Source organism: Chenopodium album, chromosome 11 (assembly GCF_948465745.1).
Source record: "Chenopodium album chromosome 11, dcCheAlbu1.1, whole genome shotgun sequence".
In the NCBI taxonomy this organism is placed as follows: Eukaryota; Viridiplantae; Streptophyta; class Magnoliopsida; order Caryophyllales; family Amaranthaceae; genus Chenopodium; species Chenopodium album.
Window position 1 is genome coordinate 48,427,853 of NC_137844.1, and position 144,179 is coordinate 48,572,031.

Genomic DNA, 144,179 nt, shown 5'->3' on the forward strand with positions numbered 1-144,179 from the left:
GATAGATGAAGTAAGGGAAATGAAAAAAGGATTATTGTTATATTGAATGATATAACCTAATTACTATACTAACTCTAAAGGCACTAAATGTATGTGTTATAACGGATGTGAGAAAGAACAAATATTGAATGTAAAATTAACAAGAAAAAAACAGACACATATTTACGTGATTCACCAACGATGTGTTGGCTACGTCCACGGGCAGGCGAGAGTAATAGTTTTATTGATCTTGAGGAAAACAGATTACAGATTCAGAACAGATTTGAGACCAATCACAGAAACAGATTGATTGTCTCTCAGATTTCTAATGTTATTTCTCTCAAATCTCACAGATGAGAAATACACAAAAGACTCTCAGATTTCTGAATAATCACTCAACTGATCAACTTACTTCGGCTAGGTCGCTAGGAGTAACCCTAAGGGGTATATATAGAGCTCTCCAAAACAGAAACTGATTTGGGCCAAAGCCCAATTAATAACCACATGGACCAAAACCACACGACAGTGTACCTTGACTCACACAACCGTGTGACATGTCTTGTAGTAGCGGAACTACACGACCATGTACCATGAACTACATGGCAGTGTATATTGAAGAGTACATAATAACACTGACTATACGATCGTGTACAATGGACTACATGATCGTGTACTTAGTAGGTCACCGATTCAAGGCATATTTCTCAACAGTATGAATGAAAATTTTAAGATCATGTTAGCAACTTCAAATATTAAAGGCATTTAAAAAAAAAAAAATAGTCATTTCATCCACGGTTTACATTATAAACAGTTGTGTGTATTAAGTGTAAATCAAGAATATAAAGTGATACATATGTATCTATAAATAGTTAAATACTGTACTATGAGTATAAATAAACAAAATTAACGGGACGTAGTTTAGATAATTGAAACCAAACAAATAAGACGGGATGAGTCACATTGTCTCTTGATTAAAATCGAAAGCAAATGAAATTCTAAATTTAATTATGTACTTTACTAAGAATATAATTAACTGGATATATATATGTAATATCTTTATTGTATTAACTTCTTATTTATTGATTTTTCTTTATCTAATGGTTCTACATATAAGAAACTAATTTTAAAAGAGATAATGGAGTACATATTAAGAATAACTATAGATTATTATATTGATCTATGTGTGTTTTTCTCATGAGTTCCTAAACTTATACCAATTTAGAATATGCATTCAATACTTATACATAATCCTAATTTTCACGGCTGATTATTTTATTTATTTAGATTCTTGTGAAAGGTAAAATGAAAAACACTTAAAATTTGGCGATATATATAACACTTAAAATTTGGCGATATATATCTTAGAATTCCTTTAAAGCAAAAAAATATATGACACTCTCTCTGTCTTTTTTTTTTTTTTTTTTTTTTTTGTCCCTCTCTTCCCAATTGGAAAGTTTCTACTTAGGAGGAATCTTTATACTAATAACATATTTTCTGGACAGAAACCTTATTGTAATTTTAAGTGGATAAAAAAAAATTACATTTTACCACCCAAAAAAATATTAAATTCTACATTTTATCACCTTTTAAAAAAATTACGTCCATAAATTCGTTGATTGGGCTCATCTAATGATTTTTTTTTTCCTTTTTTTTCCCACAATTATGATACCATATTAAAGTAGAGAAGAATTGGAGAAAACGGCTTAGGTCTTGCATTGATTATACCGCAATATATACACACAACACAAAAGAAAAACCTAACAAGCCTAAAACTCCTAACAAAATAAATCTGACATAAATACAATATTAACCTATATAAACCAACCGACTCATATTAATCCTCCCCACAAACTTCACATTCACCTATTATTTAAATCTATCTTAGATTAAATTTTTATGGAGATAATTAGTTAAGGAGGAGGTAAAATATAGAATGATTTATTTTTTTTAGTGGTGGTAGAATATAGTTTTTTTTATTTTGGGTGGTAAAAGCAAAAATTCCTTTTTAACTTCCCACTATTTATGTATTATATGTACAATTATTTATTTAAGGTTTACACCATCTCAAAGTGTAATAATGCGCAATTTTATTATGTTTTCACTATCCTTATATGTATTGAAGGCAGTTTTTTGTCTTTTCAATATTTTAAATGAATTTTTAAAATTCTTTGTTATTACAGAGTAAGAAATAAATGGGTAATGCCTTTTGTTAATGTTTTCATCAGTTCCTCCCACGATTTTAAAGAAAAAAGAACAAAAGAAAATGAAAGGAGCATAATGTGAGTTGTCCTTAAATTACTGAAATCACTCATAATTTGTTTTCCTCAAAGTTAACTAAAAATGAAACATACACATTCGACAAGTCTTGTGATGGTATGACCATATTTGTTTATATGAATAATATTTATTTGTATATTTATTCATAAGAAATTAAGAACCTTGTTTTATCCATACGAGTAATCCTAATTTATTTTCCAAGTAACAACAATTAACTACAAAAAAAATAACTCCATCCACATATTTATTTGAATAACTTTTTTTTTTTGTTTGTTTTAATTACTTCCTTTGTTTTTTTTTTTTAAAGTGTTACACTTATCACAAATGAGGCCGTTATTCATTGTAGCCCTCTATTAAACAATAAATTTGTAATATACATCACATATAATAAGAATTTGTCAAAATCAAATTTAATCAAAGAAATTGTAATTTACTTTATTTTTTACAAGAAAGAAATTGTAATTTTGAATATACTGATAGATATACACGTGTACCAAATTTTATGACATAACTTTTAGAATATTTCTCATATAATTTTTGTTTAGGTGTAAAAACTAGATTAGCTACCTAGATAAGGATAACAAATCACAGTAATTTCTAATAATGAAAGGGAAAAAAAATCATGGTTTCACAAAAAAAAAAAAAAAAAAAAAAAGGGAAATAAATCATAGTGGGAACAATATTTACTTTAACTACAGACAGCACAACGATTATATCTTACAATGATCTAATCTCACCCTACATAACAAAAACTTATATAAATTATCTTAGGTAACTAAAATTTAAAAGAATACTCTATTTATTTCATAATAATGGATAGAGTCAAAATTATTACATGTGAAACTCATATCAATTATCTTAGGTAACTAAGATTTAAAAGATTACTCTATTTATTTCATAATAATGAATAGAGTCAAAATTATTACATGAGTTAATGTAAGAGTTTGACAATCTATATACGTAGGGCCTGTTCACATTTACTGAATTGAACTGAACTAATTGGAGCTGAATTGAACTGAATAGAGCTGAAATGAATTGTTTATGAGATAAAGAAATTAGGAGCTGAACTGAACTGAACTAATTGGAGCTGAACTAAACTAATTGGACCTGAACTGAACTGAAATTAAGCTGAAGTGAACATGCCCGTAGTATATAATTAAACCTTACTATGATAAAAATTACTGAGGTCATAGTCAAGTTTATCAAATAAATAGTGAAAAAGGTCAAAATGTGGCAATTATTATGAAATAGGGGGAGTATCATCAAACAAAGTCTTGTGATTGTAAACTCAATAATAAAATAAATACTCCCTCGATTTTTATTAAGCGTATCATTTCTTCTGAACACACATACTAATGCAAAAATTTGACTAGTAATATCTTTAATTATCAATAAGTAATAATTAAAACGATTGTATATCAGTAAACTATTCACTAAGATTATTCCAATAATAAGTATTCACAAGATTATATTTTATTTTTTATACAAGTACATAAATCAATAATATTAGTCAAAATGAATTACGTAAATAGTGCAAAAAGTCAAAACATTACACCTTAAAAACGGAGAGAGTATAATATTATAGTTAAGCTAATACCAGTACAAAGTAGTTTCTACTAATTGTTTAATCACATAAATATACTAATCAAAATAATGAATAGAATAATGATAGTCAACCAATAGCTCTTAAATGAGCTCTATAAGCTTAAGAAGTGACACGTGCAATTTCTCTCTCTAAGTTTCTCTCTCTAGAAAGAGAGATGACATGAGCTGGAGGGAGAATCCGTGTGTGGAATTCGAGCTGTAATTGAAAGACTCATTCACCTCTTCTTCCTTTCTTTCGTTCCCTATAAATACACCTTAACATCTTTACAATTTCATCGCAAACTTATTTTTTTTGTCTCAAAACATTACTACTAGTAATTAACTTACTATTACTTACTAGTTAATTTTTATCATTATCATTCTTATTCATTAATATTCTTATTCTTATTCATTCTTTCTCTTATATTATAAATAACAAAACTCACTACAAAATCATACAATACAAACATATAAAAATGGTGATCATTTTGGTGGCTTTTGTTACATTAGGTGCAATTTTGATCCTCAACTATGCCCTGAAATCCCCTGTTTTCGCCTTCTCCGGTCGCCGCTTTCCTAAACTATCCCTTCCTCCGGGTACCTTAGGATGGCCTTACATAGGCGAAACTTTCCAACTTTACTCACAAAACCCAAATGTCTTCTTTGCAGACAAAGTTAAAAAGTTAGTCATTTTTTCATCTTTGTTGTGTGTTATCTATCATTTCTTTAGGCAGTATCTTATTTTCGAGTAATAATTAGGTGCTAAATTTCTCTATTTTATTTTTGTTATAGGTATGGTTCCGTTTTTAAGACACACATATTGGGATGTCCATGTGTGATGATTTCTAGCCCGGATGCAGCTAAATTTGTTCTATCAACAAGATCAAATTTGTTTAAACCAACATTTCCTGCTAGTAAAGAAAGGATGTTGGGTAAACAAGCTATCTTTTTCCACCAAGGTGATTACCATGCCAAACTTAGGAAACTTGTTCTTCAGTCCTTCATGCCCGGCGCTATCAGAAGCTTTGTTCCTGATATCGACTCGATTGCCTCACAATCCCTTAAGTCTCTTGAAGGATCTTTCATCAACACCTTCCAAGAGATGAAAACTGTAAGTTTCACCCAGAAAAAATAAAAATATGCGGATTTAGTTGTCACATTACTAAAAAGTTTCAGAATACATTATGAACACGACATTTAATGGTTCAGATTGTATTCTGAACGTCACAACTAATTCCGGACAGTAATCATTTAAGGATTAGTTTGTATTTATGTGAATTGGGATAATTTATTTTTTTAATTTTTGTTGTTTGCAGTACACATTCAATGTGGCTCTGTTGTCAATATTTGGAAAGGATGAGGTGAACTACAGAGAAGATCTAAAGAGGTGTTACTACATATTAGAAAAAGGGTATAATTCAATGCCAATCAATTTACCAGGAACACTTTTCAATAAATCCATGAAAGCTAGGAAAGAATTGGCCCAAATATTGGCCCAAATCATATCAACTAGAAGAGAGATGAAAAAGGACCACCAAGACTTGCTATCCTCCTTTATGGGTGACAAAGAATCCCTCACCGACGAACAAATTGCTGACAACGTCATTGGTGTCATTTTTGCCGCGAGAGACACTACCGCGAGTGTCCTTACTTGGATCCTTAAGTACCTCGCGGACAACCCCTCTGTACTTCAAGCTGTCACGGTATATACACACATACACACTAATTACTTCAACGTACTTCCAAGTCAATCATATTTATAATTTTATCGACCGGTAGTCCTCTTCTGTGACACTGTAATTAAACAGAGTCCATTAAGAAGACTACATACGTGGTCGTAATTGATCTTATCTAACAAAATAGGAACTAGTAAAAGTTTTCCAAATGTTAAGGTTATGTGGGGCTAATAAAAAGATTTGTGGAATGGTGACATTTTTTCAGGAAGAACAAGAAGCAATAATTAAAGAAAAAAAGGAAAGTGGTGAAGAAAAGGTACTTTGTTGGGCAGATACCAAGAAAATGCCCTTAACAATAAGGGTATTCCAAGAAACATTAAGGGTAGCATCAATTTTATCCTTCACTTTTAGGGAAGCTGTTGAAGATGTTGAGTATGAAGGTCAGTATTTTTGTTTCCCTACCCTAATTAGTTTTCCCACTTTTTTCTCTCTCTAAATCGATATTTGTTTTTCTCTCTCTAACATTTTTTTATTTTTTATTTTTTTTTTATTATAGGGTACCTAATTCCTAAAGGGTGGAAAGTACTCCCATTATTCAGGAATATTCACCATAGTCCTGAAAATTTCCCTGAGCCTGACAAGTTTGACCCTTCTAGATTTGAGGTAATTATCAAAAGTTTTTCTCTTTTTATTTTTACTTTTTCTAAATTAAATAATTTATCAAACATACTGGAAACAAATTCCTTACTACATTAAGGGTATATTTCACCAACCTTAAAAAGGTTGATAACACGGCTTTTATTTTCATCTTTTTACGTTAAGTTTACCTTTTAAATCAACTCAAAATTTTACTTGATTCGGCATCAAAAACTCATAATAATCTCAAATTCTATGTATGATAAAAGGTTATTTGAAATAAAATACGGAGTATGTATTTTCAATATCATAGACTTTGTATTGGAATTTTAGCAAGTTGGTTGACCAATCTTGCTAATAAGTTTACTCATGATTTTCATGATCTACCTATGTTGCATATCTTCATATTTTCATGATAATTTAATACAATCAAGTCAAATCAAGATTTTGTACTCAAAGTGTTATTTTTATTTTCTACAGATGGCACCAAAACCCAACACATTCTTGCCATTTGGCAGTGGGATCCACTCATGTCCTGGCAATGAACTGGCAAAGCTAGAGATTCTTGTTATGTTACATCACATAACCACAAAGTACAGGTACATTTTTATCACTATTCTCTAACTTTGAAAAAAAAAATATTTACATGAAAAAAATAAAATAAATGATTAGCTTCTATAAATAGTGTATTTAATGTTAGTTAAATAGTAGTGATATTTTTCTGATCATGGGTTTTATTTTTTGCAGATGGTCTATCATTGGCCCACAAAACGAAATTCAGTATGGCCCATTTGCACTTCCCCAGAATGGTCTTCCCATTAAATTATCCCTCAAAAGTCAAGATTAGCTTAAGAGTCCTAAAATTGGGATCTTATTATGATCAAGAGGATAACAAGATTAAATGATATTCGACTTGAGATGAGGAAAACAATCTTTATTCATATCCAAAGTGTTTTCGAAGTCCGGAAAAAGAATTCTTAGATGAGAAAAAATAACGAGTAAAGTAGAGCTGATAACTCAATTAAACGGATTGGATCGTGTTCTTTATTTTATGGTTTGAAGTGAACGGAAGAGATCAAGGTTGGAACCAACCTTCAAGGAAATAAATAGTAAATGGGAAATAAGAAGAGAGGAGCCACAGCAATTGTACAAAAGTTCTCCTCATAGCAACAAATTTTGAAAGGAACTTTCTTAGTTTCAAGCTATAGTAGGTTAATAGTAGTCATAATATTTTTTTATTGTTTCTTTGTTTTACCCCTAATTATTTTTAGCCTTTAATTCTTTCCTAAGAGTAGGAAAAAAAACAAGAACTCCGTAAGGAATAACTCTTGAAAAATTGTAAATTTAGATTAGATCGTGATGATCAGGGTTAGTATGATTTTTACAAGATGCCGCAAGGCAAGTGAATGAGAATTCTATTTGACAATAAGTTTCTTACCTTTGCATGTTGGTAGAATGGCTATAAGCCTATAAGTTTCATGCTAACATAATTTCAACAACAAAATAAATAAATAAAAATAAAAAATTCAACCACACTACGTATATGATTTAATATTATTAAGTAATACTCCTATTTGACCAAAAAAATCACTACAGTAACTTGCCTCGTTGATACTTCAACTTTTACCAATCGAAAATTATAACTTATTACTATGTATAACTAATTTTTGTGCGAAAGGGCATAGCTACGGTAAAATTGATTGAGATTGTAATTTTCTCATTAAAACTTAGTTTCACTAATCAAACTTTTTTCCTCGTTGGTACTTAAATTTTTACCAATCAAAAATTGTATTTTGTTGAACCAAGTGTTTTTATATGTGAAGTAGAATTTTGCAAACAAATATTACTGTCTTTTGCCTTCAAAAAAATATAATTATGAATTAACATAAATTTGCAAAAATAAAAAAAAAATAATGTTAAATTTGTGTTACTCCGATGAGTCTGATCCACACAATTTATATTCATGGTTTTTTCTACAAGTTTAAACAATAGAAAAGGAAAAATCGGGTGCCCAGAATAAACTTAATTTTGCCTCATTTGCTGAAAATAATCCGAAAACAATCACAATTTTAAATTATTTTTTTTAATAAAATGAACTTTAATTTGAATTTGCTTCTAGTTGTCTCACTTGACTAGTGACCGGTTAAACAAGTAAATTTTTTCGGTTTAATGTCACGTGTTACCACGTAATCGGTCAAAAATTAAAATTTTAAAAAAATTGAATTCAAATGAAATCAATATCATTTTTTTAGTGAAAAAATATACCAACCACTAAGCCAGCCAGCCACCCTCTTCCCTAGCCCCACCCTCGAAACCACCCTAAACAAGGGGTGGTAAATGGTTGACAGGGAAGGAAATGGGGCCAACATCAGGACGAAGTAGGGAGGGGAGCTGGAATTTGGAATCTGTACAGGGAAGGGGGCCAAAACATGGAATGGAACGGGTTAGCGTCGAAATCGAGACAAGGAAGGGAGGGGTGGTCGGGATCGGGATGGGGAAGTTATGGGCCGATATCTAGACGGGGAAGAGAGGGGGGGTTGCGAAGGTGGAAGGGGCAGGGGGATTTTGGAGGTGGCAGGGGCGGGGGGGTTTCGGTGGTGGCAAGGTCTGCCACTATTTTTTTTTTTTTTTGTACCAATCACGTGGTTTGCCAACTGGATGACTGGTTTGCCATTTAAATTCAAAATATTAAAAATTAATCCGAACTTGAGATTATTTAATTTTCATCAAATGAGGAAGAATTGGGATTATTCTAGATAATTTTCATAATTGAAAATTGTAAACATGTTGACATAAATAGGTGGTATATTTGTGCCACTTGTACCACATTCATGGACGAGCGGATATATAAATCCTCTGTTTCTTTATAGTTGTAACACTTTTTTAAAATAGAAATGTCACAATTGTTGCAACACACTATAGAAGAAAGGGTTTTATGGTGAAAATTGTACATTACCTTTTTTTAAAAGCTCATGATCCACTTGAAAATACTCCTAATAACCTATTAACCTCATTTTAAGTGTATTATATCATGTAAAGTCCACTTTTCTTAAATATTGTGATAAAATGTGTGTTGCAGCTGAAAAAAAAGGAGGAATATAATAGAGTCATCCCAACTACTTTGTTATCACCAAAATATATTAAAGTAAAATTATTGTGATTGCTGGTTGAAACTAATTTTTTCTAGGAATTTTACTATTGCCACCTTCTCCAATAAAAGCCTCATTTTATCCAATTTTTTTCCCTTTAAAAGTCTAATCATTTTGTCTTCAATCATTATAATCGAACATCACTTTTTATTTAAACCGAACTTTAATAAACCCAACTTCATTAGCTACCTTATTTTATTTAACTTTTATTTAACCAAATTTCACTATTTTTTTTATTTACTCTCTTTACTATAAAAAAAAAAAAAGAGAAAATAAGGCTTATTCGAGGATGGATGGATTAGTTAAACCTAAGGAGTAATTTTTCTTGATTGATTAAAAGTAAAAGTTAAATGTTCACTTTTGAGTTTGTTTATTGATCAGACGATTTTTACTAATTAAAACTATTAGGATATTTTGCAAAATTACACTACAAAAAATATGAAAAATGGATTATAACATTTAAAAAAAAAAAAAAAAACTTTTATTATAACACCACAAAACGCAAAAATTGGATTCCACCACCACATAACGAATTCTTGGATGGAATTCGTTAGTGGGGCCCACAACAGACACATGTCACAGACCTATTGGTTTAAAAAAAGAAAAATGATAAAAAAAAAAAACTAAAACCTAACCCAACCACCACCTCCACCATCGGCTTCCCTACACGCCACCGCCGGTCAGCCCCATGCCGCAAACCCAACCAAGTCGTCGGAACTCCATCGCCCCTCCAACCGCTAACACCATCATTGCCAAAATGGTACCACCACCACATGCCTCAGCAACATCACCCCCCACAGTCGCTGACTCCCCTCCTCTACCCAAAATCGTCAACGAAACCCTAACCCACACCTAGACCCAAAAAACCTCCCTACTCCTCTCACCTTCACCTTCACCCTCACTTAAACCAAACCTGCGCCCATAAATCAAATTGAGATTGGGTACTGTTGGGCTGGCTTCAATGCTTAATTGGGCTGGTTTTGTCGGGTCGAGGGTGGTCATCTAGGGAAGCCAGTAGTGGGGTTTGGGGTGATGGCGGTCGGGCAAGGGGAACCAGCGCCGACGGTGGGGGTCGTGGCTGGGTTAGGATTTTAGGGTTATTTTTTTATTTCTTTTAATCCAATAGATAACTGACACGTGTACAGTACGGGACCCACTAAAGTTTTTTTGGATGACGTTACTAAAGTGGTGGTGAAATTCAATTTTTTGATTTTTGTTGTGGTGTTGTCATAAAGGTGGTTGTTTTTTTGATGAAAAATAATGGAGGTAATATCAAGATAGGCCTTGTTTGGCAAATGGTTGTTGGTGGTTGACAATTGGCTGGTTCACAAAACTTGTTTAATCAGTTGGAATGTTTGGCTGTTTATAATGGCTTTTGAATTGGTTGTTTTTAAAAGTGTTTGGTAAATTTAGTTGTTGATTGGTTGTTTATTAGATAATTTGTGGGCCAACAAGCCAAAAGCCAACAAAAAAAAAAAAAAAACTATTCATTACTGCTTTTTCATATTGGCTTAAAAGCCAACTTTTAGCTGAATGAAAAGCCAATTTATCAAATACTTTTTAGCCAAAAACTAATCAAAAACCTACCAAAAAACCAATAACTAACGGTGTGTTTGGATAGAAGGAAATGGAAGGAAAAGAAGGGGAGGGAAATGAAGAGATATGATATCTTTCATTTGGATAACAAATGAGGAAGTAAGGGAATTGAGGGGAGAGAAATGGAATAATTAAATTGTAGGAAAATGATCCATCCAATAATGGAGAGATTTAGAAGGAAAACTCACTATTCTTCTCTCCCCTCCCTTTCCCTCCCACCTCTTCTTCTCCCTCCCCTTCTTTTCCTTCCTCTAATGTTATCCAAACACATTGTAAGGGCTTGTTTGACATCAATTTTGATTTTCAGTTTCCTTTTTTTTTTTTGAAAACCAAAAACTAAAAACAGGAAACAAGAAAAAGGTGTTTCCACTTTTATAGTTGTCAGTTTTCAAAATTATCAAGATTTTAATAAGTTTAAATGATGTTTTGATTCATTATGGGACAAATATCATATATTTTTAAAAAGCAAAAAACCAAAAAACAAAAAATAACAGCAATGCCAAACGAACTCTAAACATACCATAGTTTGAAGATAAAACTATCCTCCATAAATATGTAAATCACATAAGAGAAGTCAAAACTACTCTGTAATAAACATACGAAGTGACATACTTTCATCACCAAGCTTACAATCAACATCAAAATCCACCCAAATCAATTAAAATCAAAATCACTATAAACTCCAAAAGTAGCATCGACATAATTGACCAATTAATTCCTAGTTTCCTTCAACGGATTGAAAGTAAAAGCTTAAATTTTGTTGACAAAAAGACTTTTTTGAATAATTTCTATCATTAAAAAATAAAAATAATTCCATAATTGTTGTTTATAGTCTAAGATTGTGTTCCCAAAGTAGAACCTGGTCCCTTACTACTTGCTACTATACGTAAGTCCAAGTTGATGCCGTGGACCTTGAATTTTGTGCCTTTGCCTTTTTTTATATCCAATAATTATACCCATATAATTAAATAAAATATTAAATAAACATATAAATAAATAAATAAGTGGCCCATCCAGCTAAAAACCTTCGAAAATGTTCAAAAATTATTTGTTTAATACATTTAGTATAGGACAAAAATAGGCATGGTCTAGAAGAAGGAAGCAACTAGGATCTAGCCTAATTAGGACTAGGAATAAATTGCTTAGATAAACTCCCACTTTAGCTACTTGCAACTTAACTAAATGATTGGAAGTGATTATGGATCTATGATTTTATGTATCAATTTATTCCATATAATTGGCTATGAACCAACAATCACTAGCTTATGAATCACTCATCTAATTATAAATTTATCTTAGTTTAATTGTTTTACTTTTTTATTTCAAAGTTCAATGAACCATTGTTTGTTAATTACAAGTGTTTAGTCAATCTTATTGAATAATTTATGTTCATATTATCTAATAATATTGTTTTACTATTGATAATAGTAAACCAAATTATTAGTCTCTCTATATATTATTATACTCTTCTCATATTAACCCCAACAATAACTTAAATGACTAAATTCCCATCTTAGGTAGAGTGTAAATTGAAGTCTCGTATTCCTTACAAGAGAACTCGAGTGTCTAGTAATGTCTAAGTAAAGAATTATGATGATATCTTATATCTTTGTTTTTGTCTTAACTAACCAACAAAAAAACGCAAGGAGGAGAAAGCGGTCTTCTAGAGGACACAAAGATGTCAAATGACCAGCTAGCAAACAACATATCCACTTACAATCCTTGGATTTAGGGGGTTGGTTTTAGACTTAAGAATGAAGGTTTTTCTAGATTAACACTAGATGAAATGCACATAGTAAGACGAATACATACATGATACATGATACATGATACATGATACATGATACATGATACATGAAACAAAGGGAGTGACCTTTAAATTCTACAAACATATAAAATCAGTAAATATCCACATTGCTAGGTGTGATTTGTGAATCCCTATGCAGGCTATGTTCAATTTGTAGGAAGTACGATTTGCAACTTGACTTAATCATTTATGCTCAGTTATGTTCTTCTTATCACCTAGGACTTAGACTACTAATTTCATTTACTATCTTCGATTTTTTTTAGTTGTAACTTTGGAATATTTTATATCTCAAATAATACCCCAAAGTTGCAACGAAAAAAAATCGGAGGTAGTATTTATTTATATCATACTCCGTAGTATCTATTAACTAGTGATAATTTGATCAGTTACCATACAGTATATTTATACATATGCATGACATGTGACTTACGTTTGTAAATCTTCTTAATCTGCAATCTCAAAGCTATATTAGGTATTACTAACTTAGTATCTTGATAGATGCACCACTTTGACTTTTTACACTATATATATTCTAACATTAATCATTTTTACTTACATATATATACACTGATAAGTCTGGAGGAAGACTACTCTATTCTTGTAAGCTAAAGTAAATTGAATTATTATTATTATTATTATTATTATTTTTATTATTATTAGAAGTAAACTAAATAAAACTAAACCAAATAGAGCCGAAGTGAGTTTAATTGAACTAAATTAAACTTTAACCTTATTTCAAAACTAATTATAGAAGAAAAACTATACGGGATGTTATTTATTAATTTCCCAAATACGATGTTTCAAATTTTTTACAGCAAAAGGAAAGGTAATTAGCGATCAACAAACACAAATACAAATACTACGTATAAGTACTATACTGTACATGGTACGATTTAGTCTGGCTTTATGAATTTAATTACTTACTAACCACAAATGTAAGATGATATTTGCTCAATAAGTTGAGTTGAACATGACCAATAATTTAGTCCTCTAAGACGAGATAATTGTTAACCACTTTTCAAATTACTACAGTAAATACTAAGTAATTTTGAGTGTTTGTATTGTAACTAGATGTTTCGATAATCAGACCATATGATACAAGAGCTGCTGTCATAATAAATACGAGAATCAATAATTTTGGAATGCAATGCAGCGTATTCGTACAGGCCGTATTGTACAGATTGTGGGGACACGTGATACCTTAGAAATTTGCTGGAGATGACTAACGCAAGTGGCAGACCGTACGCTTTACACGTAATATGATATTATGTTTTCATAATTATAATAACAACCATAATAATAATAATGACTAATTAATCATAGCCGTCTATGCTTTAGATCTTTCTTTGACTATCTTTGCTCTTTGACACTCCTAAACCGTCCGTACCTCTTACATCTAATTATTGATTTATGGCTTTAAATAATCACATTTTTTTTTAATTATTATGATGGCCCTCCATAACCATCAAGTTGCATTGATCTTTCTTTGACTTGATTAGTGCAATGTGGAGTACTATTTAAATATATGTATCAAATCAATTATCACATTTGACTTTCACTTTTAGAGAGTTCAAAATACTTTCTATTTTATTTACATATTATTATACTACGTAATAAATTAATATTTTAAAAATTGAAATTATAAATGTCTTAACTAGATCTCAATTAATAATGTTGTTTCTTGTATATTAGTTTTAAAGTATGGTAAAAATTTATACAACATTTGACCTTAAAAAGTCAAATATGTCAATTTTTTGGAGGGAGGATTATTAAGGACTTTAGACTAGTACAATTAGAATTTAAAATTTCACTAAGCTTCAGGAACTCTAGGTAAATTATTCTTTAGTGTAAAAAAGATATGGCAAAAGTAACCCAAACTTGATTATCCGATCCGAATATTAATGTGACCCTATACACATATTACATACTATCTCCGTTTTTTTTTTTAGTTGACACGTATTCCTTTTTAGGAAGTATTTTTTTAGTTGACACGTTTCCTTTTGGGGTAAGTTTTTTACCTTGCATTTACAAGCTACCCCACTTGCTTTATCATTTTCTCTCACTCTCTTCTCTCCTTAATATATGTGGCTAAATCAAACGCGTCAACTAAATAGAAACGGAGGAAGTATATACTAGAGAACAACATAGATCGAAGTAGAGATAGGGAAACATAGAGTGCAAGAAAGTCACGGAAAGGGTAATCAATCATCCTATGAAAGAGATAACAAGTTGAAGAAGTATCAAGAGGACAAATTAATGAATCGAAAAATCATTGCGTATTTCTTTACTACAATGGATTCCTCAATCAAACAACGCTTAATTATTTGTTTATTGTTAAAATCTTATCGTTGCCCTTATAAACAAAATTGGTATTTGATATAAAATTCTAAAGCATTGACAAAGGCATAACATATTTACAAATTACAAGTCAAATCGACAACTCTATAGCTAATTATTTTTTATTAACATATGTGATGCGGCTAATGCCCCATACCGTTGACTTTTTTAGGCAATTATTATTAACATAAACAATATCAAAGGTTAATTAAGGATACTTCTAGGAATGTTCTTATAAAGAGACTCTATCCATGAATCTCTGTAACAACTTTTCAACTTCACTTGAATTATTCTAGGGATTCAACTATAATACTCACTTTTATTGGGTGTATTAGCACTAGCTTTTATTATACTTGAGAGTAAAATAGATCTTGCTTTATATACTCCTTCTAAAGGATTTAATAAAGTTGGATTCAATTAATCATTATAATGTAACTTTTTAAACTACTAGGATGGTATGAAAAATGTGAATTAGAGTAAGAAAAGGTAGATAAAGTGGGAGGAAGTGGATATAAGAATAGAAAAATTGTGATGAATAATATGATCTTTCAACGGTTTTCTAAAAATAAAACGACTTTTTGATTATTAAGGAATAAAATGACCTTTGATAATGATCTTTCATAAATAGGATAAAAAAAAACCGCTAACATGTTTAATAGGTTAAAGAAGGACACGTGTCCATGATTGCTTAGAATTTTTTAAAAAATTAATGATTTTAATTTACTACCTCCGTTAGCAGTTATTTGCAATAAAGGGGGGTAGCACGGACTCCTAGGCAAAACTTTTAAAGCATGATTATTGGAAAATAAGGGCACTTGGTTAAGTATTAATCCTACCTAAAAAGAACAAAAAACAATTAAACAAAAACCAAACCCACCGACACTCAGAATCACTAAACCCAGAACCACCACCAAAACCACCGACACCGAAATCCAACCACGAACTCGGCCAAAACCACCGAAACTCAATCACGAACTCAGCAAACCACCCATGAACCCAGCCAAAACCACCGAAACCCAACCAAACCCAGCAAACCAACACGAACAACGAACTCGACAAACCACCACGAACCACCCAAGAATCACCAAAACCCACCCAGATTCGACGAACCACCACCCACAACTCACCTAAAGTCACCCACAAACCACCGAAATCCACCCAAGAATCACCAAAACCCACCCACGAACCACAAAAACCACCCACAAACAATAACTACCACCAGATCTACCGATCCCACCCACAAACCACCAACATCCACCTACGAACTGAGATGAGAGATGACGATGAAGAAGATGATGAGAGATAAAGAAGGAAGAAGATGAGAGATGAGAGATGATGATCAATTCAGAAGATCGAAGAAGATGAGAGATGATGAATTAAGAGATGAAGATGGAGGAGAGAGATGGTGGGGAGATGAAATTAGGGATTAATCTGATTTTTGGGGAAAAAAACTTAGATGATTAAGTTATATTAGGTTTATAATGATTTGTAATTATGTGTAGTATAATATATTAATAATTTTTAAATGAGGGTATTTTGGTCATTTTACTAGAAAAAAGTTACTATATTAGGAAAGAAATAGTTTTGTTGCAAATAATAAGATGCACCCTTTTTTGGTAAATGTTGCAAATAATTGTTAACGGAGGTAATATATAAAAACAAACTTAATTAAAAAAAAAATCCCTCCTACGCCTAGTTTTGACAGCCCCTAACCCTCCTCTCCCCATTCCGACCAACTAGCCCCACCTTCTTCCTAGCTTTCCCTCCCATTTCCAACCACTCCACCCCCTCCTCTCCCCCTTCCGACCAGCTAACTCCACCTTCTTCTCGGCTTCCTCTCCCTTTTCCGACCACTCTATCCCTTTCCCCTCCCTTTTCCGACCACCCTTATCCTTTCCCTTCCCCAGACCACGTTCCCATTTCCCTCCCGTTTCTGACGTCCAATCCCCAACCCTTTCCCCTCCAATTTTCGACCACCACCTCTCCTACCCGGTACGTCCTCCCCCTTCACCTCCCTTTCTTGAAATCCCCCACCAACCCTCATTCCCTCTCCGTCACCAACAAATCAAACCCCAAAACAAAACCCTTGTTCAACTCTTAAACCCAGGCAACTTTTAGTGGTTTTGAGGGTGAAAAAAACTTTCGTTTTTGTGGTAGGTGAAGGTGCAATGGGGACAACGGTGAGGTGTTTCATGAGGTTGTTGGTGGGGTGAGGATGGGGGATGCAGTGGTGGTGGCTGGACTATTGATAGGGTGGGGGATTTTATTTATTTATTTATTTTTTAAAGTAAAATCAATTGTTTTTTTAAAGAATTTTTTTTAAAAAAAAAACTAAATATCCAATTACAAAGTGACACGTGTCACTTTAACCCATTAAACAGGTTACCAACCGACAATGTCCTATTTATGGAAAATCATTATCAAAGGTCGTTTTATTTTGGAATAATCAAAAGGTCGTTTTGTTTTTGAAAGAGCTCTGAAAGGTCGTATTATTCCCGATAATTTTTCCTATAAGATAAAACATGAAAAAAAAGAGATATGTAAAGAGGATATAAAAATTAAAAATAGAAATAATGGAATTATTAATATCCCACAAAATTGATCTAGATTGTGTGCGAGATTGGTCAAACACTTAAAAGGGAGGAGATAAGGAACACCGAGAGCTAGATTCATCAAACTCAATACAGATGGGGCTTGGAAGAATGCTGAGGAAGGAGGAGGTGGAGGAGTTTTCAGAGAAGGGAGAGTGGTACTTTGGCTACTCCAGCAAGTACAATACCAAATCAGCTTTTCAAGCAAAATTGTATGCTTTGTGGGAGGGTCTTAACTTTGCTCGTGCTTTTCCAGTGCAGTATCTTGAGGTAAAAACAGATGTTGAATTTATTCTAGCTATGTTCAACAGAGAGTCTGATAATATGCACCATGAATTGATAACTGTTATTATTGACATTAGGGGGGCCTAAGAAATAAGGATATGACAGTCATCCTTAGTCATATTCCCAGGGAACGTAATTTTGTGGCCCACTACTTGAGTTAGCTTGCGATTCATATGCAGGTCCATATTCCACACTTTGTTAAACTTGGTCCACAATTTGTATTTTGGGTTTATTCAAATCTTTGGACGTTAGGATATAATATATTTAGGGCAAGTAATCCATGCTATGTTTTATGTTTAAAAAAAAAAAAAAGAAAAAAAAGAATCCTTGTGTTCCCAACCAAATATAGCTGGTATGACTCGATTTTATGATATCAAAGTTACAAGGTAAGTTCACCATCAAATTCAACCAATGTCTTTTACAATGATGACTTTATTAAGTAATCTACAATTGGATCATGTACTACCTCCGTCAGTTATTTGCAACATTTACCCAAAATGGGTGCTAACTATTATTTGCAACAATTTTATTTTTTTCCTTTTTTGGTAACTTTTTGGCTGACAAAATGACCAATCTGCCCTTATTAAAAACTGATTAATTCCTAACTTTCTTTCTTATACTAATTAATTATCACTCTTATCTACATATCTAATCTAATGACTCCCACCAAAATTAAAGATCTACATCCCTACTCTCATCAATTCATCAAAGCACTCGTTTCCTCACCTACCCTCATCAATACACCTTCAACCAATTCCATTAATATGGCTGTTGAAGCCTTTAAATCTGGAAAACGTTCCAGATTTCGTCTCTCTTTCTCTCCTCCTCTTATAATCTGGTAAACCTCTCTCTCTCTCTCTCTCTCTCTCTCTCTATCTCTCTCTCTCTCTATCTCTCCTGTTTTTCCAAACCCTAATTTCCTTGTGTTCAGATCTACTCTACTCTTTCATCAATTTATCAAAAATGAATCCCTCAAACGAGAACAAGCCTAATCATGATGTTATTGCGACCTACAAATGTCAGCGTCAAACTGGGAAGATGAAGTTGGTTCGAACAGAAATATACATGGAGAAGAAACGAAAGTTCGGTGGTGGTACGAAGCTTGAACCTCTACCTTCCGATGAAGACGGTGAGGACTCGAATGTGCCAGATCTGGGCAAAACCAAGGTTGGTTCGATTGTAAAAGGAACTGTTGCTGATGTTGTGAAGAACGAATATGCTGACTCCCCTGTTCCGGTTGAACATTCTGAAAGGGTTGAAGAGGAGGCTGGAGATAAGAACTTAGTCCCTCAAAAGGCCGCCGATGCTGTTTTCAGCAAGAAAAGGGGTAGATCTGGCTCCTTTAAGGATGACGATGATGCTGTTGAGGGGGAATACAACCCTTCTAACTTTGGCTCTAACTAATGCCGCAGCGTAACGCATTTCTGACCCTTCACTGTTTAAATTAATTGCTTGCAATTACTCAGCGTTCTAGATCTGTTTGATGTTTGATGCTTCATGTTTTTGAAATTTATTGGGCTACTGTTGGTAATTTGTTGGATATGTGTGTTAATTTCTGTTGCTTATTCTCAAATTAAGAATTATGTGAATTTTTTTTGCTGTTGTTGTGAGAATATTGGCTGGTTTTGTGAATTTGTTAGCTATTTATGAATTTTTGTGAATTTGTTGGCTATTTTGAGAATATTGGCTGGTTTTTGTGAATTTGTGAGAATATTGGCTGGTTTTTGTGAATTTGTGAGAATATTGGCTGGTTTTTGTGAATTTTTTGGGAATTTCTTGGCTGTTGTTGCTGACTTGTGATTCAATTGGACATTGTTGGTAATTTAAGATGAAATTTGGTAATTTATGATAACATTTGGTTGTTAATGATGATCTTTGGCTATTTATGATAATTTGTGGCTATTTATGATAATCTTTGGCTATTTATGTAAGCTATGGCTATTTATGATATAGTTGGGGCATATGATTTGCTGTTATGTCTGGCTTCTGCTATAAGTATGCAAATAATGGTTGTTTAATTGTTGCTGACTTGTGATTCAATTGGAAATTGTTGGTAATTTCAGATGTGATTTGGTTATTTATGATTATATTTGGTTGTCTGTGATGATCTTTGGCTACTTATGATAATCTTTGGCTTTTTTATGTAAGCTATGGCTATTTATGATATACTTTTGGCATATGTATGCTGTTATGTCTGGCTTCTGCTGTAAGTTTGCTGATAATGGTTGTTTAATTATTGCTGACTTGTGATTCAATTGGATATTGTTGGTAATTTCAGATGAGATTTGGTTATTTATAATAAAATTTGGTTGTCTATGTTGATCGTTGGCTATTTATGATAATCTGTGGCTTTTTATGATAATCTTTGGCTATTTATGTAAGCTATGGCTATTTATGATATAGTTGGGGCATATGATTTGCTGTTATGTCTGGTTTCTGCTGTCTACTTCTGTGGGTTCTACTTCTGTTGTGGGAGTTGAATGTGTGGGTTCTACTTTTGTTGTGGTAATTGGTTGTGTCTTTCTGGCTACCGTCTGTCCTTTAGTGTCAATGGCTGGTGAGAATTGTGAAATGATGAATGATGATGAATTTATAGGCTGTGGTTAATGTTGTTAGATGTTCCTACAGTTCAGTCCCTTATTGTTGGAGTCCCTTTTCTGTTGTTCTCAATGACTATGCTAAGAGAGAACATTATTTTTGCCTACCTATGTGTGTCCCTACATGAGTCCCTTCATGAGTTTTGTGGTCCTAGCTGATGTATGAGTCCCTTAATGGAATGTAATTGTGTGTGACATCCAAATAATGAAGGGACTCATTTGACACAAGTAAATGGATAAGTTGGAATTGCTCCAACAACTTCAAGTGTAAGTTGTTGTTGAGGGAACCACTTATTCAATTAATGTGATAAAGAATAACCTTCTGATGGATTGATATTTGTGTGTGTTTGTGTATCACAATGGCAACATAATGTAATAAGCATATGTACATAAAACAACCATACTTGATATCATTAACTTGTTCAAAAGGTTTAACATGTTCAAAAGAAGCTAGCTAAGATTGCCTTACAATATATGGCCTAGAGTTTAACAAAATACACATAACCAATTAGTGTCAAACAATGGTAAAACCAAAAACTTGGAAAAGACAACCTACTATTTTACCATTTACTTCAATGCTCTTCATTGGTTATGTGTGGCAGTCTCATTTTCACTCTGTTTGTGTTTCTGAGATGTGGTCAGTCTGCATCAACTTGCATGTCTTCATCCTCTGCATTCCCTTCACCAGTTGAAATGAATAAAGTGTTGAGATAATCAACAGTTTGTTGAACCAAATTTGCTTCCACCTCTAGTTGTTCTGGCAGCAAGCCAAGTCTTTCCAGCCTCTTCTTTCCTTTATGTGGTGGGGTGAAATTATTCCCACCTAGATGCCTGAGGATTTCTTCCATGCAACATTGCAGTGTTATCCAAGTGTACTTGTTCAATACTGGATTAAACAAGTTATAAGCCTCTTTCACCTTATCTATGAGTTCCCCTAAGTTCTTTGGAAATGATTGGTATTGTATGGATTGTATGACATTGAATAACCCCAAGTCTAGCACATTCAAGTCAGGTGACTGTGCTGGCTGGTAGATAAACTGAATGTTGAACCCATCTGACTGACATGCAAAAATGAATTCCTCATCCTTGGGAATCTGATGAGGTCTGGCATTATCCCACTGAATCCATATGTCCTTTGGCTTATGTGGTGGCCATTTCTCTTTGATTGCTGGAATGACATTGTTGATAAGCATTTCCCTGATTGCCTCCTTATTTACATTTTCAGTTGCCTTAATTTCAACAGCCCCTGCTTTTCTATTCTTACTTTTTTTCTTTGCAATGTTCTCATAAACAAATGGAAAGATTCCATACTTTCCATCATGTAGCACATGTCCATGGCTGTCAAAAATAGGCTTGCCAATGATTGCCATGAACATTCCTTTAACCTTGAATCTTTTGGATTGTTGGCACCTATATGGGTTTGGTTCATTAGGCAGCAGGTAAAACCTTCTTGTTTCTGGGTTCAAGTAGAACCACTTTTCATCTATGTGTATGACTTCCTGCATGTCTTCAAACTTTGGGTTACCATTCTGCTCAGCAGGAAGCAGATAACTTAAAACCCATTTCAGTCTTGCTATTTTGTGGTTGGGTGTCAGAGCTAGGTGATTGGTACTTGTATGTGTTCTCAGCCTTCCTTTTTTCTTCAACTTGTGAATGGTAACATGTGAGATATTCAGAGCAGCTCCATAGCTTCTCTCAGTTGTCCTTTTGTACAAAGGGACTGACTGCAGAAACTCATCAGTGTACTCAGTGGGTCTTGGTCCAGTTTTGCCAAGCTTCTTACTTCTGACATCTATCACATTCCCTTAAGCCATTTGTTTCTTAATTTCTGTGAATAATCTTTGTATTGTTGATCTGTGAACATTGAACTTTCTTGCTTGTTGTGATAAAAAGCCTCGTGGCAAATTCTCCCCATCTAACTTCAAAAGAATAGCATTAACAATCTTCCTTTTTTGCATAACAGTTAATTGCTTTCTGCCTTTGGGTTGCTGTTGTGGTTCTTCATGAATTCGATTTTCATGAATCTCATAACTTTCTTCACTTGTGCTTGATTGACTGTCTTCCATATTTGCTTCATCATTTAACAATGCATCTATGCTGAAAAAGTCCTCATCGAATAATTCTGCCATACTTATAAATGTTTAAGCTGTTGTTGTTACAGATTTGAGGATTGGTGATGAAGTGGGGGTTGCTGTTTTTTTTTAAAGTGCTCAAGCTGAACTAGACTTAGCTTTGAAGAAGAAGGATGCTGCTACTAACCTTGCATTAATTACTAATTGAAGGGTAGCTTAGTGTTGACTTTTGTAATGAACACATGGTGTAATTTGCTTAGGTTTGAACTATTGGGTTGTATGAATATTTTGAACTTGAAAGACTATCTGCAGGTTTATATACTCTCCCTTGAATGAGAAATTCAAGTGGAGGGAAAAATTTGGTGTGAAAAAGTGCAAACTTTTAAAAGTGGCTGAAATTTTAGGTGGGAAAAATGAAACCCACAAAATTTCAGTTTCTCTCTCCTGTTTTTTATAAATCCGGGTTCCCCTTTCCCTCCATTTTTATCAATTAATCACATGCCTTCTTTTCAATTATTCTCTTCTAAACACTCCTTAAAAGTTTTGCTTAGGAGTCCGTGCGTAGTGCCTTTGTTGCAAATAACTGTTAACGGAGGTAGTATATGTTTTGCAACTATATCTTTTGATGAGAAGATTAACGACACAACTAGAACTGCCGAAGGCTCTTTCATGTGATCATATTTATTGGTTCTTTGGGGGTGTGTGTGTGGGGTGGGGGGGGGGGGGGAGGGGTGGCGGCGGGGAAGAAGTAAAATATGAGAAAAAGGTTCAACTTACCTTCCAAAAACTACCTAATAGGTTTGAACTTATACATTTGAGATTGTCACTAGACAAATTCGTTACTATCAGGGAACCAAGTTAACCAAAAATTTAACCTTTATATATATATATATATATATATATATATATATATATATATATATATATATCATGTCCCCTAACATGAGAGTTCATTGGGTTTATATTATGGATGAGCGTGAGCTTCACCATAAGCTTAATATTTAGCTTTGAAAGGAGGGGTGCATGAAATTCTAACCCATGACCCTTGTGTTACATTGGTTATGATACAACGATTGAGGACCTAACTTAACCAAAAGCTTAAACCTATAGATAAAGCTCGAGTTTGGTTTATATATTCTATTAGTTACCATGAAAGATCAGTGTGCATATATTTCCCTACCTTGTAAAAAGTAGGAGATTACGCTTATGAATAGTGCACGGACCTATATACCGTTTAAAATGTTTGTTTACTTTCTTACCTCCATATGTAATTTCTTACATTTATATCCTTCCACATGTATAGATGTAATGAGTGTTGAACTTTCCCTCTTTATATTTATGTACTTTTATATTATTTATTGGAATTATAGGTAAATATATTATATGTTAATTTAAAGTTCACCTCTCATAATCGATATTAATAAGATGACTCCATTAGATGGATGAATGTGAAAGATCTTTCCACTTAATTAATTAAATTAAATGGAAAATGAAATAATAAAATTTAAAATGTTTGATATTTAATGGGGGCTATAGTTTAATTTCTCGACAACTTTATCAACTGGACAAGCAAAACATTGTTTCTTTGTGAAGGTCAAAATTAACAATTTACACATAATTGTGTTTAATGACATTAAGACCAATGAAATGAATCTGATGATTGTGCCGAAGTACATGTATTAGGAAGAAAAGAAACGAAATTAACTACAGTGAAAAGGAAAAAAAAGCAAGAAGGAAGTCAAGTGAATTATCAAGAGATTAAAGGCTACAATTGAGGCTGTATAAAGCTTTTTCTATTGCGTAACCAAATCCAAGGTTTTGGAAGAAAGTTGCTAATGCAAGCTGATATTTTTCATGAATGTTAATGTGTTATGCGAGTCGGGTGTAACTATCTCTCTTTTTTAGTTTCATATTTCTTCCGTTTCTTTTTAGTTGACACGTTTCTTTAGTCACGTTTGCCAATGCACAAAATCAATCATTTATATCTTTAATTACCGATAAGCAAAAATTATAAAAAGTTGATATTTTGAAAATATAACATGTGACGAATCTAACAAGATCCTATTGGATTATATTTTTCTTCATATGTAAATCACAAAGCATAGTCAAAGGGAGGTGTATGAATAGTGCTAAAGTCAAAACGTGTCAATTAATAAAAAACGGAGGTAGTATATAGTTATTCCCATATAATTTATGTAGAGTAATTACTAGGTCAGGTGAGAGTATACACTTGCAAATAGTAAATGCTCCGGGAAACTTTTCCATTATTATATGCATATGCAATGTTAAATTACTTCTGTTAGTATATAATATGTGCTCTATGATTTTTGAATTATATTTAATCTATTCCTAATTAAGTTTGTAGATAATTTTGCAATATTGCACTATTAAATGATGTTTCCAAAGAGAAAGTTGTAAACAACTGAAAAAGTTGTGCAGCAAAAAACAAAAAGTTTAAACTACACATTTCATTAATGTATCAAACTATTTTCCCTAAAAATCCAATGCCATGAAGAGTTTAAACACAACCCAGGCCAATATAAACATCAAGAAAGCGCAAATCACTCTGCGCGTATCGCGTGCGTTGACCGCTCTAGTATAAGAAAATATAGAAGATTTGATTAAAAGACAATGCATGGATATTAGGATATACTTTGGTATAAAGAAGACTTCATTACGTCATAACATACAAATATCATAGGAGTGAGTGGTACATGTAAATGTTCAAATACTAATCAATCTCCCATGATCATTGCTTCACGTTTGTGCCTACAATTTTCACGTATTAGATGAAAATAATAAATATATTTTCTAAGAGAATAAACTTCTTTGATATAAAATGCTAAAATGTCAACTAATTAAATAATGCTTATTGACTTTATTCTAGAATATAGACAAAATACGCTACATATTAGTTAACTAATCAATATTTTAATGATTTTTGTGTGCAAATTAAAGTCAAATCGTATAAGCAAGTCACAGTACGTCATTCACACCGTCATCACTACAGCTGGAAATCACCATTGTTTAGCCATACGTACATGATCATCGATTAAATTATTACACAAGTCATTACCATATTACCTCATTCCTTTATTAGAAATAAAATAAAATAATACAAAGTATAAATTTAGGTTTATAGAGACCGGTGGTTAACTGGTTATACTATCTTGATATCTATTATGAGTAACTATTACTAAAATAGGTCGAGTTTACATAATCAATGGATACATGTCACCTTCTTACAAAAGCTTTCTCTTCTACTTTGCTATCCAAACAGACTAAAAGTATGAGTTTTAACTATTCCAAACTTATGTTTGGCAACCAACAAGAGTTGGTTCAAGAGGTAAACAACTTGATGTCGCTTAAGAGAGATCTTGGGTTTGAGCCTCATCATATGCAAAAACTCTTGAAAACGAATTCAATTAAACCATTACCGTTACAAATATTGATTAAAAGGTTTGGGTAACCATTACCATTACTTAGAGACAATGGTTTTCACCTAATAACATCATGTCTCATAATTCTAGCCTCCCTAATTGCTCCATTTCTTTGTAGCCGTATGCTGTAAATCAATGTTGCACATAAGCTCCGAAGCACCTCTTTCTAGAATATGTTTCTGGTTCTCCAGCACCATTCATTACAAGTTACAAAGCTCCTGAAATCCATTTCTTGATAATGTCCTGCAATAAACTAAGCAACTTCTAACTCTAATCACATTCACAGAGGTTATGCTCATTTGTCTTGGGGAGATTTCCACATAAAGGGCATATATCATCACCAAGCACCCCATACTACAGTTTATTCTTAATTCCAAGTCTCTCCCGTGCTGCAATCCATATAATAAATCATATCAGGGAATATTGAACCTATTCTAGATCCAATTACACCAATTGACTTCAGGCTTAGAATTTTGCAACCATCTGTAGCCGAAGTCATTGTAAAACCAGTAGTGTTATGATGCCAAGTGTTTCTTGTAAAGCCATGTTTAATCTGCTCCTTCACTCTCTCCAAATCTGCTTCCATTGCCACCTTAGCTTGAGAAGGACATCCAACTCTCTTCCAGTTTCTGTCTTTAATGTAATGATGATCGACCCATCTAAGCCAAAGACTATCTATCTTATTTGTAATATCCCATATATAATTACCCATAGCAGCAATATTCCAAATAATACAGTCTTGAACCCCTAATCCACCTTGCTTCTTAGGTCTGCAGGTAATTTCCTAAGAAATGGGAGGAGTTCTACCATATACTTTCCCATCCCATAAAAAATTTCTGCATATAGCCATCACACCTTCCATCACTCTTTTAGGCATGATAAAAAGAGAAGCCCATTAAGTGTGCAAAGACATAAGCACAATATTGACAAGTATAACCCTTGCAGTATAAGACATAGTTATCCTACCTAGAGCTGTCAATTCGGGTAAACGGGTCAGGTTTGGGTCGAGTAAGTGTGGGTCGGTTCAACTCGAATCAGGCCCATTCGGGTTAATGCCATAACCTATGTGGGTTGGGTTCCGGTTGGGTCATGCTTAAGCCGGGTTATACATCTTGTCGGGTTTGGGTTGGGTTAATAACAAGTCGGGTTTAATTTGGGTTTTCATGGGTTAGGGTCATTTTCGGGTTCGAGTCGGGTTCAAGTCAATAATTTGCGAGTTATAATCAGGTCGAGTCATTCTCGGATTTAAGTCGGATTCAGTTATATTCAGGTCGGATCATTTCAAAGTTGGGTCATTCTTGAGTTCAAGTCGGGTTTGGTTCAAATCAATAATTTGCGGGTTCGGTTCAAGACAAAATACTTTCAATATTAACATAGAGTAGTTTTAACCTTACGAAGTTATGACTTTACAAGTAGATTACAATATATATAGCATATATATTTTTATTTAGCTAGTCAATATCTACAATAAAAAAGATGTATAAAATAATAAGTCGAGTTGATTTCGGGTCGGGTTTGTAACAAACCGGTTTGAATTTCGAGTCGGGTTAGGAACAGGTCGGGTTAAATTCGGGGTTTGACGGGTTAAAACGGGTTTGGGTCAATATTGATTTAGGTCGGGTTCGGTTCAGGTTAATAATTTACGGGTTATATTCGGGGCAGGTCATCTCCAAGTTGGTTCAAGTTCGGATTTAGGTCTCAAGTACACAGGTTAACTCGGGTCTAGGGTCGGTTTCAAGTCGGGTCATATCGGGTTCGGGTCACCATTTTTCCGGGTTCAAACGGGTCGGTTAATAATCGGGTTCGATTTGATATTTCGGGTCGGATTAGCTTTTGACAGCTCTACATTCCTACCCCAAGATCTTATTATGGCTACTTTTTTGTCAATCAAAATATTATAATCATCCTTAGATAGTTTCTTGGCATTAACCTTGATATATGTGTTTTATTTACTATTTTATCTCCCGTCCCACAGTCATTTTTAATGCATATTTAAGCTTTTCGGGGCTATTTTTAGTACTAATGTATGGTTTCGAGCGTTTTGTAGGGTTGACATCTATTTTCTACCCGATTGTTGGTGATTTCTAATGGTTTTCTGGCCACTATGAGATGTCGAAGCTATGATCACATTCATGACCATCTCTTGTATCCCAAGATTGATTATTTCGGTGATCAAGGGCTTGGTTCGTGGAATTGGTTCAAGTAATGGATCAAGGAAGAGGAATTGGGTTACAAGTCGTTGGAGCCCAAAGGAAACGAAAAAGGAAACTAGGTCTGATCGGGCGGATGCTCAGCAAAGCAGCGAGAAGAAAAAGGCAGGCCCGATCGGACGGTGGCCGCAGGGGCGTGAGTTTTTCCGGTGGTTTTTAGGATTCTCTTTTTGAGTTAATTTTGGAGTTGAGCATTTAAACTCTTTTGTAAGCTTTGTTAGCTACGTTTTTAGATTACAATTTTCATTCTTAAGTTTATACAGAGATTTTAGTGAGAACTCAAATTTTCCCCTTTTAGTGTAATTTCATATTTCCTTCATTCGGAATTATTTCTCGTCTCTTCATTGCTTTGTTTATCGATTTGAATTTAATTGATTTGTTATTTTGTGCTATTTCAATCATGTCTTTTATATATGCTTTGATTAATTTAGATTTAAATATGTGAGTAGTTAATTTTTTGGGTTCTCGGGGGATCCATGATTAATACGAAGAGATAATATGTTATTATTGAATTGTTTTAATTCTTAACAATTGGATTATGAATCGAGCAGATGTGATTTGATTGTAAAAGTATAACAATATTGAAATGATGAATCAAGGAGATGTTAATTTGATATTATAGGCTATTTTCAACAAGAACTTAGATCTATTAAATTGCGAGAGCCTGTTAATCAAGTTATATTTGCATTATTAATTGTTATGTTTTATTATTGATTTCTTCCTTAGATTAATTCGTTCAAACCTTATTTGTTTCTTGATAATTTAGATTATTTTAATTAATTAAGAATAGAAGAACGTTGTTTCTCTATGACTTCGACCCTACTTTCCTATCTATATTTTTTACTTTTGATAAGGTGATATAACTTTAGCCAATCAAAATTTGATGCCGTTAAATATCTAATCTTAAGAAAGTAATAAAAGATAAAGAATACTATATATACAAAACCATCTCTCCCCAAGCCAAATCAAGCAATGCCCTCATTGACTTGGAAGTGTAGCTACTTATTATCATAATCATCCGCATCCATCCTATTATAGCCACCACCACCACCTCTATTGCTATAACCGGCACCTCCAAAACCCGAACCACCTGCGAGAAATAGTTAAGATCACATTCCTACCTAACCCTCCAAAAGGAACATCGGCTCCATAACCATGACTAAATAAATAGTCCACATAAGAACCATAAACAGTATGGGCGGTGCATCCTCCTTAGGGAGGTTTAAACCACTCGGGAAGCATAGCTTTGAGGCCTAGAGGAAAATAGCACCTCCGGCGTGCATAATCATCATACATGGGATATAAACCGCTCCCTGGGTTTTGCTCGACATATCCAACCCTACTATTAAGTAACCCCACCCTTGTATCAAGGGATTGAACCATTCCTTCTACCCTTCCTTGCCCTTTCTCGATCCTATCAAGTTGGCCACTAAAAGCCGAAAAGTCATCCAGTGCATTAGGATTAAAGTTATAGTCATGATAAGAAGAGGGGATATCTTGCATGTAAGGTTGGGGGTCATATTGAGGTGGGGGTTCAGATGGAATTGTGGTGGAGGTTGAGGAGTTCAACTTCCTTTTCATTTTAATAATATAGGTGTAAGATGCCTTACCCCTATCAAACTTAGTCAGGCGGGATTGGGTAATTTAAAAGTTCGGTCCCTTCTACTCGGTTTTATATGGACTATCCACCATAACTCATTGGGCCAGCTCATGCTATGAAAAGGTTGAACCCAATTAAGCCCTCCTAAGTAGCTTAGGTCCATTAATGTGCTCCATCAACCTTCCTATGGTTATTAGGCTCAAAACCCAACAATTTAATCGCAATGTGGGTCACTAACCCACCATAGTAAATAGGAGTTCTCGCCCATGCTGTTTCGAATGCCTTAGCACTACGTTGAAAATATTAGGCCATTTTTAAAGGGATGTTAAGCTTCCTACACTCGGAGTACAAGTAGAATGCTAGGAGTTCTAGTTCACCCCCCCAAACATTAGCCGGCTCATGCCTTCCAAAGATTTTGAGGCGTATAAATCGTTGCCAAATCTTTGACACGGTATAAATCTCACTGTTAAAGTCCCTAGGTGGACTGGGTTGTCTATCGGCTTTTAAATGAAACAACTTACCAAAATCCTTTAAAGACAATCTCACATCATTGTTTAGCAAACGAAATTGAAAATTAAAAGCATTTGATTTTGATTTTATAAAACTATAAGTAGAAATAAACTCTACCGTTAGATAATCATAGGTATCACAATGCATATCAAAGAAACTAGTCATGCCAATTCCCTTAAACAATTTTTCTACTTGTTCATCTATTCCCATAGTAATCAAAGTAGGATGATACACAAACGGGTAATGATTACGTGCCGATTGATGAGGTTAAGCATCATTTGCTTTTGCTCGTGACTAATAACCACCACCTCCTCCCATCCTTTGATTTGAAACGGGTGAATCATGCGTGTTGTTGGTTGCCTTGATTGCTTTCTTTTTTGTCCTCTTAATCTTTTTGAATCCATTTGAAAGTTCATTTTTTATTAACTTTAGATTTTCTCTCTCTAGGATTTCCTAAAAGATTGAGAAAACAAAGAGAAACGAGATGGGAAATGTAGAGGAAGGTGAGAGGATTCAAAACGTGGTATAATTTTTAAGGTTTGATGAGAAAATTGGAATAGATCTTGATTGGAAGATAAAGTTTGAAGGTTTGAAAATGGAGTTTAGAGAGAGAAAGTGGAGATAAAAGAGATGAAAGAAAGAAGAAAGTGAAAGAAAGAAGGAGAAAAAGAATTAGTGTAGCCTGGGTAAACACGGCTCGATCGGGCGAACTTCAAGATTTCTAGAACTCAAGTTGCGCGACCTATCGATCTTTTTACTATCATTAAGGTGAATAAATTTGGTTCGATTGAGGTATGACAAAGGTGTAGAATTCAAGGTTAATGGTCAATGAAGGTGTGCCATGAATGAACTACCATTGGAGTGGTGGATGAAATCCACCTAAATCCACTATCATCCTAGAAAAGGTACAAAAAGTCATGCGGGACCTTTATAAACCCAACGCTTTGCGGGAGGCAACCCGTATTTATGCTTTCTAGACTTGCTTTTATTTTTCTTTCTTGTTAGAGAGGTGAGGAGAGTGCTAATTTTACATGTATGAAATAAATTGTGCGGGTTTTGAGTTATAAAGTAGAGAATTTTAAAGAGAAAAGGTCGAAGAAAAATCACAAGTCCAAACTGGGAAGTAGCCCGATTAGGCTGAGTTCACCCAATTGGGCGCGCAAGTGGAGCAAAAACATCAACAATTCTCGCCCGATTAGGCGAGGCTACCCGACAGGCGCGTATGTGAATGATGATCGAGCTTAAAAATTCGCCCAATCGGGCAAAGCCGCCCAACCAGGCGCGCATGCGGAGGAAAGAAAATTAAAGAAGCACGCCCAATCGAGCATATTTTTAGAGAAATCGAGCTAACACAAAAAGAAATCTCGGGCTCGCCCAATCAGGCAAGCCATCGAGAGCAAAATCGAGGATGAGCAACTGGCGTTCCAGAAATCCGAAAGTTCACCCGGTCGGGCGCGTGTTTTACTCGGGCTAAACTACTTCTTTTTCTTCTTTATATCTTTCACTTTCTTCTTTCTTTCATCTCTTTTATATTCATTCTCTCTCTAAACTCCATTTTCAAACCTTCAAATTTCATCTTCCAATCAAGATCTCTTTCAATTTTCTCATCAAACCTCAAAAATTTTACCATATTTTGAATCCTCTCACCTTCATCTAGATTTCCCACCTAATTTCTCTTTGTTTTCTCAAACTTTTAGGAAATCCTAGAGAGAGAATCTAAATTCATCAAAAATCAACTTTCAAATGGCTTCAAAAAGATCAAGAGTAAAAAGAAGAAAACAATTAAGGCAATTAACGGCACCCGTGGTTCACCCGAAGCTTCAAATCAAAGGATGGGAGGAGATGGTGGTTATTAGTCACGAGCAAAAGCAAAGGATGCTCAACCTCATCAATCACCGGGTAATCGCTACCCGTTTTGTGCATCAAGCTACTTTGATTACTATGAGAATAGATAAATAAGTAGAGAAATTGTTTAAGGGAATTGACATGACTAGTTTCTTTGATATACGTTGTGAAACCTATGATAATCTAACAGTAGAGTTTATTTCTACTTTTAGCTTGATAAAATCAAAATCAAACGCTTTTCATATTCAATTTCATTTGCTAAACAATGATGTGAGATTGTCTTTAAAGGATTTTGGTAAGTTGTTTGAGTTAAAAGCCGATAGACCACACACTCCACGGACTTTAACAGTAAGGTTTATATGACCCTTATAGGAGAGGTTTCAGAAAACCTCCTGCATGCCAAAGCCACTATTATCCACCACCCAGTGCCAAAGTTTTGACTACGATTTACAGGCCTCAAAATCTTTAGGAGGCATGAGCCGACTAATACTAGGGGGGATGAACTAGAACTCATAGCCTCCTATTTGTACTCCGAGTGTGGGAAGCTTAACATCCTGTTAAAAATGGCCCAACATTTTTAACGTAGTGCTAAAGTATCCGAAACACCAAGGGCGAGACCTCCTATTAACTATGGTGGGTTAGTAACCCACATTGCGGTTAAATTGTTGGGATTTAACCCTAATAACCATAGGAAGGTTTATGGGAGCACCTTGATAGACCTAAGCTACTTAGGAGGGCTTAACTGGATTCAACCTACCCATTGTATGAGCTGTCCCAATGAGTTATGGTGGATAGTTCATAGAAAACCGAATAGGAGAGACCAAGCTTTTAAATTACTCAACCCCGCCATGACTAAGTTTGATAGGGGTAAGGCATCTTACACCTATGTTATTGAGAACTGAGGGGAAGCTTAGGAAGCTCCTCAACCTCCACCAGAATTCGAACATGAACCCCTACCTCAATATGACCCCTAACCTTACATGCAAGATATCCCCTCTTCTTCTCATGACTATAACATTGATCCTAATGCACTGTTTGACTTTTCAGCTTTCAGGGGCCAACTTGATAGGATTGAGAGAGGACAAGGAAGGGTAGAGGGAATAGTTCAATCCCTTGATACAAGGGTGGGGTCACTTGATAGTAGGGTTGGATATGTTAAGCAAAACCTAGGAAAGGGTTTATATCTCATGTTTAATAATTATGCTTTCTGATTGGTTTAAACCTCCCTAAGGAGGATACACCGCCCATAATGTTTATGGTTCTTATGTGGACTATTTATTTAGTCAAGGTTATGGAGCCGATGTTCATTTTGGAAGGTTAGGTGGGAATGTGGATCCTAACTATTTTATAGGTGGTTCGGGTTTGGAGGTGACGAATCTAGCCATGGAGGTGCCGGTGGCTATGTTATGATGGATGCGGATGATGATAATGAAGAGTAGCTACTCATAGCTACATTCCCAAATCAATGAGGGCATTGCTTGATTTGGTCTGGGAGGAGATGATTTTGTATATATGGTACTCTTTCTTTCTTTTCTCTTTTATTGCTTTCTTAAGATTAAAATTTATTGCTTTAAAAAAAATGCAAAAATACATTCCAATGAAAAGATAAATCATGCTACCTTGTGCCCCTATAATTAAAATTGTTAGGAAAATTTGTATTGACTCTCGGTTATTAATGATGAAAATTATTGATTAGTTGGTCATGATTTGATGTTTGATCGCGCCTTGAAATCTTAACATGCATCAATTTTGCCCAACTACTTGTGAATATAGTGCTTGACTAGTTGGTTTGGAAAGGAATGTATGTTAGTTCCAGAAGTTGAGTATTGGTTTTTAACTATGAGTAATGTTTGTATGATTCACTATTATGCATAATGAGGAAGACGAAGTCGTTTCTTCTTTAAGGTGACCTTCATATTATAATAGATACATTTTTTCCCTACTACCCAAGTTGTTGCTTGTGCCCTTTTATTGTTTATTTAGCCTCATTACAAGCTAATTTAAGCCCCAATGGTTACTAGTTCCATGCTTGGCTTAGGGGAGCTATTAGTTAGTGAGGCCATAGAGGGAGTTGTAGTGCGCACATAATTTGCACAATGTGGGTGAATAAAAGGATTAATTTGTTCTTTTGATATTGTGATTGGAAAAAATTGAGAAAAGTGTTCAAAAGTAGAAAAATTCCAATGTGAGATAAAAAGGAAAAAAAAAGAGCAAAAGAAAAAATTTGTTTCAATATTGAAGTATTCTAATTGAAGGTTGCTTGAGAAAAATTAGAAAAAAGTTTCAAAAGAAAAAAAAAAGAGTTCAAAGTCAGTTTGTTTCACTCTAGTTCTATAATATCATATTTGTATGAGTGAAGTTGTAAGTGTGGAATAATTGGTTTGGTTATATGGTGAATTTTGTAATTTTGAGTTATGTTGGAGATGATTAGTTATATTTATTTTGACCATTGGTATTACTAGGATTTGGCTCCTTAAGCATGGCTTTGCTCTCATATTTTCCCAAATATTTCCTACCTTTTACCTTCCGACCTTTGTGCATAAAGTTGTTTGAATGTGAAAGTAGCTGTTAACCAATGCAAAAAATGATTTGATATATTCCGAGTCGACTACTAGGTTGAGTGTATGTCTTTTAAACACACGAGTGCGTGAGTTAGGAGGGCACTGTTCACATATAAAGAGGCTGGGATGGAGAACGTACGAGTACATCTTTTACTCACCACATAAATGAGATCTATATGCTATTGTGGTTTGCTCAACTTGACAATTGTTAAGGAAGATTGCTAATTGGATGGATTTGAGTGATTCATTTTGATGCATGTTTGTTGGATTTTCCTTGCGTTGTACTATGGTTTTGAAATAGATGTGGGGTGAAGTTTTAAGTTGTTTGATTCATTGCTTTGCTTACAAGAAAAGGTTTGGCTTGAGGGAGTTTGATATATGTGTTTTATGTGCTATTTTATTCCCCATCCCACGCTCATTTTTAAGCATATTTGAACTTTTCGGGGCTATCTTTAGTACTAATGTGTGGTTTAGAGTGTTTTGTAAAGTTGACATCTATTTTGTGGGAATTCCCCGATTGTTGGTGATTTCTAATGGTTTTACGACCACTACAAGATATCAAAGCTATGATCACATTCATGACCATCTCTTGTAGGCCAAGATCAATTATTTCGATGATTAAGTGCTTGGTTTGTGGAATTAGTCCAAGTAATCGACCAAGAGGAATTGGGTCTCAAGTAATTGGAGCCCAAAGGAAAAGAAAAAGGAAACTCGGCCAAGAAAAAGACAAGGCCCAATCAAGCGGCCTATAGCTGGATTGGGCGGATGCTCAGTAAAGCAGCTAGGAGAAAAAGACGAGCCCAATCGGGCTCGAGTTTTCCGGTGGTGTTTCCTATTTTGAGTTAATTTTGCAGTTGAGTATTTAAGCTCTTTTGTAAGCTTTATTAGCTACGGTTTTTAGATTACAATTTTCATTCTTAAGCTTTTACAAAGATTTTAGTGAGAGATTATTGTTGAACTCAAGTTTTACCCTTTTAGTGTAATTTCATATTTCCTTCATCCGGTATTAATTCTAGTCTCTTTCATTGCTTTGTTTATCGCTTTGATCCGAATTAATTTGTTATTTTGTGCTTTGATTTCAATCATGTCTTTTACATATGCTTTGATCAATTTAGATTTAAATATGTGTGAGTAGTTAATTTCTAGGGTTTGGGGAGATACATGATTAATACGAATGGATAATTTGTTATTATTGATTATTGATATTGCATGATAATTTCTTATTGAATTGTTTTAATTCTTTATAATTGGATTATGAATCGAGCAGATGTGATTTGATCGTAAAAGTATAAAAATATTGAGTTGATGAATCGAGTAGATGTTAATTTGATATTAAAGGCTATTTTCAATGGGAACTTAGATTTAGTAAATTGTGAGAGCTTGTTTATCATGTTATGTTTGCATTATTAATCATTAATTGTTATGTTTTATTCCGGAGTATTAATTATTGGTGAACTTGTGACCGTAGGCTTTTTATTATTGGTTTCTTCCTTAAGAGTAATTCATTCAAATCTTATTTGTTTCGTGATAATTTAGATTATTTTAATTAATTAGGAATAGACGAACGTTGTTTCCTGTGAATTCGACCCTACTTTCCTATCTATTTTAGTTAATGGTTTTAGGAATTACTTTTGATAAGATGATACGACTTTAGCCCGTCAAACCTTCACCCAAAGATATTTTAAAGGTTAAACAAAAGATATTTTTAATGCCCTTCTTCTCACCTTGATGAACATTACAAAAATAAACATTTAATTTCCCTCCATTAACAAGACTAGAAGCAGCAACAAAAGTAGCTAATCCTCTCATCAAAAGAGAAGCAGAGCTAACATCACCCTTACTCATGACAATTAAGTCATCTACAAACACTAAATGATTAAGCCTCACACCTCTACACCTAGGGTGAAACTTGAAATCTTTGTGCTCACCAATCTTCTGCAAAAGCCTTGTCGAATACTCCATACAGATAACAAACAAGAGAGGAGACAAAGGATTAGCTTGTCTCAAATATTTCTTATTGGGAAAAAAAACCATGAAACTCCCCATCAATCCTCGATGAAAAACTTGGAGAAGTGACACTCCGTAATCAGTTTGACAAACTAATTCCCTTATAAAGCTCCAATTCACATAATCATAAGCCTTTCTTATGTCCACCTTAAACATACAACCACGAGGCATTTTGCCGTTGATATATCCCAATTAGGTCTTTCTTATGTCCACCTTAAACAAACAACAATGCAAATTACGACAAATCCTCCTTCCTTGTACAAAACCAGAGTGGTTAGAAGAAATAATGAGGCAACACCATTTAAAGTTTAAAGCAAATCAGCTTGGTGATTACCTTATAGATCACATTGTAACAAGCAATTGGTCTATAAACTCTTAGAAAGCAAGTCCAGATTTGTGCTATTAATCTCTCTTAAAATATTTCCAATCAATCAAACAACTGCAAAACAACATTGCAAACATCCTCCCCTACAATACTCTGGAGCCTTAACTCTAGGAATACTAAACAAAGCTTTCTTGATCTCTTCCCTTGTAAAAGGAGTAGTAAAAAAATCCCTTTGCTCCCTAGTAACAACAGGCTCTAAATCAACAACATTTTAATCCACTTTCACCCCCCAAACATGCTCAGTACCCAACAAACACTTAGGGGCCGTTTGGTTGGCGGTATTCATCAAAGGGAAAGGGAATCAACCATCCTGATTCCCTTTGTTGCTGTTTGTTAGCCGTTTTTTCTCATTCCCTTTACCCCCTCCATTCCCCCAAATCCTTCCAAGTTTATTCCCCACCCCCCCCCCCTAGGTATTTCCATTCCCATTCCCTACCACCACCACATCACCACCTTCCTACCTACCCACACCACCGGAAAACCTAACCACCATCCTAACCCTCGCCGCCCCTCCCTGACCCTCGCCGCCCCTCCCTGACCTTCGCCGCCTCTCCCTTGCACCGGAAAAACATTCCCTCGTCTGTTTGCACCTATTCCCTCGTCTATTCGCACCTCCCTCAACCCTCGTCGGAGAACCCTCGCCGCCCCTCCCTGACCTTCGCCGCCTCTCCCTTGCACCGGAAAAACATTCCCTCGTCTGTTTGCACCTATTCCCTCGTCTATTCGCACCTCCCTCAACCCTCGTCGGAGGTTATCGCACAAAACCTTCATCGCTGCCCCTGGTCGCACCTCCCTCAACCCTCGTCGAAGGTTGTCGCACCTCGCCCATCCCTCGAATGGGTAAACGGCGAGAAAGAATGGTTTCTAGGATTTTTTTACAACTGAGGGAAGTTTTTCGGGGGCTGAGGGAGGTTTTGCGAGGGGCGGGGATGGCCGGCGAAGGGAGGCGAATGCTGAGGGAGGTGCGCCCAGTGGTGCGGTTTGGTGGCTGGAACGGTGGAGAGTGAAGGTTTCAGTGGCTGTGTGGTGGTGGTGTGGTGGTAGGACTGGCAGGCCTCATTCCTTTTGTTTTTTAGACCAAACAACATAGAAAATTTTAGGTAATTTTATTCCATTCCTTGTCTTTCCCTTTGTTCATTTCATTCCGATTACCCCATGCGAACCAAACGACCCCTTATAGTAATCAACAAAAGCCTTAGCCACATGTTATCTATCATCACATCTATTCCCATTCATGTTTGAAATAAAGATTAGTTTTTTTTTTATAAGCTTGTATTTTAATACTTATATGAAAGAAAGAAGTATTATCATCACCAAGCTCTCCTACACCTCCAAAAATCTAGCTCCAATTCCAGAATACTCAATTCTATTCAAATTCTTCATAGCTTTAATTTCTTCACTTATTTCAGTTGAAACATTTTCTTGCCCCTCACATCTACATTCCAAGCATTCTTCATTATATCTCCAAAAGTAAGATGATTACCCCACATATCAAAGAATTTAAAGGCTCTAGGACTAGTGAAGATTTGCTCAAAATAAATAAAAGCAAGACAATGATCATACCACATCTTAGAGTTATAATGAACAAAAGAAATAGGAAAAGGATTAATCCGCCCAAGATTAATAAGAGCCCTGTTAATCTTGCTATAAACTCTAGCTTCCCCCAACTGCTTATACGTTACATCTCTAAAACGTAATGTAACAATTACCTTTAACCTCTTAACAGAGAGAGAGAAAGAGAGAGAGAGAGAGAGAGAGAGAGAGAGAGAGAGAGAGAGAGAGTGAGTTTGGTTTAAGTGATTCATTTCCATAATCAAGCCAAACAAAAGAAAAAGTAAGCGTTAGATAATTCTTTTCCTTCCTCATGTTGGTTTTCTTTCCACCCCATTTCTAATATTCATACCAGCGATCCCTTTATATCTACAAATTAAACACACCCCCTGAGAGTCTATTGCCTATCCATTTTCTTTAAAACCAATGAATGAATTTGTCTTCCCAATTATAGTAAAGCTTTGCAAAGTTTTCAAATTTCTCCTAATATGGATATAAAATTAATTTTGCCTTATTAGATTTTAGGTAGGATATACTAGTTGTTTGGATTACTTTAAGCTAATTTTTCATGTCAATGACATTACAGGGAAAGCAGTTAAGCTCTATCAATGCCGTACTGTCAAAGTAGACACACAACAAGTTTAGAGAGCTCATGATATTGCAAACTTTTTTCACATTAATCTTTTCCTGTTTAGTAATTCTTTCCTTTTCGGCCTTACTCTTAAGGAAATATAAAACACACTTCTCTTAACTATGGTAGGAGTAAAACTATGATTAGGGAACTTAGACCTTTTAAAGTCTATTGCTTACCCAGCCCATCTTGTGTGCGACCGGCCACACTGTGTGGCCACTTAAAGTAACCTCTATAACATTAATTAAATAACTCCTATAATACCGACCGAATAACACTGGCGGAGTAACTCTTTAACAATGACGAAGTAACCCCTTTAACATTGACCAAGTAACCCCTATTACTACACTAGGGAAGTAACCCCTATAGTGGCTGGCCACCTATTACTACACTAGGGAAGTAACCCCTATAGTGGCTGGCCACCTATTACTACACTAGGGAAGTAACCCCTATAGTGGCTGGCCACACAGTGTGGCCAACCACATATAAAACTTTGTGTAATTGAAGTGAGGTTGGTTAAAGAATAAAAAAATTCTGAAAAAGTAAAAGTGGGTATAAGTGGGAGGAGAGAAAATATGAACAATATTAATATGCGTGGTCCACTACGAAGAGGAAAATAGTTAAATATTGTTAAAAGTTTACTAAAAAGAAAATAAAGCAAGTAATAAAGTACGACAAAAAAAAAAGGTAGAGCAAGTAATAAAATACAGAGGAAGTAATAAATAATAGTCAAGCAATCAAGTAAGTGGGGTCTGGGCGTTTGTTAGATTCATTACAACATCTACTTTTTTTCTTTTTTTTTTTTTTATTTTTTTTTTTTTTTTTTTTTTTTATGAATACAACATCTACTCTAGCAATATCAAATTTTTATAAGTTTTAGACATGGAATTTAGATAAATACTTAGTTTTTTTAAGCTGTAACTTGGAGATTGTGACAAGTCAAATGGGAGAAAACTTAAAACACAGGAAGTATGTAAGTATTCATCATGTGGCATGTATTTCATACACTATAAGCCAAGCATGTAACATCATCCATCAACTTTTTTTTTTTAACAAGTCCATTCAATTAACTATGAAATTATTAAGACTATGCATCAGTAAAAAAATGCTTCTAATAGTGTTTTAACTCATGGCCTTAGAAATGTTAGCCATCTTTTATTCATGCTTTCATATTCATGTAACTCAAATATATCAAGCTTTGATTAGGGGGGGTTTATTTTGTATTTCTTTAAATTAGTTCCTCTATTGCATGCTAATTTTCATTATGTAATTTATGCATGGAACTCAAGTACTACAATATGATTTTTAAAGTAACAAGACAGGACATTACGCAAATCACACACTAGTTTCATGAATAAAAAACTTGCGTACTGTTGTTAACATTAATTAGTGACGAAAACCTGGACATCATATTAAGTTACAGTGAGACCACATTATCTCATACGGGTTTTTGCCTTAATAGAAGATGACACTCAAATTCCGTTGGGCTTTTTGGAGTGGGTTGGAATAGAGCATTTTTTGGTGGAACAATTTTTTCCATGTAACCCCATACCATTAGTGTTATTAATCCCATTCCAAACCCCTACAATTTCATACCCACTTTACCCTCTAAGAATCTATGTATATATTCCACCCTAAATACAAATTCTAACTAGAACATTTAAATCAAACAAATTTAGCATAGTATTCCCAATCCATTCCATTTTAGTTTGCTGAGACAAACAACTACTAAAACGATAACACATGTAAAAGAAATCATAGTATATTTTTGCAACGCACCAGTTAGACATGCCTACTTGAAATGCCTCATCTATGATCAGAATTCCCTTTGTCATTGTAACTCCCATAGCTAACCATCATAGATCTCAACTGCAATCATCACAGAAGTTACGGAACATTAAAAATTAATTAAATGTTATCACTCTAGGATATATTACGTAATAAACCAGCACAAGAAAGTCTGTTAGAGAGGAACCAGGTCGAAAAAGTAAATTCTACAAAACAATTAAAGCACAAGCAATGATAAATCAAAGGCTCAAACCAAAGAACCAGATCAGGGATCTGGTCTATATATGGCAGCTTTGTTATGCAAACAAATCAGTATTGTCCAGTAAGTCATATTAATTGCATTCTTTCACCTGACTGGAACATGCTTATTTTCCCTCAAGGATATCTATAGCATATATGTAGTATAAGAGATATATATTGTAACTTTCTAATGTCCTCATAATCTTTCCATTCATTATGTGTTAGGTTTGAGGTATGGGCTTAGATTCTAAAGATCATCAACCAAATACATGGTAAGGGTTTAAATACTTTAAACCATTCTAAACCCATACCAAATACCTAGATTTTGTGAACCAAACACCCCCTTGATATGTTACATGAAGAACATTCCCTGCGTTTTACTTCTTCAACCAGAAAGATTTGCTCAAGTTTCAAATTATTATTTATGTTCTTCAAGCTACTATGCTGGTTAACAGAATAGTCATAAATAATTGGCCAGAAAGTCGTTTAAGATCTAACAAATTTGTAGAAACCTCCAGATTAAGAATATCATATATCAGCGAACATCATTTCATAAATGCAGAATGAAAAACTAAGATAGTAAATATTATACACCCCCCCCCCCCCCTCTCTCTTTCCCTAAACAAAAAACTGCCTGTGTATGGTGTCCAAGAATTGTTATTGTGCAACAAACTCCCATTTTGTCACTAAAGACGGTGCCCAAACAGGTCTGGTTCCAGTCCGGTTTCAGGTTCGGGTCTTAATCTGCACACCCCTAATAAGAGTTACCAATGGTCTTTTAAAAACTTATAAGGGGCAATTCTAACATGGTCACTCAAAAGCATAAATGGTCTATTAAACCCCCTTATGCATTATGATTATTATATGCATTTATCACATTCACATAAAATACCAAATGAAATAATACAATTAAATTTCTACAAATTGTCAAATACTCTTTGGCATGACACAAAATTTGCATTTAAGTGATAGGTTAAAAATTCAGAACTGCACCTTTTTTATGGTTTCTATAGGGCCTGATGTGTCATCAGACTCTTCACGTTTCTTTTTGAGAAGTTTGATCTGCGCTTTGACTTTATGTTTCTGATCTTCAACCTGGTTACCAAAAAAAACAAAGAAAAAAAGTGGCTGCATTTAGAAAACATGAGGCAAAGTCATAAACGAAACTGCAAGGTGCAAAGGCTACACATAAATAAAATATAATAATAATGTTTTTCTTAAAAAAAAGAAAAAAGAGGAGATGAACATAAGATCATAATGCTGAGAAAATGAACGAAACAAAAATACAAACAAGAAGAATCAGGAGGATTAAGTTTCATGCACTCAATTGGTGCTGCAAAGTAACTAATCCTAGTACAGCTTTCAAAATTTATCACACAATTTGACAGTGTGCACAGTGCAAACATCCATTAAAACATGTATAGATCCCAAAGCAGACATTGAACTTGCACCTCCTCAGACATGCTGACTATAACAAACTGAAATAGCATCAGATAACTCCCTCACACCAATTACTGCAAATGCAGGCTTTGCTGTTATTATCATATAGCTGTGGAAAGGTTGGAGCAGGGCATTTTCAAAAGTTGTCTTTCGAATTCTATGAGTCAATACAGAAGATAAGTTGGATAAATGAACAGTGGACATAAAAGCAAGTTTATAGGAAACATGACCCATGTTTGATCTGCCTATCCGAGCAAAATTTCCCGGCATACAAATTAAAGATTATATTCCTAAAATTGCCATTAATGTGGTGAAGCAATGAGAAAGGTAATTGTGCAGAACTGCAGATTCATTAATTATAATACTACCTCCGTTTCCAAAATTTAAACTCACTTATTGTAACTCTTGTTTTTAACAAAGTTTGGAAAATTTGATTGGGAGTAAGAAAAATGTAGAAAATGTAAGAGAGAGAAAATAAAACAAAAGTGGATATGACATAAAGATGAATAAAGTAAAAGTGATTGGAGATGCGTAAATATATGGGGGTGATACTGGCACTAGGCCAGGTGGCCCATGAATCAGCACTGACCAGCACGAAATGGGCACATGGTAGGCACAAGGGTCATACATAACACATTTCTACCGTATGTACGCCGAGTAGTGAACCATAGGGCTGTGCAAAACTACGTAAAAATCCGAAGATCCAATTCGCATCCGATCTGGAAATTATGGATACCGAATCCGAAAAAATCGGATAGCCAAATATTGGATTTTAGATAACTGGTATCCGATTTGATATCCAAATTTTTTAAAAAAAGTTGTTCTTATAAAATACACCAAACCTCATATTCTTTTTCTTTCAACTACCCCCACGCCCCACCCCACCTCTCTTTCTCAAAATCTCAATCTCACTTTCTCTCTCTTGTGTAACTTTCTCTCTCCTCTTCTCACCTAAAAGTCTCAAATTTTCATACCTCCTTCACCGGGGGCCGACCACCAACTAACCTACCTTAATGGGCTCTCTTAGTGTCTCAAATCTTCTCCAACGGCTCACGCTCACCAACCTGCGCCGGCTGGCTCAAGCTTCATGGCTCACTTAACCCACTGCCGTCACCGAGTTTGTGTCAATTGTCAAAATCGGAACACTTTTTTTTCTTTTTTTTCTTGAATTTTTTTTTTTTTTTTATTTTTGTTTTGAATGATTTTTTTAAAAAATTTATAATTAGTCTTACATTATTTTGGCTTTTTTTTTATAGATTATGATTTTTTGGGACTTAATTACATGACCACACAAGTTTTGGCTATCAAAAGTTGTGGGGATAATTTTAAAAATAGTTATGTGAAATTACATTAGGATATAATAACAAGTGCTTTGCTGCTACATGCAAATAAGTTCAAAAAACAAATTTTCCATTCTGCATTTTTTGTATTTATTTATTAAAAGGTTCGGATATTGGATAACTGAACTATCCGATCCGAAAGTTTTCAAATAACCGATTTTTCAAATATGGATATCTAATCCATGCATAGCCCTAGTGGACCAAGGTTTTTTGGAAAGCACGAAAAGACACGGCATGACAAAGCACGCTTTAGTAAGTTACAATTGGCTTAGATACACAAGCAAGACATGGCGGCACGGGTCATACACCCCAAACAATTGAAGTAAAAACCCATAAACCGTAAAAATCTCGAAAAAAAAAAAACAAGAAAAAAGGACAATTCTGTTCGTATCATTGATTGTGATTTTAAATGGTCAAATTCGATCGTGAAAATTCCATATCAAGAGTTTTTATGTTTAAAGTTGACCTTAAAAATCTTAAATATTAAAGTCTGTTCCTACCGCCCTTTATGACCGTCACTCTTTTAAAAACTAAGGAAAATTCGGATTTAATGACACCAAATATGACATTTAAGGACAAATATACCAAGGAGCCTTGGGCAAAGTGTTATATGAGCTTCCAACTTCCTAGAGGAAAGCCTGAGATCAAAGGACAAATAATGTGCACTGGGAGTTTAGGGATGTGCCTTCCTAAATTGGGCTGATAAGCCTCAGATTGGGCAGCCCGACTTGATCCCTAAATATAAGTCCGACATTACTTTAAAATTGAACAACACAACAAAATGATAGCATTGACATGATAAGTTTAGTAATGTCAACCCTCACTCAAATAACCAGTACAAAAAAGTGCACATTTACAGAATATTAAATGCTATATATCCTTTTAAATTCAGAATAATTTGAATTTTACCTTATCTAGCAACTCCTCCAATGCGTGGACCTCATTCTCCTTTGTAGCTAAAAGATCATGCTTGAGATGAACTAAATTCGTTCTGCACACATGAACAATAAGTACCCAAAGGAGCACAAACTGACAAGCACAGCTTCTATAAAATAAAAGGCTTTCCATTAAAAAAAACAAAAAAATCGCTATAATTCATTTAAACCAGTACTATGACAATTAATATCAGATTAAGGTTATAGCTTACTATCAGCATCTAGGAACACACTTAGAGTTGAAAGTTAATCAAAATCTCAATTAGAATACAGATTAATAACCTATAGTCCACTAAACATATCAAATATAGTAACTTACAGAAAAAGCAGTCATACAAAATTGTCAGAAGCTTACTGGGACAATCTAAACTCACGCAACCCCTTAAAATCCACTCCCCCCAGCATAAAATTAAGCACTTAAAAGACAATTAAGGAAGCTACAAAGTTCCATAAATTTAATCTAATAGCTTAAGCCACATAGTAAGCCATTGATGACTAAATTGACACTATCTTCACTACAATATACAAAGGAAAGAAAAACAATCTACATTGATTGAAACATACTCTAAACAACTAGCCCCATAGAAGAAACATAATTCTTTTGATCATCCACATAGATATGGAGTGTATGAATTTTTTTTTCCCCCAAATCATCTCGCCACTCTTATATATATATATATATATATATATATATATAAATCTTGTCTGGTAAATGATGAAACTCTTCCTGATAATTTTGAAAATATGACCTTGACAATGTTCATTTTCTCTCACTCTTAGCCCCAACCCCATACTTGGTCAATACGCAATCATATAGACATAGATTCAAATGCATTTCATTAGAAAGATTTTACTAAAAGAGTTTGGTATATAATTATCAAATTGACTTTGAAAAAATAAAAAAGAGTCATCATTAACCAACTCCATTAGATTATAAATGGAAGAGTACCACATTAATGGAATTCAAGTCTTCAAGGATACCATTTAGATTTTAATATTTTATTATCTAACCACTTATGCCTCCTCAATTCATCATCTTCTCACTCCTCTTTCATACAGTATACCAGCTCTCTCTTGTGGCAAAGCAAGTTAGGAAATAGATGAACTCTAATCCACTACTTTAATCATATTGTCTTTTGGCGCAAGATTTGGCCATGAGTATCCACAGAGATCATAATTAGAAAATATCTATGAGAAAAGAATAAAAACCAGATAAGGCATTCCTTCTCTCACCTTTTTGTTAGGGTACTTCTAAAGTGGAAAACTGGAGATTCTACTTAGTTAAGCCTCCACACTACACACTTGCAACAGTGTAAGCTACCTAAAACCTGCGTAGACCTAAATAATCTGTCTGTTATAATAGGACAACATCAAAGAGTGACACTGGATAATTACCAAGCTCACACCCTCAGAAAAAGTCTACACAAGATCTCATGGTCTCAAAGTGACAAAGTGTAATTATAAACACTTGAAAAATTGGATAAGATTGTCCATTTAGAACTCATAAGACAAATCGTTTCTTAGAAATGCATACTTCTTTGAAAATAAAGGATCCAGACTTTGCTGCTCCACAAGGTGCTCAACAGTGTCCAAAGTGGTACCCACCTGCAGAACAAAGGAAGCACGTAAATGCATGTTGCACTAATACAGATGCTGTGGCAGCAATAGTAAAGCCAACTGCCATGAGAGTTTACTCATTGCCAAAAGCCGTTCTTTTATTAGTGTTCCACAGGGACTAGTCGTGTCTTCAATTTAAGATTTATTAATAGTAGGCAAAGTAGGGTAGACATGCAACATCAACCTCCCATCTTGATTAAATACTTGGACTAGAGAGCAAGGACCTATACAAGTGTGGATCCAATAGACCAAATGGCTATTCTGAAAATTTTATGTACTTGAATCGAATTTGGAGTTTCTGAACATTAAACCCTATCCCCGAGGGTACTATGGAATGAAATAAAAAGTAAACCTAATTTCCTCCCATTCTTGACTACTCTCCGCATGCTCAGGTCCCTTTTCAAGTTTTGAACCAGGCAAACATAAAAGTTAAATTCAATCGTTACAAACCTCAGAACTACATATTGGTAGACCTGGTAATTCTGACCCAGACCTGATGACCCGACCCGAAAGACCCGACCCATGACCCGAAATCGACCCGAAATAGTGACCTGAAATTGACCCAAAACCCGAATCAACCCGACCCGAGATGACCCGACCCGAAGTTGATCCGAGACCCGAAATGACCCGACCCGAAGTGACTCGAGACCCGAATTTGACCTGATACCCGAAGTGACCCGACCTTTAACTTGAATTAATTGACTCAAATAGACTCGAAACCCAAAGTGACCCGAACCAAAATTATCTTATACCTTAAAGGACCAGAATCTATTTAACCTAAAGACTTGACCTGAGCAAACCGAAATAGAAAAAAACCGCAATCAAACCGACTTAATTTTTTTTATTAATTTGTAATGTGTAACAGTGTAAGTAATTTACATATTTTGAGCATTACTTTTCTCGATTTCTTCAGCCTTTTATATCTTTAAGTTATTAAAAAATCGTGAAAAGATTGAAATTTAACGATTATTTTACGGAGTTTGCCCATAAGATTAAAAAAATAAACTAAAGCTCGAAATAAAAGTCACAATTCTCACAAGTCTAGAAAAAAAAATAGTACAATAATAATGCGTACATAACATAATGTTCAATACCAATGAAATTACAAAATAATCTAAAGTCAAACAATTACTGTATTCCATGAAAAAAGTAGCCTTAATAAATATAGTGAGTTTCTCGTCAAAAAATATATAAATATATACTACCTCCGTTTCATATTATTTTAAACGATTAGACATTTTTCCTCTTTACTTTATGTCAAATCGTTGCAAATAATATGAAACGGAGATAGTATATAAAGTTGAATTTAACCCAATGCATCGACCCGAATATGACCCGACCCGAAGTTGACCCGAAAATTGACCCGACCAGAACTGACTCGACCCGAACTGACCCGACCCAAACTTGACCCGACCCGAACTCGACCCGAAATGTCGACCCCAAACCCGACCCGACCCGATTATCAGTTGACCCGAAATCAACCCGAAACCCGAAATGACCCGACCCTACCCGAACTTGACCCAATAACTTTTTGACCCGAACTTGACCCGACCCATACCCGACCCGAATGACACATTTGCCAGGTCTACATATTGGTAGGACCTGCTCCTCCAATGCCTCAAAGAGTCTAATTTTCTACACCTATTACACTTTGAAGTGCAAAGTATCCAACAAGATATTTGAGTTGAATTGAAAAGAGACTCAGCATCATAAGCTGAATTTATCCCTTTGAGGCTATTTCACCTATTTGGAGGTTTAAGGGGTCTCCTAAAGCATGCAGTGGATGCTAAAAAAAGCACAATACCTACAGATGATGAGCTCAATCAAAAAAGAAGAGTTTCAGGCACTATGTCCTAATTGCTGAAAAAAGGGTGCTAAAGGAACAAGGGATACAGGTTTGTATGCTAAGAGGAGAGGCATATGCAAACTGTATAGGAGAAAGCCAACAACTTCAAAAATTCAAAGTATATTTTTCTGGAAATCTTCTACAATGCAATTATGCGAGTCAGTACCAGTTATCTTTTTAGATTTTGTAGATAAAACCATGCATTATTCTACACACACACACACACACACACACAAAAAAAAAAAAAAAAAAAAAATCCTTGTCAATTTTGTCTATAGATTTTCCAAAATGTGAGGCTCGTGTATAGGATTGAAAGATCAGAAATGTTTCTTGGTGGTGAGCTAATAATCTGACACACAATCAACCCTAATTTGTGAAAGTTCAATAGGCCTTCTCATGTAAATTGCTTGAGTGTTCTACCTTCACATGTGCGGATAACAAGTTGCATATGAGGCATAATGATTATCCAATAGAAAAGAATCATTGAAAGATGGCTTGACAGGAAAAATTGTTGTCAATACACTCCTATTAGTGTCAGTGTTTTGTGCTTCTGAAAGCCATAACCTAGATAATTTAACAGCCATGTAGAACAATCATCTGGCAAGAAAAGCAGCCAGAAGAAAGAAAAGTCCCATTATCTGGAGGCAGTGTATATCCGAAGATTTGCTAAAAATATGATTTGACTGATGTTAATCAGATACCATGAGAGGATAAGTATGCTGTGTCAAGGTAAAAAGCAGAGGATCATCTGAGTATTTTGTGAAGAATGTGATTTCACATATTTTGAACCAAAAATCAAAGAAATTTCCACCGAAATATTGGACGTCTTTTTTAAATGATATAACTGTTTTTTTTTTACAAATACCACATAATAGGAGTAGTGGATATGCACACATTCTTCTGTTGATTTTGCGTTCAAAGACAAACCATCAACTTCCAAAAAAAATATGTAAAGGCAATATACTTAAATATACTATGGCCTCTGTTGCACTTCTTCAATTGTGAAATTCCCTTCTGTTGGGAATCTTGGGATAAATCCTTTATATAATAGAATGATTTTTATAAGTCCTTTATACTATATCACTCCAAAAACCTCAATCAGACAATTCATCACTTCCAAAACCATTCAAAAAGTAAACATTACCTTAATCTCTACAAAATTACTCAATAACTACTTTAAAACAGTAATCTCTTAAAAAATTAATCACTCATCCTACCACAAAATCAACTGCCTACCATTGCAGAACATGAAAATTTAACAAGTATTATGTTATCAGTGTAATACCTATACGTGCACTTGCACGGGTACACTCTACTACTCTAGTGTGTATAAAAGTCTGTTGATTGCTGATCAGTCAACAGCTCTGCATGTCGCTGCAGTTTTGCTATATTTGCTTATCCCTTGCGAGCCCTTGATCACCTAAGGCCTTAGGACTTTATTATCTTCTGAGAAATAATTTGCCTTTACTCACTTTTAACTTGGTCCACAGCCAATCATTGTGAAATTAATGACTTAGGGTCTGGTCTGTTCACCTTATTTTCACCTTATTTTCACTTATTTCAGGTCAGATAAGTTCAGTTAAGTTCAGAGATAAGTTCAGTTGAGGAAAATAAGTTCTAATAAGGGTTGCCAAATTCAAATTACAACTAAAATAAGTTTATAAGTTTTAATAAGGTGAGATAAGTACAGGTAAGTTATAAAAAATTCAGATAAGTAAAAATTAGGTGAATAGAACACACCCTTAGAATAATAAATAGGGCATTATGGAGTAAAGGCGAAGCTAGGGGTGGCTAAATGGCTGTTAAACGTTGTCGCCCTTCCCCATCCCCACCCCTCCAAGACAAAATCAAATTTTATATAAATAATTGATAATTGATATACTTATAGATAAATAAAAGCTTTTTACTCAAATGATTAAAAAGTTAAAAGTGCAAGGTGAATTCTTGGACTTTGGTTCAAATCTTTACTACCGCAGATTTTACCAACTTTTTTTTTTTCACCCAACACCTTCTTAATGTTGATTTTAAACTTTGGCTTTTCAACTCCACAAAAAAAAAAAAAAAAAAAAAAAAAAAAAAAAAAAAAAAAAAAACTCTCCATGGTTGTGGCAGTCAATTTTCATGGAAGACTTATCCTTCCCCTGCTTTGTAATACCACTTTTCATTCATGTGTGTGAATATCCATTTCTCATCCCCCTCTCCAATACCTCCCCTAAAAAAAAGCAATTGTTTTTAAGACAGTTCCCATGACCTTTGCAGAGTATCACTACCCAATCCTGACCTAACACAACATCAAGGATAATTTAAGCAAATGCTGAAAATGCAAGACATAATTTAATCATCAAAAAATTACATAATTGATCGGTACAGCTGGTCCCTTGCAGTGCACCAGCGTAGCAGATAATAATAAAAAAAGATGAAAGAGAAATAAGGTATAAGAAGTAGTTGATTGCAAACATAATTTAGTTTCAAGGCTCAATTAGAAAATAACTGATTAGAAAGGAGAGAATTGCTAGTTAATCAAAGTAGACTTAGTCCACATAGATTTCAACAAGCAGCAATATAACAACAAACAAAAATTGACAGGAAATTTCTGGTCTCTTATAACATAGACTATGTACCACTTGTTTGTGAAAGACATCACCATCATGCTCTCTATTGTATCAATCAGCCAAATGAGAGCAACAACTAAATGTAAGTATCAATCAATCAGCTATCAACAATGCAAGCTTTGTAATTAGTTTGGCATTAGCTATTTAAATTAAAAAGATATTATAAAGCATACCTGTGTTTCATGACAGATTAAATCGAACTCATCCTGAAAAAGTACAACATTTAAACTAGTATTAACAGCAGCCTGAGATGTCTCACACAACTTCCAACTAAACCAAATGCATAGAGGTTTCCAGTTTCCAGAATACTTATTAGATGCACATGGCTTAATAATTTAAATAGTCCTCAATCACAAAATAATTCAAACACTTATCAATGCATCGAGTTTTAGAAGAGCAGTTGGGGTTGTCTTATCTATTGTTATTTTAATGGAAGTGTTAATATAATAGGAGAGGCAAATTGTTTTTAAAACGGAAAAGTAGATGTAAAAAGAGATAGTGAGTCCAAAAAGGAAAATAAAATATAAGTGTTAGGACACTAGGACCGTAAAAGTAAGGGTTGAAACTATTATGAAACATATAGAAAAAATAAGTGTTCAAAATATTATGGGATGGTAGAAGAATACATTAGTATGGCAACCATTTAGAGACCAACATACTATTGATTTGACAAGAAAACATAGTATCTTGAGGGAAAGGGGGGAGAAGGGAGGTTAACTAGAGAAAGAATATTGATAAGCATGACTAGATGAGTTAAAATAATGCACAAGCTTATTGCACAATTGAACAAAAAATAATTAGCTTCTATTTCTTTGGGAAAAAAAAAAGGTGAGGAAGGATGAAAATTTTCACAATTTTTTTTTATGTGGCTGGCCACACCGTTGGCAGGGGTTACTTGTAGGGGGTTACACATTTGGTTAGGGGTTACTCAATCTAGGGTTACTTATTCAGGGGTTACTCGTATGGTCAAGGATTACTTATTCAGGGGTTACTCGTTTAGCCGGGGATAAATTATAAGGGTTACTCGGTCCGGTCAGGGGTCTCACACTAAAAACGTGCTAACTAACTGAGTAAGTTACTCCTACAAGTAACTTCTGAATAAGTAGCCCATACAAGAGTAAGTAACTCTAACCCTACAAGTACTTGAATAAGTAACCCATACAAGTAACCCTTGAATTAACCCATACAAGTAACTCTTGAATAAGTAACCCCAAGTCCACAGCAACACGATGTGGCCAGCCACACAAAAAAGTTAGGTAAATTTTTGAATCAGAATCAAGCAGGGAAGCATATAGGGAATAAAGAGACAGAGGCATAAGTAGAATAAATTAAATAATGCAATCTTGGAGACATTGATACAATCCAAGGCATAGTGGAAAGGTAAAGGATCAAAGGGCACTCTGTTTCCATTTAAAGAGAAATCTTTAGTTAAATTCAATAAGAAGGCCATCATGGACCAAGATTCAAATTTATCAATCTTGTTGAAATAGTTAAAATATTGGGTTGACAAAAAAATCAAACTAATGAACACGTGTTAGCAAGAGTGTGGTGGAAAAAAATACTTTAAAACAGTGAAATAATTACAAAAATGAGAGCATGCTGATTTTTTGTTTTAGTATTCGCTAAGCAAAGAAATTCTTGTGGCCTTCTGGGTAATAAGAGACATGCCCTCTAGAGCCTCTACTCCTCTTGCTTATGTAAAATATGTTTCCAAGTTGGGAAAATATCTTTTTCATCCATAAGACTTGCAAATTTAACAAGCATAAAAGGGAAGATGATAAACTTAAAACTTTAATAAAAAAAAAAATCCATTTGTCCTTAGAAAATCCATTTTTATACCATTTTGTGCCGAACTCTCACTGAAAAATTGTTATTTAGCAAGATTATTAAAGAAGAGAGATTGAAAAGCGGAAATCTTTCCTACCAAGAAAGGAATACCTCTCTTATACTGAAGCAGGAAATGAATTTTTTTTTTTTAAGAAAAAAAGAAGAAGATAGTTTCAATTATTGGGACAGAAAAGTAAATAATTTGCATGTGAAATAAAATAAAACTGCAAATAAAAACAGTTGAAGAAGAAAAGAGCAAAAAACAATACCTGCATATTTTCATGTAGCGATGTAATGACCTGTTAAAAATAGAGAGAGAGAGTGAATATGAAAGTCAGATAGCTCAATCTCGCTTAAGGAATAATAGAGGACTGGGCCAATTCATTTTGCACCATATTGTGTTTTCTTCCAGTAAACAAAGATGTCACATACATGTAATTATGCTTTTATATTTGAGGTATATTATACAACATAAAATGTCACTCTAATATTGAGAAATTCTGCTTAGTGACACTCATTCATAGAATGTAAACTTTGTTTAGAACCAAACTGTATTTACTATATAATAATTGTTATGTGGATATTGAACTATTGTTTGTGGTCGACGTGATTGACAGCGAAACCTTTTACAAATTTTCTGCTATTCAAGTACTTGATTTGATTTCACATGTTAGGGGATTTCAGGAAGCTACAGGGCCATGTAAACTTTCACTAATTGTAAGAGCTTAGATTGGGTTGTCCTAGCAAATGACTTGAGCACTAAATTGCAACATATTTGAGACCAGAGTCCACCAGACATGTTTGTGGAGGCGGAGCCAATTAGGAACCAGATAGAATAGCAATTCAGCTGATATAAGAGTTAGCTCAACGAGATTTTGAGTTACTAGCAAGTGATTCAAATATGTAGTAAACAATATCCAATCCTACAGACAGAAATACAACTGAAACTGTTGACCATAAAGCTCGTCATCTAACTAATGAGCATGTTTCTGGTCTAAGGGCTAAGTTGATGTCCTACTGTCTTAGTGAGGCATGGGTTTACTTATAGGTTTACATACCTGTACTACTATGTTATTTCTAGTCTCTTGGAAAGTTATGAACTTCAGAAGTAGCCTCCAACAACCAATAAACAGAGGGCCAGAAGTTATACAATAAGTAAAGCTGGCTATAGAAAGCTTATGGCATAGTTCGATAATATGGTGCAAAGAAGATGACGAATTGATTATTTGCAGCTTCGTGTTCTCACTCTAGTACTCTACTTCTCCAAAAGCCTTTCAGTAGTAAAATCAAAATTTCTTTTGACTAGATACAGTTATCTACATGGTACCAAACTACCAATATACAAAGTTCAATTTCAAAAAATTGAAGAGCCACTACGCCACTACAGGCTACATGACTTCAAATGAATCACAGAAATATCCCCGACAAACATTGCAAAGTTGAAATGTTCTACTTGATGAACATAATAGTCTTAGTAGATGCTAAACCTGAAGTCGCAATTAACAATGCAGATCTTCCATTATTATAGAGGATCCCCAAAAAAACACTAAACAAAAGAAGCACCGCTTAGTACATAAATCACATTGACAACCGAACCAATAGCCTTAAGTGACTCCTGCAACATTTTCTCAGATTATAAAATCAGGCACATCATCCATTGCATTCCAGCAACTACAAGAAAACATGTCCTAATTTGGAGTAAGTTATGCAAGGCTAATCAATGCTACCATCAGCAGATTTATGAAGATCGCACAATTTATTTGACTGGACTTGTGATGTCACCTAGGTGCTATGGAAGAACTAACATGAAGGAGCCTGTGATGCAAGTAGTATGCCAAATTTCCAACAGAACTAAATTTCACGGCAAATTGCTACCTTTCAAATGATCAAGTCATTCATGTGGAGGATCTAACCGACATCTTTCTTCTAACCTAAATCATGTTATGTGACACTAAGAATTTTATGGTCTCATTTGAGCTCCAAAATAATTGATATCCCATTACACTTATCGTTGTATTAGACATATCAATTTACCACTAGATGAATAAATTGCAAAATACGGAGCACATTACAACTACAAGAAAATGTTTAAGCAAACATCTATTTATACAATGTTGAGAAAATTACCTGAATATATAGCTGATAAAGTCGATCGTGTTCTGCTCCTGTGAACCTTGGAAATGCTCTACAGAAATCCTAACAAAAAAGCCAAAATTAAATAAATTTATCATTTCACCACTCAAAACGTCAATATATATACAAACTATACTGAATTCCATCCCTACCTCCGGATTTAGTTGTCACATTACATATTCAAATTACAACATCAATCAATGCGATAATTAATTCTTAACAATACGAACTCAAACTCGAACTCGTGAAACAGAGTACACAATCAAAAACAGGAAATTAAATATCAAGAAAATTACTGTACAATTTAGTTTAAAATTACCTCGAAAGGAAAAGCCGTTAGCAGAAAACCTAAGCAATGCTTAAACGATTTCTTCAAATTGGAGTGTCTGGTTCCAGGAATTGCAGTTTCAACTGATTTCTCCATTTCTCTACCTCACGAGCTAAACCTACGCAATAATGGCAGAATTTCAACTTATAATTGAAGAAAATTCACTCTCAAATTTCCAAAAACCCTAAATTTGCAATGTTTATTATGCAGAATTTCAGTCGGTTAATCGCTAAAATGAACTCACGATTCAAATTAAAGTATACTAATTACGAAACATTAAACTGCAAAAAAATGATGGATGAATATATTGAATTTGACACCATTAGTTAAGTTGAAGAGAGAGAGTAAAAAATAGGAAAATAAATTACCTGAAACGAATTCAATTTTCTCCCCGCCTTCACTATTTTTCTAGATTGCTATTCGTCGCTCTCATTTTAGGTTGAATGGACAAATATGCTCTTTATCCAAGTTGTACTATAAAAACAGAAATACTTGCGTGGACCTGGTCCACAATAATATTATTGTGGACCCGGGCTTTATACACACGCAACTGACATTACATTGAACATAGTGACCCTTATTTTTAATATAGTAACCTTATTTTTAACATAGTAATCTTTATTAAAAGTTTTATAATGTTTAACACTATTGTGAGCTTGAAGTCCGACGTTATGATCCTAATTTTATCATAGTGACCTTTATTATTTATATTGACCTTATAAAATATATCATTTAAAAAAATTAACCTCTTATAGCCTATATATTACAAAAATGACTTTTATTTTCAACATAGTGACCTTCATTTTATCAAAGTGACTTTTTTTTTTATATATAAATAAAATAATCATAGTTTCTCTAATGTTAGTGGTCCACAATAGACTAGTGTGAACCAAGTCCATTTAAGAATTTGTACTATAAAAATGACTTTGTTCCTTGCATGGACACATTCTATCAAACGGTCCCCTCAAAGTAGTACGACGTGAATATCCCGAGTCCACCACATCGGTCCCTACGACCTTCAAACCCAATCAGTCTCCACGACCACCTTAAATCGTTTTTTTTAAAAAAAAAAAATTAATCATCAAGTTTTTCCGACAGGTCTTGGATCATGGACGACGACTGGAACATTCGTACGCCGGAGAATTCGTCGGAACATTCTGTAAGTTTTTTTTTCCGGAAAATGGACATCCGCCTGAAATTTCCGGATGTTCCAAGGTGGATCCGCCTAAAATTTCCGGATCTACCTCGGAACATCCGGAAATTTCAGGCAGATGTAGGGATCCGCCCAAAATTTCCGGATGTTCCAAGGTGGATCCGGAAGATATCCGAAAATTTTGGGCGGATGTCCCTTTTCCAGAATTTTTTTTTTTAATATTAATTAAATTACTGTTTTTTAATTATATTTGATTGTTGTTGTGATTAAGTTTTTGATAATTAATGTAATTATTATTGTTTTGTAGTAGTAATGTAATTAATTTTTGCCACATTTTTATTATTATTATTATTATTTTTATTATTATTATTATTGTTGTTGTTATTATTATTGTTATTGTTATTATTATTATTATTATTATTATTATTATTATTATTATTATTATTATTATTATTATTATTATATTAATTAGTAATTATGTTAGGGTATTATTGCTTTGTAATTGTTGTTTTTATTATTGTTATTGTTTTGTAGTAGTAATACAATTATTTTTTGAAACCTTATTATTATTATTATTATTATTACTATTATTATTATTATTATTATTATTATTATTATTATTATTATTAATTAGTAATTATGTTAAGGTATTATTGTTTTGTAATTGTTGTTGTTATTATTGTTATTGTTATTAGTAGTAATATTATTATTTTTTGAAACCTTATTATTGTTATTATTAGTATTTATGATTATTGTTGTTGTACTTATTATTATTGTTGTTATTAGTATTAGTATTATTTATTAATTTAATAATATTAGTAGTTGTAAAATTGTTTTATAAGTATTATTATTAATATTATTAAAAAGAACAAATTGTCTAAGACCATTGTTTTGATTAATTTGTACAGGATTTGGAATCTGAAGACGGCGGTAACGGTGTGAATTATAGTGGGAATTTCGTCACGGACACGTTATTTCCAACATTTGAGGATGCAGTTAAATGGACGGATGCTGTTTCTATAAATCTCGGATTTATTTTGGTGAAATGGTCATATAACAAAACCATAGATGGTCGGCCGTACCGATATCTGAAATGTGATCGGGGAAGGAGGAGCAAGCCGAGAGATTTGGAGAACGCGATACGGAAGGACACAAAAACCAAAGCTAATTGTTGTCCTTTTTACATCAAGATATATTATGAATTCACCACTGACAATTGGAAGATTCGTGCGAAAAATGATCACTTCGGAACACATAACCACCCAATGAATGTGTATCAAGAGGGTCATCGTAAAGTAAGCGGATTAAGCCCGGGTGCAAAACAGGTTGTGCGGGACATGACAAAGTCCAAGGTTGCGCCCCGTAACATCATGTCAACTATTGCAGAACAATTTCCTGATGATCATCCAAACATCAGGCACATTTACAACTGCCGGAATGATTTCAGGATGGAGATGTCTGAAGGAAGAGGAGTTGTTCAGCAATTTCTTCATTTGGCGAGAGAGTAAGTACATTTACTGGGTCATGGCCGATGAGCTTGACGTCCTGCAACATGCATTTATGGTGCACCCGATCACGGTCAACATACTCCGCACATACCCACACGTCATAGGGATGGATTCTACTTACAAGACCAATCGATATGGCATGCCGTTCTTTGAGATAGTAGGTGTGACACCGACAAACCAGAATTTTCTAGTTGGTTATCTTTTCATGCACAACGAGTGCACGGCTAGCTATCGGTGGGTGTTGCAAAGATTAAGGGAATTGATTGGGTTTGATAAAGAGCCATCGGTATTTTTGTCAGACCGTGAACTTGGGCTATGTGCGACTTTGAGAGAAGTGTTTCCAGGGACATCGCATTTACTCTATTGATGGCACATTAACAAAGATGTGGAAGCTAGGGTGACGAAGATGTTCAAAAACAAGAAGATTGGTGCCTGTTTTAAAAATGGCAAATGGAAACGTATTATGGATGCATCAATTGAGGCGGAGTATGATCATGCTCTGGCTACCATGAAAGCAAGGTGGGCAAGTTTTCCGGCAGTGATTGAGTACGTTAAGGGAACATGGCTGTGTCATAAAACCAAATTTATGACGTATTGGACGAACCAAATTCTTCACTTTGGTAACACCACCAACTGTAGAGTTGAGAGCCAACATTCAGCAGTGAAAACGTGGTTTGAATCATCCACAGGTTAGTTGTTTTACTATATTAGTTGTTGTCTTTATTTCGTAACTGTAATTATAATAAATAATAGCAAAATGTTTTTACCAAATGGAATCAATGGCAGGTTCTTTGGATACTGTATGGGCCCGAGTCCATTGTCATATCGGTAATCGAATTATTCAAATTCGTAATAGTTTGGAGGCATCAAGGTCTAAAATTGGGGAGATGTACAGATAATTGCCACTGTCACGTATAAATGGCAAAGTGTCTCAACATTGCTTGAAAGTACTTCATGAGGAGACCAAAAGGATGCGGGATTTGAGTTACCAGGTTTATGAACGTCGTGGATGTGCTATGCGTGTGACTCATGGTGTACCGTGTGCCTGCCAGATACATGATTTGCTAGTGGCACAGACAGGCTTGTTTAGCAGCCAAATTCATTCTTTCTGGAAGACTTTGGTTATTGGTGATGGTGTTAACATTCCAGAATTGGTTAACGATTCGACCGAGGAGGCTGCACATTTCGTTCCCTGGTTAATGAAGTCATGGAAAGTGATCCTGTTGTACGTCGAAATGTATCGCGCATCATTGAAGAGGAGCTGCACCCGGATCATACACAACTTGAAGAACCACATGTGAACCTCAACGTTCGTGGTCGACGGAGGAACAATGACACCAGGCGTGATCGAAGTTATTTCGAGCATGTGAACCGTCAATACAGTCAACGTAGTGGTGACCAAGAAATAGGTAATATTAAAAGTCTAGTGATTTTAAAAATTATATGTATTTCATCTTGTAGCTTTACTAACAATTAATCTTTGTAATTATGTGTAGCAGATCCGTGTGACATTAGTCAGTGCAAGTATTTGAACCAGCTTTCGGGCCCGATGTTGCCGTACATTACGTCTTGGAAGGATGTCATTGGTGATGGGAACTGTGGCTTTCGTTGTGTCGCTGACTTCTTCTTTGGTGATCAGGCGCTATGGTTTGACGCTCGGGAAACAATAGTGAACGAGATCACCAGTCATCTTGATTTGTATGAACGGATTTACGGGCTTAGACGACTATGGATGAACATAGAGCGTATTCGATGGGATGGTAGGGCTGTTGGGGAGCGGCATTGGATGGTAACTATTCAAGATTTATTTCCTATTGCTACGTGGTTCAACGCAAGGGTGATTTGTCTCGGGGTAGGCCTAGTACCAACTTGCTACTACCCATGCATCACAGTGTTACCATTGAGGGCACGAAACGGGGTCGTGTCACCGAGTCGGGAGTTCGTGATTGCTACAGTTGGTGGATCACATTTCATCCGTCTTGACATTGCACCTGATTCACCTCTCCCGCCGATCGCCGGTTGGTGGACTGAGCACCACGAGGCTAGTGTTAATGGATGGGATCAACAATATGAAGCTAGAAGGAACATGTAGGATGCATTAGTTAGATAGTATGTGCAACAAAAACTAAGAAATATACACTGTCTAGTTATTATAGTACATGATTAATAAAAAAGAAATATAAAGCAATTCAAACAAGTTCACATAAAAACCACTAACACGACCAAAAAGCAATCTAGAGCCCCATTTTTGACTTCCAATCAAATAAAAGTTGCTCCGTCATTGTCCTAGTCTCACGCGACATGTGAGGATACTCAGCCAGTGCTCTTTGGTGAATCTCCATGGACCGACTCATCCAGTGCAAATCACACAATAACATATTATATAAACAACAATTGTTAGAAGTCATTCTAAATAGTATAATAAACACAAAAACTTACATAATCAGTGTTAGTCCGCTCTGGTAGGTTGCTTGTAACTCCTGGACCTGGAGATACCCGAGGGTGAGAAAACCTGTACAGCCACTGCATGTAACCAGGCGCAACCGAAGGAGCTCCAGCACTAAGTCTGGTGAGGGCACCTAAAAATACACTCTGAGATACCCCAGAGACAAAACTCTTCCACATCACATCTGTCATCTCGGTCGGGAAGTCTACCCGGTACATCTTCAAGTTAGTCGGCCTCTTGGCCTTCTCTGGCCTGATAATGTCACGTGGAATGCCTTGCACGAAACCAAGCTGTCGAACCACTCTATCAGGCATGTACGACTCTATGATGTTATGGTACTAGATGCAGCCAATGAATAAAGTGGAGGGCACTCCTAGTCCAGGATCAACTCCATACGGTAGCCAGTTCACCTCAAGGTTAGTCAGCGCATCAATTCTAGTACGAAAAGATATCAGGCGCTCCAAGTTCTTGCTAGGACATCCCGCTCCAACATCCCAAGCAGACGCACGAGGGATATTAAGGTCCCTCGTCAAGGTACCCTGCTGAGGCCGAAAGCACGGAAAGTACTCGTAAATCCACGCTTGCAGAAGCGTGAGACAACCAGCGATCGAATCAGCACCTTTCCGTGATGCCGTGCCCAATTTCCTATACAAGTAAGCCAGTGCAGCTATGTCCCAAGCGTTCTCGTTAATAGGTACATCAATATAACATAGCTCGTGAAGGAAGTAAGGATGCGTACGGTTACCACTCTTGTCTATAAACAGTGAACCTCCAAGCACTAACCACAAGTACGCAGTATACTGAGCACTAAACTGCCTCTCAACCTCCAATGTCGACTCAAAAATCTTATCAGTCAACACCCCACTACCCTGCCAAATCGTCTCTGTGCCGCAAATCTCAAACAAATCATCCGGAGTCATATCCATGGTAACCGAGCACGCGTCCCGTAAATAGTTCGTGCTAGGTGTAGTGGTGACCATCTTGCCATGTACACGTAGCCCAAGAATGTTGTACACATCGTGCAACATGATCGTGATCTCCCCATATGGCATATGAAATGTGTTTGTATCTAGCTGCCATCTCTCAACAAAAGCAGAAATCAACGACCAATCAAGTTTTTTAAACATAAGCCCGGGTAAGTGAGACAACCAACTGGCATCAATCAACTGAAGGCTCTCTACTGATTAACGACCTCGCCACGTAACCAAGTCAGAACACAGCTTTGACCTACTCAAACACCGCAAACACTTCGCTCCTGCTCGACCCATATATATCGTGCCACGTGACAACCAAAACTAGGGATAACAGTCCCATCCTCGGGACCACCCGACATCGGCTCCTGCACTAACCGTGCCTTTGCAGAGCTGGTAGTAGGCTGACTCGATCCACTACCAACAAATCTCCCATACTTACCCCTATATACCATATGATAATCTTGAGGGCTCGATTCTTCATCCCGGTCACCAGCATGACTAGCCGAGACTTCGTCCTCCTCATCAGATGTAGGTACTCCACCTGGCGAATACATGGGCCGACTACTTCCTGACTGTTGGTATCCCAACCAACCACTAGTAGTCCCGTATTGCTGCTCGGGCTGAAACGGTGCTGAACGAGATGACTGTCTCCTAATAGACGCATTCAAACGTTGTGATATTGCATGTCGAGCACTAGAACCCTCGATCTACATAAAATAAGTACAAAATCCAATTTCAGTAATAATTACAAAAAATACTACTTGTTTAAAGTTGGACTATAAAAAATATTATTCAAATAAATTAATTTCATACCAACACACCATTAACAATAATAATAATAATAATAACAATAATAATAATAATAATAATAATAATAATAAATAACATATTTTCCAATGTACTATTAATATAATACATATTAAGAACACTAATCATAACACAAAAACAACAATAACAATAATCACAACAACAACACCAATAATCATAATAACAAAAATCACATTATTAATAATAATAATAATAATAATAATAATAATAATAATAATAATAACAACAACAACAACAACACTAATTTAAACTAATAATAATAATAATAATAACAACACTAATATAAACCAATAATAACAACAATAACAATAAAAATAACAAAAATCATACTACTACTACTACTACTAATAATAATAATAATACTAACAATAATAACAACAATAATCATAATAACAACAACAACAACAAAAAATAAAATTAACAACAAGAACAATAACCATAATAACAATAATAATAACAACACTAATATCAACAATAATTATAATACTAATCATAATTAAAAAAAAATTATAATAGTACTATTAATAATAATAACCAAATAACAACAACGATAACAAAATCCAAAAAAAAAAATAAAATAAACTACAACAACAACAATCATCAAAATAACAATAATGATAATAACAACACTAATATCAACTAATAGTAACAATAATAAAAATAAAAATAATACTAAACAGAAATTTTTGACCAAATCATAAATTCAAATAATATTATTCACAAAAAAAAATCGAAATTCCAGGATCCGCCCAGAAATTCCGGAAGGACCTGGGAGGATCTGCCTGGAATTTCCAGATCCTTCTAGGTACTTTCGGAAATTTTAGGCGGAAGTGGGGATCCGCCCAGAATTTCTGGAAGTACCTAGGAGGATCCGAAAATTTCAGGCGGAACCTCCTAGGTACTTTCGGAATTTCTGGGCGGAAGCCTGGGATTCCGATTTTTTTTTTCAACAATTACCTGCTCGCCGCCACCACTGTTGCCTCCACCGCCGGCTAAACCCATTCCTTCGTATGTGACCCTTATGCGCCTCGAATCAGCCATCCTTTTTTGTGTAGGTGCTTGTAGATTGTTGTTAATGATTGTTGATTTTTTTTTTAAACAAAATAAATTTTAGATTTTAATTTTCAAGTTTTTTAGAGAGTTAGAGAGTAAGAGAGTTAGAGAGATAGTGAATGAGGTTAGAGAGTGAGAATGTGAGTCGTAGAGTGAAAAAACCGTATTTATATGCTAGGGGTAAAAATGGAATTTCATACAAAAAATGCGAGTGTTCCCTTGTAAAATGGGAGCGACGTTTAACAACACCATTAAGTTTTTTATTAAACGGCAATCCCCGGCATCTTCCTCCTATTTTTTTTTTTAAAAAAAAAATATTTAAGGTTATCACTATTAAGAAATTTTGAATTTTAACACCACCACCAAGAGAAGAAGAAGAAAAAAAAACACACACAAATTTGATTTTTAATACCACCAAAAAAACAAAATTATTTTAACACCATCAAAATTTTTAAAAAATTGGCTTTAACACCCACTTCACTGATTCATAAATGAAATTCGTTAATGGGCCCGTAATGCCTACGTGTCAACATGTTATTGGTCCAAAATAATAAAAAAATTTGAAAAAACAAAAACCCTGAAACTAACCCAGCCACGTACCCCACCTCCACCATCAAACCTACCTCCGGCAACGCGCCGTCACCAGTCCCTCACCTTAACAGCCCCGTTCCCAGCCCCAGCCATCGGAAACATCGCCCACTCCCTTTCCCCTCCCCAAAACCGGCAGCCCTCCCATGGGCCACCAAAAACGGCCACCGTTTTTCAAATCCCTTGAAAACGGTCGTCGAAAACGGCCTATGGCGGTTGAAATCGACCGAGTTTGGGCCAAAATGATCGATTTTGACCATTGGCGGTTTTGTTGGCCTTTTTTGGTTGTTTAAAAAACGAACGACCTTAAATTACGGGGCGTTGGGGAGTGATTGTCGGTTTTGGGGAGGGCCGGGGAAAGGGAAGCAGGAGATATTCAAGTGGCTTTAGGCTAGGAACGGGAGGGTAAGGGTGGGGCTATGGTGGTTGCGCAATACTGGCGGTGGGGCTGGGGTGGCTAGGTTAGTTTTAGGGTTTATGGTTTTTTTTTCTTTTTTAAACTAATAATATGGAGACACATGGCACAATGGACACCGCTTAATGGAAATTTGGACGGCATTTGTTAAATGGTGGTAAAATCAAATTTTTTAAACTTTCGAGGTGTTAAAATATAAGTTTTTTAATTTTTTTTTTAGTGTTTAAAACCATTTTCGTGTTTTTTTGAGGTGTTATAAATCAAAATTTCGTCACTATAATGTTTGGTGTAAGTCTATTCACCTTATTTTCCTTCAAAATAAGTTACTCGTAATTTTGTAGTTAAGTTTAGACAAGATAAGTATAAGAAAAAAAATTCGGATAAGAGTTATCAAGATCAAATTACAACTAAAATGATAAAATAAGTTTAGATATTTGGAAATTTGGTGTATAAAACACATCATACGGGTGTCTCTATTAGTTTGCTGCATAAGTATATTTTTATAGTAATTTGACTAGTTCAAAACCCGTGTAACGTACGGTTTTACAATAATATTTTACTATTTGTTTATTAGAAACTATACAAAATGAATCTTTTTTTTTTTTTTTTTTTTTTTTTTTTTTTACAAGAAGTGGTCATATTTTATTAAGCATTAACAAGATCAAAAGCAAGGGCAAAGTTTACATTGGTAGGGCCTTCTTCAAGCCAAACACACATCTCTACAAAGTTCTTACTAATGTGAGTTAATTTATGAGCAACATTATTTCCTTTTCTGCCAATATGAGAGAAATCAATTACAAAACAAACATTAGAAAAAATAATATTATAATAATACTTTTTGATAATATCCTAATTAGTATTTTATAATATAGATTATGTAACATTTACTATTCATTTACTCTTTACCACTATATTTTTAAATTTTATTTTAATTATTATGGTTAGGAATCATTCACTACTTATAAGACCACAACTTCTCTCTGAAATATAGTAACAACTAACAATCTTTTTTCAATAACCAAAAATAATAATAAAAACAACAAAGGGCATCAAATAGTTCTTCGCAAAACGCTTTGTTCTCTCTCCTCCTTTCACATATAAAACCCTTCTGAAACCTAAAATTCATCTTAGTTTCGGCGCCGCAGCCGGTTCTCTGGTGGTTTCGTTTCCTTTCCTTTTTTCTCTATTTTTCTATAGTTTGTGTTTCAGCGTGGTGAAGTCGAAGCGGAACCAAGCTCCACGAAGAGCTTCTAACTCCGTTTAGTGTTACCCTCTTCTCACCGGAAAGGTTAGTTTGGTTTTGTCGGTTCCCCGTTAGATAAGGAGACAAGGAGGTCTGTTTCTTGCCGCTTAGAAGAAGGATCTAGGTATAGATCAGTTTGTTCAAGGGACGAAATTGACGTTTTTTAGGGATCTTGGGCCATCAGGGGATTGCCGGAAAAAGGAAATCGCGACGGTAATTAGTGAAGTTAGGGTTAGGGTTTCGTAGATTTCTTGCGATTGGTTTCGAAATTCTTTATTTTGGTTTCTTCTTTGATTTTGGCTAGTTTCGAATTGCTCTATTTTTGGCTCTGTAAGTCTTCGTTCTCCATAGTTCTTCTTAATTTGAAGCAAATATGTTAGTTTTAATTTGAGTTTAAGTTCCTGCTGCATGTTTGGATGTCTCCCCTTTTGATTTTGTGGATTGTTTTTTTTTCCTTGTATTGTGTCCCTGTTTGGTTTTTAGTTGGATGGCCATGGTGGGCTTGTCTAGTCTTGATGTGGTAAGAAGAAGTATTTTTGGATTAGACTCTAGGTTTTGGGTGGTGGGAGGGAAAAATGCCTTGCCCTTCGCCTTTGTTTCATGTTTGGGATTTGGAGATGTTGGTCTCCTTGTTGTAGTTAGTTTTGGCTTATGCTTCCTGGCTGTGGGTTTGCCTTGAAGAACAAGTTGGGTGAAATTCATTTGTTAATGGATCTTCGTCTGTTAGGTTTGCGAGTGTACGATTGGAAGGTTTGGTATTTTGTTTCGTTGTCAGTTGGCTCTAATTTTTATAATTAGAGTTCTTGTAGTGTTTTCAGTGACAGGTTTTGAACTCATTGAATTCAAAATTTTAAATCCATGCGCTGCTCCCATATTACTTGGTCTTCATAGTATGCTACCAATCATGAATTTCTTTCCCGTAAAAGAGAGAAATCAAGTTACTTGTTACCGTGATACTACCTTCCTTTCGTTTCTGGCTTTGGTTTTGTTTTCAAGCTCCACAGGTTACAGAGAGTTTCTACCGTGGTCAATTACCCAAGCTTCACCATAGGTGGAAAAAGGACACCGAAAATAACATGTAATGTAGGCTTCGGCTCGCTAAAATCGCAGCGGTGCTACCTACAAAGTGGTTCCAACATTCATGGGATGACAAAGAAAGCAGTTTCTTTTAAGTTGTTTTGTTATCTTTAGTTCATAAGAGCAAGTGTTGCTCGTAGCTTTGTTAATGCAAAGGTCTTAATAGGCCCAATACTTGTAATTGTAGCTTAAACTCTTTCAATATATGCAAATTAATCCTTTGTTAAAAAAAAAAATTAAAATAAAAAATAATAATAAAAAAAAACATATTTTTTTAGAGGAAATTTTTTTTATGAGGTGATAACACATGTATAAGGGATAGCTATGAGGATTATTTTAGTATGTATATATAAGTATAGATGCTATGATGTAATGCGTGGCACATCATAAAAAGGGGAATTAAGGAGCATTTATCCGATAATAATCTTGATGAGACACGACCCTTATGACGTTATTACTTATTAGAGAGCTAGCCTACATCTCTAGTCTCGTATCTTGAAATGTTAAAGGATAAATACGGTCATTTTTATAAATTCCCAACATATCTTACACGAACAAGCCCAATTTATAACCTAGATAAACAAATTATGTTTATCAAATGACATTTTCATAAATAAGTTGCATTAAAAATTGTGTTTTTTGATTAAAAAAAAATATATTTTTACTGTTTGTGGGCCAGTATGACAAGTTGGACAAATTTTCAAAGTTAACATCGTTAACTCTCCGTTTGCTACTATTCATCATCTTCTTCCTCCCACCTTCTTCTTCTTCTTCTTCTTCTTCTTCTTCTTCTTCTTCATGTTCATCTTCTTCCTCTCGTTCATATTTTTTCTTCCCACCCAACTTAATTTTCTCCCTCTAATCTCTGCCCATTTTCACCTTCTCTTTCAAGTCTGTTCAACTCCATTTCGCTGGTTTCACTAGTGAAAATAAACGAAAACCCTAATAACAAAAGGAGAAATTAATGGCATGGTTAACCTCAAAGGGTATCCGAGCTTTCCTTTCTCCATTAAATTCGACTTTGCACCACCATTTCCGACGGCTTCGCCGCCGAAATTAAACGAAATCCCAAATAACTAAGTGAGAATAACGGGCATGGTTAACCGTAAAGGGTATATAAGCTTTTCTCCCTCCATTGATTTCTACTTGTTCGGCGTCATATAGTGAAAAGATGTACTTTTCACCATTGAAATTGAAGGTTGAAGGAGGAGAGAAAAAACAACAAAAGGTTGAAGGAGGAGAGAGAAAATTAGAAAATATCAAAGGTTGAAAGAGGAGAAAGAAAACAATATTAGTTAACCAAAGTTAGATGTAATTTACATATACACCCCTTGATAAACAAGAATCAAGGTTATAAACTTGTATTTTCTCTATCTTACACAATGTTATTGCAAAATTAATTTTTTAATATATTAGTTAGAGGTAAAACTGCAAGTTAAAAAAGCAATTAACCTTGGATCAAACTGAACAATCGTATTACATGTAATTGTAACTATTTGTTCCGATCTAAACTATAGCACATTTTGATACAAATGGTTGTGCTAGACGGGATGACTATGTCAAAGCAGATCAATGGTAAAACGAACCGCCATAAGTATTAGATGTAGTATTGTCGTAATAGATGGATCTTAAGTTGTTTAGATTAAGCATTTTTATTCCTAGAAAATGATAAATATAGCCTTAAGGTCAGGCCATATATAAGAAGCTAAATAGGGAAATATTAAGTGTTATTTAAATCTATAGTAATATATAAAGTGAGAAGAGGTTTTAGGTGATAAATTTCATTTTCCTAAAATACACCTCTCATTTTCTTCTAGTTTATTTAAAAAAACTATCATCCTTAATAAAACTATTATCCTTATTTTATTCTATGTTTACAACTATCAATTTTTTTTTTTTTTTTTAAGAAAATCTTTTGATAGAAGTCATATTCTATTTTATTACTATTTATTTATTTTATTAGAATAAGGACGATAAAATTTCCAAAAAGAAAAAAAAAAAGGATAAAATTGAGCATTATAGATTTTTTATATTGGACATGCTCGCATCGCGTGTGCCTCTTAGCTTGTACTCCGTACTAAATAAACCAATTAATTATAATGTGTTTTTGTCATTAATTTCAACATTAAAATATTTAATAATTATGCATAACCTTCCGAGCTTTAAGGATCATATACCGTTACCATTTTATTTATGTACCTTTTTCAAGTTTTCTTTATGAGAAGTCAATAATACACCACCACTTCTAGCCCACAAGTTTTCTTTATGAGAAGTCAATAATACACCACCACTTCTAGCCCATTTCATCGGTCGGTTTGACTTGTCAAGTCCACATTCCAATATCGATTGACATAACTGATGACTTCTGTGCTTCTTTCTCTTCTTGGATTTTTTTTCCATTGTAATGTCCTTTTTCCTTTACTAGATTGGAGGTTGTATTTAAACTAAATTGGAGGTAGAAATACTGGATTAAACTTATTTTTAGTAATTTAGTAATCTAATGTAACTCTTTCTGAAAGAGTTAAGGCTTGTAGTTCATTAATCATAATTATTATTGAATTGAAATGTTTTTCACCTATCACATTAATTAAAGGCAAATGCTGAAGCTTTGTATAAAAGCATTATTATACCGTTGTATTTAAGTAGTACTGGTTGTAAGTTATCGTAATTTCTTTATTTCAACTAATTAATGATAAAGTTTTGTATAAAGTATCTTGATTAGTTGGTTTCAAAAAAATAAAAAAAAGTATCTTGATTAGTTAAATAAATTTAAGTCTAATTTGTAGTAACAAGGATAACATAGCCTAAAAACTATTTGACCATATGCTTAAACCAAACCCACTATTCCAAAACAATTGAGTACATATAACAATTATCTCAAAAATCATTTTGCTTATGAGCAAAACAGAGTGGGGTATTAACTGTCAAAAACAATAGAATTGAACCAAAAACAGCACACTTTTCTTGGAGCTTTGGTCCAGTACCTACCTATAAGTTGTATTTATCAGTTAGTTTACCTTTTCAAGATACAAATTTGTCAATATCTCAAAGTATTCAATAAAAAAGCCTTAAATTAAAATCCAAAGACAAACAAAACTTCCCACAAAAATTTAAAGCACAGTTTCAAAATTCACTGAAAAGGCTGTTTTGATTCTTCCAGTCCCCTTCAGTGACCAAAAATAAGGATGGAGCCATTGATGTAACCTTTGTTGATGTTCCTTCAGAAAGATTGCAATGATCAACCTCAAACTCTTCAAATGGAGGATGGTAAATTTTCGTGCGTCCATTAGTACCCTCTACGTTGAAGCCCCTAAGTATATCAGGTCAGCCCTGAAAATAAGATGAATTTAGTTAGATATACAATACTGATATGACTAATCACATCCTATACCTTCAAAGTAAAACAAAAATTAGCAAAGAGCAAACAAAGAAAACTGTATCAACCTCAATTTTTCACTCACTACATAAAATGCTAGAACAATTAAGTACTACTGACATTCATGGACAAAAAATGCTACTGACGTGTTGAGAGTAACCATTATCTAAAGGAAGTGCTCAGAAGAATACAAAGAAACATCAGAATAATTTTAAACATTGGTAACAAATTATTCAAGGATTGTACCAAGAACAATGCAATCTAAAACTAAAGAACTAAGCAAGAATCGAATATCAAGCATGTACACCAAGAGCTTACCAGTTTGTATGTGAGCATATCACATGAAGTTTAACATCCCTCTTCTTGGGAGTTAAACGAACAATCTGAAGTTGCCATACACTCGATACAATCACCAGATACATATCCATGTAGTTCCTTTTCCCCCAGGCACAACGCTTCACCATAATTTAATGTTACATAGTTTATTAGGAAAGCTGCTAGCACACCCACATCACCCGGATACTCCTTTCCAAGCCATAGGACCAGTTTATCCTGTGATGTTAACTAATATAAAAAAATGTCATTAGATAAAAAAGGACCCCACATAAGAGAGGAAAATAATTTTATCTTGATAAATAGAACAAACATAAAGCACATGTGCTAAAACACATCTAAGAGATCCCATCACAAACAGATATATTTGAAAAACATACAGGGTTTTCTAAAAAGATGTCAAATCTACATCAGATAAGCTGTAAGAGGCGTAGGTCCAATGGGCATTAGAACACTGCACTAGTATACTCTATTTTTGCACCATGATATTATGAATTCAGTTATTACATTAAAACAAAACCAATGTGGCATCAGATATCAAGCTCACAAATTGCATATTAGCCCATTTCTACATTAAAAATTGAATTAGAATCCAGTTTCTTTCTTACTACAACATATATTAAAGTAATATGATTTGCCAAAAGTTTTTCAACATCAACATAACAAATTGGAAAACTAAGGACTCCATGAAATGAAGTACAACACAAAACCAATAAGAAAAATAACATACCTCATCCTTATTCCTTAGACAAGAAATCAAATGGGATAGCACCTCAGCAATCACATGCTCACTTGCTGACATAATTTGAGTAAACAGTTGTTTCAAGGCATTTTTATCTAAATCTTCCACATCTTTTGGGGTGATGTTCAGCGGTTGATCCACAATCGCAGCACCAACCAACTAGATATTTCTGGAACACCTTTAAGAATCCTTTGGAGTTCCTGAAATACGAGAGGAAACTAATGAATGAATTAGCCTAAAACAGGTTTCATGTTACAAGTTACTCATCGATTTCGTAAAATCAAGGGTGATGGAGATTGCACTTCTACGAGATTACTTCCTATAAGAAAATTTAACTACAACAGCCTACAGATAAAGACACAAAAATAGTGGTCCACAGAAATACATGTATAAGCCAAGAAGACAAAAGTTTCTCGATTATGTATGAGTTAATGTATCTAATACACTACTATATCAAACAAACAGCAACATATGAGCTCCTCATAAAAACTTTTAACATGTTAAAACAGCAAAGACTTCTAGTTTACTACAGCATTAGTTTCAAGCACTTGTTCAATAGAAACTTAACTCTGAAAATTCAGATAATCAGCAATAGAGATTAATGAAAAGGAAACTCGGGCAAGCTTCATACCTCGATATTGACAAAATCGCAAAGGATATAACACTTTGTTACTGCAAGAGCCCTTTTTGGCTTATGATTGACATCCTTGTAAACAAGTTAGTCCCTAATGTGCAATTTCTTTGCCAACTCCTTGCATGGGTGAGCTTGTATCAACAATGTCTTTGTGACCGACAATGCCTATAGAACTTCAAGCTTCTGGATTTCTTGCACTAAGAGAGAATGATCAGTGTAAGTAACTGATTCCCTAAGAATTGACTACCTTACAGCTGCATATCTTTCTTGGTTTAACTTCTTTATTACAATTAATAATCAAGTTATGTAAGAAAATGTCGTAATTTCTTTATTGCAAATCTTGATGGATGATAAAAGGCTAATATTATGATAACTTGGGGAATTGCAAATCTTGATGGATGATAAAGGTTAATATTATGATAACAATGTGTAATCTACCCCTAAAAATAATAACCATAAACAACAACTTTTTTCCTGCACTTAGATACAACAGCACCCCAAACAAATATGCACCTAATACAACTTCATTATTGCTGCTTGACTATATTTACATAATCTAATCAATCATAGCGTTATTTATATAGTGATTTATACCTATTTATAGCTTACTTATAGCCTACTTATAATCACATTCAATTTAATAAACAACATTATTTATATAGAGTTATATGTATAGTGATTATTTATATAGTGATCATAGCCCACCCAAATTTATCATAGCATTATTATTTATATAGTGATTTATAGAGGCAAATTATCTTGATTACTCATTCAAATCTACCCCCTATACGAAAAATCACTCAATAATCTACTTTTTTATTATCATAGATTATTAATATTATTGAGTAAGTAATAGATAATGCCTATTACTGGACTATAGGCTATTAATATAATCTACTAATTTTATCATCATATTAATACATTATACTTTTATATATCAAAAACAAATAATGCCTATCACCACAATAATCTCTTTTGTGCAGAAAGTAGTACTCCGTAGAATATTTCTACACAAACATATTGGTATCAATAATCTACTTTTTGAGTCCAATAATCTATTTAAATATTTAATGATATAGTCACAACTACATTGTTTTCAATCAATAATGCATGGATATTATAATAATTTATTTGATATCAATGGTATAGCTAGTTCATTAACCTAATCAAATTAAACAAAAAAAAAAAAAAAACCAAATTAACTTATACACCAGATTTAATGATCTACCTTCAAATCATGATTAGAGCATGTAAATAGAAAGTGATTATTTAAAATCAAATTAATTAGGAGTACAATATGGGGAATTAAAATGAAAAATACATGGAAATTGCCTTTGATCACACACTCAACCCAACTCTGTGCAATGGCTATGTTCCATGGACACATAGGCAAGAGCTAAGAAGAGGAACAATGACAAAGGAGGGAGGAGAATACAACAGGTCATTGAGAGAAGGTAAAGGGAAAGGACGATTTTTAAAATATTCTTTTTCCCTTATTGTCCAACATCGCATTGCTCAACTATTATATACAAACCATTTGATGGAAGAATCTCGAAATACTTCTTATATACATTGCCTACTAAATCCTAAAATGTGCCATAGTCTATACCACAGCTCAATTCTTATGCATATACACCAAAGGATGCCATGTATTAAAGCCAATTCTCCACCTCTGTATACCTTAATAATGGGCTCCCCTACTTCTCCCAATCCAATGTCCCGCTAAGCATGCCAACCCTGCATTGCACGAGTAGCAGCATCCCTCCTCACCCTTCCTGAATTGGCTTGGTAAGCATTTCCCTAAAACAGAGATTCAATACATCAGAAATTTGCACCATATCATTAGTAAAGCTAACAACAATAGCAGTCTTAGTCCCAAGATGATTTGGCCACAAAAAAATGGACACAAAGATGCAAAAGAGATACTCCAGTCCTTTTTGTTTGTCCCGTTTTCCTCTTTGGGATGTCCCTTTAAGATTGCTCCATTACCTTATTTCATAAGTTTTCCCACTTGCAACCCCTCTTGCTCTTTCCCTCTCTATCTTTATCAACTCCACAATATTGCTTCTCAAAGAAGTGAACTTTGCTCTATGCAGCAATAAAAAATGGACGACAGAGGGAGTAAAATGAAAGTGGACGAAAAATGAGGACAACGTAAGGCGAAACCCAAAAAAGGATATTAAAATAAATATTTGAAAAAGTTTTATAAAAGAGGACTAAGGGCAGATTAAAATTTAAAAAAGTTACACAAGAGTAAAAATACAGAAAAAGTTGAATAAACTTCACAAAGAAAAATAAACAGAGTTTGGTAAAAGAAACGGAGGTAGTACATTTATATTATAGAGTTTTTCCCTCTAATCCTTCCTATCCAACACCATATTTTCCTTAATATCCAAAAGGCTCATATCATTCTCAATCACCCTCCTTTAAGTTTTCTTAGGCCTTCCTCTACCCTCACGATCCTATCACTTTGTCATTCTTCGCCTCACTTGATCTTCGTCTTACATGGCCAAACCATTTTAGGCGACAATCCCTCATCTTATTCTCAATAAAAATTAATCAAAAAAATATTACACTATAAATTCAATAAAAATTTAAGCAATAGAAAGTTGCTGTAATTCCCACAAAAGTAACAAAAGACCATATGACTTGTCCTTAACATGGTTTGCTTGCTGTCTTTAACGTGAAATTTAAGACCAAACAAATCCCAGGATCTGGTGAAGTATTCCCCCTCCTTATCTTCAATCCAAGTTCTTTAAAGTGTAGAAGGATCCACAACGATTTTCCACAGTTCCACCACTAACCCTTACCCAACAAATAAAAAGGCACAAGACTACAATAGTTTTTTCTAAAAAAAATAAATGCCATAAGCTTGACCTTTTTTCTGTTTTCCCATCTCATCTTGCTTGCTGCGTAGCAGAAAATTCCTAGATCACCTCCTACCAGATACCAAACAAAGAATATAATACCATCAGCAGACCTTTTTCATTCTAACCCCAGACCTTAGTAGCCTCTACTTATCATATGCTTAGATTGCTTCAAAAACACAATAAAGGGGGGAAAGAAAAAAAAAAAAAAAAAAACTAATGCAATTTGAATGGGAGCTTTGTGTAGAGGCCACTCTGGCTTTATAGGCTAGGAGCTAATCCCTGGAAACTGTAACATGCAAAAGATTCCAGAGATTCCAACTCAAGGAAAAGCCACTCTGGTTGTACAAGGGCTTAGTCGAAGACTACCCGGAGATTGACATGTAAAGGAGACACACACGTGTCATCTTTCCATCTAAGACTACCCGGAGATTGACATGTAAAGGAGAGACACATTTAGATCTTTTATGGTTTCCCTTCCAAGTAAGTTTTGTCATAGAGATAACTCCTTGAGGAGTTCAGGATAGTTGGGATGAAAAAGAATGTTAAGGTCCCTATGCTACCAAAAAAATACAAATTATAAAAATATTTAAAGAGAGAAGAAAAGGAAAGAGAAAAAAACATAGAAAGCATAATTAGAGATTTTACAAATATTGTCAAAATGATTAGCACAGAATCCAGGATCATAAGATCCAACTAAAAAGACTTAGCAATATAGACTGTATCGTTGCCACTTGATCAAATGCGAAATTCGAATTGAAAGATGAAAAAAAAAATACTCCACCTAGTGATGCCATATACTGGTTAATTACACAATACTGAAAATTGAGGAACTAATTGTTTAAAGCTCAAAACTTGTAAAATTAAGATTATACCTTTCAAGGAGAAACCCTTCTTCTCAAATTTGCAGACGATCTCATGAACCTACGAATCATAAAGGAGTGATTTCAGAATCACAACACAAATATAAAATGAGATTACACTTCATCTTTAGTGTGTCAGAAACAAGTTTTAAAAAATTGTCAATCATTTCGACTTTAGGAGATTGATTCCTTACTGATGCCCTATATTGATCGAAAATAAACAACGAAAGTTCGCCTAAAAGAATTGCAAAAAAATCCCCAAATTAATTTAAATTCTAAAACATATATTCATACCTGAATTCATAACCAAATCTCACCTCCTCCAACTCCTTATTTATGCGATGAGTTCGATGACGGTCCCAAAGAATCCAAAATCTGAAACAAATCAGATTACAATCTAGGGATTTTGATTTTCAAATCCAAGTCCAATAAGAATCGTAATTTGCATAAACGATTAAACCCTAGACCGAGAATCAATTTCAATGATTATAAAAAAAAGCATCTTATCTTAGAAGCTGCTTCAATAGACGAAAAATCCAACCCAGAAATTACACTTTACAAATTAACACACAAATAACTCAACATCCCCAATTTCCATTTAATTCCACCATAAATTCAACAAATCACAACCTAAATCCCCAATCACCCAACAATAAAACATCAATTACCAGAACTCAAACAATCATAAACAAATCCAATCAACTAAAGCCCTAAAAACCAACAATCAAAACCTGAAAACCGCAATAAAAACAAACAAATTAAGAAAATTAACAAAAACGGACAGAAGAAAACTAACAGCGATCGGGACCAGGTTCACAATCAGAATCAAGAGATTCAAATTCACGAGCAGCCATACGACTATTACGCTCAGCATCAGCTTTTTCACGAAAACCACGGCCTTTTGAAAACTGCAGGAAACCGTCGAAGGGATGATCAGTGGTTTTGAACTCATTGCCATCGTTGTTGAAGGGAGAAGTATTTTCTCTCTCTAGGTTTCTGAGATGAGAAGAGAGAGAGAGAGAGAGAGAGAGACAGAGAGCAAAGGAAAAGTGGTATGGAGAGAGAATAGAAGAGAGAGAAAGAAAGAAAGCAGCAAGTGGAAGCCATCTCATATTCTCATTGTACTGTTTGCAAGGGCAATAATGTCAGAACACTATTCATTTTCAACAGTATACTCATGCTGTTCATAAGCTACAGTAGCTTATTTCTCATGTTTTATCCTCACCCTTTAAAAAGTCTCACCTATGCCCCTTATGAACATTGCTCGAGCATAGGAATCACATGTGTGAGAGCATGTGCACTTCACATGCGTCAACCTTTTTTTTTTTTTTTTTAAAAAAAAATTTCAAGAAAAGCGCATGTCTTCTTCTACTTCTGTCATTCTCTTTCTTTCTTTGATGATTCATGCAACCTTGCTTTTTACTTTGGAATATACACTTTGTTTGTTTTTCTCTTTTCTTCTCTTACTGATGGATGATGCTGACAAATAAGGCTTGCGTTGCCAACAAATGAATTTTCACATCATTTCCAACAACCCCAATGGCCTGATCCAAAAATTCAAGAGTAGAGCCACATCTAAAGAACTAACATTGATCGATTGCTTGCCATTACCAGAAAATGTCGTAGCGACGGAAGGAGAGAGCAAGTTTAGATCAGCAGTGGCGATTTTTTGCCGAATCTTTCACGGCGAAAGTCCGATGATCGTTGGAGAATCAATGTTTTAGGTGACTTAAAATTTAGGGTTTTTGGATTTTACAAATTTGGGTCAAATTTGAATCTAGGAATTCAACTAAATTGGGTTTGATATGATCAGCTTTGAACTTTAATATTTTTTATTACGTGATTTTAATTATTTTTCCTGTTATTTCTTCAATTTTTCGCTTATGACTTTAATTTATCTATTGCCTTATTGGTAAATACATGATTATTGTAAAAGGGTGAATTCATAACCCTTCTTTCTCTATCTTATTTTGTTGATGTTGCTCTTTAATTCTTCATTTAATTTGGTTGCAATTTGATTTTGTTCTTGAAATTTGGGATTAGGATCTTGGGAACTTACAAATTGGGGTTCAAATTCAAATTTGGGAATTGAATTGAATAGGGTTTGATTGATTAGTTTTTGGATTTGAATATTGAAATTTGCTATTTGGTTTGGTTGGTTGAGTGCTTAAGCTTGTGTTGTTCTATGTAATTTGGGAAGGGAATCTTGGGGTTTGCAGGAAATGGTTGTAAGTTTCATGAATTACAAGGATAAGTTCCATGCTAATAGTGTCCATATTTGCCTTTAAACCAGTACTGCATGTGATATGGAAACCCGGTTACAGCACCTCATAAAAGCACATTCAATTCTTTTTCTCATAGGAGTCATTCTTGTAGCAAAGATATTCATTCAAAAACAATATACTTTTACTCATAGTAGAAATTTTTATTCAATGTTCTGCAAATCATCTTCACAAGTGTAAAAGATCTCTATTCATGACCAGTGGACTTTATAATTTCACTCATTAAGAGTACAGTTAGTTGTGATAAATGCTCATGGTGATTAGGCTTGGATTGTTTACAATGTTTATATGCACATCCAAATATTAAAGGCAGGGACTCAGAGCTTGTGCAATCTGCTGGTTGTGTGATTGCTTGAATTTGGATATAGGTGTGTGAATTGTATATGTTTATTAGCAATAAATTCTTTTGTCTTATGGAACTCTTGTGGCAGATATGCACCCTGCTCACGAGATCACTCCATCTTGGTCTCTTTATCCTTCAACCACTAACATAGTCCTTTTCTATGGATGCTCGCTATATTATCCTGTTTTTTTCCCCCCAATTTCACCCTTTTTCATTTTTTTTTTGTGTGTGTGTGTGTGTGTTGCATTTCTCTATATTCATCTCCTCATACTATACAGAATCACTATAATGCTTGATTCTTACAATGAAATCTTGTAATGTTTTATCTGCCCATTTACATAATGATAAGAGGTTCACTTTCGGTAGGTTTTGTAGACATCTACTTTTGGCCTCCTGTCCCGACAGGAAGTGCAATGACGATAAATAAAACCATCTTCGTGTTGGATCAAAGTGAAGAATAATTATGGAGAACTGGTTAAGCCACAAAACACAAAAGACTAGCCTAAATTAAAGATAAAAGCCAAAACAAAGGTCCAATTAACTAAACCCGATCATAATTAGGCTTAAGCCCGTGCTTAAAACCTAATAATGACGGATTTAGGAGCGCCTAGGTTAAATTTTAGTGCTGCCGCAGAAAAAGCCGCGCGCATCTCAAACAGTCGCGCTAGGCTGCCGCGCGCTGCTAATTCAGTTGTGCGCGACACCTAGCGCAACCTCCAGAGTTGCGCTGCGGAAGATTCAGAATTATACGGAAAATATAAAATCGAATCTTACCATAAGGCCGCGCGCAAGACAATTAGTTGCGTTGCCCGTAGCACCGCAACCTAATCACTTGCGCTGGGATGCCGCGCGCAACTCATCCTGTTGCGCGCGACACCTGCTGCGGAAGAATGCTCGTAACCTTAATCCTAATCATTCCCTATAAATAAGAGCTTAAACCGAGGCTTAAAGAGACAGAAAATAACCTAAAAAAACTCTGGCGAAATACTTGTGAACTTGTGCAACCTAGCCCCTCTTGTCCTAAACACTCACCCCTTTTTGATATTTTGTTACTAAGGTGGAGGTTCCCCAACAAGAAGGAGTCCATAAGTATTCTAAACGGAGATCTAGCAAAGAGAAGTGGTAAATTCCCGAGTACTTAGTTAAATCACGTTTATTTTCTTGTTTAAAAGAACCTTAATTAATTAATTAGTGTTGTTCAATCACCTTTAAAATAATTAATTAATCAATTCCACATAGTATCTTGCGTTAAATAAAGATTAGAATTGAATTAAATAATTGTTGGTTGATCACTTAACTCAAGGCGAATATTGTTTATTTTCTTATCCTTTTCACGAATTTGATTAAATAAAGAATAACGACATTACGATGTAATTCCTACGTGAATTGGTACGTGTAAATAAAATCAACTAACATAGTTTTAGGTATTGCGTTGCGTATATTGTTTGGTGATGAAATTGTAAAAAAGGAAGAGCTAGTAGAGGCCGCACTAGGGCTAGGATAACAATTCCCCTCTAAAGGGAACGTTATTTTAGTACCCTCGCTCCCGAACTCATTTCTGGTTTATAGACCAATTTGGGCATGGGTAAACTAATGATTCGTGCTAATTATTCCATGAACTCCACATGGAAGAAAGGCATGAACGAGGTTTATGAGTTTTTCCTAAAACTCATTGGCGACTCCCTACTTGTTTCTTACAAAAAAGCGTAATGATAGAATCAATTCTAATTCAAGGTCCCCCAAACAGTCAGGAATTCAAATCCTACTGCACCCTAACAAGTGTAAAAACCTAGGCTTTTAAAGGGCCATGGGCATTTAAGGAGAGGACCCCTTACGATGGGAACCCCCTCCTTACAGTGGTGACTCCACTGGGGACTTAGAGGTTACATGATTAATTCGTAGTTATGGTCCAAGGTTTCCAACACTAGGTTGCCTATGGGTTGTAACGAGAATTAACTTGGATAATCTCTAGTTAGAGAGTGAGACATGAACGCATAATATCTTCCTTTTGCACAAGAGTAAAAACCAAACAAGAAACATTGCATCATGCATAAGCATAACACACTTAAACCATTGGGGATTGGCTCATTGACTAGGGGTCGCCAACACTAGGCTTCTATCCCGAAATCAATAACAATCATCCCACCCATATCGCCAACAAAATGTTGGGAGGACGATGCCATGAGTCAACACGTTGAGTGATTGATTTGTGCGTTGTTTCTTAAGATATGGTACCTTTGGACACCCAAAGCCTTTTTTTTGACCTTAGAACGGCATTGCGTGAATCTTGACTTGTGGCATGCTTATGTGATTATGTGACTATATGCAACGTGTTAGGATAGTCTTCTTTTTTTTACTTTTTAGTTTGGTCTAGGTTCCCAATTACGAAGTTGTCTCTTCGTGATTTAGAGTCATACTCAAAGGATAGCAAAAAAAAAATCAAATAAAAAAAAAAACGATGACAAAAAAAAAATGATTGAATTAAAAAAAATCCTATGAACAGGTGGCGCGCGCAACTTAGTGAGTTGCGCGACCCCCCCAGCGCAAGAGATTCCGTAGCGCGCGACAGCCGCGCGCAACTGAGTCACTTGCGCGCGCCCACTGAACGAGTCAATTTTGATTTCTCAAAAAACAAATTGACTCGTCCGAACAATATCTTCATTGAAGAATTGTTAAGGGTGATGTTATCCGTTTGAATATATTTTGCGTCTTTTTTTTTCTCCCTTTTTAAACAAGCGTATCGATTTACTTATCCTTTCGTACTCCTTTAGGGTCGGTTTCCAAGCTTGGGAAAGAGGACTCCCGGGCACTCGCATTCTACGTTTACCACCCAAAGATCAACCCCTTTCAAACCACTTTTCTTCGACAACTAATCCTAGTCCAACAACAATGCCAACCATCGAAGAACTTCAACAAGAGATTCTTAGTTTGAGAGAGGAAAAGGCTCAAGAGGCCGAGGAGAGAAGAATTAAGAAAATGGAAAAGGCTGAAAAGAAAAATGCTGAAACCTTAGCCTTGCAAGAAAAGATGGAACAATTATTTATGGAAGCAAAATATTAATTATGGAAGCAAAACTAGTTCCAAAACTAGAATTGCTGCATAATTGACAAGTATAACCAAAATGAGCAAACAAAATAACAGAAAATCAAACCAAATTCGAGTAGAATTGCAAAAAACGCACTCACACGAAGAAATGCTCATACAAGGTTCAATATTTAACCATTTTTCATGAAATTTGTTGCAAAACACTCCTCAAACATAGTATAACAACATGGAACAAACAATTTCAAGAATAATGAATCGAATCAAAAACCCCCAAATTCGAAATTTAGGGTTCAACGGTTTGAAAATCGTCCCAATTTATCCTAAATCAAACGAAAAATAACAGAAAACTTACATTGGATTATGGAAAATATGAATTAAGGACGAAATTTTCTTCCTTTAGCTTTGAAAATCGCAAGAAACCGAGCTCTTTAGAGAAAGAAAGAGGCGAAAATAGATGAAGGAAGGAGAGAGAAAGCGAAATGAAAAATCGCGTTTTGCGATTTTCATTTTGCTGAACTGAGTGTCGCGCGCAACTGAATCAGTTGCGCGTGACAGACCAGCGCAACTCAAAAAGATGCGCGCGCCTGGCCAGCGCGACCCACTGAGTTGCGCGCGGATACTGGTCACTAAAATGACCGGAATCTTGATTTTGATCCATTTGATCATTTTTAACGGTTTTTGCTCGTTATTAGACGTAATGGCGCGCAAATTATCAAAATCTTTTAAAATTTCTTTTCATATTGTAGTTTGTTTTCTTCTTTGTTAGTTTTTTGCATCATTTTTGCATGCACACCGTGCTTTGTGCCTTCCCCAAGCATACGTTTTGAACGTTTTTCGTAAGAGTTCCTTAAGACGTTTCGTGGTGGTGCTTTACGTAAAAGCACCCATAGACAGGAAATGGTTGAGTTCTTAAGCTTGTGTTGTTCTATGTAATTTGGGAAGAGAATCTTGGGGTTTGCAGGAAATGGTTGTAAGATTCATGGATTACATGGATAAGTTCCATGCTAATAGTGTCCATATTTGCCTTTAAACAAGTACTGCATGTGATATGAAAACCCGGTTGCACCACCTCATAAAAGCACATTCAATTCTTTTTCTCATAGGAGTCATTCTTGTAGCAAAGATATTCATTCAAAAACAATATACTTTTACTTATAGTAGCAATTTTTATTCAATGCTCTGCAAATCATCTTCACAAGTGTAAAAGATCTCTATTCATGACCAGTGGACTTTATAATTTCACTCATTAAGAGTACAGTTAGTTGTGATAAATGCTCATGGTGATTAGGCTTGGATTTTTTACAATGTTTATATGCACATCCAAATATTAAAGGCAGGGACTCAGAGCTTGTGCAATCTGCTGGTTGTGTGATTGCTTGAATTTGGATATAGGTGTGTGAATTATATATGTTTATAAGCAATAAATTCTTTTGTCTTATGGAACTCTTGTGGCAGCTATGCACCCTGCTCACCAGATCACTCCATCTTGGTCTCCTTATCCTTTAACCACTAACATAGTCCTTTTCTATGGATGCTAGCTATATTATCCTGTTTTTTCCCCCAATTTCACCCTTTTTCATTTTTTGTGTGTGTGTGTGTGTGTGTTGCAATTCTCTATATTCATCTCCTCATACTGTACAGAATCACTATAATGCTTGATTCTTACAATGAAATCTTGTAATGTTTTATTTGCCCATTTACAGAATGATAAGAGGTTCACTTTCGGCAGGTTCTGTAGACATCTACTTTTTGCCTCCTGTCCCGACAGGAAGTGCAATGACGATAAATAAAACCATCTTCGTGTTGGATCAAAGTGAAGAATAATTATGGAGAACTGGTTAAGCCACAAAACACAAAAGACTAGCCCAAATTAAAGATAAAAGCCAAAACAAAGGTCCAATTAACTAAACTCGATCATAATTAGGCTTAAGCCCGTGCTTAAAACCCAATAATGACGGATTTAGGTGCGCCTAGGTTAAATTTTAGTGCTGCCGCAGAAAAAGCCGCGCGCATCTCAAACAGTCGCGCTAGGCTGCCGCGCGCAGCTAATTCATTTGCGCGCGACACCCAGCGCAACCTCCAGAGTTGCGCTGCTGAAGATTCAGAATTATACGGAAGATATAAAATCGAATCTTACCATAAGGCCGCACGCAAGACAATTAGTTACGCTGCCCGTAGCAGCGCAACCTAATCACTTGCGCTGGGATGCCGTGCGCAACTCATCCTGTTGCACGCGACACCTGCTGCGGCAGAATGCTCGTAACCCTAAACCTAATCATTCCCTATAAATAAGAGCTTAAACCGAGGCTTAAAGAGACAGAAAATAACCTAAAAAAACTCTGGAGAAATACTTGTGAACTTGTGCAACCTAGCCCCTCTTGTCCTAAACACTCACCCCTTTTTGATATTTTGTTACTACGGTGGAGGTTCCCCAACAAGAAGGAGTCCATAAGTATTCTAAACAGAGATCTAGCAAAGAGAAGTGGTAAATTCCCGAGTACTTAGTTAAATCACATTTATTTTCTTGTTTAAAAGAACCTTAATTAATTAATTAGTGTTGTTCGATCACCTTTAAAATAATTAATTAATCAATTCCACATAGTATCTTGCGTTAAATAAAGATTAGAATTGAATTAAATAATAGTTGGTTGATCACTTAACTCAAGGCAAATATTATTTATTTTCTTATCCTTTTCACGAATTTGATTAAATAAAGAATAACGACATTACGATGTAATTCCTACGTGAATTGGTACGTGTAAATAAAATCAACTAACATAGTTTTAGGTATCGCGTTGCATATATTGTTTGGTGATGAAATTGTAAAAAAGGAAGAGCTAGTAGAGGCCACACTAGGGCTAGGATAACGATTCCCCTCTAAAGGGAACGTTATTTTAGTACCCTCGCTCCCGAACTCATTTCTGGTTTATAGTCCAATTTGGGCAGGGGTAAACTTATGATTCGTGCTAATTATTCCATGAACTCCACATGGAAGAAAGGCATGAACGAGGTTTATGAGTTTTTCCTAGAACTCATTGGCGACTTCCTACTTGTTTCTTACAAAAAAGCGTAATGATAGAATCAATTCTAATTCAAGGTCCCCCAAATAGTCAGGAATTCAAATCCTACTGCACCCTAACAAGTGTAAAGTCCTAGGCTTTTAAAGGGCCATGGGCATTTAAGGAGAGGACCCCTTACGATGGGAACCCCCTCCTTACAGGTTCACTCACTAGCATTGTTTGGATCTCTTACTTTTGTGAATAAAGGCATTAAGGCCTATATTATAGCTTTGTGCAAAATTTGTAATCATAAAACTTTTTCAAATGCATTATCATATAATACATTTCTTATACTTTTTCTATATGAATGTTCAATCTCTTATACATCAGTTTAGAAAGCTTTCTTCCTGAGGTATTTTGTCTATGTTAAAGATATGAATTATATACATAAATTACTTTCATTATTATATCAATGAGATGTGCGACTACAACGGAACTGTACGTATAAGTGTTACATGCAACAACTTAACGCAAAGCTTCACAATCTTGGGTTATTCACAAACTAATATTTGTAGTAAATCTATGCACTGTGGGTGCCCTAGTAGGACAGGTTTTTAAAGTTGTTTCAAAATAGGGAGTGTTGCTTGTGATGGGAAATTCGGGCTCGAAATAAAGCAAGAAGAGCCTACAAGAGTTCCACCAGCGGAGAAAACAGAAAAAAGGGCATTACTTCTTGTGCAACTTAGACCAAAACATTGCTGTTGTAAAGAGGACAATTTACTTGTATAATTCACTAGAGAAAGGAAATGCAGATGCTGCAAAATTTTTTAGTGAATCATTGTCTAAGGTTCCTGTTAATTTCTACCCTCTTGCAGGGAGGTTAACTATCTGAGGGTAAATTGATCGTTGATTGTGCCAGGGAAGGACCGTTGTTTGTCGAGGCAGAGGCGAATTGTTGTGTTAGAGCTGGTGGGAATAGCTGTTGCTGATCCCACGTTGCTAAAGAACTTTGTTTATGATGTTCCTTGTGCTTTTCAAGTATCTTTTCTTTTTCTATTTCTGAAGTTCAAAAATCTTATATACGTAGTATTTTTTTTTCTTATCAATTAGATAATTTGGTGATATTTACCGAAAATGGTTAGGAAATTAATTTATATATGAGATGTTTAAACTGTTATGATCTATGATGTCCTTTTTCTCTACCAAAATATGTTCATGGTCATTTGCTCTTGACAATTTTTGTGTATATGTGTACATCTTGAGAAAGATGAAAAAGTAGTTAATTTTCATGTATATAGATTATAAGATATCTGATTAACTACTATAGATACTTCTAGGCTATATACTTGTTGAAAGTAAAAAATTTCTCTCCCAGTAAATTATTAACTAGATGATATTTCAGAAACAAGTGGACTTTGCTATTAAAGGGGAATTTTAAAAGGGTTTCTATAATGATTCTTTCTCATAATTATTCGGAAACCTTTGGTTTGCAATTGTGATATGTTAATATATGTTTATTCCACATCTTGCACTGTAAGTAAGTGTTGCCTTTGAACTAGATTCACATTTTTTTTTTTTTAATTTGATGCTTTAGTTTTTAAGATGGTGTTGTTGCTGTTCTCTTAATGGTTGTTTAACTTCAAATTTTACCTTCTTGTGCAAGGTGGAGGTTGGTGTGATAATGCTAGAACATGTGTCTACAGGAAAACGACTCGACGACTCAACGTGGGTCATCTAAATATATGGAAAAGTAATTAGCATTTATGGGATTATTAAGCAATAAGGCAGTTTTAGGTCTTTTTCAATTATACACTTGTGCTAAACTTCCCTTTTCATGTGAAAATTTCATTAAGTTATGCTTTATTTTGAGATTGGCTATGGCAGGATGGTTTTGCAAGTGTGATCATGTACCTAACAATATAAAGAGGAATGTATGTGGATTATTAGAGTTCTCAATTAAGATTTTGATTATACCGAAGATCTTGTCTTACCTCATCAAGCAAAGTACTTGAGAAAACTTAATTATGAGTTAATTTAAGAACGAGAGTAAATATAATATATAATTTTTTGAATTTATGATTTAATTACAATACTAATTGAGATTGTTTTATGATCGATTGGGTCACACGCCAAATATAATTATAAATGCAAAGGATGACTGTGTAACACCAAAATAAAATAATATGGCAAAAGAGATTACTAAAGGAATAATCAAGGATGAAATAAGGTTGGGAAATAAGATGATCAAATCTTTGTGAGATGGAAAAATAAAATTAAGGAAAATAAGAGATTTTAAGGAGATAATTAAAAATACAATTTACCAAAATAAATCACCCAAAAATCCATCATGGTGGCTGAAAATTTGAGCTTTCCCAAGCTCATATTTTCGGACCTCCCTTTAGATATTTAGGGAATTAATTTACTAGTTTTAAGGAAATAATTGTGTAAATAATATATATAGTATAAAATAATTAATTAAGAAAATATCAATTATTCACTAAATAAATTCACTAAGAAAATCAGATTTTCTACACTTAGAAAATGTGAAAATCATAGCTTATTATAAAGGAAATTCGGACCTCCTAATTAAATAATTAAAATATAATTTTCACTTAGTTAAAATATCCAAAATATATATAAATAATCCGGGTTTTAAAATAAAATAAATGGATAATAAATCTTATCCAAAATCCAAAAATAATAATTGAGTTTTAAAATACTTTTGGCGCCAAAATTTAAATATCATTTTGGCTCCAGAATTCAAATAGTAAAATAAATTACTAAAAATACCCTTTTAAGAGAATACTAATTAATTAATTAATTAGAAAATACGTTTTAAAAATACGGGGTATTAAAGACTCGGTTAATTAACATAATTGGGCACGAGCTTGGTTTATTTTTAAAATTTGTGGTGTTCATGTTAGTTTATTTTTGACATTTTTTTACAATGTAAGGGCCTGTTTACATTTACTGAGCTGAACTGCACTGAACTGATTAGAGCTGAATTGAATTGAACTGAACTGATTGGAGCTGTACTGAAATGAGCTGAAATGAATATTTTATGAGAGGGGGAAATTAGGAGCTGAATTGAACTGAACTGATTGGAGTTGAACTGAAATCAAATTGAAGTGAATGGGCTCTAAGTTTTGGATATCATGGGGATTAGGCTGAAATTTTGGGGTTTGTGTGGTAATTTGATTTATTAAATCCTACTTCCTCTTTTTTTTTTAGTTGACCCCTTTATATTATCACGTTTGCCAACACATGTTTTTAACGATTAATATCTCTAATTATCAACATTGTAAAATTATAAAAAGTGGATATTAATAAAATACACATTGAAACGATTCAAATAAGATACCACATGAATATTTTATCGTATCTATAAACCACAAAAGCGAGTCAAAGCGTGTTGTGTGAATAGTGTAAAAGTCAAACCGTGTCAACTAAAAAAAACGGAGGTTTAAAATAGCTACATGTAGTCATATATACTTTAAATTTTAATCGGAGTTAAATGTCTAAACAAAAAAAATCAACAAATTTTATATAATTGGGACACACTTTTGCAATATCGCGTGTGATCCAAACGAATAAATACTAATCCAAACGTAATTACACCATCAATTTTTTTTTAAAAAGGTTTACCAAACGTAAAATAAAAGGGTTTTGGATTCATGGTTTTAAAATCAACTTTTGAATCAGTTTTGAAAACTGATGAAGGTTTCACAACCAATAAAGTAAACAAAAGTATACTTATTCCAAAACCCTTCTAAGACGACAAGATTTGGAATACTACTATTTTTTTTTTCTTTAACCAACTCTTAACAATTCATTGTAAGCAAACAAATAAGAAACCAACAACTCTTGCTTCAAAGAAACTCCCTACTCTCTATTATTCAACCACCACATTCCCTAAACACCAACTTCGATCCAATAATCCGAGTTTAATTAACATTCAAATCACAACACAGATAATTAATTTACGTGGTTCACCATCAATGCATCAGTTACGTGGCCTATGTCCATAGCCCGTATGTAGATTCAAGGCGATCCTACATTCGCAATAGCACAATTCTATCTCTCTCAACTGATCAATGCTCTGTTTTTATTCACCCTTTTTTTAAAAGAAAAAACAGAGCAAAGCAAATTATATTGCTTCATACCCATATGGGAAAAATACACATTTTGACATATTCATTATTACTATGTACCATATTATCTCTTGCTCTTCTTGCATTTGTTTTCTGCATCCTTGCCGAGTTCAAGAAGTCAAAGGTACAACGACTCGACAACGATCTTTTCCATTCTTTTTTGATCTTTAATTGTAACTGATTTATCTGTTTGTATTATTGGCAGGTTGATGATGTGAAAATAGATGGGAAATTGTGTGAATTACCAGAAAACGAAGCGTTTTGGTTTGGAACAGCAGCTTTGATATGTTTTACAAATGCTCAAATCATAGGAAACTTCATCATTTTTGTAAGATATTGGTCAGATTCAAAGGAAAGAAGATCATGTTTTTTTAGAAGGCTGAATGTTGCTACCATACTCTTACTTATTTCCTGGTAAGCGAAAATACATTACACTTCTTTAAATACATGTTTTAAACATAGTATGTAAATCATCTCTGGTCCTCTAGATTTGTTTTTTTTGTTTTGTTTAATGCTAATGTTCTAGTTTCTACTAGGTTATTGTGGATGCGCAATTAAAAAAAAAAAAAATTGAAAAATGTGAGTAAATGTAAAATAAAAAAATAAAAAAAAATTAAACAAATATTGAAATGAGATGAGTTGGTGTAAGAAAAAACATATTGATAAAGAAATAAGAGAAATAAATGAGATAGTTTAAAATTTTTTTTTTTTTTTTTTTTTTTTTTTTTATTTTTATTTTTTTTTTGAGAAAAGAGATAGTTTTAAATTAGCTGCATAACAATTGTAGGCATTATAATACATAGTGAGTAGATTAAATCATAACTTATTTCGTTAAATTTGACTAATCTAATACCATTACATCAGATTACCTCTAAGAAAATTCTACTTGATAACCTCTAAGAATTGAAAATTCTATATGGAAGAGAATTTATTAACTATTACTAAAACAAAACATTGTTGACGCCATCATTGTCCACATGTCACTCACGTAATAAATTTTTTTCCCGCCTAAATGCAAGGATGATGTCATCTCTTTTTTTTATTTATTTTTTATTGGAGGTACCGTATTTAAAAGTTTTGAAATTTGAATATTAGAAACTTCTACATTACAAGTACAACTTATCAATCTATCTTTAAAATATGAAATAATTATAAATAGCACACTAATAAATAGACTCCTAAATTGAAATGTGCAATAGGGGACGTTGAACAGGTTTTATATCATAATTTTGATGAAAATCTAAAACTATAGAATTACAAATATTTTTTGTACAAGATGCATAATTCTTATTTATAGTTATTCTTTTTTTTGTTAAATGTAAAAATTATAAAAATAGATTTTAAATAAACTGTGCATAGCACGGGTTCTAACTTAATTTACATTCTACGGAGTGATCTTCTACTTTTGAATAATTAAGTATAGTGTCATTTAATACGTTTTATGGCCAACCTTCATAATTTAATGATCAACCCTTAGGGCCTTCAGCTTATTTTCAGTTCAGTTCAGTTCAATTCAGGTCTTAACTTAACTTATCTCATAAAATATTCAGTTCAATTCATTTCAGTTCAGTTAAGCTCCAATAAGTTCAGTTCAGTTCAGTTTAGTTTAGTTAATCAGAACAGGCCCTTAGTTAGTAAATCATATACCCTCTCCACTTCAGCCAAACCACCACTCCCACCACTACTCGTTCCCCTATCTCCCTTCTCCTTCCTTGATTGTCGACACTGAAACTGGAGAGGGGCAATTGTTTCGGGCTAGGCCTGGGGAGATATATGAGAAGGAGAGAGAGAAGAGAGAGGCGATAATTTCGAGGGTAGGTTTTGGGAGGGGCGGTGGTTTCGAGCTAAGGCCAAGAAATAGTAATGTGGTTTCAAGACTGTGAAAGGGGATAGGGTTAGTTTTCGGGACTTGGGAAATCAGAGGGGGCGATTTTCAGGATGGGGAAAGGGAAAGGGGTGGTTTCGGGGTGGGAAGAAGAATGGGGTGGTTTTTGGGGTTGGGCTGCAGGTGGGGGTAGTAGCTAGGCACTGGTGATTGTCGGGAGGTAGTGGGGATGGTGGCTAAGAGACGACGACGTGATTCCGTTGAGTTAGGTGGTGGGCCTACGTGGTGGTGTGGAGTTAACTACGGGAATTAGTAATGTTGTTATAATTGTTAAAATTTGGTCATTTTATGGCTAAGTTAGCCATAAAAAACACATATAAGGTCACTCTACTTAATTATTCAAAAGTAGAGTGTCACTCAATAAATTACGCCCCAAAATCTAACATCCTAACATAGGTACTGGTCATTCGTGAAGGATTACGACCCAAATTTACACTTTTTCTAACCTATTAAAATAAGGGTAATGTTATATGTAGCCCTAAGGGCTATATATAAACATTAAATATATTCTTGAAAATTGTATAAAATTAGGAATTCATGACAAAAACACGCGTAAATCAGTGTAATTAGTGTTTATATTTTTATGATTTTTTAACTTTTTACGACTTTTAAGTGTAAATTTAATACTTATATGTAGCCTTGAAGGCTATGTATAGCATTTTCTTTAAAATAAATTTACATCCAGTTAGGTCAACATATGTGTATATATATATATATATGTGTATATATATATATATATGTATATATATATATATGTATATATATATATATATATATGTATATATGTACATATATATGTATATATGTACATATATATGTACATATATATATATATATGTACATATATATATATATATACATATATATATATATGTATGTATGTATATATATGTATGTATGTATATATATGTATGTATGTATATATCAATGTTGTTATGCCATTAATTTGCCAATTCTACTCATTTATTTCTTTTATATTTACTTATTTTCTTTATGATACAGAGTAAGGCCCTATTCACTTCACCTTAAAAAAATAATATTAAGTAAAATAATTTCAGTTCTATAAAAATAAGTTCAGTTCAGTAAAATTCAGTAACTATAAAGAAGAAATATAATACAAAATCAGTAAAAATAATTTCAATTAAGCAAAGTTAGTTTCATTTCAGTAAAAATATTTCCAGTTCAGCAAAAATAATTTCAGTTCAGCAAAAATAAGGTGAAGTGAATAGGGCCTTAAGAATTTCATTTTTCCTTCCTATATTTTTAATAGAAAGTTTTTCCGTCTTCTTTTCTTTCTCTCAATTCACTTTACTAGGGTTTGTGGCTTATATTAACTCCAAAAAAAAAAAAAAAAAAAAAAACCTACTCCATTCATCATTTACATCAATTTTGTTACTAAAATTTCTTACAAAAATGTTAGGGTTGCCTGATTTTTAAGAAATAATTTTATGTTTACTTTCATTAACACTTATATGCATGTGATGCACGCGTGCTTTGACATAATGACATCAATAAAGATATAGAACAATATCTAAATTATATTTACCAGTACATTGTTGTACACAAAACTAGAATAAAGGGTTAAGTTGTTGTCTTGGACAAGATATAAGAGTCTTGAACATAAATTTAACTATAAAGGACGTTTTAGTTATTTGCCACTTCATGGGTGTTTTTTTAAGTGTTACACTTACCAAATCCGACCATGTTTTAATAAGTGTTACACTTACTTTTTTGGTAAAAAGCTACATTAAAATATCATATCTCTCTTCTCTCATGGTCCCAATCTAAACCCACTACTACTTTTTTTTATTATTATATCTCTCCTCTTACATTCATTACTTTTCAATAAACTATTAACTCCGCTATTTTTCTTTTACAAGTTTTTAATACTTCAACTACCCCCCTTACATCTTATTTTATTTAAGTCAATTAAATTGCCTAAAACTATGTGCTGATCAAACTGTAACACTTTAAAAAACAAGGAGGGAGTATATAATGTCTTTTCCAATAAATATATATGTATGAAGTATAGTGTGGCCAAATTAAGTTTGGCCTAGTGAAAAAGAGAGCATCATCCGACCAACATGTGGTTGGAGGTTCAATTTCCACTATCGATAATAATTAGAAAAGGGACAACAATGTAAAGAACTTAATTAAAAGAACGGAATTTTATTTATAATTATCGTTTAGTCCGGGCGATGCCCGGGTCCATATGTTAAATATTCATTGCTTCAAATCTTGTATTATAATAATCTTAGATACTTTTATTATAGATTTAGTTGAAGAATTTAAATTGTATAAAAAAATTAAATAAATAAATTCTCGTGCCATACATTAACTATATTTAAGAAGCATAAATAAATAAAAGTAATAGATAGCAAAGGTGGTATGACTTCTTATTTATTTTTTAATGGACCCTAGTTTAATTCTTGACATAAACATTTTTTAGTTGACATGTCCCAATTTTCCTTGGTGGTGTGGCATCTTCTTGGTGGAAGAGAGGGGTGTCATGTGGCGTGTAAGAACGCCTTTTAATATATAGTATAGATTTAAAGCGAGTAATTTTCTTAACTTTGTAATATTGAAAACTATTTGCATTACCTTTTATATGTAGTGCAACATTGGAAATTGATATTCTCATGTAATTGGATTTCCTAAAAAATGCTAAACATTGTTTGATTAATCATGAAAAATTTCCTAGGAATACCCCACTATCCATGAATTTGTCAACCAAACACCGTAAAAATAAAAAAATAAAAAAAATAAAAAAATAAAAAAAAATCCTAGGAATTTTTATTTTCTATGTTTTTTCTATATCGAACAAATAGTACATTTTCTTTTTTTTTTTTTTTTTCCATACGGCTAAAATTGTACTTTGTATTATTCTCTTATGTTTGACTAACCACAGTCATTTCTAATTATTCACAAGAAAGTGATGTAGATTATTTACTTTGTAACAGGATCACCTTTGGAATTTCAATAATATTAATTAGCACAGCAACAAGCATGAATAGAAGGCAGCCTTATGGAAAAGGATGGATAAATGGGGAATGTTATATTGTAAAAGATGGAGTTTTTGTTGGTGCATCTATCTTGGTTCTTATTACCTTGGGATGCACTTTAGCATCTGCAATTGCAACATTAAGGAAACAATATCAAGTCTTATCTATTGAAAAGACTTAAAAAGGTGCATTTCCAAGCAAAATTTAGATAATTTTAAAAATTAATTCAACTAATTAAGTGCAAAGCATATTTCTCAAATATATAATTTGTATAATATACTACGTAAATGTTGTGCTATAAGCATTCCTTTAGCTATACTGTATTTTTTTTTTTCTCCTATTATTGGAAGTGTATATATTTGAGGAGAAGTAAGTTTCGTAGCCTATACTTTATATCTCACTTCTTTTCTCTCTTAAGTTTCAGTTTCAAAGAAAGTTGGTTACTTTCGACACATTTTTCCCGATTAGATTAGTTTATGTACATGTTTGATTTTCAATAATTTTGCGTGTTACGACTTTTGAATGTAGTTGAGTTTCATTTTTATTTGTTATCAAGTTTACAATATAGGGTGGAGTTATCGTTAAATCATTATTAGATTAGGCGTGTACGATGCACGATTTAAATATTATTTTATGATTTTAACAATATTATTTAGCTTATTTGTGTTTAATATGTACGTAGTACAAATAATTTAATCAAGATATAATAAATTGAGAAACTAATAAAGAGTGGAAGCCCCAATTCATATAATCAGTACAAAATATACGGAGTAGGAGAAAAAGACAATGTTTATAAGAAAATGAAATAGTCCGACCTTCCTTTAATTTTTCCAATCAAAATTGCATAATTAGTCAATTTAAATCTAAAATCTGTTAGGAAAATGTATAATTAATTTATCATTTTCAAATTTTTATTTATGTTGAAAAAAAAATGATGATGTCATTATTAGTTTTGGTGGGAAATTTTTTTATAAGAGGTTGACATGTGGAAAGTAATGATATCAGCGGTAATTATTTTAGTTATATTTATAGATGAGAAATTCTCATTCATAATAATCTTGCACGCACTTTTATTGATTAGATATCTTTTTTTTTTTTATTTTTTTTTTTTGACAAAGGATGAAACAGACTTGTAAGGAGGGTGTGCCCATCGTAGGGGATCCTTCTCTTTTATGCCCATGACTCTTTAAAAGCCTAGGACTTTACACTTTTCGAGATTGTAGGGAACATTTCAAGCATTAACCCTAAGCTTGAACCCCACTGTGATCATACACTTAAGCATGGTGGCGTCCAAAGGGAAGGAAGCTAGAGCAAAAGAGTCGCCAACAAGTTTTAGGAACTTGTAAACCGTTTACAGGGTGAAGGTTACACCCATTAACGATCCATGAGATCGTCAACTCCAAAAGATCTTGAACCAAATAGGGTTCGGGGATGAGGGTACGAATCCAATCTACAAAAGAAAGAACTCGCCCTATAAAATAGGCCTCTACTTTATTCTACTCGTATTCATGTGCGCTTTTTGACTAACATGCAAACATTAGATTAATCCTAAACCTGTTTAATCTATGTTGGTTGAATATTAATGCACAAATAAAACTATTATTGGCGATCACTTGAATTAAAATCATATTAGCCCAAAACAAGATTATTAATTATCTTATTAAGCGTGATTTCAAGTACGAATTCCCTTTAAACATGCATAAAAGGCGTGATCAAGCAACAACAAATAATAATATATATCAAGAAACATAATAACAATCATCATAATTATAATCATAATAATAATAATCATAATAACGCTAAAGCATAATAATAGCAAGATCCTAGGCATGATACTAACAAGATTAATAACAAACCCTAGCATGTCACTAAACAATAAAAATCAAAGCTTTAGCCCTAACATGATACCAACATGCTATTAGGAAAGAAAATAGGAAGCATCATAATAATATACATGATATTAGAAATTTAGTTGTCCCTAAACATGATACTAGGAAGCAATAAAACATCCTAACACGATACTAGGAATCAACAAATTTAAACATGCTTTCTACAAGAATAGAGCAATAAGATTACATACTTTGATGCCTCGTACCTCTTTCTAATAACAAAATACACGCGTTAGTAACTTCAAGGAAAATAATAAAATCAAAACAATTAAATTAAATAAAATAATTGAAATCGAGATTTAGGACCAAACCCTCAGAAATTATAACCTTTCACGTCTAGGGCAAAGGCAACTTAGAACTTGGTTAGGTGTTTCTAGATCTCGTGTATGCGGAATTGTGTTTGTGAAAAGCTAGAGAGATTTAGAGAATAGATTGATTGTTGATTGTAGATCGTAGATTGTAGATTGTAGATTCCTAAAAAACGGAGGTTCAGGACCCTATTTATAAGAAAACTGTCCGGAAATAGGTAAAATTTGATAAGGAATAAAACTCCACGCTGTCGCCGCAAAACCAACTTGTCGCTTGGCGACAAGCTCTATCGCGTGGCGACAGCCTGGATTCCTACGCGCTTTCAAACACGGAGTCCACTTATCAATCAAAATTGACTTGTAAAGTCCGTATGAAAACTAAAATCGTATAAAATAATATTTTATTCCAAGTAAAACTTATCAAAATATAATTATTAATTCTAATTTTATTAGGATTTAAGAGAACCTTCTAGAGAATTCTAGAAGACTATAATTAATCCTAATAACTTTAGGAATAATAATTAACATTGGGCCCTCCCCTAGATCATCGGGCCGCATGTAAAGATAATCCGGGCCCAGTTTAGTATTTTGGCCATAACTTCCTCATTATTCATCGGAATTGGGCTTATAATATATCGTTGGAAATCTCTTTGCAAGTCCCATCCAACTACACTACTATTGGACCCTTGTCGTGGACCAAACTAAACTGGATTGGATATTTTCATAAAATAGAGTTGTTTTTCGAAAACAGAAAGAAAGAATTTCCAATAAAAACTAACCGCAACACTTGACCTTTCACACTTTCACTTTATTCGATTATCATTCGACGCAAAAGGTATTCATCACTGGGTTTGGTTTTGGGGAGACATAAATGGGTGTTTACAGAGGTGTATTAGGATTTGAATTCCTGACTGTTTGGGAGACCTTGAATTAGAATTAATCAATCATTACGCTTTTTTGTAAGAAACTAGTAAGTAGTCGCCAATGAGTTTTAGGAAAACTCATAAACCTCGTTCATTCCTTTCTCCTAAGTAGAGTTCAAGGGATATTTAGCACGAATCATAAGTTTACCCATGCCAAAATTTGTCTACTTGTACCAGAAATGAGTTCGGGAGCGAGGGTACTAAAATAACGTTCCTTTTTGGGAGGAATCGCTATTCTAGCCCTAGTGCGGCCTCTACTAGCTCTTCCTTTTTCACAATTTCATCACCAAACAATATATGCAACGTGATACCTAAAACTAAGTTAGTTGATTTTATTTACAAGCATTAATTACGTAGGAATTACATAGCAAAAGTCGTTATTCTTTTTAATTCAAATTCGTGAAAAGGAACAATAAACAAGATTCGCCTTGGCTTAGGTGATAAAACAACAATTAATTATTCCAATTCTAATATTTGATTAACGCAAGAATGCTATGTGAAATTAATTAATTAAGATTTTATTTAAAGTGATCAAACAACACTAATTAATTAATTAATTTAAAGTTATTTAAATAATAAAAAGAAAGGTGATTTATCTAAGTGCTCGGGAAACTAACCACTTTTCTTTGCTACACCTTCGTTTAGAATACTTATGGACTCCTTCTTGTTCGGGAACCTCCACCGTAGGGACAAGTGATTAGAGAGGTGAGTGTTTAGGACAAGAGGGTTGATAGTGCACAAGTTCACAAAGTTTCTGCTAGTGTTTTCGGTTAATTTCTGTCTGTTTAAGCTTTGGATTAAACCCCTATTTATAGGGAATGAGTGCGTTTAGGGTTTTGAGCATTCTGCCGCAGAAGGTGGTGTGTGCTTCTTGAAGGGTGGGGCGCGCCTGCTGCGCGCAAGTGATTGAGATGCGCTGCCAGGGGTAGTGCAACTACTTTTCATGCGCGCTGTATTATGGTAATATTTGATTTAGTATTTTCATAAAATTCTGAATCTTCCGTGAGCGCATCACTGGAGGCTGCGCTGGGTGTCATGCGCAACCTTGTGAGTTGCGCGCGCCATACCAGCGCGACTTGTTGAGATGCGTGAGGAATTTCCTGCGGCAGCTTCAGTTTTTAACCTAGGCGCCCCTAAGTCCGTCAAAATTAGGTTTTAACTTCGGGTTTAAGCCTAATTATTGATCGGGCTTAGTTAGTAGATCTTTAGCTCATTTTGTTTTGAGTCAGGCTAGTTATTTTGTATTCTTGTGACTTAATCAGTAGTCCATAAGTACTCTTCACGTTAATCAACACAAAGATGGTTTTATTTATCGTCATAGCACTTCCGGTCGGGACAAGAGGCCAAAAGTAGATGTCTACAGTTACCCCCACTTTGATCGAGTCTAGAATAGACGAGGATCAAAGTAGCCATGGAAATAAATTCGAGACTCATTCTGCGAAGTTCCCTAAGAACAGAGAATCTTTCAGTAGTGTTAAGGTTGTCGAAACTATACTTGATTCGCTAAGTGTTCAAGACAAGTAGCTGTTAAGGCTAGAAAAAGTACTTTCTAGTCTTAACGCGCTAAAGAATCTAGATCCTTTGCAAGTGTAGAACGCTTTTACAAGTAAAGGTTGTCCTAAGTGATGTCATGTCATGAGAAGATTCGGTTTAGAAAGAGTAAAGAGGATGATATCCTCCCAATATGGCATCGTTGATCTAAAAGTCCCTTGATATGTCATTGAAACTTTAGTCCATGATTTTAACAAAGTAAAAGATGATAAAATGAGAGGTGTTTCGGTGTTCGAAGCCTAACACGTGAATAGAGGTTTTGACACTCGCTTGCCAAAATAAAATATTCGGGGTCCCCAAGATAGAAATACATGTCTTAGGACTGGAGGCATATATCCAAATCCAGTGAGAGAGGAGAAAATCGACAACTCTCTCATCAGTTTTGTCCACAAGATGAAAACATGCGTCTCAGGACTGGGGGCACGTGTCTAAATAGGTGCGACTTCGTCATGTCGCTCTTTATACAGGGGGTGGACGGACACCCTAACTGTCCGGTAAGCTAGTAAGCTCACTAACTACCGTATTTGCTTCCAATCGAGAATGTGTCTGTTCACGATGGTTCGGCGCGCCAGTCGACTCGTAAAGCTAACGCCTAAAGTTGAAAAGAAGTTGAAAATATCTATTATTTCAATGCGCGCGGTATTATGGTAAGATTTGATTTAGTATTTTCACAAATTTATGTTCCAAAGTGCAAGCCACAAAATAAACACACTGTTTGGAGTAGCTCTATTGTTGCAAATTAACCTTCTCCACATAACCTTAGGCTACTGAGGTCTGATCAAGAAGAGTATCAAACTGACTCTTCCCAAGAGCCTTAGTGAAAACATCCGCCAATTGCTCCTTAGTGGAAACATAAGATGGAGCAATTAAACCCTCTGTAATTGCATCACGAACAATGTGACAATCAATCTCAATGTGCTTCGTTCGTTCATGAAAAACTGGATTTTTGGCTATATGTAAGGCAGATTGACTATTACAAAACAACTTGATCGCCTTAGGGTGTTGAATCCCCAAACTCAATAGTAAGGCTTTTAACCATTTCAACTCATTTGTGATCGATGCCATGGATCGATACTTGGCCTCAGTAGAAGAGGTAGAAACTGTAGGTTGTTTCTTGGTTTTCCAAGAAATAGGAGAATGACCAAGAAACACAAGCTAACCTATCGACGAATGACGCGTAAGAGGACGCGCCGCCCAATCTGAATCATACAAACCCTGCAAAGTTAGGTCACTGTCTGCACTCAACAAAATACCTTGTCCCAGGGTGCCCTTTAAATAACAAACAACCCTCACCACCACTAATCAACCACCCTCTCCTTCTCCCCCTCCCATGGAAGCTACCCCCTCCCGGCCTCCCTTATCCCTAGCCGCTGCTTAGAACCCCTCACCCCTGCCAAACCGACCCCCTCCCTATCCCCATTACCCTCGCCGACCACCCTCCTCCGGAAAATAACCCAATTCACCATTCTTCTAATTACTCTTTCTCTCTCCCTCTCCTCTTCTTCCCCAATTAACCATTTTATGTCTCTTCTTCTTCCCCAATTCAACATTGTTCGACTATTGAAGTTATCGTCACGATTATGTTCGTCTCATTTTCTCTCTCCTTCACTTCTTCCTATCTTCCTTCCGTTATCGAATTCGGCGGCTTTTTTTTGGCAGATTTTCTCTTTCCTCCAGTTGGGGTGGTATTGGTGGTTGTAGTTGGCAGAAGGTAGTATTGGTGGGTGGTTTTCCGGAGGAGGGTGGTCGGCGAGGGTAAAGGGGAAAGGGAGGGGGTCAGTTCGGCGGGGGTGAGGGGTTCCAAGCGGTGACAAGGGATGGTGGAGCCCGGGAGGGGCTTGCTGCCATGGGAGGGGGAGAAGGAGAGGGTGGTTGACTGGTGGTGGTAAGGGTAGTTTTTTTTTTTATTATTATTATTTATAAATCAACTTAATTATTAAATAGTTAGTGAAAGTTATGATTAATTAGAAGAATTAAGGGGAAATCAGTGGTTAATTGAGTGATTAGAGATCTCAGGTTGTTTTCAACAAAAATATTTTACAATCTGGTTTCACTTTGCCAAAAAAATTTTATAAGGTTTTTTCTATCAAATAGTTGTTATAAATGGTTTTTATGACAAAATTTCCTTTCATTTTTGTTGGTTATATATACATATCATTTTGTTCTTGGCTCTTGTTTTCTTTGGAACTGTGGAATGTAACTGCACGTGTAAGTCAGATGTATGCTTTTACCTGATTGATAAGAATGTTAGTGGATATATCCATTGAATTATGTTGATTAAGTGAAGGTATTCAATTTAGCTACATTGTTTACTGAATAGCAATTTATATAGGTACATGTTTGTGTACCAAACCAATGATGATATAGTACTAATATGATATTTAGTCATCGATTCTTGATAGTATAATTTCAGTACAGTGTAAAGTGCAAGGAAGCCCTTGAGACTTCATTGCATTCGATACCTTATTAGAGTTCAATGTTAGTTGATTAATGTATGTCTATGTGCATACTTTTTCTGCTGTGATTTATGTTCGATTTGTACAGTTTTGAGTTTTTAGATATCATGCTTGGTTTTAGTTGATTTCTATACCTTAGCTACATGCTCTGTCTATAATGCTTTCATGACTAAAGTTTAATTCTAATTAGCTAGCATTTCTTGCACAATGTTGTTCACCCGATGGTCTTCTTGTAACTTCACCAAGTTTCAAATTAACTCAGTGATGGCATGCATTTGTCACATAAGGAGGCAAGAGTCAACAAAGATGAGGCTAAGCACAAGATCATAGTCATTCATGGCTTTGGTAGCACAAAGATCAAAGTCTACCCATTTCTCAAGTACGAATTAACACCACTTTATCCCTCAAGACTACAAGAAAAAGATAACTGCTTTGCTTCTGTTTTGTTCAGTTTTTCATGAATTGCATAGAAGCACCTTTTTTATTTTTAAAGCTGACATATGCACATTATAATTTGTATCCTAATTGGTAAGATTGGGTTGTCTTCTTTATTAGACGAATCTTGGTGACTTTCATAGAAATTACCTGATCACCATGCCAGGCATGCATGCCTACCATTTTTTTTAGACAAGGAAAACAGGGTGCCATCTTAACGTTGAACAATTATACCAAGGTGTCAAATTCTCAAACTTCTGTGTTGGAGACAAAATCAAGTGACAAGTTTCTAATTATGAAAATGATTGTAGACACCCAAATGAGTCTCCCCAAAACCAAACCCAGTGATGAATACCTTTCATGTCATTGATAATCGAACGAGGTGAAAGTGTGAAAGGTCAAGTGTTGCGGTTGATTTTTATTAAAAATTCTTTCTTTCTGTTTTCGAAAAACAACTCTATTTTATGAAAACAGACAATCCAGTTTAGTTTGGTCCACGACAAGGGTCCAATAATAGTGTAGTTGGATGGGGCTTGCAAAGAGCTTTCCAACGATATATTATAAGCCCAATTCCGATGAATAATGAGAGAGTTATGGCCAAAATACTAAACTGGGCCCGGTTTGATCTTTACATGCGGCCCAATGATCTAGGGGAGGCCCAATGTTAATTATTATTCCTAAAGTTATTAGAATTAATTATAATCTTCTAGAATTCTCTAGAAGGTTCTTTTAAGTCCTAATAAAATTAGAATTAATAATTAGATTTTGATAAGTTTTACTTGGAATAAAATATTATTTTATGAAAAATACGATTTCAGTTTTCATACGGACTTTACAAATCGATTTTGATTGATAAGTGGACTCCGTGTTTGAAAGCGCGTAGGAATCCAGGCTGTCGCCACGCGACAAGCCTTGTCGCCACGCGACAAGCCTTGTCGCCACGCGACAGAGATTGTCGCCAAGCGATAAGGTCGGTTTTGCAGCGCTAGAGTGGAGTTTTATTCCTTATCAAATTCTACCTATTTCCGGACTGTTTTCTTATAAATAGGGTCCTGAACCTCCGTTTTTATTCACATCCACAATCATCAATTATCTACAATCATCATCTCTCTAGCTTTTTACAAACAAAATTCCGCATTCACGAGATCTAGACACACCTAGCCAAGTTCGAAGTTGCATTCGCCCTAGACGTGGAAGGTTATAATTTCTAAGGGTTTGGTCCAAAATCTCGATTTCAATTATTTTATTTAATTTAATTGTTTTGATTTTATATTTTCATTGAAGTTACTAACGCGTGTATTTTGTCATTAGAAAGAGGTACGAGGCATCAAAGTATGTAATCTTATTGCTCTATTCTTGTAGAAAGCATGTTTAAATTTTTTTAATTCCTAGTATCATGTTAGGATGTTTTTATTGCTTTCTAGTATCATGTTTAGGGTGCCTTTTATTCTTTTCTAATATCATGTTAGTATCATGTTAGGGCTAAAGCTTTGATTTTTATTGCTTAGTGACATGTTAGGGTTTGTTATTAATCTTGTTAGTATCATGCCTAGGATCTTGCTATTATTATGCTTTAACATGATTATTATTGTTATAATTATTGTTTTTATAATTATTATTTTTATGATTATTATGTTGCTTGATGCTTATTCATTGTTATTGCTTGATCACGCCTTTTATGCATGTTTAAAGGGAATTTGTACTTGTAGTCGCGCTTAATAAGATAATTAATAATCTTGTTTAAGGCTAATATGATTATAATTCAAGTGATCGCCAATAATAGATTTATTTGTGCATTAAATTCAACCAACATAGATAAACAAGTTTAGGGTTAATCTGTTGATTGCATGTTAGTCAGAAAGCGCATATGAATACGAGAAGAATGAAGTAGAGGCCTATTATTAGGGCAGGTTTAATCTCTTTTAGGTTAGATTTGTACCTTCATCCCCGAACCCTATTTGGTTCAAGACCTTTTGGAGTTGACGATCTCATGGATCGTTAAGGGGTGTAATCTTCACCTTGTGAACGGTTTACAAGTTCCTAAAACTTGTTGGCGACTCTTTTGCTCTAGCTTCTTTCCCTTTGGACGCCATCATACTTAAGTGTATGATCACAGTGGGGTTCAAGCTTGGGGTTAATGCTTGAAATATTCCCTACAGTTTTTGGCGACTCCACTGGGGAGGATTTCTATTTTAATTCCTGAAATTTATTTCGGCAATGATTTAGAATGAGTGGATGAGACTCGAAAAGTTCTAAGTATTTCATGTGCGTAATTTTGATTAGCATTATTGTCATACGCATAAAAAAGGTCCTCATTGGATAGAGCATCCGAAATGAGTAAAAAACATAGGATTTTTACACGTCGGAAATTTGAGAAATATCTTTCACAACTAGAATTGAAATAATACTGCAAAATCTGGAAAATTCTAAGAACGTAGATACCTGCTGAGGCATGTAGGAACTAGGGTATAGAAAACAAGGCTTGTCGCCTGTAAAGTGCTTCTGTCGCCTGGCGACAGGGGTACTTTTTCGGCGACAGTCCCTGTAGTCTGGCGCCAAGTTCTTCCAATACCGAGGCAGAACTCTGCCTTCTTGTTTTGACCATTTCTAGCACTGTTGGCTCAATTCTACTTCCTGATTGAGTTTTTCTCTCTTTTCTGAAACCCATATGTGTTCTACATATGGACATAACCCTCTAGGGGTTCACGCTCCATCTACCCAATCGAACGCTCCTGACAACGACGGGTACATCCGAGTTTGTGAATCCACCAAACCATGGAAGCAAGTTTTTAACTTGCGGGGTCCCATCCACTCGCGTCAACCCTTCCAAAGGTAAGGCTTTCGCGCGGTGCATCCGGACTCATAACCATGGACCCTCTTTGACTAACCCATATCCTTGAACTTTAGAGAACTAGAGCCATGGTTAGGTTGCAAACTCATTGCATCATGTTGTGACTATTTGAACTATTTGTGCATTCTTTGCTTGTGCATACCCTATATGTGCTAACCGTTTTTTTGACTTGTGCTTAAGTTTAAATAAATCAATTAATGAATAAAAAGGACTTTGTCTAACTAATTAATTAATTAATTTGACTAATTAAAGTCTAATAAAGTAATTAATCTGACTTAGTACGACTATAGTCATGTCCCCTTAAAGTAAGCTTACTGGAAACGGTCCCAGATTAATGTTCCAGCAATGGCGTAGAAATTTGGGCTGTGGCGCCGCAGTTTACTGCTTGTCGCCTGGCGACATATTTGTCGTTTGGCGACAAGCTTCAAACTGTGGCGACAGTTCTGTTATTCCGGCGACAGTCCAGATTCTTACTCGAGTCATCACGACGAGTTTAATTAAACAGTCTACTAATTAGTTTAACCAATTTGTTAATGGTTTTAGCCATGTTTTAGTCCTTAATTGAGTCTAGGCACTTAGTCCCATGGTCATACATAAGAGCCTTAACATGTCACATACACTCACTAGTGTTAGCACACACTTTATATAGTCACCATGACCATGTCTTAGGTTCATGCATGAGTCGGTTTTTTCCGTCATTTGAGTTGGGGGTACATTATATTCCTAATTTTTTCATACCTCTCCATCTACATCATCTTTCCATTCTCTACATGCTTTTCCCATGTCACAATATTCATTCTTCCTACCTTCTTCCATCTATGGCATGTTGAATAGAGTTGAGTCAAATAATTAACAATGAATATCCCTTAGTTTCCCTTTCCACAGTACTTGGTCAAGGAGAGAAGGACGATTAATCAAAGAAATCACCTTTATTCAAGTTCAACTTTTTGATAAGCCAATCGGTCGAAAAAGGAAAGCTAAGAAGATAATGGCAAGTCAGGAAGAAGTCAACGAACTCAAGAGACAAGTGGCTAACATTGCTGAAGAATCTGACTCTCCAAATCAATGACCCTGTGAGACAACAGCAAATGGAGCTCATCTAGGAAAATTAGAGCAAATTTTCCAATGACTATAGATTGCAGGGCATTAGCTCACAAGGGGTCTCGCTGGACAAGGATCTTCTTCCGCAGAATTTCAATGCCAACGACATCCCGAAATTCAAGGCAATGGATAACCCTTATTTTCATTTAAGAGCCTTTGAAACTGTAATGAATATTAAGGGAATAGATAAGAAAGCTTTTCATTCTATGTTTTCTCTATCTTTAGAAACCGTTTGTCAGCAATGGTACTGTAGACACCCATTTGTGTCTCCCCAAAACCAAACCCAGTGATGAACGCCTTGCACGTTGTGTTATTATCGAATTAGGTGAAAGTGATTCGAAAGTCGAGTGTTGCGGTTTAGTTTTAATTAAATTCTTTTCTCTCTGTTTTTGAAAATGACTCTATTTTATGAAAACGTCCAATTCAGTTTATTTTGGTCCATGATAAGGGTCCAATAATGGTGTAGATGGATGGGGCTCGAAAAGACCTTTCCAACGATATATTATAAGCCCGATTCCGATGAATAATGAGGAAGTTATGGCCAAAATACTAAACTGGGCCCGGTTAATTATTTTTAAATACGGCCCAATGATCTAGAGGAGGGCCCAATATTAATTGTTATTCCTAAAATTATTAGGATTAATTATAGTTTTCTAGAAGTTTCTAGAAAATTCCTTTTAATTCTAATATTGTTAGATTTAATAATTAATTATTTTTAAAAGATTTTTATTTGGAATAAAATATGGTTTTATTATCTTAAAAATATATTTTTATCTTCTGTACGGATTCCGTAGATCAAGTTGATTAAAGATCGGATTCCGCGTGAAGAAAAACGCGCTAATACAGGCTGTCGCCAAACGACAAGTCTGTCGCCGCGCGACAGAGTAAATTCCTGGCGACAACGTGGAGTTTTATTCCTTATCAAATTCTATGTTTTTCTGGATTATTTTCATTATAAATAGCGTCCGAATCCCTGTTTTCAAAAATCATCATCATCTACAAACAATATTCTCTCTATACTCTCTTTCTTAATTCTTTTCTTTTTCTCTCTCTTTCTAAACAACCTTTTTACACACAATATTCCGCATTCACAAGACTTAGAGTCTCTTAGCCAAGTTCGAAGTTGCCTTCGCCCCAGACGTGCAAGGTTGATATTTTCTGAGGGTTTGGTCCAAAACTAGTCAAAACTTTATTTAATTTGATTTCAATTTAATTTTTTAATTCTTTAATTGTTCTTTATTATTTTCATTGAAGTTTACTAACTTGTGTATTTTGTTATTAGAAAGAGGTACGAGGCTTCAAAGTATGTAATCTTATTACTCTCTTTCAATGTAGAAAGCATGTTTAGATTTGTTTATTATTGCCTTATAATTCCTAGTGTCATGTTAGGATGTTTAATATTCCTAGTATCATGTTAGGATGTTCTTAATGCTTTCTAGTATCATGTTTGGAGCGCCTTTAATTCTTTCTAATATCATGTTAGTACCATGTTAGGTTTAAAGCTTTGGTCTTTATTGCTTAGTGACATGCTAGGGTTTGTTATTAATCTTGTTAGTATCATGCCTAGGATCTTGCTATTATTATTAAGCTTTATTATATCATGCTATTATCATCGTTGTTATTATTTAATATTGTTTATTATTTATGTTGCTTGATATTTATATATTATTGTTATTGCTTGATCACGCCTTTTATGCAGGTTTAAAGGGAATTTGTACTTGAAATCACGCTTAATAAGATAATTATTAATTTGGTTTAGGCTAATGTGATTTTAATTCAAGTGATCGCCAATAATAGTTTATTTGTGCATTAATTTCAACCAACATAGATAAATAGGGTAGGTTCAATATAATGTTTGTATGTTATTCGAAAAGCGCACATGAATACGAGCAGAACAAAGTAGAGGCCTATTTTATAGGGCGGGTCCTTTCTTTTGTAGATTGGATTCGTACCTTCATCCCCGGACCCTATTTGGTTCAAGACCTTATGGAGTAGTTGATGGTCCTTTTGGATTGTCTTTTGGGTTTACAAGTTCCTAAAACTTGTTGGCGACTCTTTTTGCTCTTTGTCTTTCCCTTTGGAACGCCACCGTACTTTAGTGTATGATCACAGTGGGGTTCAAGTTTGGGGTTATCGTAATGCTTGAAATATTCCCTACAGTTTTTGGCGACTCCACTGGGGAGGATTTCTATTTATATTCCTGAAATTTATTTAAGTTTTGGCAATTATTTAGAATGAGCGGATGAGACTTGAAAAATTCTAAGTATTTCATGTACGTGATTTGATTAACATTATTGTCATATGCATTAAAAGGTCCTCATAGGAGTACCCCATGAGTCAATCCATAGGAATTTTACACGTAGGAAATTTGGGAAATATCTTTCATGACTAGAATCGAAAAGATAATACGAAATCTGGAAAATTCGAAGAACACAGAAACTTGCCAAGGCATGTAGGAACTAGCGTCTAGAAAACAGGGCTTGTCGCCCATAAAAAGTTTCTGTCGCCTGGCAACAGTTCTCTCGCCTGGCGACATAAGCTTTTTTGCGGCGACAGTCCCTGTAGTCTGGCGCCAAGTTCTTCCAATACCGAGCCAGGGGTCTGTCTTCTTGCTTTGACCATTTCTAGTGTTGTTGGCTCGATTTTGCTTATTGATTGAGTCATTTTCTCACTTTTCTGAACCCATATGTGTTCTACATATGGAAATAACCCTCTGGGGGTTCCTGCTTCACCTGCCCAATGGAATATCCCACGATCATGTGCAAAGTTCAGATTTGGGTACGTGTAATGTTTGTGAATCCACCAAACCATGGAGTCGAGTCCGAGTTCATCTCACACTCGCGGAATCCTGTCCATTCGCTCCAACCCTCCTGGTAGGCTTGTGTGCAATGCATTGACAGGCTAAAGTCGTATCACCTAATCAAAAGTAATTACCTAAGTCCTCTAACTAAAGTAGATAGGGAAGTAGGGTCGAATCCACAGGGAAACTAGTCTTTCTATTTCTAACTAATTAATAGCAATCTAAATTATTAGTAACAATTTGTTGTGATTTAAAGATTATACTACGAAGAATATAAGTAGGGAAAATAAAATAAGAGGAATCAATGAATTAAGGACCTAGGGCATAGGTTCACCAATAAATAATATTCCAGGGTAAAACATAATAAAGGGCTTTCGCTACGTATTACAATCACAGAATTAATCTACCGGTATTGAATCTCATCTCTCGAATCTCGACTTAACCATTTATAGATTAACCTGCCTATTGAAACTAGACCTAAACATCAATTCTCATCTCTCGAATCTCGAATCAATATTGTCAAACTCATGCATAAAAGATCAGGCCTAATCTAGTCACAGAGCATTAAATCAATCAATAGGAAATTAATATAGCATTGATAATTAACAACAATAAATTACCCCTTCATATTATTTATGGATCCCCATAAACCTTAGAAAAAGAACTACTCACACATAATTAAATCTAAACTAATCAAAGCAACAAAATAAAACATGATAGAAGGAATAAAATAAATAACTGAGATTAAGAGAAAAGAAATCGTTACCAAAGTAATCAGAATAAAGAGTTGAGTAAAAAACAAAGCATATAGTGTAGAGAGAGAAAATAAGCTTAAGTAGAGAGAGAAAATCTAAGAGAAAGAATTACAAAAGTAAAGGAAGAATAACGAAGTGTAAAAGGGATCCTAAACTTGCTTAACAAAAATATATTTATAATAAGCAAGAATCCTAAACTAAAACAAACTAAACGATGCTTAAAAGATCTATCAGAGACACGCGCCCGACCGGGCACGCCTTTTTGATCGGGCGAAGGGCTGTTGCGATATAAGTCTTCTTTGCCCGATCGGGCGCGCCATCGGGCGGACCATCGGGCGGACCACCGGGCGGACCATCGGGCGGACCACCGGGCGGACCATCGGGCAGACCATCGGGCAGACCACCGGGCGGACACCCTTGGGCCGCTTGGACTCCTCGTTTAGGCTCGTAACTTGGCCCAAACCAAATATCCTCTTTGGGGCTTTAATCATTCGGTCCAAATGCCTCGTCTTCACACAAGTCGAGCCCTTATTCACCGGTTTGATTACTCTAACCGATCTTGGGCTACAAAAGATGGCCGTGCTCCTCCAATGCTCGTAGTTGCTCCATAAAATCCCGGGAAAGTACTCCAAAGGTGCAATTCCCTACAAAACTCAACCAAAACTACGAAAACACTAGAAAACACATATTAGTAATAAAAATGGCTCTAAAGAGCCAAAAACACTACTAATAATGACCAAGGGACGGGGGTAAAATACTACATAAACTAGACATATCAAACTCATAACATGTTTGTCACATTATGACCATGTCTAGAGAGTCTTGAATGCGTGTTTTCCGTCATTTTTTTTTAGGTGGGTAAGTCGGATATTAATCCTCCAATTTTTAAATTCCCTTAAAATATATACCCCATTTTTTCACTTTTTCTTTAAATCTTTTAAACATAAAGTCAAGTCAATTAGAGTCAAATATTAAAACAAATATGGTTTAAATTACAGCGCGTGGTCAAGAAAGGAAGGGCGCTTAATCAAAGACAACACTTTTGTTCAAGTCTTACTTTTCGACAAACCAGTCGGTAGGAAAAGGAAAGCTAAGAAGGCAATGGCTAGTCAAGAAGAACTTAATGAAGTCAAGGGACAGGTAGCCAACTTGGCTGAAATGCTGCAAAACCTATCGCTGCAAATAAGTAATCCTGAAAAACAAAAACAAATGAACCTAATCCAGGAAAGCTTGGGCAAATTGTCTAGCGACTTTAGATTTCAAGAGATTAGCTCCCAAGGGGTCTCGGTGGATAAAGACCTTCTTCCACAAAAGTTCAATCCCAATGACATCCCTAAATTCAAGGCCATGGATAACCCCTATTTTCATTTAAGAGCTTTTGAAACTGTAATGAGTATTAAGGGGATAGATAGAAAGGCATTTCATTCTGTATTTTCATTATCCTTAGAAGTTGTATGTCAACAGTGGTACTTTTCACTTGATAAAGAAAAAACTTCTAGTTGGGAATCCATTGTGAGCGCTTTCATTGAAAGATATAAATGCAATATACAAGTTGAAACCGATCATAGAGAATTAGAAATGCTGAAACAAAAAGAAAACGAGGGTTTTACTTCTTTCTTCAATAAATGGAGGGAAACCACTGCAAAAATGGTTGAAGTGCCTAGTGAAAAGGAATCCGTCAGGATGTTCATTAAAAACCTCCAAGAAAAATATTCTAAGCATCTCAAATATCAAAGCAACTTAAATACTTTCAAAGCGGTATATGACATTGGAATTAACATTGAAGATGACTTGGCTAAACAGAAAACTGCTAATAACAGCTCAAGTAGTGGCTGGAAAAATAAGAAGAACGACAATCCTTCTTCATCCAAATCTACCCACTCAAATAATGTTAGCACTTTTCCTCTTAATGAAGTATTGGCAATGAATAATAATCAAGGACAAAAGAAACCATTTAGGAAGAATTATACTCCTATTGGCATGAGTTATGACACCGCATTTGATCGTTTACATGCAAAAGGTCTTATAACTCCTATTGGACCATTTGGGGACCCACCTGTCGAAAGGAGAACGGCTAGCTGGAACCCAAATGAACATTGCAAATATCACCAAGGTAGGGGTCATCCTACAGAGAATTGTTGGAGATTAAAGGAAGCCATTCAAGATTTGATCGATAGTAACAAGCTCCCATTACCTCCTGCAAGTAAGAAACCAAGTATCAATACTGCACCGCTATCGGATTCTTTGGCCATTTCCGACGAAGAAAACCAAGAGGATCCATCTAGCCTCATAGAGCCTATCGAGACCATTGAAGAAGAAATCTTTGAAGATGCTCTCGAATTCCATGGCCAGGAACCCGCAACTAAGCAAGAAGTAGTAGCATTGACATTAATACTTTCGGAATTAAAAGAATTAATCTCACAAACCTTCGAGGCCATAAAAGAGAAAAATGAGTTGCTTAAAAATAAACCTCCCCTTAAGCAAAAGAAACCATTTCCTTTCCAATTAATTGACACTCCCAAAAAGAACAATAGGAAATATACTCCAATTGGGACATCATACACAAACATGTTCAAAATGCTCTTCGAGAATGGAAAAGTTCAACCTCTCGAACCAAGACCATTTGAATCGCTGAAAAGGACAGACAAATATTATTGTGCATATCATCAATCAGGAGGACATACAATAGAGCAATGCTTCAAGTTTAAGGACTTGGTTCAACGTTTGATTGATGAGAAAAAGTTAGTTCGACTTCCACAAGATGCCATGATTAATGGAGTATGGGACAGTGATGATGAGGATGTATACCTTAAAGACATTGAAGAAACTCCTCTATGAACAATATACCCAGTAAGTGACATTTGGGGCGAGGAGGATTCACCCATAGACGTCCTCACTAGGTCCGGAAGAATACAACCTCCCACTCCAACACAACCCATACCTTCTGTTCAGCAAATTCCTGTGCCTATTATAGAAGACAACGATGTTGTCAAACAGCTAAAAAAGACTAACGTAGAAATGAATGTATGGAAACTTTTAGCCACATCTCGAGAACATAGAGTCGCAGTCATGGATGCACTGGCTAAGGTAGGCATAAATTCGGACACCACTCCTGAGGGACTTGCAAACTTCCTCACGAGCGATCTCCCAAGTCCAATTAATTTGGTCACGTTTTCGGATAAAGATCTACCACGGAAGGTGACAAACACAATAAAGCTCTAAACCTCACAGTCATATGCAAAAGAATGAATGTCCCTATGACTCTTGTGGATAACGGTTCAGCAATTAATGTGTGCCCAATTAGAACCGCAAGAATGTTGGGAATAAGAGATGAGGATTTATCCCCGTCAACCCAAGGAATAAGAGCCTATGATAATTCACGTCGCCAAGCATTAGGGACGATCACTATGAATGTAACTGCAGGCGCAATTGAACATGCTACTACATTTCAAGTAGTAGATATCAAGGCATCTTTTAACTTGCTATTAGGACGCCCTTGGCTTCATAATTTAAAGGCCGTCCCTTCGTCTCTCCATCAACAAGTGAAGGCTATAGTTGGAGGCGTTCCAATAACCATTGATGCTTCATCTATGAGGATTAAAACAGTAGAAAATCCACTAATTAATGTGGAGCACGACGAAAACGATGAAGATTTGTGGGGCTTTAGCGAAGAGGTCTCCTTAATAGAGGAAGATGAAAGGACCCCTCTTCATTATGACCTCCACTCAAACATGATAACAAATGCTATCCTAAGAAAACAAGGACACTTTCCCGGAATGACTCTAGGAAAGAAGAAAGAAGTAGCTAAACACATGGGCTTACCTGGCCTCCCTAAATTGGATACTTTCGGACTTGGTTTTGAACCAACCCTCGAAGACCTTAAACGAGCCCAGGAAAAATCAAAAGCACGAAGAAATGCCCGTATACAAAAAAAGGAAATACCCATGGATCAATATCCTCTCACTTTAAACGGGCAATTTATAAGAGAAGGAGAGGATTACCCTTGTCATGAATTTCCTAAACCTTTTGTTATAAATGGTATAACGCAGCCTGGATTTGAAATCTTTTTGGATTGTTGTTTCCTAGACAAGATCCCAGCACCAACATATAAGGAAAAGGCACCCCCTTGTTTCGACTTTAATGTCATGGGACTCCTCTTTGGAAGGGAAAAGAACGAATCAAGATATGCGGAAGATGATTCTTCACTCATCCAAGCAGTTCTCCAAAGCGAAAATTTCGATCCCTCCGAACTTATCACTCCAATAGAAGATCAAAAGCGTGGATGGCGCAAGACAGTGAAGATAGTTACTATAAATGGAAAGAAGATTTCAATAACTACAGGGCAAGGACCAATATTCGAAGAGTCGTCTGAGTCAGAGTCTGAGTTAGAGTCTTCCATCATCGAGTCTTCTAAGTCTTTAGTTGTAGCACCCTCACCTTCTTTTTCTACTCCTAGGATAGTTAGCAATCAAGTCCCGACGGACATGTCTTTATTTAATGTAATGATTTCTGAGTTCAATAATATGTCTTCTTCCCCTTATTCCTCTTGTTTTTCTTTATCTAAAGATGACGAGCATTGCTTAACTAATGATGAAAATGACAAAGAAATAATTAAAGCAATGGAAACACTTGAAAATAAGACACCAATAATTGAGGATACAGAAACGGTTGATATCTCAAAAGATCCAACCATTAAAAGAGAAGTTAAAATCGGACTAACGCTAAACAAAGAAGAAAGAACCGATTTAATTAATCTACTTAAAGAATTTATCGATGTATTTGCTTGGTCATACGAAGATATGCCAGGCATTAATAGAGAAATAGCTCAACACACTATACCATTAATTCCAGGAATGAAACCTGTAAAACAAAAGTTACGTCGAATGAAACCCGGCGTGGCCCTTAAAATAAAAGAAGAAGTACAAAAACAAGTAACTGCAGGTTTTATCCGGGTATCCAAATACCCCGAATGGGTCGCCAATGTTGTCCCGGTTCCGAAAAAAGATGGTAGAGTTCGAATGTGTGTCGACTATCGAGATTTAAATAAGGCAAGTCCAAAGGACGAATTCCCTTTGCCACACATCGATATTTTGGTAGATAACACAGCAAACCATGCACTTCTCTCATTTATGGATGGATACGCAGGATACAATCAAATCCTCATGGCCAAAGAAGATATGGAGAAAACAACATTTATAACGCCTTGGGGTACTTATTGCTATACGGTAATGCCATTCGGGTTAAAAAACGCGGGTGCTACTTACCAACGAGCAGCAACTGCCCTACTCCATGATATGATGCATAAAGAAGTGGAGGTCTATGTGGATGACATGATTGTAAAATCAAAAGACCGCCAAGGACATCCAACAGCCTTAAGGAAATTCTTTGAAAGATTAAGAAAATACAACATGAGGTTAAACCCCTCTAAATGTGCTTTTGGAGTTACCTCAGGGAAACTTTTTAAGCTCTAGAGGAATAAAGATAGATCCCACCAAAATTAAAGCAATCATGTCCATGCCACCGCCCAAAACCGAAAAGCAAATTCGAAGATTTATTGGCCGGTTGCAATACATAAGTAGGTTCATATCCAAGCTAACCACGATATGCGAACCAATATTCAAAAAGCTTAAGAAAAATGTACCAATCATATGGGACGATGAGTGTCAAAAAGCCTTTGAGAAGATCAAAGCCTATCTTGCGAATCCTCCCGTATTAGCCCCAGCACTCCCCGGAATACCCTTAAGACTATACTTAACCGTCACAAAGGAAACAATGGGAGCTATGCTCGCACAAGAGGTAGAAAGCAAAGAAAATGCTATTTACTACTTAAGTAAGAAAATGCTCGAGTATGAAACACGCTACACACCATTGGAAAAGCTGTGCCTCGCGTTGGTATGGGCCACAACTAAATTGAGACATTACATGCTCGTGCATACCGTTTACGTAGTCTCACGGGTGGATCCCCTAAAATATCTATTCGAAAGATCTACACTTAATGGACGAATCTCAAGATGGATAGTGAATTTGGCCCAATTTGACATAAGGTTTATGCCTCAAAAAGCAATTAAAGGAACAGTGGTCTCGGATTTTCTAGTAGATTTCCCAATAGAAGATTCAACACCCTTAGAAGAGAATGAATTCCCGGACGAAAATTTAATGATGACAGAGGATGATACATGGACTCTATATTTTGATGGGGCCTCAAACCAAAAGGGGTGCGGCGTAGGAGTCTTATTAGTATCACCTAAGGAAGAACATGTCCCTATATCCATCAAATTAGATTTCGACGTCACCAACAACGCAGCTGAATATGAAGCATGCGTGGTAGGCCTCGAAACCGCTTTAGCCCTAGGTGTAAAGAAACTCCGGATATTCGGAGATTCATCCCTAATTATTAATCAAATCTCCAAAAGATGGAAGGTTAGGAGTGAAAGTTTAGCTCCTTACCAAACATATCTGGAAACTCTCACCGATCAATTGGAAAAAGTGGAATACACTTACCTACCTAGAGAGGAAAACCAATTCGCCGACGCCTTGGCAAGGCTAGCCTCAATGGTTAGAATACCTAAGGAAATTGAGAAAATGCCTTTAACCATAGAAAAAAGGCATAAACCAGCATACATTCAGGCCATAGAAGACGACGAAGTAATTCAAGAAGAAGAACCAGAGGAGGAACCATGGTTCGTAGATATATTGAATTATGTCACCAAAGGAGAATATCCTCCTCATGCTGACAAAAGAGCGAAAAGAGCATTAAGACTCTTAGCTTCCCAGTTTGTACTCATAGGAAATGAACTACACAAAAGGGTACCTAAGGGACGAGCTCTATTATGTGTAGACAAAAAAGATGCTCAAAGGGCTATGAGAATAATCCATGAAGGTATATGCGGAACACATGTTAACGGCAAAATGCTAGTCCAAAAGATAATGCGAGAAGGATATTACTGGACTACCATGAATAAAGATTGTCATCAATACGTAAAAAGATGCCCAAAATGTCAAATTTATGCAAATTTGCAACATATCCCACCATCTCTTCTCTACACCTACACTTCACCATGGCCTTTCTCTACATGGGGAATAGACATAATTGGAAAGATTACACCTCCCGGAACAGGAGGCCATGAATACATCTTGGTCGCAATAGATTACTTCACAAAGTGGGTGGAAGCACAATCATATGCTAAGCTCACCGCCAAGCATGTAGCACTCTTTATCGAAAGAAACATAATTTGTCGATACGGAGTCCCACATGAAATGATAAGTGACAATGGAACTCACTTTCAAGCAGAATGTGAAGAATTGCTACAAAAGTATGGTATTCAACATCACCATTCTTCCCCGTATAGACCTCAAGCAAATGGAGCAGTTGAGGCCGCTAATAAGAATTTGAAAACAATCATTGAGAAAATGACGGAAAATTATAAAGATTGGCCTGACAAACTTCACTTCGCATTGTGGGGTTATCGCACGTCAATCCGAACATCAACAGGAAATACACCATTCAACTTGGTATATGGAATGGATGCCGTACAACCTGTAGAGTTAGAAATACCTTCTCTGCGCATTGCGTTAGAAAGTAAACTCGATGAAGTTGAGTGGACTAGAGCACGATATGAAGAGCTAATCCTACTCGATGAAAAACGACTAGAAGCTCTACATCATACTCAATGTTATCAAACCCGCATGGCTAGACATTTCAACAAAAAGGTCAAGACTAGAAATATCAAGGTTGGGGACTTGGTGTTAAAAGCATTAAGGAAAAATGTCTTAGATCCAAGAGGCAAATTCCGGCCTAATTGGTCTGGACCATATATTGTCAAAACAATCCTGTCAGGAGGCGCGGCTAAATTAACTGATATGGATGGCAATGACTTTTCAAACATGACAAACCTTGACCAACTTAAGAAATACTACCCATAAGTACTTGAGTAAAATACTCAAGAGAGCTACGTTTGGCCTGATTCCTTAAGCAAAGGATACGTAGGCAACCCAGACAGGGTGCGGCCGCTTTAATTTCTTCAGATTCTGTATCTCCGAAGTAAAAAACTCATGTCTGCAAAATTACAAAACTGGCGCCAGACGATAGTCTCTGTCGCCAGACGACAATTTTGTCGCTAGGCGACAGAGCCTAATCGTCAGCGACAGTGCATCAGATAGCAGCGCCAGTCTTCTGCGAGTGTCTAGACCAGTTTCGTATATTCTGGAAATTTATTCGACTCTCGTACTCGAATTAATTCTCCGAAAAATAAATGTTGTAATTGTTTTCATTGCTTTAATTGAAAGTTAATTAAAATAAAAGCTGAAATTTTATTGATTAATAAAGCAAGGACATTATTGATAAAATAAAAGCTGAAAAATTAACTAAAACAAATTAACTTTGTCTAATAAATCAAAAGAAAAGTAATGTTCTAATCTTTTTTCTCCTTCTTCATTCTTTTCCAATTTGTGTCTTCATTCTCTTCCTCTTGATCCATAACCTTCGCTAGGAGACAACCGTTAGAAGATCTACACTCTATTTTAGTATAGATAGTTTCTCCTTCCGCTAGGACTCCATGTTTCTTCTCTACCCAAGCTTCCTTCTTAGTAGAGTCGACTTTTCTTTTTCCTTGATTCTTCTTGGCACTCTTCTTTCTAGGCATAATAGGAGTCTTGAACTCAATTCTTTCCCCTAGACGATACTTCACATTGGTCTTTTCAATTGTAACTTGAGGTTTTTGGAATCTTCCATCAAGCCATTGCTTCACTTTATTTGACAAGCAAGGTGGTTCCTTATGAGTAATCACCTCCCATAAGGGCCTACCACTCCAGTATCCATCAAAGCGCTCAATCTCTTGTGACACAGGAAATTCATAAGGACGGCGAAGATCTCCTGTAGGGATGGTTTGTGCAAGACCATATTGTCTCATGACTCTACAAGGAAAGTAAAAGGTTAGTCTCGACAAGCTCGGGAGACGACAATATGCTTGATTGCTACAACCAATCATCGCCTCAATCCTCCACCAAGGAACGATCCAGTTTATGGTAAAGTCACCGGCAGCGAACACCTTGCTCCACTCATGGCGACCGATTTTCAAAAATCGTTTCTTTCGGCGGACTATGCAATTTGGAATACATGTGTGAATATCATCGGGAGGATTAATAAGCTTCAGCCTCTCCATGAGCCATATCTGCAAATATGTATTTAAATTAACATTACAGTGTAAAAATAATATTCTTTAGTTCTTGATAAATTAATAATAATATTATTTTATACCTGTAATAAGATTGGAGAACCTCTTAAAGGTGCCCTTGAATCTTTTCTCAGTGCATCTAACCACAGCATAGTCTCTCCAACAATTAATGGCATTGGATTTCTCCCAGATTCAACTTGTTCTATAACAGATATAATTATCGATTGCCCTTCATTATCTTTACCACTCACTAAGAGCAATTGGTTAAATAAACAATAAAGGAAAGCCCTTCTTTTATAGACACGGAAATCGGGATTGGGATTATCATAAAAATAATGTGCAAATTCTGTCAAATTAACTACGTTACCATGCACTATGTGTTTCAAAGCCGTCCCCCTCAAATCAAAAAAGTGTTCGAAATCTTTATAGTAATATTCATTGATTCTAGGCATTACCGCAAGGTCTGTGGAATAATAACCTATGATGGCCCCAAATTCTTCCGGTAAAGGACATATTTCATCATGAAAAAATCTAAAACAATGAGTATCAATATTCCAATAGTCTATGGCAGAATAAATAAAGTCAATATCAAGGCTCATCCCCTTGACTCCAAACATACCCCCCATATGAGAAAGATCTAATGCTTTTTTATCCTTAGCAGTTAAGTGACGACACCATTCATCCATGTACCCACAAAAGGTTCTTTTAGCTAAAGGCATGATTACTAGTTAATTAACTATTTAATAAGCTGGTTAAATTATGCAGTAAACGGATGATTCGGGGGCTATTTATAACTTTTTCTACACGACAGACTTCAATTCCTGTAGGAAACAAGAAAGCGCGTCTGTCACCAGGCGAAAAAATTGTCGCGTGGCGACAGAGCCTGTCGCGTGGCGACAGAATGGATTACGCGGCGCCAGTTGTTTCCTTAGTAGCGTCACCTATTGCGCGTAGGAAACCGTGTTTTTACGTATTGGATTCCGACTTTGACTTGGCTTATTGTTCTATTCCTCTTCTCATACCCTCAATATTATGATTTTTATTATTTTTATTATTATTATTTTTATTATTATTTTTATTCTTATTATTATTATTATTATTATTATTATTATTATTATTATTATTATTATTATTATATTAAAGCTTAATTAATTTTAAGCTTGCCTTCATTTTCTTTTTTCTTTTTTTGGGGGAGAGAGTCGGTACCCTCCATTAATATTAAAAATGACGAAAAAATTTTGCGCAAAAATTACACTTTCTCACACACTTACATACACAATGCATTCATTATAAAGTAACAAACTAAGTAATAAAATATTCAATAAAAAAATGCATATATATATACAAGTGTCTGGTACATGAGTCATATAAATAAAATAGGCAAAGTCCTACAAAAGTCAAACATAAAACAAACACAGGTACGACTATGGCGCCGGAGGTCGCAAGTTGCGAGGGATACCGAATGTATCGAAAAATGTCCTACTCCGTGGAGTATGTCCATCATCGTCCCCTGAACCACCAGGCGGCGTAAACTGCAGCTCAGGACCAGGCCACCTAACCTCACCCTGAAACCCGACGGAAAGAGGCTGGGGCTGCAAAGGCTGCTGCGACGACGAGCCGAACTCGTATGTCCCACCACCCATCCCACCTCGAACGGTCGGTCCGGTCGGAATGTCCTCAGGTGATGACGCCGAATCCTCTACAGCGGCAGCCTCAGAACGACCACCTCGACCACCAGAAGTAGTCCGGCGACGCCTCGAGTCGGACCTAGTAGTCTCCCTCCTAGGCTCGGGCCTCGATCGAGTGCGTGGAGAAGGAATAGGCTGCCCCTGCAAAAGTAAATCAAAGTTAGCAAATGCAACGAAAATAAAGCCAAAAGCAGTAAAAGTAAAAGTAATACCTCCTCAGCGTCGTTGCTACGACAGGTAGCACGGTTCCGCAACCTCACAAGCTGGCTGCGAAAGGCGTCAATGCACCTGGCCATAGCCGTCACCACCTCACGAGAGAACTGTCAAATTAGCCAAAGTCAATAACAATTATAAAGCCCAACATAAGGATGGTATACAAAAAACTAATTACTCGAGTCTGGTGACGAGGAATAGACCGCTCCACAAACTGCTCTCCCGCTGGAGCTGGCGGAATAAGCTCCTCGATCGGTCCATACGTACCCTGGTAGCGTATAGACATCCTCGGAGGGATGAACTCCCTAGGACCAGCCTGCTAAAAGGAAAAGTTAGAAAGATACTTGGGGGCTACCTAAGAAAGATAAACTAAACGAATAAAAGCATACCGCTGCCTCCTCTGAAGGGACAGGAGCCGGCGCTAGCAACGGTAGCAGGTCCTCCTCATAACTCTGCTCGAGGAGAATGTGTGACCTCCAGGGAGTACCTCGCGAAGGCCCACCAGCACGATCCTGCTGCAGGGCATCGTGGAACATATGCCGAGGTGGAGGAGCGGGAACAACGAAAGTATCCGAGGAGTGTTGGATGGCCACCCTCTCCCCTAGGTAGACCACCGCACCGTATGTCCCCAGAAAGTAACGACGCTCAGCCGTGTACTGCGCCGCCAGCGCAGGGATAGGAAAAGCAGCCCAAGGTCGATATACCGGGCTAGGCTCCTGAAACATCACTAAGTAAGATACTAACGCTAAAAGGTGATAAAAGAGAAAGTAAGAATTTAAAGAAAAACCTACTGTGAGGATCATCTCTCGAAGGCGTAACACCTCCGGCGGACCTCTGCGGCCTCCCCAACTAGCAGCAATGGGGAGCACGCGAGGAGAAGGCCTCGCAGGCGCAAGAGAGGGAAGTACTCGTAGAACCAAATCTATACAGAAAGTGAGAATCAGTAAAAATGGTGCTTCTAAAGCTAGAGTTAAAATCTAAATAGGGAAAAGGAGATATACCTCTACAACCCTCCAGAAACTGGAAAGGGCTATCTCTCCAGACAAGGCTTTGTGACGACAAGAACGCCGCAAGCCCAGTAAAAAATCAGCATAGGCCATGCTGGCCCAGTCATATGTCCCGACCAACTGGAGGTCGCGAACGGCAGATAGATAGTATAGAAGTACTCTACTACCTCGATCAGGGGAAAATGTCCCTGATAGCAGAATCAGCACAAAGATGCGCACCCGCTGCTCTCGGGTAGTCGCATCATCCTCGAAAGCCGCAGCCAGCGTGCCGCGACGGATGCATCGGGAACTCAGCTGTCCCGACTGAGCCTCAGCCTGGGCCCGAATAACGATCGACCCCAATAACTCCAAAAACTCCGGCGAGTAAACAGTAACACCAGCATCGAAAGGTAGAGGAGTAGACTGGAACTCTAGCCCCGTAATGAAACTAAAGTCAGCTGGAGTGACTGTCATCTCACCCCAAGGAAAGTGAAAAGTGTTAGTGGTGTCCCAAAAGAACTCCACCAAAGCTCGGACGACGAGGTTACCCCCATCGTATGAAAACATGGCCCGAGTGGCATGCAGCAGAGGAGTCAACCCACATGACTCCCAAAGACGACGAAGCCCCTCATCGCGGCAGATGAAGTTGTCGTACAGGGAGATGATGGTGGAATTACCCGAGCCATGGCTACGGGTCCTCCCACTCGCTAGACCTCGTCGGATTCTCTCCGACAGATGATGAACTGGCGCGTGAAATAGAGTGCGCTCGTCCCAATCAGGCATGACACCCAGCCCGAAAGTAGAAGGTACGTCCTCGCCCTCGCTGGTGGGCTCGTCCTCTCGACGCGTGTCCCTCGACCGAGAACCGGAACCACGTCGTCTAGCCATGCTAAAGTATGTAAAAGTAATTAAGTTTAAGGCTCTATAGTGTCTAAAGTTCGCCTAAGCCGCATGATACTATGTTAAAAAAAAAACAGTGTATGTAGTACTAAAACAGAGCAAAATCTCAAACAAGCATGGAAGTGTTTCTTTGAGCAAATAAGCAATTTCTTGCAAACATATGATGAATGTTGTGACAAATTGTACAAGTAAAAGCAGTCAAAATGCAAAGAATGATTCACATTGTTCTTCACGACCTTAAGAGGTCCTACAATGGTGAATTGTTTATTTCTTCACCAAATTGAGTCAAACAAGTCTCAAAATACTCCCAAGGTAATATACAAGCATAATTAAACAAATTCAAGGCATAAAATTCAACGAGCAAAGCAAATTAAGCAAAATGAGTTTCGAATTTTTCGAAAATTCGCGAATTATAACGCGTAATTCGTCAAAAACCGAGTAGAGTTTGAGCAAAACTTACATAGATCGGGAAAATAGATGAGAAAAGCTTCGATTTGCAACAAGTTTGAGCGAATTTGGTTGAGAAATGAGCAAGAACGAGTAATTTGAAGTTTTTCGCGAAGTTTGTGAAGCAGAGCAGCGAAATGAGAAAGAAGAAGAAGACGGGTTTAAAACCCCGATTCTGTCGCCAAACGACAGAATTGTCGCGAGGCGACAGACTCTGTCGCGCGGCGACAGATGAAAATGCTCGCGACAGGGACTTCTGGTCAGCGCTGGAGCGGCGACAGAGTGCTGGACTCTTCCTTATGGTTTTGTGGGTCCATTTTAGTAATTTGGGTTCCTTGGTACGCCAGTTATCCCCTTTGAGCAATTGACATGATTTAGTCAGCTTGATCAAAATGCACTGAGTGATCGACTTGATGAAAATCGTCTCACTTTAGCTTAAAGCGCCTACGTATTGGCTCGTAATAAGGCACCGAAATAATGGTTCAAGGCACCGAAATAATGGTTCAACAAATAAGGCACCGAAATATTGGTTCAATAAATGCACCAAAGTAATGGTTCACAAAAATCAAAAGCACCAAAGTACCGGCACAAATATAAAAAAACCAAGATAAATAATGATATTAAGGGTCAATAGGTAAAATGATTCTTTGGCAATGTCTCAACATAAAGGGAAATTGTTTAGCGACGAAGTACGGTCGTGACGAGGTAGTGTCACAAATGGTGGAGATGGCGAAGCAAGGCCACCTTCGGCGGTCCCTCGAGGTAAAGAAGAGATTGTCTATAGCGGCGACATACTGCTGTGGCGACATATTGCCACACCCAGAAGATGACGACATACAGTTATTTTCGACGATGTTCCCGAAATACTGTGGAGGATTGTTACCAAGAATATTGAAGGCGACGACATATGGTTATCTTCAAGGATGGCGTTCACGAGGCACTGTGGAGGTTGTCACAAACATAAGAAGCAACAACAAAATGGTTACGTTCAGAGACGTGTGCTCGACGGTGCAAGATACGCGTTTCTTAACTCTTTTATCTGTTTAACTAATGATTGGTTTGCAGGTATCGGCGTTATAAGAATGATTTGGAATTGCAGAACATTTTGAATTATTCTCCGTCCCTATCGATACTTTGACTCTCGTTTTTCGAAACATAAGTTTCTTCAAACTCAGTCAAAGTGGGGGCTTCTGTAGACACCCATTTGTGTCTCCCCAAAACCAAACCCAGTGATGAACGCCTTGCACGTTGTGTTATTATCGAATTAGGTGAAAGTGATTCGAAAGTCGAGTGTTGCGGTTTAGTTTTAATTAAATTCTTTTCTCTCTGTTTTTGAAAATGACTCTATTTTATGAAAACGTCCAATTCAGTTTATTTTGGTCCATGATAAGGGTCCAATAATGGTGTAGATGGATGGGGCTCGAAAAGACCTTTCCAACGATATATTATAAGCCCGATTCCGATGAATAATGAGGAAGTTATGGCCAAAATACTAAACTGGGCCCGGTTAATTATTTTTAAATACGGCCCAATGATCTAGAGGAGGGCCCAATATTAATTGTTATTCCTAAAATTATTAGGATTAATTATAGTTTTCTAGAAGTTTCTATAAAATTCCTTTTAATTCTAATATTGTTAGATTTAATAATTAATTATTTTTAAAAGATTTTTATTTGGAATAAAATATGGTTTTATTATCTTAAAAATATATTTTTATCTTCTGTACAGATTCCGTAGATCAAGTTGATTAAAGATCGGATTCCGCGTGAAGAAAAACGCGCTAATACAGGCTGTCGCCAAACGACAAGTCTGTCGCCGCGCGACAGACATTGTCGCGTCGCGACAGAGTCAATTCCTGGCGACAGCGTGGAGTTTTATTCCTTATCAAATTCTATGTTTTTCCGGATTATTTTCATTATAAATAGCGTCCGAATCCCTGTTTTCAAAAATCATCATCATCTACAAACAATATTATCTCTATACTCTCTTTCTTAATTCTTTTCTTTTTCTCTCTCTTTCTAAACAACCTTTTTACACACAATATTCCGCATTCACAAGACTTAGAGTCTCTTAGCCAAGTTCGAAGTTGCCTTCGCCCCAGACGTGCAAGGTTGATATTTTCTGAGGGTTTGGTCCAAAACTAGTCAAAACTTTATTTAATTTGATTTCAATTTAATTTTTTAATTCTTTAATTGTTCTTTATTATTTTCATTGAAGTTTACTAACTTGTGTATTTTGTTATTAGAAAGAGGTACGAGGCTTCAAAGTATGTAATCTTATTACTCTCTTTCAATGTAGAAAGCATGTTTAGATTTGTTTATTATTGCCTTATAATTCCTAGTGTCATGTTAGGATGTTTAATATTCCTAGTATCATGTTAGGATGTTCTTAATGCTTTCTAGTATCATGTTTGGAGCGCCTTTAATTCTTTCTAATATCATGTTAGTACCATGTTAGGTTTAAAGCTTTGGTCTTTATTGCTTAGTGACATGCTAGGGTTTGTTATTAATCTTGTTAGTATCATGCCTAGGATCTTGCTATTATTATTAAGCTTTATTATATCATGCTATTATCATCGTTGTTATTATTTAATATTGTTTATTATTTATGTTGCTTGATATTTATATATTATTGTTATTGCTTGATCACGCCTTTTATGCAGGTTTAAAGGGAATTTGTACTTGAAATCACGCTTAATAAGATAATTATTAATTTGGTTTAGGCTAATGTGATTTTAATTCAAGTGATCGCCAATAATAGTTTATTTGTGCATTAATTTCAACCAACATAGATAAATAGGGTAGGTTCAATATAATGTTTGTATGTTATTCGAAAAGCGCACATGAATACGAGCAGAACAAAGTAGAGGCCTATTTTATAGGGCGGGTCCTTTCTTTTGTAGATTGGATTCGTACCTTCATCCCCGGACCCTATTTGGTTCAAGACCTTATGGAGTAGTTGATGGTCCTTTTGGATTGTCTTTTGGGTTTACAAGTTCCTAAAACTTGTTGGCGACTCTTTTTGCTCTTTGTCTTTCCCTTTGGAACGCCACCGTACTTTAGTGTATGATCACAGTGGGGTTCAAGTTTGGGGTTATCGTAATGCTTGAATTATTCCCTACAGGTACTTTTCTCTTGATAAAGAGAAAACCTCTACTTGGGATGCTATTGTAAACGCTTTCATTGATAGATATAAATGTAATATTCAAGTCAAAACCAATTATAGACAACTTGAGATGCTAAGATAAAAAGAGAATGAAGGCTTTACTTCTTTCTTTAATAAGTGGAGGGAAGCTTCCGCTAACATGATTGAGGTACCCTCCGAAAAAGAATCTGTGAGGATGTTTATCAAGAACCTCCAAGAAAAGTATTCAAAGCACTTAAAATATCAACACAACTTGAATACTTTCAAGGCCGTCTATGACATAGGAATCGAGATCGAAGACGACCTCGCAAAGCAAAAAGCTGCTAACAATAGTAAATTTCTTCCTATGTTCTAAAATTATATTTTTCTATATTCTAAACCTATGTTTTAAATTTTTGCATATGTTCTAAATTTTTTTGGAAAATTTGTCAAAAATAAGCAAACCTTTGCCCCATCTTCCAAAAATAAAGCAAATCTTTTGATTAACCCAGAATAAGTCGACTTTTATAAGGTCTCTTCAAAAAATGAGTAATGACTGGTTGACTTTAGGATTAACCGGTTGTTTGGTTAATAATGCCACGTGTTACAACATGATTGATTTATTTTATACTAATTATTTAAATTAATTTTGTTTTATAAAAAAGTTATTTAAATTAATTATTAAAAAAGAACCCCTCCCCCTACCGCAGAATTATCCTCACCACCCCCCACCCCTGCCGCCAGTGCCAGCCACTGTCCACTCCCTTGTTAGAGCCCTCTCCACCCACCGACGATTGCTTCCCACCACCATCCATTTCTTCTCCTTCCCCTAACACACTTGCCCAAACCACTTAACCACGCCTATTAGGATTTCAAATTGTGGTTAAATTTAAGGCATATTATTGCTACCTGTAGACACCTAATTGTGTCTCCCCAAAAACCAAACCCAGTGATGAGTACCTTTCACATCATTGAATATCGAGTAAGGTGAAATGTTAAAGAGTCTCTTGAATCCCTCTGTTTTCTAAAATGTTTTTAATAAAATAATTCATTTCTTTTTCGAAAATCATTCATTTCGTATCATATTAATGAAAAAAGTCCAATTCAGTTTAGTTTAGTCCATAATATGGGTCCAATAATTGTGTAGTTGGATAGGGCATGAAAAGATCTTTCCAACAATATATTATAAGCCCAATTTCGAGTTATAACGAGGAAGTTATGACCAAAATACTAAACTGCGCCTAAAACGAGTTTTATGTGCGACCCAATGATCATGTGGAGGGTGCATTAATCTTAATTATATGTCTAAACCAATTAGGATTAATTAGAAGCTTCTATTAGTTTCTAAAAGATCTTAATTATCCTTTTTGAAAAGATAAGATAAAGAGTTTGAAATTGAATAAAACTCCTCTTTTTGAAAGTCCTAATTTTATTCGAAATGAAAGACGTTCAAAGACAGTAAGATATTATTTCATGCTTCATAATTTTTATCCAAATTTTAGATGGTTGGATAGCTCTTAAAATTATCTTTTTGATGATATATTATAATATTAATTCCGAGATATAACGAAAAAGATATGAAAAAATACAAAACTCTATCCAAAACTGACACCCTTCAACTATTTCAGCCATTTATTTTAATCTACAAAAGATTTTAAACTGATTATAATTGGGTTGGAAAGTAGACTTCAAGATCTTTCCAACGACATATTATATGACTTATTTCGAATTTTGGATCAAAAGATGTGATAAAAACAAAATCCCTAAAAAAATGTCTTATCGCGCCGTGACAAGCTCTGTTGCGTCGAGACAGATCAGTTTTACTCCAATTCGAAATCAAACTCTTTTCTGATCATTTTCGGTCGTTTTTCTCTATAAATAGTGTTGTTATTCCCCGTTTTCAAATCACCAACAATCATCAACAATCATCTATTCTATTTTCTTTCTCTCTCTTTAAGCTAGAAGCTTGTTTTTTTCTCTCTTTTTCTAAGCCTCTGCGTTTTCAAAAACACCATTCCTCATTCACGAAACTTAGACACACCTAGCCAAGCTCAAAGTTGCCTTCGCCCTAGACGTGAAAGGTTGATAATTTATGAGGGTTTGATCCCAAATCTCTATTTCAATTATTTAAATTAATTGTTTGATTTAAAAATTTTATTGAAGTTACTAAAGTGTGTATTGTTTTGATAGAAAGAGATACAAGGCAACAAATTGAGTAATTTCATTGCTATATATCTTTAGAAAGCATGCTTAGATTATTTTATTAATTCCTAGTATCATGTTAGGATGTCTTTATTGCTTTCTATTATCATGTTTAGGTTGCTTCCTATTTCTTTTATCATGTATGTCTCTAGTAACTTGTTAGGGATGAAGCTTTGATCTTTATTGTTTAGTGACATGCTATGATTTTGTTATTAATCTTGTTAGTATCATGCCTAGGAATCTTGCTAATATTATTATGCTTTGATGAGATTATGATTATTATGATAATTTGTTGTGTTAATAATTTTATGTTGCTTGATATTATTGTTATTGCTTTATCACGCCCTCTCTTGTAGGTTTAAAAGGAATTTGTAATTAAAATCACGCTTAATAAGATAATTAATAATTTGATTTAGGCTAATATGATTTTAATTCAAGTGATTGCCAATAATCGATTTGTTTGTGCATTAATATTCAACCAACATAGATTAAACAGGTTTAGGATTAATATATTGATTGTATGTTGATTTGAAAACGCACATGAATATGAGAAGAACAAAGTAGAGGCCTATTTTAGGACAGGTTCAATCTCTTTTAGGTTGGATTTGTACCTTCATCTCCGAATATCCAGTCATGGTTCATGACCACTATGGAGTTAGCGATCTCATGGATCGTGAAGGGGTGTAACCTTCACCCTGTGAACGGTTTACAAGTTCCTAAAACTTGTTGGCTTCCTTCCCTTTGGACGCCACCATGCTTAAGTGTATGATCATAGTGGGGCTCAAGTGTGGGATGCTTGAAATATTCCCTATAGTTTTTTGGCGACTCCACTGGGGAAGATTTCTATTTTAATTCCTAAAATTTATTTTGGCAATAATTTAGAATGAGTGGATGAGACTCAAAAAGTTCTTAGTATTCATGTGTGTAATTTTATGACATTAATGGCATATGCATAAAAAGGTCCGCATTGGAAAGACCACCCGTAATGCGTCAAAAATATAGGCTTTTTACACAAAGGAAATTTGGGAAATATCTTTCACAACTAGAATCGAAAAAACGCTGTGAAAATCGGAAAATTCTAGGAACACAAAAGCTGCTGAGGCATGTAGGAACTGTCGCTGAAAAAACAGAGCCCATCGCAGTGTGATGGCTCTGTCGCGACGCAATAGAGATATCGCGGCGCGACAAAGCCATCTTCTCGCAATGATCCCCATTTTCTCGCGCCACGTTCTTCCAATACCGAGCCAGAAATCTGCCTTCTTGCTTTGACCGGTTCTAGTATTGTTTGGCCGATTCTACTTTCTGATTGAGTTTTTCCCACTATTCTGAAACCCGTATGTGTTATACATATGGCCATAATCCTCTGAGAATTCACGCTCCATCTACCCAATCAAACGCTCATTGCAACGAAGGGTACATCTAAGTTTGTGATTCACCAAACCATGGAAGCAAGTTTAACTTCCGGGGTCCCATCCATATGCGCAAACCCTTCTAAAGGTAAGGTTCCGCGCGACCATATACCCTCTTTGACCACCCTAATCCTTGAAATTTAGAGAACTAGAGCTATGGTTAGGTTGCAAACTCATTGCATCATATTGTGACTACTTGACTACTTGTGCATTATCTACTTGTGAATAGCTTATATGTGATTAAACTTACCGTTGGTTTAACTTGTGTTTAATAATAAGTATAAATAAACTAACTGATGACTAAAGGAATTTGCTTAATTAATTGATTAATTAATTTGAACTTATAAATATGTCTAAAATCGAGTCATATTTCCTTTTAGTCAACCCGGATTTTTATTCCTGTATACAGCATAAGCGTCAACTTATTTTGGTCATAATCGGAGTTCTAGAAAGAAATGCGTGTCGTGGAACCTATAGATTTGTAGCCCCAGATTTGATCTTTCATTTGACGTTGGTTTTGTCTAATTCGAAGTCACGGATCAAAAGTTATGATCAAAATACCACAGCCTGTCCAACTTAGTGTATATACATGAGGTCTTAACTTAGTCTTTGTTCGAGTCTAATCATATGTCTAGTCACATGGTCATGATACGAGTATTGAATACATCACTTACACTCATAAGTCTTCATGCACTACGTACATACTTTTTCACACGATGACCATGTCTTAGGTCCATGCATGAGTCGTCCTTTCCGTCATTTGAGTTGGGGGTCCACTCTATCCCTAAATTCTTCCACACCTCTCCATCTACATCATCTTTCCACTCTCCACATGCTTTCCCCATACATACCATTCCCCTCATTCTTCTATGATCTTTTCTCATCTATGCATGTTGAATCAATTTTGAGTCAAATAATTAACAATAAGTATCCATGACTTCCTTTTCCACTGCACTTGGTAAAGGAGAGAAGGGCGCTTAATCAAGGATAACACCTTCATTCAAGTTCTACTCTTCGATAAACCCATCAGACACAGGAAAAAGTTCATACTAATGGCTTCTCAACAAGAAGTTTATTAGTTGAGGCAAAACATGAACAATCTGACTGAGATCTTGAAGACTCTTGTTTTTCAAGTCAATGATCCTAGTAAGCAACAACAGCTTGAGCGCATGGAAGAAAGCCTTAGGAAAGTTTCCAAAGACTATAAGTTTCAGGGAATTAGCTCACAAGGGGTCTTAGTGGACAAAGAACTTCTTCCGCAGAAGTTCAATGCCAATGACATCCCTAAGTTCAAACAAACCGATAACCCTTATTTTCATTTAAGAGCTTTCGAGACTATAATGTATATTAAGGAAATTGATAAGAAAGTCTTCCCTTCATTATTCTCACTATCTCTTGAAACCATTTGTCAACAATGGTTTTTCTCCCTAGACGATGGGAAGATTTCTTCTTGGAAAACTATTACAAACACTTTCATTGATAGGTACAAGTGCAACATCCAAGTCGAAACCAACCATAGACAACTTGTAACACCCCCAAAATTTGAGTCTTTTTAAACAATAAGAGTAACCTTTAACTTTCAAAACTCAACCTCGAACCCTGGGAGTGTTACTGCTACACTTATTTTCCGTAGAAAATAAATGTAAAGCAAAATGAAATATTATTTAATAAACTAAGTGGTCTAAGTGGTGGCGAAATAAAATAGTCATTACATCAAAACTGCAAGTTATTTTCAAAACAATAGATAAAAGGAAATAAATAAATTCGAAAATAAACTAAATTGTTTTAGCTACGTGATTATTCTAACGTCTCCTCACACGTAACCGAGTACCCTTTTACCAACCTGCAAAATAAATCAGAAACAAGAAAAGAAAGAAAACTCCCAAAATTAGATAAACTGAGTAATTCCAACTTGTAGACAATTTAATATGTCTCCCCAAAACCAAACCCAGTGATGAATACTTTCGCGTCATTTGATTATCGAACGAAGTGAAAGTGTGGAAAGTCTAATGATGAGGATGTTTTATTAAAAATATTTCTCTTTCTGTTTTCAAAAAAATATTTCTTCTCTTACTCTTGTTTATGAAAAGTAGTCAGTCCAATAATAGTGTAGTTGGATTGGGCTCGAGAAGAGCTTTCCAATGATATATTAAAAGCCCAATTCTGATGAATAATGAGGAGGTTATGGATTAAATTAAATTGGGTTCGAAATGATTTTTAAATGTGGCCCAATGATCTAGAGGAGGGCCTATTAATTATTATTCCTAAAGTTGTTAGGATTGATTTTGATCTTCTAGAAGGTTCCTTTTAATTCTAATAGAATTAGGACTATTAATTATATTTTAAAGATGTTTTATTTAGAATAAAATATGTTAAATCTGATTTTGAAAACTGCTCGGACGTATAATTACCTGCAACCGGTGTTAAAGGTAATTACGCGTGGAAAAGCGCGTTAACTTTTGGACCAGCGCGAGACGACAGAGTCGTCGCCAGGCGCTGACCTTCGTCGCCTGGCGCTCGTCGCCTGGCGACGAGCTTGTCGTCTGGCGCTGATTCCTGTCGTTTGCGACAGGAGGTATTTTATTCCGAATATGATTTTCTTTGATCCCGTGCTATTTTTTCTATAAATAGGGGTCGTATCTCTCTGTTTTCAATCGTCAACAATCATCAACAATCATCAACAATCATCTAATTCTATTCTTTCTCTCTCTAAAAGCTAGAAGCTTCTTCTTTCTTTTTCTAAACCTTCCCTTTTACAAAATTCCTCATACGTTAGATCTAGACACACCTAGCCAAGTTCGAAGTTGCCTTCGCCCTAGACGTGAAAGGTTATAATTTCTGAGGGTTTGGTCCTAAATCCCTATTTCAATTATTTAATTTAATTGCTTGTTTTATTATTTTCCTTGAAGTTACTAACGTGTGTATTTTGTTATTAGAAAGAGATACGAGGCATCCAAGTAAGTACTTTAATTTCTTTATTGATCTTTTGATATAGAAATCATGCTTAGATTATTTTGTTAATTCCTAGTATCATGTTAGGATGTTATATTGCTTCCTAGTATCATGTTTAGGATTAACTAATATTTCTGATATTATTATGATGTTTCCTATTTCTTTCTTAATATTATGTTAGTATCATGCTAGGAATAAAAGCTTTGATGCTTAGTGACATGCTAGAGTTTGTTATTAATATTGTTAGTATCATGCCTAGGATCTTGCTATTATTATTATGCTTTATTATTGAGATTGAGATTATGATGATTGTTATTATGTTGCTTGATGTTTATTATTGTTATTGCTTGATCACACCTCTCTTGCATGTTTAAAGGGAATTTGTACTTGTAATCGCGCTTAATAAGATAATTAATAATCTTGTTTTGGCTAATATGATTATAATTCAAGTGATCGCCAATAATAGAGTTATTTGTGCATTAAATTCAACCAACATAGATAAACAGGTTTAGGGTTAATATATTGATTGCATGTTAGTTAGAAAGCGCACATGAATACGAGAAGAATAAAATAGAGGCCTTTTTAGGGCAGGTTCAATGTCTTTTAGGTTGGATTTGTACCTTCATCCCCGAACTTCCATTCATGGTTCCAGACCTATTGGAGTTAACGATCTCCTAGATCATTAAGGGGTGTAACCTTCACCCTATGAACGGTTTACAAGTTCCTAAAACTTGTTGGAGACTCTTTTGCTCTAGCTTCCTTCCCTTTGGACGCCACCATACTTAAGTGTATGATCACAGTGGGGCTCAAATATGGGATGCTTGAAATATTCCCTACAAAACTCCATCCCGTAAAACAAATAATTTTAGTTCGAAAACATTTTATACATAATATAGTATCATAGATATTATAATACTCAACCAAATTCAAATTGTCACATAACATATTATAACTTTAGTTAAGAAAGGGAAAGAGAATGCCAGTAAGGCGGGACTAGTCCCTGTCACCACCTACTTTACAGAGGTTCATGCATAACCCCAAATGGCCATAACATAAAACAGAATGTCTCTAGTGTGCACACCCCTCACTAATACCCAGTGATTGGGAGGAAGACTAACAGTAATGTACAATAATTTAAACCAACTAGTAGCAACCATAACTACTAGTGGGAAACCTGTTCTTCACCCTTTCGGGTTTCATTTCCCTTCTTAGATTAAATTTCACTGTACATTTTATTAGATTAAATCATCCGATTACACCGTACACAAGTATTGCACAAATCAATTTAATCCCAAGTAACAATACTTTAATTTCAGTATTATTATACCATAGTCAACCTACATGACATAGAGACCATCAATCACATATAATCAATCATCCAATTCCCAAGATTTATTTATTTTAAAAACTCATACGATATCAAATAATCAAATTTTCCGAAAATACATACACTAGTACACAAAATAGAAAACTAGTATATAATATGATTCCATAATATCATACGATAGCACACTTATCACATATAATTACATAAGCAAGTAGTTGGCACACAATATTTCATAACAATTTCCTAACGGGATTCTAAAGATGATGGACATTGAAAATTACCTTGATTATGCGTAAAAACTCAAGGTAATTAACCTCCGGAACGTTCACCTAGTAGCCTCCGTCTACAATAATAGGTAATAATACTAAGTCAGTATGACTAATTTAGATTATACGAAGTTAGTAGTGGTAGTACACTAGTACGTGGGTAATTAAGCAACTTCTTGTAATCTGTAGTATTGATAATTCTCCATCGAGAAATAAGAAGAATTTTATTTATAAGCCAACTATGATCATAAATTTAGAAGTGTAGAGTACTGAATAAATAAGTGTTCCACAACAAACTTTTCCATTCTTAGCCTGCAAATCCCACGCACAAAACTCCAAAAACACTTCAAAGGTTTCTACTTTGGCAGAAAAAAAAAACAACCCATTTTCTTACAAAAAACACCTCCAGTTCGTAAATTTTAAGATGTTCAACGAGGAGCAAGAAGATTAATGAAATTTAGTAGGTAGAACAAGAAATCAAGAAAAGGTTCAATCAGGATTTCAAATGTGCCAAGCTCAATCCAATATAAGAGAATCACAGTAAGAAAACTCATGGCTTACCAATGAAAGATTGGCTGGGGATGACGACTTGAGCAAAATTGAAGGGGATAGGTCAGCTTTCGGATTTAGATGTATATATATATATATTAGAAAGCTTAGGTTGAATTTCTCTAGAATATTCAGAAGATAAGACTCAATTCAAATTGAGTTTGTTGCAAATTCCTATTGAAAAGATAAGCTTCAAATTTATTATTTTATCAGTTTTCAAATCAGTTTCTAACATTATCAAAAATCAGTTTTTTTTTAATTATTTTTTTCTACTATTAAATCCGAAATAGAAAGTAATAAATATATATTTGAAAATAAATTATAAATTTAAAAGTTTATACTAGCAAAATTGATGACTAAATATACTCAAAAATTTGGGGTATTACACAACTTGAGATGTTGAAACAAAAGGAAAACGAAGGGTTTAATTCCTTCTTCAATAAGTGGAGGGAAACTTCTGCTAAGATGGTTGAAGTTCCTACTGAAAGGGAGTCCGTAAAAATGTTCATCAAGAACCTCCAAGAGAAGTATTCAAAGCATTTGAAATACCAACACAACTTGAATACTTTCAAGGCTGTCTACAATATAGGTATTGATATCAAAGATGACCTTGCAAAACAGAAAGCTACTAACAACAGTAACAACAGTGGCTGAAAAGGAAAGAAGAACGATAATCCTTCTTCTTCCGAAAACACCTACTCTAGTAACAATATTAGTACCTTTGATCTTAATGAAGTCTTAGCCATGGGTAATCAAAGACCTTAAAAGCAACCTAAGAGAGAATTCACACCCATTGGAATGACCTATGATGTTGCTTTCGATCGTCTCTATAATCGAGGATTAATCAAACCTATCGGCCTTAATGAAGATCCAACGCCAGAAAAGCGATCTTCAAGATGGAATCCCAACTCTTATTGCAAATACCATCGAGGAAATGGTCATACCATGGATGAATGTTACAGATTCCAAAATCTCATTCAAGATCTCATAGATGCAAACAAGATTCCGTTGCCTTTAGCTGGAAAGAAGACTGAATGATGATAAGCAGAAGACACGAGGCAAATTTTAATGACAAGATTTCATGATTTCTTTTCTTATTTTTTGATTCCCCTTCCCCATTAAGTCTAGCATAGGAACCCTTTGTCTGTCTTAGATTTATTCCATAGGTTTTTCTTTTTCCCTTTAATAAAATGAGCATTTATTTCTTTACATATGATCATTGCATTGCATTAAAAAAAAAAAATTCATGCCAAACTAAGCACAAGGTATACTAATGATTTGAGGCACCTCTTGTAGCCACATCGTATCACCTTTACTCTTTTAAAATATGCAATCCTTTCTTAGAAAACCACATTGAGCTTCGTCTAACGATTGGGGCTTTTCTGTTTTCTACCCACATGTACCTAACCTTGGGATGCGATGGTGTGCAATTTATGCAAGATTCAAAGAACAAAAACTTGAGTGATTTTTACAACAATTTTAAAAAATTCAATAACAATATAAAATTATGCAGAAGGGCAAGTGTTCAATGTTATCGATATGAACATATCTTTGATATGAACACGTCTCAAAATGCGTCTCTCATCGAGTGCTCGGTATCGTACCTGAGAAACATGAATGCCAAGTGAGTGATAGACCGCATGATTGGGATTTCCAATGCTTAAAAAAAGGATTTGAATTTGAAAAAATTAAAGAAAAAGAAAAAGAGAGAGCAAAATATAAACAAAAGAGTTCAAAGGTGAGAAACCTCAAGCATAAAAATACCAAGATTCAAAAGCAAGGTCGCACACCTTGGGGGCTTATCTAGGGTCTTGAGCCTTTATCCCTTTCTTCTTCAACATTTAGCTTAACCACGTTACAACCCTTCAAAGACCTCTTTGAGGTATACACATATTTGTGCGAGGTTCGGCTAGAGCTACGTTCGGCCTGATTCATACCGGATACGTAGTGTATATACCTAAAAATGTCTCCCCGAAAACCCGATGATGAACAACCTTTCACTGCCATTATTGGTCGGGTTGAGTGTCTAATCTTTGGAGTGCTTAATCCTTATTTCTATTTCATAAACCAACCTAATTCTTAGCATATTTCCACACACCATAATTTGTTTTCCTTTTTTCGTGTCCACATCACAAAACCGAGAGAAACTGATTTTGTGGTCCTATAATTTTGATCCAATAACTATTTGGTTGGATAGGAATTGAAATAAGCTTTCAAACTATATATCATAAGCCCAAATCCGATTTAAAACGAAGAAGATATGAGCAAAATACTAAATGAAAGGAATAGTGTCCTTCGAACAAGTGTATTATTCCGATAAGGGGTTTGGAATTATTAGAAAGCTAATTTTTTCAGTGAGGTCAAGTGATCGGAATGCTTGGGTGGAGGCCGCTTTCGATCAGTAATATTAATGCATAATTAAAATTACAGCTTAATCTTGACTGAACCCTTCGGGTCACACCTAAGAAACTAACAAGCCGAAGCGACGAATTAATTAGGAATTAATTAATAAGTCGACCGAGTAATTAATATTTAGACGTCGAAAATTCGAGCTTGGAGCGTCGGAAGTCGAGCCGAAAATAGTAAAAGACGAGACGTGAAAATAATAATAAATCAACAAAGACCAAAATACCCCTAGCATCGGAATTCCCCAAGCAAACCGAGTGCTAGGGGCATATGGCCTAGCATGGTGGCTAGCATGCGCACCAAGCCGAGCCTAGGCTGGCTGGTGCGTGCTAGCGCACCAATGCTAACATCGCAAAGCTGGGAGCTACCTTGTGCGTGCATTGGCTAGCAGCCATGCCGCAGCAGCTAGAAGCGGTATGGATGGGCCATTGCGTGCTGCCTAGCAAGCTCGGCTTCGGCCTAGCAGCCCGCAAGCAATGCGTGGTTTGCTAAGCGGTGGCAGCTGGTAGCTCGCACCAATGTGCGAGGCGTGCTGGCAGGCAGCAGCTAGCAGCCCACACATTGTGCGCGGCGTGCTGGCAGCTAGCCTCGGCCAAGCAGCCCGCACTTGGTGCATGGGCCTGCTGAGCCGTAGCACATGGCAGCCCTCCTTGGGTGCCTTAGTGCCCAAGTGTGGGTGCCACGTGGCGCAAAATAAATGGGAGTTGGGGCATTGAGGTGGCCGGTTTTTGGGAGAGGGAGTGGGGAGCAAGTTTGGTCCCCCCTCTTCCAAATGGTCCTCACCTAATCTCTCACATGAGCTTGCCACTTGTTGATTTATTACTAGTTTGATTATTAATTTTATTTTAGCTTTAAAATAAAATGGGAAAATCAAATTCTCCCACATTGATGGGAGATCTTTTCACACTCATGATTTTCCCTATAAATACCCAAGTTGGGGTATTGGAAAAATCACTTGAATAAGAGTTGAAAAAGGCATCACTAGTAGTGAAAACCTTTGAACTCAAGAGTTGAAAAAGGCATCACCTTTGTGAAAACCTTTGAACTCAATTACTCGGGTTTTGGTCGGGCCTTGCTAACTCTAAGGCATTGGACCTAGTCGGTGTTCGAGTTGTGGGTGGACTTCCGTTGGAGGTCGTCGTATTTTCGAGGCTAGCTTTCGAAGTAAGAGCCCATCGAGGTCGTTCGAAGCACACGTCAAAGGTATAATTATTATCTTAATCTTTTTAATTATATTTATGGTTATATTTATTGCGAGTGCGGTCTTGGTTTTGGGTTTGTTTCCGCGGTGAGTCGGACTCACCAAACCCCAACACTAAACTCGGCCCAAAACCGACACCCTTTCACTAAAACGGCCATATATTAAAATCTACAAATGATTTTAACCTGATTCTAATTGAGTTGGAAATTAGACTTGATAAGCTTTCCAATGATATATTATATGCCTTATTCCAAGCTACGGATCAAAAGTAATCATAGTTTTAATAACGCGTAAAAAACTGGAATTACCAATTTTCCTGACTGTACTCCAAACGTGCACTTTGTAGGATTTAGCTTCATGTCGTACTGCTTCAGAAAGGTGAAAGCTTCCTTGAGATCTTTCACATGATTAGTTGCCTTCTTGGACTTTACTACCATATCATCTATGTATACTTCCATCGTGCTTCCAATTTGTTCTGCGAACATCTTGTTTACTAGCCTTTGATATGTTGCTCCTGCATTCTTCAGTCCGAAAGGCATTACCTTGTAGCAATAGATTCCTTGACTGGTGATGAAGGCGGTTTTCTCTTGATCGTCCTTGTGCATGAGGATCTGATTGTACCCGCTGTATGCATCCATGAAAGAGAGTAGCTCGTTTACTACTGTAGCATCTACCATGGAATCGATGTGGGGTAATGGAACGGGTTTTTTGGGCAAGCCTTATTGATGGTTGTAAAGTCGATGCATATTCTCCATTTCCTGTTTTTCTCTTTGACTACTTTCTTGACGAGAAATCTGGTTCGAGGATCTTTCTTGTGTACACGTCCTCTTCAAATCTGACTTGTGCCATTACTTTGGCTTGAACATCTTCAAAGGTTGCACAGGGGTATTTGTTAACTCCTTGTAGAGTTCACTATTATCCAGCAAACCTCTTCTGAATGCTTCAATGGTTATAGGAGCATCGCACTTGTGTATCCCGACCTTCTCCTTAATGAACCTGTTAAGATAGTCTCTTAAAGACTCTCCATTCCTCTGCACGACTCGGTATAGATCTGAAGATTGTTTCTCAATCTTTCTGCTGCTGGCGAACTGAATCTTGAATAAGTTTACCGTTCTTGCAAAAGATCGAATAGTCCCATTATCTACATTAATGAACCAAGTTAGAGCTGGACCTGAAAATGTGGCTCCGAAGCCTTTGCACATAATGGCCTCTCTGATATATCTAGGGATTGAACTGGTCATCATCTTCTACTTGTAGAGGGATACGTGCTCATCTGGATCTGTTGTTCCATCATACATGGCCATATTGGTGTACTGAATCTTTTTGGTACTTCCACCATGGCGATCACTTCTGAGAAGGGTGACTCTATATAGCCATCTGCAGCCTCTTCCTCCATGGGTTTTAGAACTCCTGGGATCTTTGCAATCTTAGCCTCGAAGGCTTTGAGGTATTCTTTGACCACTTTCTCTATATTTCCCTCCTCAGTTTCTACCTGTTTACTTTTCTAAAAAGTACCTGCATCAATAAAACCTTCGTCCAGGGTTTCATCCCCGTTGTTAGAACCTTTTTCCCCGTAAGTAGGGGTATAGAAAGCTCCTGTCATGTCAAGCTGCATAGCTATGCCTTCGGTGTTTTTTCTGGTATTGATTATTTTGGATGCAACTAAATGGATCTGGCTACACAGGGCTTCATTTTGTTTGGTTAGGCTGGTGAGTTTGGCCTCAGTTTGGACATTTTTGGGCTAGTAGTGTTTCAATCTGGCTTTTCTGTTGGTCTAGGGTTTGACGAAATGCGTTCATTCCTTCATTGATTTCGGCTATAGTGAAGGGTACTGGCTGTCCAGTCATGGTGGTTGTCTTGGTTTTTTGAGGAATCTGGCAAGTTAATTGATTATCAGCCCCACGATGGGCACCAAATTGTTTGGGCAAGTCTTAGTTGGGATAATCTGGGAATTTGCTTAGAGATTAATGGGTAATAACAATCAAACCTTTAACATCAAACACAATAATCAAGAACAATAATAAATCAATAAACAAACGATAATAATATAAAAGGAAGAGTTTAAAGATACAATATTGGGTAAGGATAAGCTCCTTGATCAGAAAGGACATAATTCCGAGATAATTAATGAAGTATATTGCTTGTATTAATGTATTAGTGTGCGTATGAAAATATTATAATGTATAATTATGCTATTTATTCCTAGGAACGGTAAGGGTTACAAAGATATCAGAATATATTCAAATGGAGAAGATTCTCTTGATTTTATTCTTCTTTCCTTGCTCGGCAGGTGTATTTTTGGCATGTATCCGCTTAATTGATCTTCTGATTCTCCTTGCTATACTTGTATCAATCAAGCCGTTTGCTTGATTCTTGATGCATCTTGAACACTTGGTCGTGCCCTATGATTATTGGGTTGCTTAGTGAAACGGGCCAAACATATACTAACTTTTTTCTCTATTCACTTAAAATCAATAATGATAGAGTATAAAATATATTCCTGAGCCTCAACCATCAGCTTAAGTTTTTAGTTGAGTTAGTCTTCTAACATGGTATCAGAGCCAACGTAACATAGAGGTCACGAGTCAAATCTCATCCACCCCTCCTTCAAAGTGGAATTAATTCGCGCTGGGTATGGGAGGGCCTGTGCTGCATCCACATTTATTTTAAGCTCAAAGGGCTTTTCATGTGAGGCGGAGTGATACTGTATAAAACATATTCCTATGCCTCAATCATCAGCTTAAGCTTTTGGTTGAGTTGGTCTTCTAAGAAATAAACTTCTTAGTTCTTACATATTAGCATATCTAGGATATACATAGAGGATTAAAGGGTAAGCACAAATATAAGTATAAACAAATTCAATCCAGTAATTGCATTAGCCTATATATTCCATCTCCGACAACTTGAGTAGTAATACTCTGTATTTTTATTATATTTATATATATAATTTAATTATTTTATTTTATTTATTAAAATGATTTATTTCATTTTAAAAAGAAATTATTTATTTAAATAAATTGTAAGTGTGTATAAATTAAATGAATCATGAATTGAGGCAACAAAAGTATTTTCAATTGGGTCAATCCTATTTAAATGAGTGAACAAACTTATTGGCAATTCTGGGTCCAATAATAAGTTGGCCAAAGTGAATACTGGAGGGGGAGTGTAGGAATTAGTAATGGCAAAGTTGTAAATATGCGTTTTGTTTTTTAAAGGAGAGTATAAATACCTTAAAACCTCTAGATTTTTCCACACATGTTTTATAATTGTCAGATTTCACAAAAAAAAAATATTAAGAGGTTTTCTCTTTATTTTCTCTCTCCTTTTTCTCCTTATTTTTCTTTCTTTTTCTTCTTTTTTTCCCCTAATTTCCCACGCACACTCCTTCTTCCTCCTTCACACCGGCCAACACCACTGGCGCCACCACCACCACCGGCGGTCCACTGGCTGCAATAACAGCGCTAGCAGCCCAGCCGACATCCTCCCGTCTCTCTCCTCCTTCTCTTTCCTCTTTTGCGGTTTGTGTTAATTTAAAAAAAAAAACTCTTTTAATTCCTAGAATTAATTATATTAATTTATTGTTTTAAAGGCATGATTTTTATTATGTTTTGGTATTGATTTTGGGATTTTGATGTTGTCAAATTATTAATATAAATTTCAGATTTTTATTTATTCAAAAACCCCAAATTATAAACCCTAAAAATTGGGGATTTTGTATAATTGGTTAAGGATTGATGCTAGGTTGTTGTTATTGATTAATTCATGGTTTAAACATGTTTTTGATGAATTTAAAGCCCTCAATTTAATGCTGGAATTTAATTATACACACTACTCTTTAATTAATGAGTTAGGGTTTGATTACACATAAAAAGGAAAAAGGTTTTAATTATTTATATATGATTTCCTAGTCTAAAAGTGATGTTTTATATTAAATAAGTATGCAGAAATTTTATTTAAGTCATGAAAATTAAGTCTTTTCGAAAGGATTTGAAGTACCCACTTAAAGAAAAGGTTTCATGGCTTTTATGTCATTAAAAGGGGTTGATTAGTATGGTTTAAATAGTATTATAGTTGATGGAAATTTGTGAGAATAGTGGATTAATTATAGTTATATATTTTTAATTGTATGAAGCTTCGAGCTAAGTGATTTCTAGCGAGTGTGGCCGATTTAAAGCGATATTCAAGGTACGTATGTGCACAAAAATATTTGTGTATGCGTAGTATCGTGTTAGGATTGTGAATTATGATTGAGGTGATGAATTAGTAGCATGTTTGGTTGATTATATGCTTGGAATTGATGTTGGTTGAACATGAATTATTATGCAAGCATGTGAATATGATATTTGAAGTATGATATAAGTTGAATATATGTGAATCATGGAAGTATGTTTTATTTTTAAGTATCAAGGAAGAATGAAATTATTAAGCAAGGCCTATGTATGTTTAAAAGAGCTATAATTAGAATTATTGAGCATGATTCATGAATTATATTCTCACCCATTTATTATTGGTGTTGATTCAAGGAAGTTAGTTTATTTATTTACTCACTCAAGTAAGTTGAGATCGAGTCAAGGAAGTTTATTATTGCATTCTATGCACCAATGTAGTAATCATGTAATTTTGTGCACAAAACTAGGCAAGGAACCTTAATCAAAATAAATAGTATGTGCTCACTAATGAATTCAAGAATGAATTGGAAGTATGTGTTGATTGTTATTATGTTTCTTCTTGATTTATTGGTTGAAGTCATCACATGTTAAATTGATAAATCACGTAAAGTGTAAGAGGATACGCACCAAAATTCTTGGAACGTATATACGTTGAGTATGAACATATGGGGGGGGGGGGGGTTTATGTGACTTTATATTTGAGCATAGCTTCTACAGAGGTATAGGACGCTGTACTTTCTTTTATTATTATTTATGCGCTGGAATTCCGTTACCAAGGTGTGACATAGTAGGTGCCGATTGGGGGTGGCTCCCTGATTAGAAGCTCCATTTTTAATGGGCTATTTTTAAGAAAGGAAACTCGTTTGATGCGTAATCCAAAGCTATTATTTAATAACTAATATTGCTAGTTATGAGTCAAAGGTGAGTTGACTATTGATTGTATGGCGAGCATGTTTTATTATTATTCTTGTTGATAGGATATTCATGTTAGTGTGGTGCATATGTACTCAGCTTTTGCTGATTCGTGCTTTTGTATTTGTGTTTTGCTTTTCTTTGGTTGGCCCTACTATGACCCATTTACATGGTGAGTAGATGGTTGAAATAAAGGGGAAGTGACTGGTACTTGAAGCATGAAGAGCATGATGGGAATGAGTGTCGAAAATTATTTGTTATGCTTTCCTAGTTTTATGATTTGAGTTATTGATTATGGACTAACTTTGTTGTGTTTATTTTAAGTTGGATTTTTAAAAAAGGACACGTTTGGATTGGTTTCAACTTGTGGATTATTTATTTTTATTTTGTTTTGAAGTTGTGAACTCAAGTTTTATTTTGAAAGTTGGTTTTTATTTTTAGACTTCCGCTATGTAACTTTGAAAAAATAACCTTAGCCATTATCACGATGGCGGTAATATTTTGGATATTTCCTTAAAAGAATTTTATTTAGAGTAAAAAAAAGTATTTTAAAATAAGGGAATTTCTGGGGTATTAAATGAGTCTTATTACCCAACTATATATGCTCTCACTAGGGGTGAAATAATTCGGATTAAAATAGAACTGAACTGAGTTAGTAACTTGATTTGTATTTTTATTTTAATTCGGATCTATCAGACCGATTTGAAAAAATTGAAAAATATGAAATTGCAATTTGAATTTGGTTTAGGGTTCAAAAAATAAAAAACCGAATTGTATCCTGACTCTTTTTCCCTCTTCATCCACAAACCAAAAAAAAAAACATAAAAATAAAAAATAAAAATAAAAAAAAAAACCCAATTTCCATTTCCCTTTCATGGTTTCCTTAGTCTCTTAGACTCTTTCACAATGTCATAGTACAGTTGACTTCCCACATCTTCTCCAATTTTCGTCCTTTCTCAATTTCTTCGCCATTGTTAATGAACACTAAAAGTGAATGCATTCAATGAGAAAAGATTGAATGATAGCGGATATCATCTGGGTGAAGTTTGGGTACAAATGTTGGAAAAGAAGGGTAAATTTCGGGTTGGATTGGATCGAATTTTTATTTGGTTTGGCTTCAGTTTGAGAAATTCAAAACAGAATTAATTCGGATTGGATTCGATTTTGCCTATAATTCAAACCGCAAACTGAACTTTTTACCCTATCTCTCACTTCCACTAAAATGGATTAAGAGTTAACAATGTTTCCACTTCCTTATTTATATATTCATTCAACATTTAAGGAAAATAACATCAACTAATTTTTTCACCTATGTCCACTTAGGGCCTGTTCTCTTCAGCTTAATTTCAGCTCAGTTCAGTTTAGTTTAGTTCAGCTCCAATCAGTTCAGTTCCTAATTTCCTTCTCTCATAAAAAAATTCAATTCAACTCAATTCAGTTCAGTTTAGTTCAACTCCAATCAGTTCAATTTAGCTCACTTCAGTAAATCAAAATAGGCCCTTACTTTAGCAAAACATATATATATATATATATATATATATATATATATATATATATATATATATATATATATATATATATATATATATATATATATATATATTACTTTCTCTGTTTTTTAATACTTGCAACACTTGTCCTTTCACACTTGTCAATGCACACTTTAATTTCAACTGTTCATATCTTTAATTATCAATGCGTAAAAATTATAAAAATTTGATATTATGAAAGTATAAATCAAGACGAGTCTAAAAAGATCCCATATGACTATATTTTTTCTAACCTATAAATCACCAAAGTTAGTCAAAATGAGATATATAAATAGTGTAAAAGTTAAACTGTTGCAAGTAAAAAAAAAAAAAAAAAAAAAAAAAAAAAAAAAAAAAAAAAAAAAAAAAAAAAGCGAAGGAAGTAATATACAAGGTTTGATAAGTTTATATAAGATGAT

At 35.2% G+C, this 144,179-nt stretch overlaps 4 protein-coding genes, 2 long non-coding RNA genes and 1 pseudogene across 7 annotated transcripts; 2 read left to right on the forward strand and 5 right to left on the reverse strand.

The window, feature by feature from the left end:
* The first annotated feature begins 4,165 nt into the window (after positions 1-4,165).
* Positions 4,166-7,589, forward strand: LOC145569016 (abscisic acid 8'-hydroxylase CYP707A2-like). Its single transcript, XM_081628392.1, has 7 exons — positions 4,166-4,522; positions 4,633-4,951; positions 5,157-5,543; positions 5,782-5,956; positions 6,073-6,179; positions 6,633-6,751; positions 6,900-7,589. The coding sequence occupies exons 1-7, from the start codon at positions 4,317-4,319 to the stop codon at positions 6,997-6,999; spliced, it is 1,413 nt and encodes a 470-aa protein (XP_081484518.1). The 5' UTR covers positions 4,166-4,316; the 3' UTR covers positions 7,000-7,589.
* Positions 7,590-21,152: 13,563 nt separating this feature from the next.
* On the reverse strand, positions 21,153-22,643 carry LOC145566736 (uncharacterized). Its single transcript, XM_081626060.1, has 2 exons — positions 22,409-22,643; positions 21,153-22,306 (listed from the first exon to the last, which is right to left on the reverse strand). The coding sequence occupies exons 1-2, from the start codon at positions 22,641-22,643 to the stop codon at positions 21,153-21,155; spliced, it is 1,389 nt and encodes a 462-aa protein (XP_081482186.1).
* A 2,477-nt stretch (positions 22,644-25,120) lies between these two features.
* Positions 25,121-55,841, reverse strand: LOC145569017 (uncharacterized). The gene is made up of 10 exons (XM_081628393.1): positions 55,801-55,841; positions 55,424-55,550; positions 55,099-55,167; positions 53,241-53,270; positions 51,318-51,350; positions 46,604-46,674; positions 45,044-45,125; positions 42,348-42,449; positions 41,106-41,195; positions 25,121-25,355 (listed from the first exon to the last, which is right to left on the reverse strand). Exons 2-9 carry the CDS (start codon positions 55,526-55,528, stop codon positions 41,133-41,135), a joined length of 555 nt encoding a protein of 184 aa, XP_081484519.1. The 5' UTR covers positions 55,529-55,550; positions 55,801-55,841; the 3' UTR covers positions 25,121-25,355; positions 41,106-41,132.
* Positions 55,842-69,562: 13,721 nt separating this feature from the next.
* On the reverse strand, positions 69,563-73,189 carry LOC145566737 (mannose-6-phosphate isomerase 2-like; annotated as a pseudogene). The gene is made up of 5 exons (XR_014095483.1): positions 73,124-73,189; positions 71,800-71,967; positions 71,157-71,368; positions 70,412-70,657; positions 69,563-70,047 (listed from the first exon to the last, which is right to left on the reverse strand). The product of XR_014095483.1 is annotated as a mannose-6-phosphate isomerase 2-like (transcript).
* A 37-nt stretch (positions 73,190-73,226) lies between these two features.
* LOC145567662 (uncharacterized) lies at positions 73,227-76,598 on the reverse strand. Its single transcript, XR_014095722.1, has 4 exons — positions 76,329-76,598; positions 75,827-75,907; positions 75,545-75,593; positions 73,227-73,602 (listed from the first exon to the last, which is right to left on the reverse strand). It is a non-coding gene; the product is annotated as an uncharacterized LOC145567662 (long non-coding RNA).
* An 11,472-nt stretch (positions 76,599-88,070) lies between these two features.
* LOC145569018 (protein MODIFYING WALL LIGNIN-1-like) lies at positions 88,071-93,710 on the forward strand. The gene is made up of 3 exons (XM_081628394.1): positions 88,071-88,476; positions 88,558-88,766; positions 93,198-93,710. Exons 1-3 carry the CDS (start codon positions 88,369-88,371, stop codon positions 93,418-93,420), a joined length of 540 nt encoding a protein of 179 aa, XP_081484520.1. The 5' UTR covers positions 88,071-88,368; the 3' UTR covers positions 93,421-93,710.
* A 25,592-nt stretch (positions 93,711-119,302) lies between these two features.
* LOC145569019 (uncharacterized) lies at positions 119,303-119,827 on the reverse strand. The gene is made up of 3 exons (XR_014096038.1): positions 119,772-119,827; positions 119,561-119,698; positions 119,303-119,489 (listed from the first exon to the last, which is right to left on the reverse strand). It is a non-coding gene; the product is annotated as an uncharacterized LOC145569019 (long non-coding RNA).
* Between the last annotated feature and the right edge of the window lie 24,352 nt (positions 119,828-144,179).

Coding starts and splice junctions, on each gene's coding strand:
- LOC145569016 (XM_081628392.1), top strand. CDS start 4,317: ATGGTGATCATTTTGGTGGCTTTTGTTACATTAGGTGCAATTTTGATC. Junction 6,180..6,632: donor TTGACCCTTCTAGATTTGAG/GTAATTATCAAA, acceptor TATTTTCTACAG/ATGGCACCAAAACCCAACAC. Junction 6,752..6,899: donor CACATAACCACAAAGTACAG/GTACATTTTTAT, acceptor TATTTTTTGCAG/ATGGTCTATCATTGGCCCAC.
- LOC145566736 (XM_081626060.1), bottom strand. CDS start 22,643: ATGGCAGAATTATTCGATGAGGACTTTTTCAGCATAGATGCATTGTTA. Junction 22,307..22,408: donor TGGGGAGAATTTGCCACGAG/GCTTTTTATCAC, acceptor GGAATGTGATAG/ATGTCAGAAGTAAGAAGCTT.
- LOC145569017 (XM_081628393.1), bottom strand. CDS start 55,528: ATGGAGAAATCAGTTGAAACTGCAATTCCTGGAACCAGACACTCCAAT. Junction 53,271..55,098: donor TTTATCAGCTATATATTCAG/GTAATTTTCTCA, acceptor TATTTTTAACAG/GTCATTACATCGCTACATGA. Junction 41,196..42,347: donor CTATAGAAACCATAAAAAAG/GTGCAGTTCTGA, acceptor TGATGATTGCAG/TTGAGATCTATGATGGTTAG.
- LOC145569018 (XM_081628394.1), top strand. CDS start 88,369: ATGGGAAAAATACACATTTTGACATATTCATTATTACTATGTACCATA. Junction 88,477..88,557: donor CCGAGTTCAAGAAGTCAAAG/GTACAACGACTC, acceptor TATTATTGGCAG/GTTGATGATGTGAAAATAGA. Junction 88,767..93,197: donor ATACTCTTACTTATTTCCTG/GTAAGCGAAAAT, acceptor ACTTTGTAACAG/GATCACCTTTGGAATTTCAA.